Raw genomic sequence first — 144,179 nt, forward strand, 5'->3', positions numbered from 1 at the left:
AGACGTAAGCATAATAAGCAGCGAAAGAGGTGCCTGCACCGTCGGCGTCGTTCTCTGAGCGCGCCGTGCCAGCTTTGCAACGTTCCCGAATCAGTCTCGCTCTCTCCGCACAGGACATTGGGGTACCTGTGTGTGGCCCATAACCTCCCCTTTCCAACGATATTAGTAATTTATATTTTCGCCTGGCTATTGTGCGGGCTGAGGTTGACATATTACCTTTTTACGTGTTTACTGTAATTTTTTACACATAACTAGTATCCAAAATACATTTATTATTACTTAAATCGATCTATCTCGACAAAATCTAATCACAAACGTACGAATCATCGCGCTATTGTGTCTAAGTCATGAGCTACACTAAATAGAAATGAGCGAGAGCGTCAGTTTTGGTCGATCTGCGCTGTGCCCCCTCGTCGATAACCCGCTTGGCAGTGGTGCAAACTCGTAGTTTGTGACAAAGTCGTGTCGACGAGCTGATCATGTAAGTTATAAAATGACACCGCATTTACGTCTCTCAGACTAATAGTTAGGAAATTATTACGGCAGGACGATATAGACCTTTTCTTTACGCTAAAAATTCGTTCTAGTACCCGTATGTTTCGGTTAAAGACGTTTCACGTCAAAAATATTATTTGCTGAAGTTCCGCAGTAAAGATTTTAAATTCGATTTTGGCCAAAACAATTCCACCTCTTTTTCCACTTTTTTGTAAAATTTAATAAATTTTTTACCCCTCGAAGGTAATTCCTGTCTACCACGTTTGAAGGAAATCGGTTAAAAGAATCCAAAAAAAGAAGCGTCTAAAAAAAGTTAATTTTTGGATTTGGGACTATTGAAATAGAATTTTTTTTAGCAGATTATTTATAATTCATTTAATTGTATTTTTTATCAAAATATTGTTAAAAAATATCTTCTTAAGGCACTAAACTTTAAAAAAGGGCAATTTTTCTAGATTTTTTGACCCATCTATGTGATTTCCTGTTATAAATATAACTGCTACAGCAGCGTACATTGCTAATAGGCGGGGAAGTAGTAATAAAAATTCCGTTTGATTAACACATTTTTTTTAATAGTTCTGGAACTGAATTGCAAATAATCGAATAAAACTCTTATCTCAACTGAATATTTCATAAGTTTTTTCTATCAAACTTTATAGTTGTTCAATACCTTTTGACCTACATCCGTAAACTTTATATTTTACAATTCACAAGAAATATCATTAGCGATCTAAGTCACATGATTACCTGTCCAATATATCGACAAATCTAAACTTTTACAAAATTTATAAATTTAATCACTTAGGAATTTCTTTAATTCAAATAGAAAGTAATCTAATACATTTAAAATAATATGATTTTCCATAATTTTACAAAAAAATTTTTTTAATTAAAAAAATTGGAATAGTTATCTTTCCCAGTATAACGAACAACACTGCAGAATATATCTACCAAGGTTTTATAACCCCTAACTGCTGGACCATAACTTGTTACGTGATGCAGAAGTAAGCATTCTACTACAAAGGGAACAGGAAATAATCACAAATTTTATGCTAAAAATATCATGAAAAAAAAAAACAAGTCATTATGATTATTATTTTCTAGAGGATTCGGGTTCGAATCTTTACCAGGCATGACATTTTTAATACGATAAAAAAAAATTCCATATTTATATTCCCAGATACAAGTTTCTTTATAAGCTACTGTGGTGAATTAATCCATCAGTCAAAAAAAAAATACAATTAATTTATGAACATAGTATTTACAGAATGTCCCACGAAGAAATGAATAAATTTTCAGAACATGTTCTAGTCAGTGGTTTCTTTTGTGATTTAAGCTGAGAAGTAGGGTAAAATAGATTCCAGAACAGTACCTTCAGTATTTTTTAGAATATCCGATGTAAAACATAAAATTCGGTGACGAGAAAACATTTTTTTAGGTTAAATAGATTTGTTAAATGAGTAATAAAGAATTTAGTAAAATATTTGTAGAAAATTTAATTCAGAGAAAATTACTGTAAACACAGTCAATAAGAAGTAAATAAATACATTTTAAAAATCGGTTTTTACTTCCTTGCACGAAGTAAAGGAAATATTGCGACGGCAAAAACTTTCGGTTTGCAGATATCAATGGAAATATTCATTTTCACCATCCCAGAATCCATTTTGACTAGTTTTGGGGTAACATCTGTACGTACGTATATCGCATAACTCAAAAACTATTAGTGGTAGAACGGTAAAATTTTGGATTTAGGACCGCTGTAATATCTAGTTGTGCACCTTCCCTTTTGACTGCAATCTTCTGAACCAAAAGTGTTCAAATAAACCCAAAATCCAAAAGTAAGCCGTCATTGAAAGCTTTTCAACAATATATCATAAGTGATATTTTTATTGGTTCCACAGTTATAGCCAAATTAAACTTTATTTAATGAAATATTCAGATCTTAAAAGGGGAAGGCACATCGGTTAGAATCCGAATTCATTTCTTTTTGTTTTTTTAACTTTATTTTTAATTTAAATAAATTGATTAATTAACAATAATTGATTTATGTATACACACACCCAAACACACACACACACACACACACACACACACGCGCGCGCGCACACACACACACACACATACACACACACACACACACACACACACACACACACACACACACACACACACACACACACACACACACACACACACACACGTGTTCCACGAAGAAACGGAAAAACTTTCAAAACATGTTCTACTAGTAAAAATAATGAAAAAAGTCCACATAAACATAGGTCTGGAACATCTTACTTTATTCCTTAATTTGGATCCTAAAAATTATAATAAGTTATATTTTTATCAGGAGAGCTGAAATCCTTCGAAATCCTAGCGAAATCTTTCTCACTCTATCTCTCTCTCTCTGTGTGTGTGTGTGTGTGTGTGTGTGTGTGTGTGTGTGTGTTTGGGTGTACACAAAAAACCTTTTTCTTAAAATACTTAAGTAAATTAAATTTAAAGACTGTACATATGTATGAAGTCGGATTTGAAGCGATGTGTGATCCGACACGTTCTCACTTACACCACATACTACTTGAGCAACATGAAACAAAATTAATATATAAACTAACATAAAAGCCTGATACGGTCACCACAAAAAAATATGATACAATGTAGTGTCCACCACAATGAAATTGTGTAACTGTCCACTTTATTAAATAATTGGAGAACTGTATCTCACTCTCAAATGAAGTAAGTGTAAATGAAGTTCATCAAAAAATGTGTATATGTAATTTAATACTCGTTCAAGGAAGTCATGCGAAGTCACATCAGATTTTTTATTAAAACAAAACTGACGAAAATCGTATTATTCTTTCTGTTCGTAATTAACATTACATAAAAAAATTAAACAATTAATTAAATTACGTAATAATTAAGAAAATTACATAAGAAACCACCAACTTTATTCCTTAATTTGGATCCTAAAAATTATAAGATATATTTTTATCTGGAGAGCTGAAATCCGGGTGAAATCATTCGCTAACCGCGCGCGCGCGTGTGTGAGTTTGGGTGGGTGTACATAAAAAACCTTTTTCTTAAAATATTTATATAAATTAAATTTAAAGACTACATAGTTTTTTCCAGAAAACTTAAATTATGTTATATTTTTTATTAGATTAATAAATAAATTAAAAACCCTGGTAGAGGTAGTCAACAGTTTTTACAATGATTTTTCTAAATTAAGCAGTGAATCCAGTAAAACTATAAGAGTAAACCAAACTATCAGCATTTCTATTGAATGTGAACTACCATTAAAGCAATAAAATAAAGTAATCCGGTAGCTGGTTTTAAAGTTACTTTCAGCACGTGGAGATAGAACAATACTTTTATACGAAAGGTCCTTTTTTCTTTTTAATTTAAACTTTTGTAACAAAACAAACTAAACAAAATTTTATTTTATTTTATTTTTTTTTTAATTCATTGATTTTTTTTAAATTTACTTTAAAAGGTTTTCAAACTATACTTCTCAGTAACCGGTGTTACGTTCTTACATGGTTGTCAACTGATACTTTTTTATTTTTGTAATTAAAACAAAAAAATGTGTGTGAAATTAAATCACGTCTGTTAATTTAGTATATGATTGTTGTGAATTTTTATAAAAATGACATATTATTATTTACGTATTTTGAATTACTGGGCAATTCAGTAAAAGATAGCGCAAACAGCGAATTCAAATTTAAAAGTATATTATTTAAAAAAAATTACAAAAGAATGCGGTCCTTAAAACAAAACAAGAAATAAATATGAAAAAAATTAACAACCCAACTGCAAAAAATAACATTGCTCTTTAATATAGGATAATCAAAGAGCGTGCGGGTAATCAATAATTTTTTCTAATTTTTAAATCGTCTGGTAACTTCAAGCATAAATCCTTCCATATGTTTTTGTGCTACTCGAAACCATTTAAACATATATATATATATATATATATATATATATATATATATATATATGGTATTCTCAGTAACGTAAGGATTCCTACGCAGGGTCATAAATAAAATATCAAATTCAGCAGTTGAGCTGTTACAGCGTAACAATATACATGCACACACCCTAAATACATTACTTTCCTTTTTGGGCAGTCGCGTAATTATCCATTAATTTTTAATAATTTAAACACAATTATTTTGTAGAAGAAGCTAAATATAATAGTTTTTAAAAAATAATCTGATGTGAACCATATGAGTTCCTTGTACGCCTATTAAATTACATATACACATTTTTTTTAAAATGAAAACACATAAATTTTTATTTCATTACTAACTACTGATATTTTTTCATATATATTTTGTTTTATTGTTATTACTGAATTTTTTTTTCAATCAGAAAAAATAATAATATGATTAAATAATAATATTATGATTTAATAATTATTAAATCATTGATTAATAAATCGATATATTTAAATTTAGTTTTTCAAACATAGCACCGTTTGGTGTAATAACTACTATATTTCATTTTAAAAACAGCTTAGAAAAACCAGTTTAATTTCCTCGAGCTCTTTCTTCAAGAGGAATATAATTATAACTAAAATCATAAAACTATCATAATTGAATTAGATATATAAAACAATTGATCGTCATTTTATTATTCGTCAAAAGTTAAAGTCTACGTTACTACGACCGTATTGTAATAATCAGTCTTTAACTCAATTGTTTTTCAATAACAAGTATGCTAGTTTTATTATTTTAATCATAATTACATTCCTCTTGAAGATGGCAGAATAGCCGAAAGCGCTCGAGGAAATTAAATTGAAATATGGTAAGTTTTTTTAAAATTATCTAACAATATATTTAAAGTAAAGAAAAAGGTATAAAAAAAAGATGAAGTCGGATTTGAACCAATGTGCTTTCCCTTGTAAGATCCAAATATTTTATTAATTAAAATTTTATTTCGTTATAATTCTGGAACCAATGAAAATTAGTACCACTGATTATACATCGTTGAAAAGCTCTCAATGAGATCTTACTACTGCAGTTAAAAACAAGTCCAAATTTCGATTTTTTTTTGGATTTTCGGCCTTTTTGGACACTTTTGGTCCAGTCGGTTACGACCAAAAGGGAAGATGCACAACTAGATGTTACAACAGTCCTAAAACCAAAATTTCAACATCTTACGGCTAATCGTTTTTGAGATATGCGAGATACATACAGACGTCACGTAGAAACTAGTCATAATGGATTCAGGGATGATCGAAATGGATATTTCCGTTGAAATTTGAAAACCGAATTTTTCGCGATCACAATACTTCCTTTACTTCGTACAAGGAAGTAAAAAATTTTACAGAAAACAAAAATTTAATGATGTCACTTTCTCTTGAAATGTAACAATTTTTAACTTATTGAAAAGTAAAATATAATTACTGAACGGGAAACCTAGTAAATTAATTCTCTTATAAACATAAGTAATAATAATCCAATCCTACGTCCATGCTGTTACATCTATATACACGCGGATAACGCAAAGGTACTTCCAGTACCTTTCCTTATTTCGGCCGAAAAACCGATTGTCTTGCTCGGAAGCTTCCTTGCCGAGTAGGGGAGCTGACAAAAATTTCAGAGAAGAGTGAATCCAAACTTGGATGCAATACACACCGCTTCATCTGTAAAGCGGGGAGATGGATAAGGGATATTGGAGAGGATGTATATTACATCTCATTGGCCTTAAACACCCTGTCTTTAGAGGTGGAAGCCGCTAGGAGGATCAAGTAAAGAAATAAATAAGGTTGGCTTGAATCAAAACCTAAGCTATAAAGGTTACGAAATAAATTTTTTAAGCTACTGATGAATTTATTTTACAAGTGTTTTTAATAATTCCAGGCCCTTTGCAATAAATAGTTAAGACTATGTTTTGATAGACTTAACCACAATTTTTTTCGAAAGAAATTGTGTTTTTAAGCGGCAAGGGACTTATATACCCTTGTAATCTTGTTTTCTTTTACGATTTTAATATTCTACGACCAGTTTGTGTTGAAGATGATTTCTTTGACAAGACTTGTCTTTTGACTAGGTTGCTATTATTGATCAGGATGGGAAAGATTTAGCTTGGGCAAAGGCTAATAACCGCAGCAGTCGATGCCCATCACCCTTAAAAATATAAATATTAATGATTTAATTATTAATTTATACAGTTGTCTATACAGACAACGTTGGCTGTATTACAAATATACTATAAATTATATATTTACAATTGTTTAGTAAATATACAACACAAACAACTGAAAATACTGTAAAATAAAACAAGTTCAAATAAAATTAATTACTAAACATATATTTTTAAATAAACTAATTATAGATAATTATTTGATGCTCATCTAACCGTCTGAAATATGAAACAACAGTAAAAAATAAAAATAAATAAAAAAACTATAAGTTGTAAAGTAAAAAGGTAATAAATTAATTAAGGAATATATTTTTACAGATTGATTCATAACATAAGTACCCTTTAAAACAATTATTACCATTTAAATATTAAAAAACGTTAATCTACATTAAGACAAATGAACATCTATTGTTCCAGATCGATTAATAATAGAGGTTCCCTTTAAACTAATTAAAACCGTTTAAACAAACTTTACGTTCATTTAAATATTAAAAACTTTAATCTACGTTAAAAGAAAATTAGATATTATGCAATAAAATGATATATACCTTCCTCTGTTTGAATATTACACATGAAACTTTTCTTTTCCGATGGAACGAAGTATTTTTATTAAGATACATCCTCCACTCAATTGTATTAGAATATTTTACTACCTGAACTTAAAATTTCAATCAGAAGAATGTTAGATCGTTTCTCTAATATTAGAATATTAGAGATCGTTAAATTAATTGTCACTATGAAGAAATTTATAAAAGCTATATTTTAAGCGAACGTAACAATTTTAAAATTTTAAATTTTCACCCGGAAACATACTTACGTCTTTTTTTCTAAATGTGAATTCCTTAAGGTGTGAATTTCTAAGTTAGAAAAAAATCTTTGGTTAACTTTGTCTATCTTTGTTTTTTCTAACAAAGATAGAAAAATACATTTTTATTAGCAACAAAATTAAGTGCTATTACTATTATAGCGTACAAAGTTAGTTTTCGACTTGCTCCGATGCAATATGATTGCATCGGAGCAAGTCGAAACTCTCATAGCACGTTCAAACTACACAGTATTCTTTATAGCAAATAGTATTTAGTTTACTATTATAATGGTATATTTTAATACGGAACTTACTGATGATATTATAATACTTGTCTATAAGTCTCTGTTTTATATATATATATATATGTGTGTGTGGGGGGGGGAGCGACCACGCAGGGTCTCGCTCCCCCCCCCCCCCAATTACAGTACGTGTAATCTAGATATATTTCATTGAATATTCCAACTAATTATTCCAACAATTATTCTCAACCGATAAGACAAACGTAGTAGTAATACGAATATACTATTATAGTATTTGCAGCAACATAATTCGAGTAATAAATAAATTTTATTACTTAATATCAGTGCAAAATTTAATGCAATAAACAATTTTAATTAAAACACATATTAAGTGTATGTTAATACATACATATGTATAAGTGTTTAACAAACGATCTTTTTACTATTTTAGAACGAACGGACTAGAATATAATGTACCGGCATAAGCAATGCATGCATTGCAGTGTATTATCACAATGTGTTGTTTTAGTTGCGGTCATTTAGTTTCACGAAACGAGTAAAAATAAAGTTCAACGAATTGCAGTTTTATTTTAAACTGTCATCCGGGTTTAAATTTTAAACTTTAAATAAATTACTGTATTACAGTTAAGTTCTATTACAAATAAAAAAACAATAAAATAAACATGTTAAAAAAATTAAAACAACCTCACGGTATTTTTTCTAAGCTTTGTAAAAATAAAAACATTTATAATGTAAGTTAAAGAGAATAAAAGACGTATTTATTTACCTAAACATACGTATACATTTTCCACATTTTTACAATTTAGGAATAAAATAATAAAAAAATTTAGAAGTATCGAAAATCAAGATAACGATTAAAAAAACAAAGCTTTTTAAAGATAAAAAAAGTCATGTAAAAATAAAAAGTGGGAGGAAAATATACAAATAAGAAAGGGATTGAAAGTAAAATATAAAGGGAAAAACAGAATGAAGTAAAAATGATCAAGAGTATTGTTTTTGTTTTTTATTATGGTTAAGGAAGATCTGCTATACTAGATAGGCATTTCAATCACTCCTTATTGTGGGTAGTAACCTAACAAGAATAAAACTCTGATGTGGATACCACATGACTTCCTTGTACGCCTATTAAATTACATATACACATTTTTAAAAGTTCATAAGAATTTCTTTCATTAATAACTTCTAATATTTTTTCAATTTTTTTTTTTATTGTTATTAAATTTGAAAATTTGTTTAGAATCAGAAATTACTAATAATTAATAAATCAATATATGTAAGATAAAAAAAAAAGGAGATAAAGACTGATACGAACCGATGTGCCTTCCCCCTTATAAGAGCCAAATATTTTATTAATTTAAAAATTCCATTTGGCTACAACTCTGTAACCAATGAAAATAAGTACCACTTACGATATATCGTTGAAAAGCTCTCAGTGAGGGCTTATTACTGCAATTAAGAAAAAGTCCAAAATCCATTTTATTTTGATTTTGTGGACACTTTTGGTCCAGTAGATTGTAATCAAAATCGGAGGTGCACAACTAGATGTTAAAACAGCCCTAAATCCAAAATTTCAACATCCTACGGCTAATCGTTTTTGAGTTATGCGAGATAAATACATACACACGTACGTACAGATGTCACGCCGAAACTAGTCAAAATGGATTCAGGGCTGGTCAAAATGAATAGTTGATCCTTTCTTCGGCGTCCGTAGAGTAGTCCATCCCGATTGGGGGTTGAATTTCCGTACCATGCGGATTCTTTACAAAGGTGTTTGCAAGGCCATTATGTTGTACGCTGCGCCCGTCTGGGCTCATCGTTTGCGGTACCAATGTTATAGGGACATTCTATTACGAGCCCAGTGTCTTCTTTTATTAGCGGTTGTCGGCGGTTACAGGACTGTCTCGCGAGAGGCAGTAACTGTGATCGCAGGCATCAAACCTGTGGATATTTCGGTTACGGAACGTAGCCAGCGGTATGTTGCAAAGAAGGGAGGCCTTCTTACTTCAGGGCGTATGCGTGAGATCGAAGACCAAGGTTTTGACTCTTGGCAAGATAGGTGGAACGATTCTTCAACAGGTCGTCGTTATACGCATGGTATATTCCCCAATGTTAGAGAGTTGCGAGCGGTTAGCTGGGTATCTCCCAATCGGCACACGACGCTGTTCCTCTCCGGACATGGTGTCTTTAGGGATAAATTGGCTAGGTTTAGGTTGGTTGATTCCGGCTTCTATCCGGACTGTAGGGTCGATGACAACGTGGACCATGTCCTACACATATGTCCTCGGTACGAAGCTGAGCGTACCAGAGTTACTAGGAAACTCGAGAGAGTAAACTCTGTTTTGGATCTACGAGTCAATTGGAGGACTCGTAGAGAGTGGACAATAGTTGCTGGCTTCCTTCGCTTCCTTGCCACGAGCAGGACTGCCGAAGGGATTTAGTAGGTGATAGGAACCTGGGTGGCATATTTTATTATTTGGTGGTTCATTCAAATAAACAAAAATATTTATTTCATTTATAATATAAATTATTTTTATTATAATCTTGAACTTGTAAACAATATATATAACACTTTATTATATTTATTAATTATACATTTGTAACAAACACAAGTTGAGTCTTTGGGTGGTGGGATTAGCTGAGCTATTTTAGTTCGGAGCCAGCTTTTATAGCGTAAATGGAGCCGAGTGAGCCGCCAGGAGCTGTACCAGCCGTACGGAGCCGAGTGAACAGTCAGGATCGCGTCCCAGCTCCTTTAAACATGAGAGTCTAAAATCCTCTGCATGCACCAAGAAGGTTTCATTTATACCGAAAATTGGAACGAAGATATCTTGACAAAAGTTTATCTACCTACGGTAGATTGTTGCAATTAGAAAGAGATGTGTTGAAAATGATTTTCTGTTGATATTTTTGAGACACCATATCTAAATATTGAAATTTTTTTCAAATTATTTTTTATTTTATTTTATTATTTTAGTTCTTAATATAATTAAAATAACTGGAGATAACTCGCAGGAAACGTGGATAAAACGGAGCAACAAAGAGGAGCGCTCTTCACGCTCCGACTCATTTGATGGTTTTCAATTTTTTTTTGTTTTTTTATATTCTTTTCTCTAACTTACAATGGTTCAACCGTGACCTTAAATTTTTCAACTTTAATTATACTGATTTCCTGTCGTCATACAATGGTGAAATTTTACACAACGATACAAGTCTGGTCATAATATAATATTCCACTATTAAATTCAAATATTTTTTTATATTTTTTTTCAACCTCCGGGACTACCGTTAGGTATTGCTTAAAAGAGGATGAGATGAATGATTTGTAGTGCGTTATAATCCTATACCTGACCGGGATTCAAACCCGGGACCTATATATAGAACATTTAAACTGAGTGTATCACACTCAGTTTAAATGTGAAGTTCCTCCTGGGACTTCCATAACCTATTGTAAAAACGATAACCTATAACGAGTAAAAACAATCGAAAAGTTTCTTCTAAAGAAATGGCCTAAAATAATTCGTTTTGTTAGTTATGGCTAGTGAAAGATATCGTTCGGATTTTGACTATTCCGGTGAAATAAGGTCGTACCAAAATTTTTAAGACATTAATTAAAGAGTATAATTAGTGATTTATTATGGTTTTTGACCTGAAAAATTGAATAAAATAGGTTCCAGAACCGTATCTGAAGTAATTTTTAAGAAATCTTGGGTGAAAACCAAAAAAATGGGGTAAAACACATTTAAAAAAAATTTTTTTTTATGTTTGACGTACAATAACTTTATTATATTAGGACCTATTTTTTTTCTATTTTTCAGGTCAAACACCATATGAAATCACTAATTATGTCCCTTAATTAACGTCCTTAAAATTTCAGTACGACCTCATTTTACCGCGGTAGTTGAAATCCAAACGAAATCTTTCACTAGCCGTAACTCGCAAACGAAATATTTCAGAACATATTTTTACGTGAATTTTTTTCATCATTTTTACGAGTAGAGTAGTTATGCAAGTTCTGGGAGAACTTCGTAGTACACTCTGTATATAAGATGTTGTAGATAATCGGGGGGAACATCTTATAGAAGGGAACTGAATCGATACGTTGTAACTATCGATGCGATTGATTTTGAGTGTTGATTCAGTATGGGTAATTAATCGGCTGCTGAAGGGGATTTCAATGTAACTAGTGTAAATTTACCTTCTAAATTTTACGTACGGAAATCATCTGATTTAGTTATAAATAACTAGTATCATATATAATAATGAAAACTAATCCTTCCGGTTATAATATAGAGTAACACTGCATATAAATATTCTTTTTTCTTAAAGAATTATAACAACTTGTCAGTTTAAATACTTAAAAAACAAAAAAAAAAAAATAATAATAATTTAAACAAGTTTAAAAAAACACAACTCGTACTAAAAAGTAAAAATAATTTTATTTTCAAGAAAATTGCTTTTAAAAAAAAATTGTACGATTATTCATGACTAAAGAGAAAAGGGAGGGGCGCACTCTCATATACAACCACTATATAATTAGAGAGAGCATTACCGCTTTTCTTTTTAGTCATGCATATATATAGAATTTTTTTTAAAAAGTAGTTTTCTTGAAAACAATATTATTTTTACTTTTTAGTACGAATTGTTTTTTCTTATTTTTGTGATTTTTTTTTAAGAAAAGTATATTTTTAAAACTTTCTTTTTTTTTTAACTTAAATCTATCTATAAAATGAAATGCATTTCCTTAGGAAATAAAAACTACAAAAACTAAATAAATAAAAATAATAGTATAAAAATAAATTAATATATATATAATACTCTAAATATCGGCTTACATGAATCATATTTACAAGCGCAAGATAATAATGTGACAGTACTTTTTCTATCTTAAAAATTCGCTCTGAAAAAGGAAGACCTATAAAATGACAAACAAAGATATAATTAGGCATCAATTAGCGTTTTATTACGGGTAATTCATTACTGGGGTTAAGTTAACGAAACTGTTTTGTAATAGCCCATCTTAATATGGGCTAACTTTAATGCATTTAGTATAAATGCATTGTAAGACAACATTAAACAAAAAAAAACGTATTCACCTTAATCTTTTTTAACCTTTAACCTTTTTGTTTTACTTGCGGCTGCATTTCAATAAAATGTTTAAAATGTCATATATTCTCTGGAGATATTGTTTTAAAAAAACCAATGATAAATTGGAAGAGAAACTGTACGCAATAGATCTACTACTTTGAGAGAATTGTCAACTTGAAAATAAATTAATAGTAGATCAAAGGTAATGTAATATGAGAGAAATGGAAGAATTTTTTTTTATTCGAGTAATAAAATTATAAAGAACTGACGTAACAATCCAGACATCAAAAGTAAATTGACCCAACAAAAGAATAAAATTCATACAGAAAAAACTTGAAAATATTTCCATGAAGTGTAGCAGATACTGATAGTGAAACATGTTCAACACGAAAAACAAAAAGGATCAGCTATCAAAGAAAAATCTAGTAAACTTTCCCGAATAAACATTTCTACTATTATCACACTATTCTCTCAATTATTAATTCATTTCTTACTTTGTTATTATCTTTAATTTCTACATAAACTACGCTAATATAGTTTATTTATCTCGTATTTTGGCAGTTTTTTGATTTTTTTTTTTCAATTATTACAAAGTTGGTTTTTCCGCTACATTTTTGGATCTTACACTTATTTTACAGAATTGATATTTATATATTTTAGTTAACCTTAAATTAGTGCGTTTAAATCAAATTGATAGCTAAGCTTATACCGTTATTACATAACGATTATTACAAAATTTTAATTTTGCCGGCGATTTTGAAGTGAACCTCACGACCTATCGCATATCTTATATTTTTTATCCTTTAATGATTCTTAATCCGAATCCGAAATGAAAATCCGAGACATAAACTGTTCGAATGCACATACACACATATTAAATTCAATAACGAACTGTTCGTTGAAAAAAACGTTCAATGTGGTGTAATAATAGTATAATGAAACTGAGGTGGGTTCATAAATTAAAAAAAAAATTACGTGGATACAATATCACTTTCTTGTATGCTTGTTAAATTACATATATATATATATACATTTTTAAAAGTACATATAATATTTATTGTACATTTTTAAAAAGTACAATTTTATTTTATTAATAACTTCTGATATTTGTCATACTTTTTTTATATTGTTATTATTGAATTATTATTTATTTTAAAAAGATTTTTACAATTAAAGGTTAATAATTATTAATAAATCGGTATATTTTTATTAAAAACAAAGTTAAAAAAAGGGAAATGAAGTCTGATTTGAACCGTTGTGCCTTTCCTTTGTAAGGTCCAAATATTTCATTAACTAAAAGTCTATTTGGCTAATAATTTGGCTATAACTCTGGAAGAAATGAAAAGAACCGCTTAGATACATCATTGAAAAGCTCACAATGAGAGCTTATTACTGCAGTTAATAAAATGTCCAAATCAGTTTTTTGGGGATTTTTTGGACACTTTCGGTCCAGTCGATTGCAGTCAAAAGGAGAGGTGCATAACTAGATGTTAAAACAGTCCTAAATCCAAAATTTTAACATCCTAGGCTTTTCAGTTATGTTAAGTTACACACGTACGCACGTATAGACGTCAAGCTGAAACTAGTCAAAATGGATAATTCCGTAAAAGCTGAAAACCGAAATTTTTCGCGATTCAATACTTCGTACAAAGAGGTAAAAATTTATGAACCGACATCATTTTCTTAAATACGAATAGAATAATCTATTCTTAAGACGAATAGAAGAGGAGAGAGATTTGTGTTTCGTAAAGAGAGACGAACTAGAGTGAAAAGCCGTTATAAGACACCCAGAATGGGTGTCTATTTAATTTCGATGATGGAGGAAAATTTATAAAGTAAAACCTGTAGAAGAAGGCAAGGATTGAAATATAGGAAATTAATATATACTAAATAAAATATTTTAGGTTAAAAAATTTAACAGAGATCATAAAGGAATTAGAATAGCATCTAACCAGTAAAATTATTTCTGAAAAAAGTAAAAATTAAATTAATACCATATATTGCACGAGTTTAATTATTAGGTTAATTTGAATTTCAAGAAATAATATCATATATTGAAATGTCTAATATATTTAAAAAATATCAAACAAATTTTCAATCAAACTTTTACTGTACGAAGTAACGAAATAGTGAAGTTTTTATATCATCTGCGACACCAAAACCCGCATAGTCGTTTTGCAGATTTTGGAATTTTTTTCACCCGCACCCTTAATTTCCACTCTTAATTTACTCCCGTATGGAGGGGATGTTTGCAAAGGTAATGGTGGAATATTCTATTGTCACTTGACCTTAGTAACAGTGCAAAATTTCATCAATAGGCAATGTCAAGAAATACGTTAAATTAAGGATGCAAGATTTGAGGACAACATGAAAAAAAAAATATCGTAAGGTAAAGAAAAGCAAATAAAAAGAAGCTTTTTATTACTATTAGAATACTTTTATCATTATTATAACTTGCTGCAAGATTCATATATTTTTCTATTTTTATAAAAATTTAGTGAATTTTAGATGAAATTTTTTCATTACTAATTCCGACAAACTTTGAAAGAGTAAAAAAAAACTTTCATTCATAATAATAAATTTATTAATGTTAAATATTTTAAAAAAATAATAAGTCTATAAATTCCATTTTGGAAGTAATTTATATGCATCTTTACAAAATAAATTGAATTTTTTATACGTTTTGTTAAGTAAAAGTAGTATTAAAGAGACAAAATGTACTGTACTTGTTTATTAATATGAAAAATATTTTTATAGTTAAAAAAAAGGAAGTGTTTTATCAAAGGATAATAATCTGCAAAAGAATACGCGTGAAAACAAAATTCTCTAAAAAGGAAAAAATAAATAAATAAAAAAAGAGAAAAAAATGAAATTGAAAACAAAAACAGAATGCTTTTTTTAACTAATATATATTTCTTTGACTTTCACAAAATTTATGCTCTTAAAACAAAAGCATCAACGTTAAAAAGAACTGAAAAGAACAGAATAAATTTATTTTAACGGTTTGTTTATATCTTAATCTGAATTTTACTTCACTATATGACAGATTTTAAAATTACGAATAATTTACTTACATTTTGCCTAACCGTACATAAAAAATGTGTTATCGAGCAGTAAATAAAACTGAATTAAAAATTCTAAACTCCGTGACAAAACTACACCTTTTACTAAATGCATGCTGGTAAAGGAGCCAAAAATTTTAAATGTAGTTTCTTTTAATAATTTCAGTAACAAAAAAAAAAAAAATAGAAAAACACACGATGCTAAATTTCAAGAAGCTAATGTTCTAGTTAAATTAAAGACATAAATTCGTGGTTCATAAATTAAATGCTTGTTATAGTGAATACAGAGAGCATACAAAAATCATATCTGGGTTTTAAAGCTATTTAATATATTTTAACTTTGACTTACAGTAATATATCTCACACATAAAATAAAAGAATAACGTTTACAGTTTTTCCCTACACATGTTCAATGTAAGCACCGTTCGTCTCGGGACACATCAAACTGTTAGGAGAATTTGTCCAGTACTTCAACCAATATACTCGTACCTGGAATAATGGAAGCGACAGCTACCTCAACGCTTGTCTCAAATCTAATAAACTAGTATGCAGCGGAGACATGTACACAATAAAACCCCAAAGGAAAAAATCATGGTCAGATCAAGGCAACAGCAAACAAAAACTGTCATCGGGTCCATCCTGACTCCCGAACGGAAAAACACCCGCATTTTGCCAAGGTTGCCACCACCCCCTCTGTTCCTAGCTCTGATGGGCTTTACCGGAGATCGTCTTTTAGACCCTCTAAACATGATAACACAGTCATCAGTTTGGCCTCTGTCAGGACGCCACTTATGCAAATGCCTCGGCAGACGTTTCCTCAGAAACCACCTACCGTGGAGTTGGAGAAAGCTATACAAAGGCCTTTGTACGGCTTTCTCCAACTGCGATCACCTACTACAACTTACAACCCTCAACTATCAAATTAACCGATTTGCGGAAGCGTGATCTCCGTGCCATCCTCTAATACCGAAGGTTTCACACAAAAATTCTTCCTATATCTAATTTTAATTAGACTAAGCACTCAGATCACATTACTTGATTTAGTCTTTAAACACCAAAAGTATATTCCTCATACTAAAAAGCAACTAATAATCGCATGCCGACCGATCCAAAGATCAGGGAAAACTTCATTCAACTGATACCTTACACAGTTAAAACAGTGAGGCACACAATCTTGGTGCCAAATAAAAAAAAAATTCTGTGATCGATCTTGCAGATGACATATGCGCCATGTAGCAGCATATCCGAATAAGCAACTATTGTTACTTCAGCAGAAAAGAACGGCTAGGAAACCTTCCGTCTGGATATCGCACAAAAAACATTAAACTTTGGGAAGTGTCTTTGGCATTGTAAGCGTTTATGGGATTTGCTGATCTTCAGATACTGTCATTATGCGGATTACCTTTTACACTAAGTTGAAATTTTCATTTATTCCTCAACACAATACGATTAAGAAAGTTATTATCTTCATGCTGCAACATTTCGATTGTGATGTCGGCACGCGCATCGTAAATCTAGACTTAAAAGCCTGAAACATCTGTAAAAGGTATGGACGCTTACGTAGGTGTTTCCGTAAAACATTCCACACCGATATTGCTAGTTCATGCGGCTGGTCTTCCTACCAATTTTTTTGAACTATGCAGGAAAACTTCCGTGTCATCCTCGGTCATCCAGTACTCTTCTCTGAAAGTGGCTCAGTAAAAGTAAAACTAGACGCGGGATTCGTGCTTCCGCGAACTCGGTTGGCTAGTTCATAGGGAAAGGATGTAGAACATTCAAGATGTCTGGACGAGGCCTACAGCGAAAGCAAAAGCTGAGTTTGAAAGTCACCGATGGAAATGTCTACCGAGACATTTACATCGGTGGCATTCCAAGGAGGCCTGGCTTACTACTGTGAGATGATAAAAGTTAGAGGGCGTAATACGACTTCCGTTAAAGCCCATCAGTGGTAGGAACGGAGGGATGTGGCGGCAGGAAGTGTCACAAGACGGCCTACGGGGTCGTCTTCCCCTACGGGGTTGGGATCTACTTTTCCCTTTACATAGATTACCGGTTATTCGGAGGTTCAAAATTAAGCTTTCGACAAGACGCACGTTGAATTATAACTAGAGATTCAAATATAGCAAATTATAAAACACATCAGCTTTTCTGATCAGAAGTCGCCATCGTTGATAATGCCTTTGTCAAGCAGAAAGGTACGGAATCAATCTAAAGCTACAGGCACAACTGAAACAATCCTTTTTCATTTTTGATTCCAGCGGTAAAGCAACACTCTGCTCCTTATTCAAGAGATGTAATAGTAAATTAAAACCCCACTATTCTTTTTTATACACCCGGTAGAACATATAAGTTTACGTTATATATTTAGTTACATATTACATATTTTGCTATTTATATTTAGCTTTTATTCTTCTTTCATGTGGGAGCAATTTATTTTATAATTTATATGTAACATATATAAAATTCAACTCGAAACATTCTACAGCGAATTCAAAACCACAAAAAGTACTCTAGTATATAACTGACAATGTTTCGAATTGATGCATTCACATTAAATTCCGCAGATTACTATTTCATTTTAATTCATATGCATTAATAATTTAAATTTGATTCAGACTCATTATTCTGATCCTATATGTTGTAATACAAAAAAAAACAATAACTGGGATTTCATACAGCATCATAAAAGAGGTTAAGACTAACGGTCATGACTAAAGGTCAAAACTAACGGTCAACTAAAGGTTAAGATTAGCGGTCAGATAATTTCATTTCTCAGTAGAACTGAATTACATTTAACTACCTTTAATTAAATCCTGACGATTACCTTAAATTCTGTTTCAATGTAATCACTGTCCGTTATTATTATTACTATTGTTGTTGTTGTGGTTGCAATTACTATAATTACTATTTGTTTAATATTAATATTTATTATTATTATTATTATTGTTGTTTGCTTTTGTCATTATTATTATTATTCTGATTATTATTGTAGTTGAGATTACTCTCCCTTTTTTATTTGTTTTATTATTGTCGTTTATTATTATTATTATTACTAATGTAATTATTGTTATTATTGATTTGTCTTGTTTTACTTATGTTTTTAAACCAATAAATTGTAATTATATAAAAATTTCAATTGTCAATCTCTCAATATCCTGATCAAGCCGCGAACACGCGACAATATTGTACCGAATAGCTTCAAAACATTAATATACATATATATACAATATTATATAAATATAATATATATACATGTGTGTGTGTGTGTGTGAGCGTTTTATTATTGCTTTTATAGTAAAGTGTTGGATTATATAATATTGTAATATTATACTGTTCTATTTCTTCTAAGGTTTTGATGTTAATGCTATTATTATTATTGCTGATTTTATATATATATTAAATTGTAGTTTGCATGGATTTAAATATCCACTTAAATAGGTATTCCTTACCGATTCAGCTTGTACTAAGATATTTATAAAAGATTTTATAATTATTTTACGTGGAATATTTTAACTTTGAATTATATAAGTAGGGTGGAATAAAAATTGTACCCACTACCCGTACAAAAAGAGTATTAACTAGGGGGCTGAGCCTTCTGGCCACAAAGTGGCCAGAATTTCAGCATTTTTTGTTCCATAATACAATATAGGGGGAACAAATGTTCGCTCATATTTCTTCTCAAAGTTGAGGAAAGATTTTGGTTGAGACTCATCTGGTGTTACTTGATTTGAGTGCTTTAAGCCACTGTCCGCTCCAGTAGATAAATTATGTCTTCAGTCATTGCAATTTTCTTGTTTTCAACATTTTTCTTACAATTTTAAAATATAGGGAAGATTCTGATTGGTCGTTCAAAACTGTTATTTTCACGACTAGAATACTATAACAAGTCAGACCTGTATATAAGTTTTACATAGCTATATTTATTAAAATTCAACTGAACAATATGCAAATACACATTTTCTTGTTAAAAAGTATTAATTTTTTTATATACTTCATAAGAAAATTCAATAATGTTTCCTATCACAAATACAGAGTGATTACAAATTGCACGGCTATATCTAAGGAGATTATTCTACTAAAATTGTTGCTCCTGAACGTTCATGTACCGCCACATACTTTACTGCGAAACATGAAAAGGATGTGACAATCTTCTGGTGCTTCAGGTGGGAGATACTTGTACCGCATTCATTATTACTTTTTCAGCAATGGCATTTCTCACAAAACGTTCGCGACCAGCAAAGAATCGTTGTGGTTTAAGCATACCTGTTTTCGAACTCGCCTTTCCAAAGCTTCTAATGTTTTACGATTCGGTACTCTTTGACCTGGATAATTTTTTCAGGTATTTACGCACAGTAGCCAATTGACTTTTATCTACTTTAGTATAAATTAACAATATGTCGGTAAATTTTCCAAATGAAAACAAATCGCTGGTACCACCCATTGTAAATGACTTCGAAAAATAACAGCACAAACACCGCTCAAATGAATTGAGCGGTGATAAAACTTAATTAAAATAAAATTAATTATTAAACTAACTTAACTAAACTTAATTGTTGATCAACTGTCATTGCCAACCTAAGAAAAAAATGAAGAGTTTTAATATATTTTAGAAGGATGTATTTTAAATTTATTTTTATAATTTTTGACATTTGTATGTTAATTGTTCTGTTTAAAATCGTATCAGTTTTCGAATCCAATTTGTATGTTTTGTTTCTAATTGAAGTTCAACTTCTCAAATTTGTGTTAAATTTTAATAGACATTATTTACAATAATTTTTTCAAAATTAAATTCTCTATAAAGTTAACTATAAATTTTTATTTGTTTATAGGTAAATTAACAACGTTATTTTATTCCTAATCTAAAAAAATGTATTTTCATACAAGATTTTTTCGAGTTTTTCATAAAACGTATGTAAGATAGAGGTCTGGGACGACTTTTAATCAATTTCTTAGGCCAAAAATCATAAGAAAACACCGAACTTACCCCTCGATTTGTACTCAAGGAATTTTAGTACAGATTAATTTTACAGACGAAACAGAAAGGAAGGATAAATGTTTCGCGAGCCGAAACTCGGTAACGAAACGTTTTATGAGCTATGTTAGTATTATTATTTTTTTCTTATTTTTGGTATAGAATCATCTTCCGTTATATCTGTGTGCAATTTGGAATCACTCTGTATATTAAATTATTTTATGTAATTATCTTTTTTACTTTTTTCAATTAATTTATGGGAATAGAATGATTACATCTCACTTTAAACTGATGTCAGTTTTTCAACTTTACTGTTTACTAGATTAATGGAATAAATGTTTCAAAAGGTTTTCTAAAATACATAAAATCCATTAATAAAACGACAATTAACTTCTTAATTTTTACGCTTAAATAAAGTATTAATTATTTCAAGTAATTTTAATTTACTTTTAAAATCAAAAAAGATTTTAAGAATATCTCAGTGCGACTACCATTAGTTTTCTAGCTTCAATTTCTGCTAATGGCATCATACACAACTAAATTTGGTTTTAATATTATAATATAAAATCTTTATTGTAAACATGTATACAGAAAAGAACGAAAAAATTACTTGCATTATAAAAGGACTATATATTTACAAAAATTAACAAAAAATATATATGTATTCTATAAAAAAAAAAAATATGATGCGGACACCACATGACTTCCTTGTACGCTTATTAAATTATATACACATATTTTTATAAGTACGTAAAATTTTCTTTCACTAATATCTTTTGTTTTTTTTTTTTCATATTTTATTATTATTATTACTGAATTAATATCCATTGTAAAATTATTTACAATCAGAGGTTAATAATAATTAATAAATCAATATATTTAAATTAAAAGAAAAAGTTAAATAAAGGAGATGAAGTCGGGTTCAAACCGATGTGGGTTCCCTCGTAAGATCGAAATATTCCATTAATTAAAGAAAGAATAAAAACATTAAGAGAAGATGAAAAATATAAAGAGGAAGAAAATCTTTAAAGCAAAGAGTGAGTAAAAAGATTAAGAAATGGTGATAAAAATAAACACGAAGAAAACGTTAAGGCTAAGAGAAGAATAAAAAGATTAAGAGAGGATGATGAATATAAAGAGAGAGAAAACTTGAAAACTAGAGAATGTGTACACAAATGAAGATCAGAAGAATTATATCAAACCAAAGAGCGATTAAATGATTGGAAACAAAAAACAAGTAAACGAAATGATGGATCAACTCTGACTTAGGGAGAATATTGTCCGACAATATCAGAGAAGTAATTAACTAAAAGATAAGAATTTTTTACAATTTATTAAAGATCGGGCATGTATGCCTCAGTGTATACATGCAGTTGTTCTTGTGAGGGTCTATTTTTCAGTCATTCTATAGTTAATTTTAATGAATATAAAATTAAACATAAATTCCAAAATAATTTCATAAAGTTAAACAGAAATTAAACTAGAAAATCCAAAAACAATACGATGCTAACATATAATTTTCAATTAATATTAAATAATCAAATGTTTTACCAAATCTATTACATATGCACATATGTAATAGTGGCTATTAAATTACATATACACATATTTAAAAGGACGTACCATTTTATTTCACTAATAACTTCTGATTTTATTTTTGAATAATTATTTATTGTAATTTTTTTTTTCCTTTTTTTACAATCATGGGTTAATAAATCAATATATTTAGATAAAAAAAAAAAAAAAAATATGAAGTCTGATTCGAACCGATGTCCCTTTCCTTGTAATATGTAAGTATTTCATTAATTAAAATTTTATTTAGCTATAACTATGTAACCACTGAAAATATGTACCACTTATGATATGTTCAAAATCTCTCAATGAGGTCTTATTACTGCAGTTAAGAGAAAGTCAAAAATCCTAATTTTTGGTTAATGGACTTTTTTGGACACTTTTGGTCCAGTAGCCTGCAATCAAAACCCACCGGGTTGGTCGAGTGGTGAACGCGTCTTCCCAAATCAGCTGATTTGGAAGTCGAGAGTTCCAGCGTTGAAGTCCTAGTAAAGCCAGCTATTTTTACACTGACTTGAATACTAGATCGTGGATACCGGTGTTCTTTAGTGGTTGAGGTTCAATTAACCACACATCTCAGGTATGGTCGAACAGGTATGAGAATGTACAAGACTACACTTAATTCACACTCATACATTTCATCCTCTGAAGTATTATCTAAACGGTAGTTACCGGAGGCTAAACAGGAAAAAGAAAGAAAGAAAGACCGCAATTAAAAGGGATGGTGCACAACTAGATGTTACAACAATCCTATATCCAAAATTTCAACATCCTACGGCTAATCGTTTTTTAGTTATACGAGATACATACCCACATAATCACGTTCATATATATATAGACGTCACGCCGAAAATAGTCCACATAAATTCAGGGATGGTAAAAATGGATATTTCCATTGAAATCTGAAAACCAACATTTTTCGTGAACACAATACTTCCTTTACTTCGTACAAGGAAGTAAAAAATAATTCCTTTTGCCGCCGTATGTTTTTTTTAAGAAAATTTTATATTTTAACATCGGATTATGGTATCTATACAATATTTTTCACGTATTCTTACACTAACTTTCTCTAATAAAAAGAAAATTGCGGTGTCAACACGTTCACAAAATTCAAAGTGGCAATCCCATCAATGTGTTAATCTTCTATATCTCGGAAATCGTGACTTTTATCAAAATTTGGCCTTGTCATTAAAACTTATTGTAAACAAAACCTTTTCACTGTAAACAAAAATACTTCTTATTTTTTGAAAATCTTTCGATAAATAACTGAGCTATTTCAAAAAAATTGATCATAATTTCAGCCGGATTTTTTTTCCTTCACTAAAAGAAATCACTAAACTGAAATAATTAAAATTATACAAATTAATTTTAAATAATTCCATGTTAGTTATTAATTATAATATTAAATTTATTAATCCATTTAATTTACTTTTAATTAATAAATAAATAAAATTAACTATATAGTACAACAATAATTGTATTGTACAATTATCGTTTCAGTACGGCATTGTGATAGTACTAGCAAGAGAAATCAATTATTTGTTTTATTTTTATTTTCAATGTTATGGTACCAAACATTTATGGAAAATGATTACTTAAAATTTGACTACATAATGACAGGAGGATTTTCTTGTATCTAAGATTGTGAAAATTAATAACACTATCGCCATTAAATCTAGCTTTTCATTACTGTATGTATTTCAAAAACTTAGATTCTCCAAACAATCTTTATATATACATTTTTCTTTAAAACAAAATATACAAAATGGCGAATAGAAAAAAATTAAGTTGAAATACAATTTTTTCATAGATACTATTTTGTTCATTTTTATTTGTTTATACAGCAGCAATAACAGAATTACACCCACTTATACTTACTGATGGATAATAATCTCTTCAGCGTCTGTAAAATGCCATTTTAGACCAGGATTCAAACCCTGAACCTTCGGATAAAAGGTCAAAATGCTACCACTCCTCCACCTTGGTACCTAGAATCCGCAGTTAAATAGCAAAATACATTTTTTATTTATTTCATTCTGCAAATACGTACTCGAACATGTGTAATTTTCATTTTTTTTCTTTCCAAAATCTATTTTTCGGATAAAATTCTATAAATTAAATTAATAAATGTAATTTGAACTGTGTATTTTAATAAGAAACTAGCTGCAGGGCAAAGTACGCCTCCGCAGCTAGGCCCTTCTGGCGGGCGGTGTCTCGGAATGGGATTATTAGGTGTCCAAAATTGATTGATTGTTGTGTAAAAATATTTTTTTTTTGATGATGAAAGTTGATGTAACGAAAGTTAAATTAGAAATTTAATTTTAAAAATTGATACTAACGAATCGGGATTATCCGCTAGTGATCGGTACATTCCGGTTCTCTAAGAGGGATGCACACACAGACACACATACAAATGCCGTTTAGTAGGGTAGGAATATTTTTCTATGTTCTATGAAAACATAGTTCCTCAATTTAAAAAGAAATACTTTTAAAACATTATTTTGTAATCATGAAGGCGCTACAAAATTTCTGGGATAATTAACAACCCGTCATCAAAATTCAAATTATATTCTTTTATTTTTTTCAAAATAAAATTATTTACTTATTCTATGAGTGGATAGAATTATGTAAAGAAGTAGAAACACGTAAAAATGTGTTAAATGGGGTTAATTTATCTATAGTCAGGATTTTGTAAAATAATTACATTTTATTAATTTTTTTTTTTAAATTTAAAGATGAAATGTTAATAAGAGAGAAATGATATACTCTCAGAATACAGAATACACAGAATGTACAGAATACAGAATATAACCCAGTCATTTTTTTATGAACATTAAAATCGATTACAAGTAAGCGACATTCAAAAAAAAAAAATTGATACTGCATAATAATGTTGTTAACCTATTTCAATGGCAAGATACTTAATTTAAACAGCAGACAAGTGAACTGTCATTGCACAATTTTATTAAATTTACTTGAGAATGTTATAATTTAAGTCAGCAGAAGTTTTATACATTATTTAGCATAAGAAGGAATCATGACAGCATTTTATAAGTATAATAAAAAAGTATTTTACGTCAGTTAAATTAAAAAATAAATACATTAATATTTTTATATAATTCAATAATTGAAGCTAATCGATAAAGTTTAATCTAATTTTTAAAGATATAATTGTATGATAAATAGATAGAAGTTCAAAAGATATATATATATATATATCTTAACAAAGAACACAGTTTTTACACCAAAATAGTTATTTTTAATTACTTTTCTTTTTATAAAATTTGCTTTTATAATAATCTTTTATACGACATAAAATAAATTATTAATTAAAAAAAAAATTATTTTTAATTTCTTGAACGAAATAAAGGAAATATTGTAATCGCGAAAAATTTTGGTTTTCAGATTTCAATGGAAATATCCATTTTGCCCAGCCCTGAATCCATTTTAGTAGTTTCGGCGTGACGTCTGTACGTACGTATCTCGCATAACTCAAAAACGATTAGCCGTAGGATGTTGAAATATTGGATTTAGGACTGTTGTAACATCCAGTTGTGCACCTCCCCTTTTGATTGCAATCGAAAGTGTCCACAAAAGCCCAAAATCCAAAAAATGTGGATTTTGGAATTTTTTTTAATTGCAGTAATAAGCCTACATTGAGAGCTTTCTAACGGTATATAATAAGTGGTACTTTTTCATTGGTTCCAGAGTTTCATCCAAATAAAATTTTAATTATGATCGCAAATTATCATTTTTAATTAATGTGTCCATATCAGATTTTTAATGGTATGAAATTAACTATCTGAAATAAAAATTTATATTCAAAAGTTTATTTTAAACATTGTAAATTATTCATAAATCTAAATATTACATAAAAGAAACGGAAAAAATCCTCAATCAAAATTCCAATTTCAAAATTTCGCCCATAAATTTATTTTCAAATAAAAATATTTCATTTAATTTTCCTTTTCTGAAATATTTTTCACACTGTACACAGTCAGAAACCAATAAATTTTGCGAGAAGGAATCCCTTCTCCGAAGTTCTGAGAAAATAGGTTAAAATTTTATTAACCTAAAATAACATGAAATTTCTTAAGTAAAATAAAGCTTATAAATAATGACTTTGAAAAAATTTATAAAGCGTGAAAATAAAAAAAAAATAAATAAAAAACCATAAGCCAATTTAATTCCTGCACCTTTTCAAAATGCAACAACTTTTTCTTTTAAAACACTTGTCTAGCAGAGTCCAAATTCGAATACAAAGTTACGAATTTGGTGCCTGCCTTCACGTAGTTTGGCTGGATAGCTCTTTTGTTATTAGAAAAAAGCGAAGAAAGTAAACTAAAACGAAATTCCTCCGTTAACTGGCAGTACAGGTTGTATAGCTAATTCCAGAATTCTACAACTTGCAACTGTAGTCTTATTCCAAGATTTCTAAACTTCTGTGAGGCTAATAAAAACAGAAAGTTCTTATTTGAAAAATACTACTGCAGGCGGTTCTCACCCATCACGTCACATAAACGTACGACCGTCCATCTCGGATTCTGCAGTGCCGGATACAAAAAAGACAAAACAGTAGAGAATGGGAAAAAGAACTCGAAATACTAAATATTGCAGAAAATTTTACAATGGGATATAAAAAAAAAATTATAAAAATCCAATTTTATTAGCCTTCGGAGATGATATCGCGATATTTGCTAAAGACACGAACGAAGCTCCAATTAAAGTCCAGAGATTTAAGTGAATGTGCTAATAAAATGGGCTTATAGATTTCTTTCGAAAAAACAAATTGGTTCTTCAACGTTAAAAAAATTAAATTACAAACGCTAAAACTTCTAGAAAATTAGGAAATTAAAATAGTATCAAAATTTAAATATCTCGAAGAACAATAACGCCAAACGCTCTAGAAAAAAAAGCGCTAAAAGAGCGAACCCAGAAAATGATGTTAGCGTTGAACTTAACACGAAATTTATATAATAAAAATCGCTTTCGGAAATTACGAAACAGCTATTCTTCCGGAGGCATTATATGGCGCTGAGTGTTTGCAAAGTTTTTCGGGTTAATATCTTTTTAAAATACAAAAAAGAAATTTAAAAAAAAAACATATATGGACTCGATTACCAGGATGAAATTTATAAACTAAAAAGTGAAACAAAAATTTATAGAAAAATAAAAGACACCATCCGGAGAAAAAGATTACAATTTTATGGTAATTTATATATAATGGGCGAAAACAGATTAACAAAACGTATATGCAACTTTTTTTACCAGTAGAGCTATTAAATCCAGCCGTTTTAAAGTAGAAAACGGGGTTTTAAAACTTTAAAAATCTCTAAAGAAATCTGTTTAAATAGAGACCAATTTAGAAAATTAATCAAAGAAGGTTCCAGAAAAGAAGGATCTCTTATCCTTCTTAGTCCTCCTTCTAGTCCTCTTGACTATAGGAAGAAAGAGAACCGAGGAAGAAAGACAACAACAGAGTGAAAAAATAAAAAAAATAATGGAAAAACAAATGAAGTTCTAAACTATAATGCAAACGTGACCCTTAGTGGTCCGGACAAACAAAAACAAAAATCATATCGGGTGTACGTTTTTAAATTCAGGTAATATTTTTTTAAGATCATATACAGACCTGAGTGATTAAACTCAAAATTATATTTTTAATCAAAATTATGAAGTCTAATAGTAATAATTTAATTAACAAATAATACTCAAATAAGATTCTAATCATTCAATTTTCTGGCTAAATTTATTTTTCGCATTTCGTGTAAAAACATTTTTCGTTTATGCGATAAATGGGATTCCTACGCAAAAAGAAAAAAAAACAGGGGCAAGTACAGATAGATAATGGGTTAACATGATAAGAGTATATATTGTTAGAATGTGATTTTTTTCAGGTTTTTTTTTAATGAAAATCAAAAAAGTGAAAATATAGTGCATCCTAATAATTTAAGATGTTATATTATATATATATATATATATATATATATATATATCGATATATATATCGAAGTTTTGGGAAAAAAATTTAGTACTTTTTAACCCGATCCGAATTTTCGGATTAAAATCGCAAATATCTCAAAAACGGTAAATCCTGGAGCTCTGCAAATTTTTTTTGACTGCCCCTAGCTATCCCTTCTACTCCAAACGGATGATAATATTTTCAAGTGTCCCCGGGGCGCTGTTCGGAAATTGGGGAGTGGATGTGATGGGGCAACCGCTCGTCCGATTTTCACAATTCAAACGGCGTATGTATCAGCAGGTCAAACTCTAACTGTTTAAATGCATCGGGTACAATCTTGATCAACCGGATCTTGGATATCCGGAAATTAAATCGTTTAGTTTTTGTTTTAATTGCACTCACCCACCGTAAAACGTACCGATGCGATCCTTCGCTAAATACGCTAAAACCTATGCGGTAGCGCAGCTGTACAATTGTTATATAAACTTGTGAAGACTAAAAAGTACAAAATAAGAAATATATAAGAAAAATCGTTTTAAAAACCAATCTTATGTTAAATGCACTAAATGTAAAACATAATTTTAATACGGTATCTTGAAATGGATTTAACAACAAGCTTTGATGATGATATGTAAGATTATGTGAAAGTCATAGCTTCAAATTAAACATTTTATGTTTTTGCCAATTTTTCCTTCTGCGTGATCAATGGCTTACAGAGTGGGGGTGCAAACATGTATAAGAAAGATTGGCAAAAACATCAAATTTTAATTTGAGGCAATGACTTTTACATAATCTTAAATATCACCATCAAAGGTTGTTGTCAAATCCATTCTGAGATACCGTCCTAAAATTATTTTTTCCTTTTAGTGCGTTTAATTTAACAGTGGTGTTTTAAAATTTTTTTTTATTATAATTTCTTATTTATTTATGTGATTGTTTTTCTTCATAAAATACTGAACTATAATCAAAAAGAAGGCACCGGAATGTACCGATCACTAGCGGAGAATTCCGATTCGTTAGTATCAATTTCTAGAGTTAAATTTCTAATTTCACTGTCGTTATATCAATCTTCATCATTCAAAAAAAATATTTTTACACAAAATATAATCAGTTTTGGACATCTAATAATCCCATTTCAAGAGGTCACCCGCCTGGGCAACCCGCGTGGAGAGTCTAGTTGAGGAGGCGTGGCGTGGGTATACCTACAGCTTAATAAGATTAATGAAAATAAAAATTATAAAACTTAAAAATTTAGTTTTAAAACTGTGTATGGAACAGATCGAAATTCTTCAACCAGCACAATAAAAGTCTTCGACATTGTGTAAATAAATTGAAAACTTTCTCATTTATTTCAAGTTCTTCAGTTGTTAAAAATCTATTTTTATTTTTTCTTATGAAAAAAGGTGGAACCAATTTCTTCTTTTTAACTTTTTTTTTGCCTCTGCTAGGCGACTACATGTTACGTGTACGTAACAAGATCAACATCATCATTACTCGACGTGGCGATGCAAACTGAAATAATTGAGTTGCAAGATAGGTGCGGCCGGTAGATGAAACGGGACATAGCAATCCGTTTGCGACAGTTATCTGAAAGTTGGATCATAAACGCGTTTCGTTGTATAGACGAAGGGCGTAACATAACTGCCACCTGCTTGTCATATTGTGAATTTTAATCGTATATCTTTATACATCATTAATATCGCAGGCAGTTTTTGTGGAATATAAATTTACCTGTTTAAAAAAAAAAAAATGTTTTTCAAGAATTTAAAAATGTTTTTTTTTTTTGCAGCGACACCTATCTGTAGTCGCGAGAAAAGGTAGCGTTTTAAACATTATTAATTTAAAGTAAATTATTTCTAATTATACAAAGAGAAAAATTATCAGAATAACATTATTATTTCATATGCATTTTAAAATTAAATCCAACCTGAATTACCTTTTAAGTTATACGGTAAATAAACGTATTTGGAACGAAACCTGTCAATTTTAGCCTTCTCTACGTTTAACCATTTATTTACATATATCGAAAGGGATTTAGAGGAAAACTCAACGCAGATCATTGCTGATCAATTATGTATTTGATAAGGGCCTCTCTTGTAAACTCTGACGATAAAACGATGTGTCAATTTGACCACTCCACAGGGAAAGCTCTACAATTAACTGAACGGAAACTAATTTTCCCCATAACACAATAAAAATCCTGTTCAATTGTTCCCAGTTTAAAACCGTTTTGAATGTTTTTTTTTTTTTTTAAAAAGTAAACTGTTGATTTCTATTTTATAAACGTAAAAATGTGAAACTATGTACTGTTGTTATTGATATAAAAAAGAAGAGTAAAACAATTTTTTTTTTTACATTCATTTGAGACCGGAAGAACAATTCAAAGGGAAAAGAATTCAGTACCGCTTATTATTTTTTAAATTACGAATAGCTTAAAAGTGGTAATAAAACATAAATATGTTTAGATTTAATCCATCTCAGTTATTTATTCCAATGAAAACCAAACTCTAAAATTCAATGGCAACACCTTCAAACTTATACCGGGTGATTGAAAAGTAACTTATACCCTCTTCTTAACCTTTTTAAAAATTGAGATAACTGGATGCGGTTTGCGACATTCTTCGTTGTACCGAGGGATTCCTTTAATGAAGGTATATGTCACCCTTTTTGATTTTTGGGCGGCCTGTGGTAGGGGGCAACTCAAAAATTTCAAAGAGACCAACGGTCGCTTGATAATAATTTGTCGAGTTGGATGAAACGAGAAATATTATATAATTAAAACTAAATTCTATTCGCCCAATTTAAAATGGCGGCCAGCAATATGGTTTTTCACGCATCTAGAACTTCGGTTATATGCTCCCGTTCAATGTTTTATTCATTTAAGATATCCCGGTTATTTCTTTGAAAATTTTCTCCGATAAAAGAGGCTAATTCAGTAACTCCCAATTTAGAGAATTCCACTTTCAGGTTGGTTGGGGGCGTGTCAGGGGCGGCTAAAAAATTAATTCAAATGGGATATATGGGTCATGTGATACATTACATCTTTGTGAACTAAACAAAACGGTATCAAAAATATTAAATTCTGATTATTTAAATCAAAATGGCGACCACAAATATCATTAAGTAAATTAAAAATTGAAAAAAAAATTAATTACTAAAGTTTCTCAAATTCTTCTTTTAATTAAACTTACAGTCTTGAATAATTATATTTAAATAAACAACATTTGCAATTTAAATACTTTTCCATGTCTAATTACTCTATCTTTTATTTGAAAAAAAAGTCCTATAATATCACGAATTAAAAATAAAAATGATCATTGGTCCCTGTTGAAATTTTTGAACCCACCGCCAAAAATCAAAAAGGGTGAAGTACACTTTCACTAAGTATTCTCTCAGTAGCCACCGGGTTGGTCTAGTGGTGTACGCGTCTTCCCAAATCAGCTGATTTGGAAGTCGAGAGTTACAGCGTTCAAGTCCTAGTAAAGCCAGATATTTTTACACGGATTTGAATACTAGATCATGGATACCGGTGTTCTTTGGTGGTTGGGTTTTAATTAACCACACATCGCAGGAATAGTCGAACTGAGAATGTACAAGACTACACTTCTATTACACTCATACATATCATCCTCATTCATCCTCTGAAGTATTATCTAAACGGTAGTTACCGGAGGCTAAACAGGAAAAAGAAAGAAAGTATTCTCTCAGTACAGGAAAGAATGACGCAATTAGTTTTCTCAGTTATAAAAAAAAAGTTAGAGGGAATGTAAGTTTCTTTTCAGCCGTCCGGTATATGCACCAAATTTTAACAGAAAAAATCTTTAGGAAATCCTAATTTTCAATTAAATTGTTATTTCTTTAGTTTGAGGAAATATCTTATTAAACCTTTATATTTTAAAAAATTAAAAACTAGAACGAGCAAAATTTTCATTAAGTTAAACCCTCCACCCAACATAACACAATGAACTCCCTCACCTTCTATCACATCACCTGTTTGAGATCCCGATTCCAAACTTTAACATCAATTCCCCTTATACACAATACATTTTTTATTTATGAACCCTATCAAGCGAACTCAAACAAAAGTGTATACAGAGTGTACCACAAAGTTCTTCCGGGAACTGATATCACCACATATCTTTGAAGATTGTGCATGGGATGGGATACGGAAAAGTAATTTGTGGCGTATGAAAAATTCCATACGTTTTTTATCGTGATTCGAATCCAGATCGACATTTTTAGGACTTATCATTTTTATCGACATTAAGCGACAAAATTTTTTTTCCTGTTTAACCCCCGGGACCACAGTTAGGTATTGCTTCAGAGGATGAGATAACAATTAGCAGCGTATACGAAAATGTCATGTCTGACCAGGATTCGAACCCGGGACCTCCAGATGAAAGGCCGAGACCCTACCAAAGAATTAATGACAATTAGCGACAGAATTAATGATTTCTTATGGTTTTTAACATGAAAAATCGATTAAAATAGGTTCCAGAACCTACAGTAGTACCATACAGTAGTTTTTTTTAGAAATCTGGGGTGAAACCAATAAATTGTAATAAAAAACCCTGTTTTTTTGTTTAACGTACAATAACTTTGTTAAATGCGTAATAAGCATTTTTAATACTTTTAAACAAACTTGTAGAGAATTTAATTCTGAACAAATGGGTGTAAGATAAGATAATAAAATAAAGAAAAATTTCAGTACGATCTCATTTCACCGGCGTAGCTGAATTCTGAGAGAAATCTTTCACTAGTTGCAACTCGCAAACGAAGCGTTTTAGGACATATGTTTATATAAACGTTTTCCATTATTTTTACGAGTAGAATAAATTATTCAAGTCGCGAGAGAACTTCGTAACACATTCTGTAAATATAAATAAATAAACAAAACATACATCTAATATTTTTTTTTACTTATGTTAAAGTTTTATCACTAATTCCAAAAAAAGTAGAAATATGATTTTTGGTTTAATTACAGTTTTTTCTTATCTTAAGATATAAAACTATATAACTTCCGGGGAAAAAACAACTATAAGAACGTTTTGTGAAAAATCTGTAGTATTTTCTAATTTAAGGCGTCAAAAAAAAAGCAGTGACTGCATTTACAACAGGTTTAAATGTGTACTAATGTTTACAACCTAATTCAAATAATTTTTTTAAAATATGACTTTTCTTTCATAACAAAATTAGTAAATAAATAATAAATCAATTAACAAATTTAATCTACTGCTAGAATAAGGAAGAAAAATTTATACTTTTAATGACATATAACTCTAAAAAAATTAACATAACTTCCAAATATTTTTTTTGGGGGATGAAATTTAATAACTGTTTTATTGTCGATAAATAGAATAAAGAATATGAAGGCATTTTTAAATTATTGTGGCAAGGAATTTATAAAGAGAATATGTTAAATCACGAAGGCGTTCTAAAGACAATAAAGGGTCGATAACCAGAAAATTATTTATAGATAGCCTGACGCAGCCTTCTTAAAATAAGTAATACTAGTGAATATGTGTACGTAAGGCTATTTGTGTGACGTGAAGAAGGAAGAGAAAGACCCTCTATTATTTACACAGTATTATATCACACTTAATACAATAAACTTTTCTTTTTCTTTTTTTTTTAAATCAAAGTAAAACTTAGAAGTTGTTGATTTTGATACTGTTGACAAAATTATATCTGTTTCAAATAATAACAATAACAGCTGAAGCAAAAATCTTTTGTTTTCCAAAAGAAACAAGACTCAACAGAAACTAAACTTGGATAACTTCTGAGCAAATGATATCTGTCCGAAAGAATTGCGATGTTATGTATTACAGGGGAAACTTAGTGGCGTAAGGCCAGAAGCATATGTTAAATTAACTAACAATTTGACAAGACAGGAGGATAAACAGTAACATATATGTTTATCATAGCAATATTAGTAATAATCTAAATATACATACTATATTAGCCTATTATATATATATAACATTAGTGAGCATTAGGCCAGGGGTTGTCGCGACCCAACAACTCCTGTCACTCCATTTAACGTGAAATTAATCATTTAATTAATTTCATATACAAAACATTTTAATGCCTTTACAAAACAGAGATGTTAATTTTAAAAATATTCATCCACTGATAAAAAAATATTAGTTGGATTACCAGCGCTTCGGAAAACAAGCTCTCATAGTGTAGAATTCTGAAAAATATTTCCTTTGAGAGTTGTTTTAATTCTTTCTGCTGTGAATTCTTTTGATAAAACGCATTCCCAGTGAGTAAATAAATAATAATTTTTTCTTAGAGATAATTAATTTTAATTTAAAAACATAATACTACAATAAATTCTATTTAAAATTTTATTTCCTTTCATTATTAACAAATAGTCGATTAGATAGTTCCTACTCGGAGCTGCTGCATGTACATCCCCGAGAACTACTCGGTAAATTTCTTATAAAACTAGATAAAAATAAAATATTGAATTTAGTAAAATTCTTTTTGCATTAAGTGTTCCTCTATACACAGTTTCATTGACCAAAATAAAATATCTATTAAGATTAACGATATTTAGTACTCCTTTAGCCTTTGCATTTAACTGTTACATCGATGAGCGGATTGAAGAATGCGATTCTACAACTAGATCAATAAACCGAAAAATTTAGTATTACACAATGATAAAGCATGACTTTTTAAAAATTAATTTAGTTCTTCAATCTACTCAAAAGTTGTATAAATTACAACAAAAAAAAGTCTAAAAATATTCCTATTTTGCTGTGTTTTCGGAATTGAGATTTTAATTTTCCTTAATTTAATAAAGATATTGTTAAAAAAAAAGAAAAAAAAACAATATTGAAAAATAAACTATTATAAATATTAAGCCTGATGTGGACACCACATGACTTCCTTGTACACCTATTAAATTACATCTACATATTTTTACTTCCTTGTACGAAGTAAAGAAAGTATTGTGATCGCGAAAAATTTCGGTTTAAGATTACAACGAAAATATCCATTTTGACCATCCCTGAATCCATTTTGACTAGTTTCGGGGGGTGACATCTGTACGTGCGTATGTATGTATCACGCATAACTCAAAAACAATTAGCCGTAGAATGTTAAAATTTTGGATTTAGGATTGTTGTTTTCTAGTTATACACCTTCCCTTTTGATTGCAATCGACTGAACCAAAAGTGTCCAAAAAAGCCCAAAATTAAAAAAAAATTGGATTTTGGAATTTTTCCTAACTGCAGTAATAAGCGCTCATTGAAGTTTTTCAACGATATATCATAAGTGGTACTTCTTTTCATTGGTTCCACAGTTATAGCCAAATAACATTTTAATTAATGAAATATTTGCATCTTACAAGATGAAGGCACATCGGTTTAAATCCGACTTCACCACCTTTTTTCTTAACTTAAATCTATTGATTTATTAATAATTATTGACATCTGATTGTAAAAAAGTTTTGCAATAAATAATAATTTAATAACAACAATAGAAATAAAATATGAAAAAATACCAGAAATTATTAATGAAATAAAATTGTTTGTGTTTTCATTATTTTTAAATGTATATGTAATTTAATAGGCGTACAAGGAAGTCATGTGATCCACATCAGACTTTTATAAAATGAAAATTACATAAACTTTTATTTAATTAATAGCTTCTATATTTTTTAAATATATTATTTTATTGTTATACTGAATTATTATTAGTCGTGAATTTTTTTTACAAGACAGAAGTCAATAAGTATTAATAAATCAATAAATTTATTTTTAAAAAAATTAAAAAAGGGAGACGATATCTGATTCAAACCGATGTGCTTGAAAATATCCAAATATTTAATTAATCAAAATTTCATTTGCTATAACTCTGGAAGTAATGAAAATAAGTACCACTTATGACATATCGTTGAAAATCCCTCAATGAAAGCTTATTACTGCAATTAAGAAAAAGTCCAAAATCCAATTTTTTTTAATTTTGGGCTTTTTTGGACACTTTTGGTTCAGTCGATTGCAATCAAAAGGGAAGGTGTATAACTAGAAAACAACAATCCTAAATCCAAAATTTTAACATTCTACGGCTAATTGTTTTTGAGTTATATGTGATACATACATACGCACGTACAGATGTCACCCCCCGAAACTAGTCAAAATGGATTCAGGGATGGTCAAAATGGATATTTTCGTTGTAATCTTAAACCGAAATTTTTCGCGATCACAATACTTTCTTTACTTCGTATAAGAAAGTAAAAATATGTACATGTAATTTAATAGGTGTCCAAGTACTTTTGACTCAGTCGATTACAATAAAAAGAGGAGGTGCACAACTAGATGTTATAACTGTATTAAATATAAAATTTCAACATCCTACGGCTAATCGTTTTCGAGTTGTGCGAGATACGTTCGTACAAACGTAGGTATGTACATTCAGACGTCACGCCGAAACTAGTCAAAACCGGTTCAGGCCTGTTTAAAATGGATATTTCCGTTGAAATCTGAAAACTGAAATTTTTCGCGATCACATACTTTCTGTACTTTGTACAAGGAAATAAAAACACGACTGCTAAAAAAAAAATTCCTCTTTTATATACGATACATAATTAGACAGCATCCGTGTAACAATTTTGTACATAGTATCTTTTTTCATTTTTTTAAATTTATTTAATTGCGCGCGCGTAGACACACACGCACAAATATAAAGATGTGTAACATCAAATAATTCCAAAGCAGGGTCATACATCTAAATCGGTTCAGCCGTTGAGCTGATACGGTGGAACAAACATACATACACACAACCATGTATAAGTACATTACACTCCTTTTTTTGGGCAGTCGTGTAATAATCAATGCCAGAAAAGTATAACAACTTTATTGTCAGATTTTTTTTATATACAAGTTATTTTTAGGGGTTCTACTAGTTAACAGCCTTATCTATATGACTTATTGAAAACGATATTAACGAAAATCTCAAAAAATTTACAGTAGACAGAAATTCATGAACAACGCAAGTACGAGTTATTTTAATTAAAAATAATTTATTTATTCAAGTCATTTGGATTATTATTACGCCAATAACATACGCACAAAAGTGCAATCGAAACTGAAATTCATTAACGCAAGGTAAAGTCGTGTAAAATGACAAAACAGGTAAAATATTGTCGGCAATTTTTATCCACTCCAACAATATCACCAGTTTCAGAAAACAAAAGTAAAAAATTTGTGTAGCTAGATTATCTGTAAAATTTGGTTCAATTCTTTTATTTAGAAAAGATTTTCCAAAACGTAAACATACGTCACTTGTAAAACAACGTCTTTTAGAAATAAATACATATATCTTCTTTACCTACGAACATTATTTTTTAAACCATTAGTTATAAGACAACTAGTGTATGCAAAACGGATGTTTATTTTAACAGGAAATAACTATATATATATATATAGTAATACATTTTCTTGAGTAAAACTAACATGAAACATACTGCTTCAGTGTCAATGATGATGATGATGAGTGTGCGTGTCTCGTGCCTTTTATGTACGTATACGTGTGAGTGCGTATGCCGCCTGCATACATTTGTCAGCAATCTATTATATAACACCAACAGACCCATCCTACGACCACAAAAACCACTCTTCCGTTCAATCATTCTTTCATGACCCTCACTAAACAAAACCAAATTGAGGTCGTACGCGTTTTAACAACAGAATACAAAAGAGCATTTAAATACATATAAATCAAGAACAAAATTAGATTATGGAAAATAAAAATTTTACAAGGAAGACCTAATCAGAATACTAAAATACAATTAAATATCAAAGAATATTAATGCATTTCCGCTATTATAAATCATATAAAAGCTTTTATGAATAAGCAAATTACTTACAACTGTAATATGTCGCAAAAATAATCATAAAAAAATTATTACCAACCTGATTAACAAAAGGATTTGATAACTGAAATTTTACTTAAGTCAAATACGGCTGACAGTTATGAAAAACTTACTAATAAATATACATATCGCATGATTTCCATATTTTATTTATTTATTATTTAACAATATGAATACATATTCATAATAATCTATACTATAAAATTAAGTTTTTTGTGTGTGTGCGCGTGCGCGGACGATCGCACGTGGATAACGCTAATAAGAAATCGAAGAAAATGACCTAATGATACCGATTGGCAGTTTGCATCAAACTTGACAGTATTCGAAATAATCCAAAGGGTATGAGAAAGAATCAGTGCATCACGAGAACCAACCAACCGATTGCTTTCAAATTTCCAGGGTACATTTGGGTTATCTCGGAGAAGATTTTAAGCCATAAATTGAAGCCCTAGCTCCCTTGAAGGATATGAGAGTGACATCAGAGCTTCAATGACAAGCACGAGGAAATGTTGGAATGAAGGAAAGAGATATTTGCAGGCTTTAATTGTTATTTATCAGTATTATTCTCACAAGCATGAGCGTAATGAAGACAGTATGGCTCCTGGCTAGACGGACCAGAAGCCCGTCTTAAAGGCGAGAAGTAAAGCGAGCCCTAACCTTAATAATTTTAAATAATTAAATAATTTTAATTTAAAAAACAATTGGAAATTTTACACTTTTTAAATAATGAATTCAAGAGTAATTTTTCATTATATGATAGAACAAATTTTCAGAATTAAATTATGTACAAACGTTTTTACCTCCTTCTACAAAGTAAAGGAAGTATTGTAATCGCGAAAAAATGAAGGTTTTCAGATTTCAACGGAAATAACCATTTTGACTAGTTCGGCGTGACGTCTGTACGTACGTATATATCTCCCATACCTTCAGAATGATTAGCCGTAGAATGTTGAAATTTTGAATTTCGGACTCCAAAATTCAAAATATTTGGAAAAGTCCAAAATCCAGTAAGTTTGAATTTTGGGCTTTTTCTTACCTGCAGTAATAAGACCTCATTGAGAACTTTTCAACATATATCATAAGTGGTACTTATTTTTATTGGTTCCAGAGTTATAGCCAAATAAAAGTTTAATTAATGAAATATTTGGATCTTACAAGGCCAAGGGTACATCGGTTCGAATCGGACTTCATCTCCTTATTTTTTTAACTTTTTTTTTGATTTAAATATATTGATTTATTAATAATTATTAACCTTTGATTGTAAAAAAAAAAAAAAAAAAAAAAAATAGAATAAAATATAACTATAATAACAATAAAAAAAAGAAAATATGAAAAAAATATGAGGAGTTATTAAAAAAAAAATTATACGATTAATTTTTTAAAAAAATGTGTATATGTAATTTAATAGGCGTACAAGGAAGTAATGTGGTGTCCACATCAGAATTTTTAATTTTATCTCTAATTCAATGAATTTTACATGTAGATTTACAGTTGGAAAATGAGTGTTGAAATAGAAAAATGTGCAGAAAAGCATTTTTAATATCTTTCTTTAGTCTTTACTAAAGAAAGTACAGTAACACCTGAGTTAACGGAATTCCGCGGGACCGAGGGAAACCGAAAATATTTTCCGTTGTGAACAGGATTCCGGTGAATACTCATCCCTGTATTCTATCCCTGTACTAGCAGACTATATAATTAAAAAAGAAAAAATATGGTAATGTATTAACCCGAACCCCATTTCATTTTCAGCAGTGGATTGTACAGTAGTTTGTTAGCGAATTCGTAAGCACAAAATTTATATGTTATGTCAGCACATTTAGTACAATATACTGGATTGTAAAACAATTTTCGTATTGTAATTTAACGAATCAATGTATTTAAATCCAGTACAACTTTTTTTTTTGATGCCATCTTGTTATACTAACACACAGTATCCGGAAAAAACACTAAACTAACAATCGCACTACAGTTCTGCACTTTAGCTACTGAACTGTAATATGGATCAGTAAAAATAAAAAATAAAAATGGCAAATTCAGTGAATGAACGAAAAACAAAAATGCATACACACACACACACACACACACACAGAGTAAAGAAGACTTTGTTGTAATGAACAAAAACGACAAAACACACTGATAAAATACGAGTAGTGACATTACGTATATTAATTTAAATAAAAATTGTGACTCGAAATAAGAAATGCTGAGTGTGTTAAAGTTATGATTCACAGAGCATCAGACATAAAGGCTTTCTTTTTCCTGTTTAGCCTCCGGTAATTACCTTTCAGATAATACTTCAGAGGATGAATGAGGATGATATGTATGAGTGTAAATGAAGTGTAGTCTTGTACAGTCTCATGTCTACCATTCCTGAGATGTGTGATTAATTGAAACCCAACCACCAAAGAACACCGGTATCCACGATCTAGTATTCAAATCCGTATAAAAATAACCGTGTTTACTAAGACTTGAACGCTAGAACTCTAGACTTCCAAATCAGCTGATTTGGGAAGACGCGTTCATCACTAGACCAACCCGGTGGGTTGTCTAGGCATAAAGGCTAGTTTACTGTAAGTAAACAACGATGAATGTGCAGTCGCTTGTACAAGGTTTTAAGACTGTTGCCGTCGCCTATTATGATTGGCGACGAGTTTACTGAAAATATAAACATTTATTTAGTGTAATGCGAATTTATCAATTACAACTCTGACATGACTATTTTAATTTTTGTTTACGCAGGGTAATTTGTAACGTGGCGTAGTACAGTATAATGTATACAGTATGTATAGTATACATATTCGATTTTGTATCGTGGGAAAATTTAATGATATGCATGTACTGTATGCATATCATTAAATGGGTATACATATTTTTTTGCATAAATTACAGTACTCTACTCGATTCTCAAAAAAACGTTTCCATTAACTCGTGAGATTTTTTCCGTTTTTGCGTCAGCCAGGTTTCCGTTGAAAATTAACATATTTTTGGTAAAATTCAGGGGACCAGGGAAATTTTCCGTTGTAGACAGGATTCCGTTAAATCCAAGTTCCGTTGTTAACTCAGGTTTTACTTTATGCTTTTAAAAAACTTGTCTTGTCTTTAAAAAATTATATCTTACGAACAGTTACGTGAAAAAATAAATTTATTTCTATGATAACAACTTATTTCTTCTACGTTGTGTTTTTATCAACAAACGGGTAATATTTTAAGGAAACACTATTCATTTTTTACGTACCAATGTATTTCGTAAACCTGTTAACCGGACGTCATGATCATGGGAGCTTATTCTAAAATATCAGATTTCTTAAATCTTTATAATGATATAAAATACGAATTTTAATACTGCTTCGGCTAAAAATATAATAAAAGTAAAAAAATTTAAAAAACTTATCTCTTATTTTTTGTAATTAAAGTGAAAAATGGAATTAATAGAATCCAAAAAAATATAGGACGCACATGTATTTAGACAGAGCTTTAAATTTTAAAAGCACTTATAAAGAAGATTAAATGTATTTTATTTCACAAAGGTAGAGAACCCAACAGGTTATAATAAAATTTATCAAAGCTGTAAGATTTTTTAAAAATTCACATATCACATATCGCATTCTAGGTGGTCTTCATCACGAGAAAAAAAAAATGGATTTAGATTTCTCACCGTAATTTTTTTAATACAAAATAAATCGAGCATGAAATATAAATCCAGTATAAATCGGGATGTAGTCTAAAATAACAGAAAGCAACAAATTAGAATAATTTACTTCTTTTTTTTGGGTTATTTATTTAGAGAAGGGTAATTAATGATTCCATATTACATGAAATGGTGACCTTCTGCCTATTTTATTTGAAATGAGTTTTGAGCTAAAATATCATTTCAGTATCTTTTTACTCATTATTCAATATTTTTGAAAAATTATTAGATTTAAATCCATAAAAATATCAAAAGTCTGTTACAACAAAAAAATTAATAACTAGTTTCCTAAGATACAACAAATAGAGATCAGTAAAGTTAGACTTAACTTGGTAACACATACGCACGCAGAGGAGAGAGAGAGAGAGTGATGCGTATACACGGGCACAAAATGTTCATTATTCTTCCCTTAACACATGTTTAAAGAATGTTCACTCTTCTTAAGGTGAACATTTTAGAAAATCGAGAAATCTTTAAGTTAAAAAGTTACAATAAAACGATCATAAAGCGGATGTTCTTTTCAAGAACCTCAATTTATTGAAAACAGGAAATAGATAAATAAAATTAAAAGATAAGTATAACCATTAATATAAAATAAACAAGAAGAAGGCCAGATAAGGCATGACGTAAAATGTAGGGAGGGGTGTTGACTAAACGCTATATAAAGATTAACAGAAATTTGTAAGTAGCAGTACAATAACTTTTGACAAGGAGTGGTTTCGAAACGTTACAAGTGATAAAAGAATGAAGCTAAAAAAAGTAAGCAGTACTCAACATAAAAACGTAGACGGATAATGTTTTATAGGAAACGTAGTCGTGACTGGAGCAGGGAACAGCAAGCATAAAAAAAGGGAAGAGAAACACTGAGACCCGGCTACTAGGGGGGATCTGGGAACGGCGTAGCCGAACTTGGTAACCTTCCCCGGTTGCTTGAGACAGGCAAGAGGTAAGACCGAGTCCCGGTTACTGTGATTATGTGGCGAGGCACGAGAACGGCATAGCTGGGCCCGGTTACATTGCCGTCTCATTTGAGGCAGGTGAATGAGGTGAATAAAAGATCCGCCCCCTGGGTTGAGTATTGCTCGGAAAAAAAAGGAATGTAGTCCTACAGATAGATTATCTTTGATATGTGCGAGGCAAATGGATTACACAGCAACACCAATCTTTATTTAAATTGACATCATAACTTACCAAGATAATAACATTATCAAAAAATTGATCTCATAATAGTTAGGTGTATAAAAAAATTATTTTTTTAAATTTTTTCCTATTGTGTGCATTGCAATCTGGTCAACTAGTTATAAACAACCCCCCCCCCCCCCCAATCACATCTTAATGAGATAAGGATGATGTAAATGACTTGTAAATGAGGTGTCCAGACTTAGGCCGACATTCCTAACATGTGTGATTAACTGAATCCCATTCACCAAAGTATCCACTGCCCAGTGTTTAAATCCATAAAAAAAAAAAAACAATTAGTTTTTACTGGGATTCGAACCTCAGAAACTTCGACTTTGAAAGTCAGTTGTCAAATAAGTGATTTGCAACGATGAGCTATACTGGGGAAAAACTTACATGACATTTTTATTCATTTAGACGTTTTTCGTTAATAATTACATAAAATTTCGTATGACCATCGGTTAAATGGATAGAAGAAATTTACGTGCAGAAAAGGATACATAGAAAAATAATAATAATAAATAGTTCCTCAAGGGCTTGTGAGAAAACCCCCATTTATTCGTATTTAATATACAATTTGAAGATCTATAATTATAAATAGACGCGTAAAAAAATATAAAAATTTACACATAAGCGGGTGCGTGCGCGCAAATTAGTACAAAGAAAAATTGCAAAATAATAATTTTCATCTCGGTTCCTTAATTATTACCATTAAAATTCAATACCGTATATCCATTCCATTAAAATAAACTCACGAATATTGCATATGTTTAATTAAACAGAAATAAAATCATTTACGTGTGTAAAATATAAACAGAATTAAAACTGTTCTTGTTTATTTGTTCATCGTGCAAAAAGAGTCGATAAAATTAATACACGAGACAATTGGCCTTTTTTTGCAATAAAAAACATATCAGGTGTTAAAATATCCTTTCATCTTTATATGTAGCTTTTTTTTATTAATAACACAATGTATTTTTATATAATTTTTTATTTTCAAATGACTTTCATACTTTTTTTAATTATAGAATTGCAATATCATATATCGACCATTTGACTTTCAACTTTCATGCATAATATAACCAGTAAAAATTTTAATTAAAAAAAATCAATATATCCGTGTGTTTTATTTTGTAATGATTTGGTTAAAAACTTAAGAACGTTGAGTCAAACTGAATAATTCTTTTACTAATGTATTTTCTGAACATTGAAGAAGGTTTTAAGAGTAAATTTATTAAAACACTTTATCAAATGAGATCGAAGTCTGAAACAGAAATTGCTTAATATTTACAGAGTTACCTTTGATCCTACTACCAACACACTTTACCTATTTTAAGATTAATCTATATCCCGTTCAATGTGTACGTCGCCTGGAAAGACCAAAATTAGAGAATGTCTACATTCCCCTGTGAATGTCGGTACATATAAAATACGCGGGTGAAAGACCGAAATATTTTCTTACTCAAACTATCGCCGGTATATGTCGGTCGACATTCGGCAAGCAATGATGGTAAAAGTTGAATAAAAATATTTTTATAATAAATCTCATCTATACATCACATGACTTCCTTGTACGCCTATTAAATTACATATACACATTTTTTTAAAATGAAAAGTACATAAAATTTTATTTCATTAATAACTTCTCATATTTTTTCATATTTTCTTTTTATTATTATTGAATTATTATTTATCGTGATTTTTTTTACAATCGGAGATTAATAATTATTAATAAATCAATAATTAAATTAAAAAAAAAAAATAAAAGTTTAAATAACAGGAATTGAAGTCGCATTCAAACCGATCTGCCTTCCCTTGTAAGACTCAAATATTTCTTTAATTAAAATTTTACTTGGCTATATTTCTGGAAGCAAAGAAAATGGTACCAGTTGTGATATATCGTTCAAAAGTTCTCAATGAGGGCTTATTACTGCAGTTAAGAAAAAATCAGAAAACTATTTTTTTTTATTTTTTATTTTGGGCTTTTCTAAACACTTTTGGTTCAGTCGACTGCAATCAAAAGGGGAAGTGCACAACTGTTACAACAGTCCTAAATCCAAAATTTCAACATTCTACGGCTAATCATTTTTGAGTTATGCGAGATACATACGGACGTACAGACATCGCGTCGAAACTAGTCAAAATGGATTCAGGGATGGTCAAAATGGATATTTCCGTTGAAATCTGAAAACCGAAATTTTTCGCGATCACAATATTTTCTTTAATTCGTACAAGAAAGTAAAAAATTGAACAAAGGGCAAACCGTGTGACCATTTATTTGCATCGTTATCGTTGATCTATGCAGTTAACACGTATTCTGTAGATCCCGATTGGCCCTTTCAATTTATAAAATGCTGAAAATTTGACTAACGCCTCCATTGTTGGAGAACAACATTGGCGAGCGTATGTTGTTATGTCTGGCATAAATTTAATTAATTTAAGTATAAAATATAAATATAATTTAATTAGACGAGGTTAGCGAGCGAAACTAGCGTAGGTAATGTTTGCCATAAATTTAAACTTCCTTTTGCTTTTTTCGAATGGCAATATAACCAGAGTTATAACTTTAGAAGAGAAAGTATTGTAATCTGTCTAACTTGGGCATATGCGGTTTTCACCGGATAATTACGTTTTGACACCTAGTTAACCCCAAAAACACAAAAAAGGATTGAAATATCACGTTTGTGTATGTGTTCGATGTTTCATACCTGATATCTCCAGAACTATTCGACTGATTTTGACCGAAGTAAGATTAATTCGATGTATGGGGTATACCAATAAATTTTCAACATAAAAGATCAAGGGGGTGAGGATGTAGAGCAAGATCACCCTGAATATTTCGAGATTTCCAAATTAAGGTCTTATTTTTCTTAGGCGTATTTGTTAACAATTAAAAAATAACAATAACTGCAAAAAAAAAGTTAAGAGAAAATCGCGCCCCCATCATAAAAAATGTTCTAAACTACAACTATGTTGTGACGTCACAGGTGACCGTTAGAATTAAATAAATGAATAATAATATTTCAAGTGTAAAAAAAAAAAAGTAACTCGATCTGGCTGGGTTTCGAACTCGATCGCTTGGTTGATTAGGTACCCAACCGTACAAGCGAAATTTGTTGTATGTAACTTGTAAAATTACATTATTTTCGTTATTACCGACCGGCGTCGCTAAGGGCTTCGGCCGCGTGACGGGAAAATCGTAAAACTGTATTGTCAGCTTTTTTGTGATAGTTAAGAGATTGAACAATCTCACAGCTGTAAATTAGTTAATAAATATTTTCTCCTTAAAAATGTACTATAACACTAATAATATAAAACAAAAATTAACTTGAAACATGTTATAATTTGTCGTTGCTATATAATGTTATATATATAAATAACATTATATAAATAACTATATATTTATAGTTATTTATATAATGTTTCATAAATTTATACTTTTTATAAAAATAAAAAAGTTATTAAAATTAAACAGTTCAATTTTATAATCATACAATTTTTTTTTAATTTGTAAAATACCACTCATTTAATAGACGAAGTTGAACTTGCTGCATTTGGGTAAAACCTTTAACAATTATTTGTACCGAGTAAATATTTATGTAGGTATTTTTTATGTTTGTAAAAGTGCTTATTTGTATTTGTACAATTACTGAACTTAGAAATTTTTAATAAATCCTGATAAAACACTTTTAACATTACAGGGGGAAAAAATTGGAAAGAATAGAGTTCAATAATAGGTAAGATAAGAGTTAGGTTCGATTAAAAAACGAATGAACATTTTCTAAATTGCTCAGTCATAATAAAACTCTTAATATGAGAATAAAACGCAGGTGGTGCGCTCGTACGCATATCGGTACAGAGTTGTGTTTATTAGTTACTAGAACAAAATTTAATGAAATAGTAGATCGGCAGACATTTATCCACCGGCTAGCGAAAAGTATTTGTGGCAGATGGTGTGTATATATATGTGAATTTGTTAACGCTTGAGAAAAACTTTTCACGAATGTCGTCTTAATAGACGAATGTAATAAGGTCAAACTGTTTCCAGAGATCCAGATATATATTTCGGTTCCTACAATACCTATTCGTGAGCCGAAAAAAGAAATATATATATATATCGGTTGTTCGTCTAATCTAAGGTAGAATGTTATAAAAGGATGGTATCTAAAGGTCCAAAGAATGTGTTGTGCTCAATTCGATCCATTAAACTGCTATTATGTCAAATAAAAAAAAAAAATCAACTTTCTTCAGAGTTTACTTCCTTCTCTCTTTATCCCCCACCTTCATACTAATATTTATCTACTCACTTCCTTTCAAATATCGCAACATAACAAAAAAAAATAACACCAACAGTATTCCTGAGTTTTCAATTGAATTTCACGGTAAAATGAAAAAAAAAAATAACAATGCAATCTAGTAAAACGTACACAGCTTGTACAGAGTATATATATATATTTATATATCGTACTCCATTCAATGCAATCGTGCGCGCGCGCTCACACACACTTAAATTTATCTTTGTCTCTAGTCCATAATTGTTCTGCATGAAAATTTTATCTATATATATTGAATTTCAGCCAATCCGCCAAGAACAAAGTTAAAGAAACATTCTTACCTTTATTTCCTTTACATCATTGCGCTTTCGGGTATAAGCCCATCCTCAGTAATGTTTTCTGATTTATCTTTATTTTCATTTACACATTTAACTACCATGTAACAACTTTACATTTGATTACTATTTATAATTTTGGTTACTGAGCAGAATATAAAAAAAAAAATATTGAGCAAAATATTAAAAAATATGAGCCATAAAAATCCTTTATGGCTCAGAATCATTAAAATCACTCTAGAAAAAACATAAGCGGAAGTGGAAAAAAGTTCTTAGAAAGATATAATATTCGAAATTCAAGGATAAAATCTATAGATTAATAGAAGCGGAAAACATATCGAGAAATAAAAAATATTGAAACATGAAACAATAAAAATAAAATTCTTTTGGCATCTGTATAGAATGAACGATAACAAACCGACAAAGAACATTTTTTTATTTTATTAATGAAAAAAAAAAAATTGTATAAACAGATCGAAAAAGACCTCGAGGAACTAAAGATTAAATAAAAAATGTATTTGTAAAAGAGATACATTTAGGAGATTGTTTGATGAATCTAAGTTTCAAGAAAAAAATAAAACTTAAAAGAAATCTCAAGTGGAGCGAAGAAAGAAAAAAAAACAGGTAAAAATAATGAGGAACTTTTGGGAAAAGAAAAAAGTCAACTTATGTAAACGTTGTTCAAAGATGGTTTGAACAAAAAAGTAATAAAAAATAAAGTATTATTGTACATTCCAAATAAAACTATAAAGATTGAAAAATAAAAAAAACAATCGTTTGACGTATTTTGAGAACGGATGTTATTTAAATTTAACATTTTTTAGAAATAAATAAAACATTTTAGATTTAATATTTTTAAATATTATATTTTACTTAACAATAAATATAATATTTTATCAAAATAATAAATAAAGGTTCTCTGTAAAGTTAGATTTAAAATATTGCAAAATGATACTCGTTTATATTATTCAATAATACTAGCTTTGATAGTTACTTTGTTTATGTAATGAAATTTTTCAATACTCGTGTTATTTTGTTGTCTAACAATACGGTAATATGTAATGAGATGTAAATAAGTATTTATTTGTTTGAATAAATTTCATAATCTAATTTTTATTCTTTTATGAAAACAATAATTCAATTTAGATCAATTTATATTTGTTTTTCATTCTGCTTAGGATGCGAGTAAAATAAATTATCATTATCTGGAAATTGAATTTTCAATTTTCTGTATTTTTTAAAGTTTTTTTATATTCTTTGAGTCCAAAAGGATTATTTATTTTTCTTTTAACGTCAATCCGTGTTTTCTTTATGCAGATTTTAAAATTTAAATCTCATGATCGATTTTATTAAATTTGTTCCTGTCCTTTTAAGGATGTAAATTTGTTATTCTATATTTGTTTGAGACCAGAAAAGATTTACATTTTGACTAGCGATAAAACTTTTCAAAAATAATTTTATGTCGAGAACAGTTCGTCGAATTAATTAAACTGATTTTATAGATAGCCGTATTTTTACTTCCGTTTTGGGGATCAATATTTTGTAACATTAATGAAATTGCTTTAAAAAGGAATGCTTTGTATTGTATTGATACATATTTTTCAATATTTTTACTTTTTACATTCAATATAATAGCACTATAGGAGAGCTATAGCTCTAGAAGGGTAAATATTGTAATCGGTCTAATTTGTGCATATACAGTTTTCACCGAATCTTAACTTTTTGACACCCAAGGAACACAAAAAATCAAAAAAACTGGATGAAATTTTTCGGATGTTAATGTTCCTATGAAAGTTTGTTCGGTTTTCTAAATCGCATATCTACAAATATATTTGACCGATTTTGACCAAACTTGGTTAGATTACTTCTACATATGGGGCATTGATGCCATTAAATTTTCAACTTAAAATTTGACCTTTTAAGTATTTTTAAATAGTAACTCAACTTGTACTTCAGATATAATTTTCAAGCTATGAAAATTAAAAAAAAGGAATTTTGAAGAACTTTGAAGAACAAAAAATGTAACCATTAAACATTTTTTGGAATTTTTTTAATGAGTTTCCGTAGTTGAATCATGCTAAAACAAACATAATATTAAAAAAATACGACAATCCTTAAATAACTTTTCAAAAGTTAAATATAGAAAAAAGAAATTTAATAAACGCTTCAACTACGAAACACTTTATTTTTCGACATGAAATCACTATTTGCGGTATGTTGTTAAGCATTTCTAACTGGTTGTGAAAAGTATTAATGGCCTACATTTTTATTAGGATTCTCGTATCCCAAAGGTTTTTATATCACGTTTTTTTTAATAGATTATGTAACACAATCTTACCCTTTACTACATTTATAAATTTTTGGATGCGTCCCAATTTGGGCTTCCCATATTTGGAAATATAAATCGTTTCGAGGTAGAAGCATACGAGTAAAAAAATGAAGACATCAACTTGATTTGTGTGAGTAATCTTCATGTAAATATCTAAACATTATTTCTAGATTTTTGAAATTCCGTGTTTAAAGGGTTAAAAATTAATTTTGGCAGAAAATTCAGCGGTACTTTACCACCATTTTACCAGAAAATTTAACAAACCATTCATTTCATAAGCAATCATAATTATTGCGAGTTTGACCTAACTACTATAATTGGATTTAAAGTGCAATACAATTTAAAAAGGTAGACAAATATGTTGTTAGGAAACTGAATTTCTGGTGAGTTTCTTGCCATTTTACTCAATTCCTAGGTTCATAAAAACCCATTTTGACTATCCAGGCAATAACTTCACCCCGCGTAGGCGGGAATCGATAATATCTAATAGCCTTTGAAGGTTATTTTTTGGATTTTCGCTTTCGCGGTTTCTACCAACAGAGTTGATTATATTTTTACCATTAACAAAGCTCAAAAATCCTTCCAAACTACACAAGATGAGTGTAGCTTTCGGTTGCTAACTCATATTAAAAGAATTGATCTCAATTCAAGGTACTAAATTAATAATAAGCTCAGTATAATGTCCATTAGGAGTAATGTTACCCCTGCGAAACAAGGGATTTTTTTTTTGAAAGCCGGCTATGTTTTTTAATTTCTCGGTAAGAAATGAGCATATAAACTTGATTTCTGATTGTTTAATCTTTATGTGAATATTTAAAAATCAATTTCTAGATTGTTTGAAATTCCGAGTTTAGAGTGTTAAAATGGATTTCGATTTTTTTTTGAATACTTGCAAATTGTTTTTAATTTTTCGGTAAAAAATAAAGAGTTCCAAATTTTTTTGGTGTGTGTAATTTTCAAGTAAATATCTAAAAAACAATTTCTTCATTTTTTTAAATTCAATCTTTCAAGCAATGAAGAAAGGTAAAAAAAATTTGAAATTTGCAAAATTTCCCCATTTCCGACCATAATAAACGAGATATACATTAGATTGAGACTTGCAAATACTCTTCAGATAAATATTGAAAAATTATTTTCGTTTTTTTTTGTATTTCGATTTTTTAAGGGGTGTGAGAGTGTACGGCACAGAGGCTCAACTAACACAGCCCACTGTTGCTGTATACGCAGACGCGACTGGCTTCTCACCTGTCTCAGTTTACTTTACTAAAAAAACATAGAATAAAAATTCACCGCGACAGTAAACACTACTAAGCATATAGCGCGAGAGAAACCGCGACGAGGATGTTAGATTAAAATAAAACTTTAAAAAATATTGTGAAAATTTAAATTCACAAAAAAATAAACTAATTTTCATTAAAAAATATAAAAAAAATTTAATATCAGACAAAAAAGAATTAATAGGAATTAAATAATTGTATATTCCCACTAATTTTTCTTATATAGTAATAATAATAATAACAAGAAGAAGAAGAAGAAGATGAAGAAGAAAGTAAGAAGTACAAATATAAAAAAATGAACAAATATAGAGATTCGGGAAGAACAAAGTTCCATTTAAAGGATAATGTATGCACAATAGAAAAGAGAGAATTGAGAAAAGAGTTAAAAAAAGAATATATATATATGTATATATATTCTTATTTATATATTAGATATATATATATATAAATAACATTAACAAACGGTAATAATAACTTTATCAATCATACATCAACTTCTTTATAAATATTTGCTTCTAATTCAATTATGCTAATCTTAAAGATAGTTTAAATTTTGTTAGGCTGTAAAAAAAGAAAATGGAATCAGAAGTAAGAGGTGAAAGTGATAGATTTTAGGAGTAGCAACAGGGAAAAAGAATAGAACGAGATTAAAAAATAAATATAATGGTGATAAATTGAATGAAAAAATAAAAACTCGGATAATTTTAATACCCGACATAAAATAAATGGAATGAAAGAGAAAGCGTAATTAAGCTTAGTAAGATATACCGGATTATGATAAGTTTTAAAAAAAATCGTTGCAATATTAACAATACGTTTGAAATAATAACTAAAACCGCAATAGATAAGAAAACTTTGAGAATGAAAAGAATACGCAGTAATAGAATTTTATAAGATGATAAAGCTACACCATGATGCTGTACCGGTGTGTAAGCTATATTTCAAACACGTGTACGAGAAAAATAAGAAAGATTTAGTGCAATATAATTTATAAGGCTGAAATAGAATTCTTAAAATCTATTACTGTTGATGTGTAAAAAGAATTGAAAGTAAATCTGCTGTTAGAGTATATATAAATATATATATATAGTGTATGTGAATATGTGCGTGCACGGTTGTAAAATATTTAATGGTTTAAATTTATTAATTTAATTATTTCAGTTATGAAATACTTCTGAGAATTATACCACAAATTGTCTTCAATAAATTAGTATTCGTAGCTTATGGATTGATCTTCAAAATTATATTATTATATTGTTAACAATGAAATTGTTAACACTTCAGATGATAAAATAACAACTAACGAGATATAAGGGATTAAAAAAAAAATCTGTTGTGGACATCATATAACTTCCTTGTACGCCTATTAAATTACATATATGCATCTTTTTAAAATGAAAAGTACATAAAATTTTATTTCATTAATAAATTCTGATATTCTTTTATTTTTTTTATTGTTCTTATTGCATTATTATTTATCGTAATTTTTTTTTATCATCAGAGATTAATAATTATTAATAAATCAATATATTTAAATTAAAAAAAAAAAAAGGTTAAAAAAAGTAGATGAAGTCTGATTCGAACCGGTGTGCCTTCCCCTTGTAAGATCCAAATATTTCATTAAATAAAATTTTATTTGCATATAACTCTGGAACCAATGAAAATAAGTACCACTTATGATATATCGTTGAAAAAGACTCAATCAGGGCTTATTAGTGTAGTTGAGAAAAAGTTCAGAATTCAATTTTTTTGGATTTTGGGCTTATTTAGACACTTTTGGTTCAGTCAAATGCAATCAAAAAGAAAGGTGCACAACAAGATGTTACAACAGTCATAAATCCAAAATTTCAACAGCCTACGGCTATTCGTTTTTGAGTTATGCAAGATACATACGCGCGTACAGACGTCACGCCGAAACTAGAGAAAATGGATTCAGGGATGGTAAAAACAGATATTTCCGTTTAAATCTGAAAACCGAAATTTTTCGCTATCATAATACTTCCTTTACTTCGTACAACGAAGTAAAAAGGACGTGGCCACTATTTTTAAATTTCTAAACTCCGCTTATACCATAACGTTTTTTAGAGAAATTTTTTTAGTGAAAACAAACGTAAACTAAATATTATAATGATACCTCACTCTCATCTTGAAATATACATTTTTCTTTAAGAAACACAGGGACAGAAGGAAAACGAGGAGAATTAGTCGTCATTTTTTCATAGAGCATTTAATTTATTATAGAATTCGATAATGAATAGCCAGGTAAAATTTTTGTAACTCTCCATGCATATGGTAAAATTGTGGATAATTTTAAACAGAAAAATGATTAACTATGAGTACTATAATACACTGTTAAAAATACGGGGCAAATCTTACAAGGAGTATCTATTTCTTAGTATTAATCTTACTTTTAAAAGTAAGTATCTACTTACTTTTAACGCGTTTCGAATCTCTGCTTCATCTTCAAAAAATCACTCACTGGAAGTCGTCATAACATCAAGGTAAAATAAATAACGAAAAAACACATACGTGTATGCCACAAATTCATAATACAGAATGTTTCAAAATGAACATCGGAATTTTATAACTGTGTAATATTTATCAAGTATCAGGGAAAATAATTAATTATATATAAAATGAAAGAATAACCCAAATAATTTTATCTGTGAGCAAGCTCACAAACTGTTTTCTATTTCGTCCGCTTGAAACCGCTAGTAGCAAAGATAGCGTCTCCTCATCAGAAAGTGTCTATGTTTTGCATTTTGCAAAGTGTGAATCTGTAATTACAGTTCTACATGTGCTTCGATGTGATCCCCCGAGTAAAAATAACATTCTTAGATGATATAAACGGTTTGAAGCCACTGGCTGTATTTGTATAGGGAAAAGTTACCTGAAGACCGAGTATGTCCGAAGGCAATATCAAATATGTAAGAGAATCTTTTGTGTGTAGTCCTAAGGAATCCATTAAGAAGGCTAGCCGCGAATTAACGACTCTAATGACGTCTATGTAGAGGGTTTTAAGAAAACGCTTACAACTGGGTTCATATCGTTTGCAGCTGTTACAAGCTCTAAAGCCTACAGATTATGGTTTGCGTGCTAGCTTCTCAAATGAAATAATGCACCTTGACGATGAAGTCTTTATGGTCAATTCAGTAACCAATCAATATTTCATGTTAATGGAAAAGTAAACATTCATAATAATGTGCGTATCTGGGGAAAAGAAAATTCTCACGAAATATTGCAATGTAAACGAGATTCCCGAAAAGCACAATGTTTTTTGTGCCGTACCCCGTCGGTAAGTTTACGGGCCGTTATTTTTCGTGGAAGCAAGTGTGCCTGGAATGAACTGTCTTGATATGCTACAAATATGGTTCTTTCCCAACTGCAATACGAACCAAAGAATTTTATTTTGCATCAACATGGTGCGCTTCCTTAATGGAATAAGCTGTACGCGATCGGTTGAATGACATTCTCCCTGACCGCTGGATGGCTCGCCGGTGACCAGATGACAGGGCTTGTTTACTGGTGCCTCCACGTTCGCCCGGCCAGATCCCGAGCGATTTTTTCTTTGCGGGTTTATAAAAGATCAAACGTGTATCTGCCACGGTTATCAGTTGGCATATCCCTCTGAGACACAAGACTGAAGCAGCTATCGCATTAATTACTCCAGACTTGCTGATTAAAGTATGGGATGAACTCTCCTATTGGCTGGATATGTTGCATGTGACGAATGGTACTCATGTTGAACACTTGCAGAAAAAAAAAATAATTTATTTAAATTTAAAATAATTTATCAATAAAATATAACTTAATAAATATTACATACCTTAAAAACCCGATATTCATTTTGAAACACACAGTACAATCGACAAAATAATTATAAAAACTCGACTTTAGCACAGGTATGATTGATTATGTATGATTTTGCGAACACAAGATCATTTTGTGTCTATTTTTCTTATTTTCTTTTATTCAATTTATCTTGATGTGATGACGACCTCCAGTGACTGATTTGCTGAAGATGTAGCAGAGTTTCGAAACGCATAAAAAGTAAGTAGATACCAAATAGAAAGTTTACATAGACGGATAAAATTTATTAAATTAAATATAAATTGTAACTTGGATATACTACGATGAATTTTAAATAGACGTGTACTTTAGTCGTAAAATTTGAAACCCTCTGCTCTTTGGGGGGGCATAGACCGGGCCACCCGGAACGTAGAGGTGAAGGAGAAAATTTGCCACTCACAAGCGGCGAGTCACTGCCGCACTGTCGGACCGTGTGAGAATTCCTAGATGCGGCAGCTTTGTTCAACCGGCATCCGTAGTTTACTTAAAGTAAAGACTCCTAACCTACTGCTGTGGGAAGCTAACCTTGAAATATATGGCTGACCACCAGCCAATTAGGGCTCCAAGCGCTTTAATATGGTGGACAGAAGTACTTGCTGGCATTCAGCGACCTAGGCGTGGCAGCGAATTGCTGTCTTGACAAAGTAAATTTTAATTTATGGATGTCTTATAAATATTTTTAGTATTTGCCTGGGTGCGCCTACCCATTTTAGCAAATATATGACAAATGAGCGGTTGGGACACGTAAGCCAGTGGTATATGGCTACGCGCTTAGTCCGCTCACGCTGTTAGGTAAGCTATGTTAGAATACTGGTTGATAAACTGTTCGAGGCTCAGTTGCCGTTTGTGGCACAGAGATTCGGTCTTACGCTTTAGGGTGACCGAATGGTGTGGTGGTGAGAGAAAGCCAAGCAAGCCAATTCACTACCTTAAACCGCTTTTGAACGATGAAAAATATTCGTAGGATTCACATTTTCTGCTGTTAAATATTCGATCACTGAGCGATGTTTTAACCGTGTTGACATATTAGCCGTACTCGACTTAATTTTAACTGCTACTGAAAATAAACCGGTAAACAGACTTCAACGCATTATCGCAGTTCTGTAGAGGGGGATTTTAGCTATCATGTGCTGTCATGCCCAAATCGATAGTATCTTTTGTCTCCTTGTAGCACGCTAGTGTGCAAAATTTATCAGCGGAACTCGTATGTGCAAATTTGAAAAGTTTAAATTACAAAAATGTTAATACAAACAAATTTTAGGAAACGTGTACAGCGAGTATCATGAAATTCTCCCGGGAGTTTCATAAGCTATTATACTCGTGAAAATAATAGAAACAGTGCATATAAAAATTTATTCTAAAATGCTTCGTTCATAAATTACAGCTAGTGAAAGATTTCGCTCGGTTTTCATCTACACCGGTAAAATTTCAATACGACCTTATGGTCGTACTGAAATTATTAGAGAATTAATTAAGGGACAGAATTTATGGTTTTTGAACATAAAAATCAAATAAAGTAGGTCTTAGAGAACTGTATCTGTAGTAGTTTTTCAGAAATCTGGAGTGAAATCCATTAAAATTTGTTCAAAATTAAATTTTCTACCAGTTGAAAAGTAGTGCATTTATTCCCTTGAAAAATTTATTGGACGTCAACTTAAAAAAGAGAGTTTTTACCCCAATTTATTGGTTTCATCAATATTTCTCAAAAACTACTGCAGAAACGATTCTGGGACCTATTTTATTCGATTTTTTTGATCAAAAACCGTAAAAAAATCACTACTTGCGCCCCTTAATTAACATCGTAAAATTACGCTCTCATTTCACCGGTGTAGCTGGAATTCGGGCAAAATGTTTCACCAGCTACAACTCGCAAACAAAGTATTTTGGGATATACATTTATTTGAACTCTTTTCATTACTTTCACGAGTAGAATAGGTAATAAAAATCCTGGTAGAACTTCGTAATTCATTCTGTATATATGTTATGATCTTTTCAATTTTAATTTCTTAATGATTAATAAACAAATAAATATATCATTCTTTCTGATGGTACATAATAATCGATGCATTATATGGATCGCATTAGGAATGGGTAGGTTTTCAACTCCACTGATATAAAATAGGAACTGGACCAGCATTCTTGCCGGGAATGGCTAAGGGAAACAGTGGTAAAACCTTAATTAGAAAAATTACAAATTAAGGGTACACAATTAAGTATAAAAAAGAAAAATAATTAGGTAAAGCCAATATTAATAATTTAAAACCTAAAAACAACAAATAATAATAAATTAAATAAGTAAAAATAATAAATAAATAATTACGTAATAAATCACAATCCAGATAGTGTTACTGAAAATTATTTGAGAATATACTGTATTTATGTACATGTTGATTGGAGATGAAGGGTTTTTTTTTTTAATAATGCTTCTTAGTAATCCTTCAGTCTGAAGTTTTTTAGTACAACACTAGTAATCCAAAGTAACAAATTTATTTCCAATACGTTTCGATTCACAAAAAAGATTTATACTTGTATACATTAATTTTAAGAATAATTCAACACTTAATTACACTAAACGTCAAAATATTTCAAGATACTAAATTTTAAAGTAAAAAAAAAAAATACCATAATTTATAGAAAGACTCGTTTTTTTATATATTTCTAAAACAGTAACTATGTAACAGATGTGTACATATGAACAATGTCAGAATAAGAAATAAACATTGGAAACACACAGGGTGGTCCATTTCTACAGCACTTAAAATGTGTACGGCAATTTAACAACCCCTCTCGAAATTAAAAAATAATATATATTTATAAATGGTGTACAAAACACTGACATATGGTGGGTTGTGTTTTTGTCATTTATTATTTACAATGATTAACAGTTAGATTAACGGCAGTTAAAGACTATTACTATCGACAGTCGTTACAGCAGGCGTTGACTGAAATCGTCAACAACTGAATAGGATAGAGTATAATCAAACCTTTATTACGAGTAATAAAACATAACAGGGGAATTCAATCAATCTCATTAAATTAATCATATTATGCAGGCGCGGGCGCATATGCGCGCGTACACCCACACCCACATGCATACACACATACACATATATATATATATATATATATATATATATATATGTGCGCGCGCGCACACACACACAAAGAGTAATAACATTAGTGCTACAGTACTGCCACAGTAAGCGGAGAACAGAGAAAATAATTTTTTTAATAAACCAATCCATGAACTATTTTGTAAATGTATTAAAATAAAAATACTAAAAATAAATATAAAAAAAAAAATTTCCTTTTTATTTGATGGAAGCGGAGTATAAAAATGATAATAAAATACATTGATTCATATACTGATACATAAATCAAATACGCAGGGTCGTAGTTTTTCATCCGGTGGTCCCGGGTTCGAATCCCGGTCAGGCATGGCGTTTTTCATATGTTAAAAATTTCATTTTCATATCCCACAACAAGTTTCAAAGTTACGCGGTGATATCATCAAGCAAATTAATTTATATTATAATATCTGCCTGTTTTTTGTCTTATAGCTGTGGAGAGTATAAAGAATCCGTGACAAGCCACACTAACGAAATCTCTGAAAGTAACGATGTTAATTGGAAATTTTCAATGCTTAGTATCAGATAATGCTTATCGTGTGGAGTACGTCTGCTCAAAATATAAGATTAGGCATGCAGAGGTGGTAAGGAAGCTTGAGGGTATTGGTTCGAGTTTGGATCTTCAGGCTATCTGCAAAGTTAGAAATGAATGACGCATTGTTGAAAGATTTTTAAGGTTTTTGGCGCTCGAAAGGGCTGCAGAGAGTGTTTAGTGTAGCCTGAGGAACCCGTTTAGGTGCTTTTCCACCAGAGTAGAGAGATTCGGTAATTGTGCCCGGTTGTTGTTTGATATGTTTGTGGGTCAGTTGGTAATTTCAGTTGCTTAAATATGGTACGACAAAATTGCGATATTGCGAACTATTTTTGGGGGTATGAGATTAATGTTTTTTTTAATAGCTCAATTTATAATTTTGAACTAGTTGTCAGTCTTTTGATTCCATTTAGGTGAGTTTGAAAAATATTTTTTGTTAGATGATGGGTTTTAACACAAATAGAATTATCATTCGAGGCATTTAGAACGTTGTCAACCTGATAGAGGCCGTACTGATGAGGGAAGTATATTATCAGGTATTGAGGGTCTGGAAGATGATATCCGGTCCATCAGCCCATCAGAGCTAGGAACGGAGAGGATGGTGTGGAGACCAGGATTTTCACAAGGTGGGTGTCTTCCTCTATGGGATTAGAATGGATGTAAAATCAATCCCTAAGATGAGTATAACGAAAGTGTCAGTATTGCAGCCAAATATCATCATAATTTTGCTGGGGATCATGTTAGCCTACAACAGTACGTAAGAGTCAGTGAAGAAAGCAATAGAAAACTATTTAACTCTTAATTTTCCTACTATGAGATGCATGTTTTTCTTGTAAATTATTATGTGATTTTGGGTAGTTTTATCACGTCAAACTACGCATAATTGTTTGTTATAATATGTATCATGAAAACGAAGCGATTCACCAGGATAAATTTAAAATTAACGAATTTCGACTGCTAACACTTCACTGGTTAGATGATTTTCTCTCTTATTTTTTCTTCTACGTTAGTATTTTAATCTAAAAATATTCATTTTATCATACATCCATGTCTTTTTTAAATATTTTAAAATGTAACTCGCATAATTCAAAAACGATTAGTCGTAGACTATTGAAATTTTAGATTTAGGACTGATGTAACATCAAACTTTCTGATTAAAACTGATAAAATTAGCAATTTTATAATAAATCACATAGGCCTAAACCGATATGGCGGCCATCTTGGTATTTTTGTTATCGTGGTTTCAGATTAAAATTGCTAATTTTATCAATTTTAATCAGAAAATTTGATTTAGTTATCAAATGAATAACGATAATAAAAAAAAACAAGATGGATGCCACATCGGTTGACGCCTACTTTTTGCAATAACTGTTATTAGCCGTCGGATTTTTACGACTAAGCTCTTTTGTTCACAAAAAATGCTTGATAATTTTTATAATACAACACAATTTGATAAATCTAACAATTCCTAAGATATTTAAGATTGAAAAATTGAAACGACCGCCATTTTGAAATTTGTCAACGAAGAGTATAGTTATTTTTTTTTCCTATTAAAAAATGTTAGTTTAAAAAAAATGGAAAATTTTATTACTTTATCTCCAACCGTTCTTGAAAAATAATTTTTTTCTTAAAAAACATTAAATAGCGGACAGACAGAAAAATATGCGTTTTCGGATCTATGTTCACTAGACATTTTTTCTTCAGTATGTTAAGTAGAATCACTTCCTAAAGTTTGGCCTCACCTTTTAAGAACACCTGTATTCATATAGTTAAATATCTGTACCAACCAAATTTCAACTAATTTTTGGTTAACGGGTTTTCAAGATAAAAAGAAAAAAATATTAGAAATAATATTGAATAACCATCACCCTTAAATCAATGACTGATGAAAGTACTTTAATCGAATTAAACCTCAATTGTCTGCTACACAAAAAGTTGAAAACTAAAAATAACAAAAACTGTTCCTGCTCTTTTTTTTAATTTTTTCCAACAATCTAAGACATTATTGCTTCAAAAAAAAAAAAAATATATATATATATATAGTTTTTTTTTGTTACAATTTTACTAAGAATTTAAGTTGAGCCAGCAACAGAAATATTAATCAAAATACAGGCCAACACAATTTTATAAATACTTTATTTTTGGAGTACGGGGTTCTTGAAATGTCGACAAATGCAAAAATCACGCTACCCAAAATAAAGGCCGATCGCAATATTTTTACTTTATAATTTTACTGTTCCAAAAGCAAATGAGATGCAGCCGTAAAAGTAAAAATTGTCTTTTTCTCCGGTTCGTTGAAACGGCGATTTGAAAAATGAACTGTTTTTCACAGTCTTACTTTACTTACGAAAAGTTAAGCAATTTAAAATTTAAAATTAAAGTCTTTACCGAATAAAGATATAATTCATATCATAAAATTCCAAGAACTGAGATAAAAACAAATAACATTTTGAGTTTAATTTTACAAACAATAAAATTCTATTATATATATATAGCAACTTGTATGTGATGTGATGTAACTTAATAAAACCGTATTCTATTGTTCAAATAAAAGACTAACAACATCTTTAAACTACTTGAAAAAAAAAGGAAACTTTATAAAGAAATGCAATAACTAAGAAAGAATTTCAAAATACAGTCAATTACAAAATAAAAGATATTTGATTGAATACAATTTTGAACGCTTATCATAAATCACAAAAAAGTAGTTACATTAAAAAAAAAGTGAATTTTAATAAAAAGAATATATAAAAAAAGTGATAACGAATAGTATTATGAAACATTTAAAACTTTAAACTAATTTTACGAAGTGGTAATTTAACACAGACTATTTAAACTTCATATCTTACGAAAATAATATTAAAAATCAAAGAATTTAAATAAGTTATATTACTTTTTTCGTTTTTTTTTTTTATTATACGTTATGTAATTACGTAACTTTTTCAATATAATTGTAATTTTAAAAGTTTTTTATGAACAATTTTATCTACCAACGATAAATAATAAAGACAAAAAAATTCATAATCTACTTTTTAATCGCTGATAAGTCACTACAATAGAAAACTGCTGAAATTAAGTCAGCTAGAAAATAATCTCTTCAATAATAATAAAACACTACGCACAATTCAAAGTTAATTAAGTTAGTATTGAGATTTTAATAAACTAACAATGATTTTACAATTGTTTTTCTTTTTTCCAAAAATTATACCTATTAATCTAGCCCATAGTTATTAAATTAATTTTTTTTAAACTTTTTACTAAGAATAAATATATACATTAATTTACTAATCCAAAAGAAATTTATAAAAATTTGGATAAATTAAACTTCACAAGGTCTTTTTTATATGTTATCACAAAAATACGGTTAAAAATATATTAAATGACGGTTAAGACGTGGACAGGAAAGCCAGAAGGAAACAAAAAAGTCTTTGAAGATTTACAAGGGAACAAAAAGTAATAAAAGATTTTTAATTTAATTTCTACGTTATTGACATATGTATGATAAGCGCCATAACCTTAATATGAACTTAGAAAACAGGATATTCTCAACAGTAATAATAATAATAAACATTATATAACCGGCCTTCGTGGTGCGAGCGGTGCGTCTCCACCTTTCACCCGGAGGTCCTGGATTCGAATCCCGGTCAAACATGGAATTTTTTATACGTTACAAATTTCAATTTGGGCTAAATGATCGTAGCAGTCGATGCCCGCACATATCATTAGGTAAAACAAAAACAACATTATATAGTAAACATGCTATAATACTTACACACCCATAGTAATAAGCCTGGCCTCGTTGGGATGCCACCGAGACATTTGCATCGGTGATTTAATAACTCAGCTTCAGGACGAGGCCTACAGCCTTCGCTGTAGGCCTCGTCCGGACATCTTGAATGTCCTACATCGTCTCCCTCTGAACTAGCTAACCGAGCTCGCGGAAGCGGGAACCCCGCGCCTAGTTCTACTTGTTACGAGCCAATTTCGTGAATGTCTCGTAATTCGAGGAAAATAACACAACATACTACCAAACATGTTGATCGCAACGACTAAATTTAGTCCTAATTCCCTTAGTAAACTCAGCATGCACTAATAGACCCCCGTCTTAGGTTAATGACGGACTCCGGTCTGGTCTACCAGGGAGAGGCGGATTGATCGTCTACTCCCACTCAGCTCCATCGCAGAATCCCGCGTGACATTCACCACAATAAACCATCGCCGAGATGCCGCTACTTCTCACGGCTGCATGGTGTCTTATGCCCTTCGGCTGTGCAGCCAATGCTTACACACCCAGCCAACACATGAGACTTCCTCTGAAAAGAGAAACGCATTGCTTCCTTCAAACACTAGGGCCCCCGAAAGGCGTATACTTGTTAGGCCGAAAGGCGTTAGCACCGAAAGGATTTCATGAGATGGACTGAAGGGGAATCACGCCGGGACTACTACTACTATACGAAGCTCATACGCCTTATTCTCCCACGATCAGCCCCGGGTCAATTACTTCTTACCGGTCTAAAGGATCCCGGAACGCAAATAAAAATTGTGTCCATGAATAAAACCAACATAGCTATAACCGGCACTAAATAAATAATGATCCACCCGATAAACTATAGATACAGAAGCAAGGGATATTTGTCCAGGTTCTGCGATTAGTAGGGAGATAAAAACTCCTCCTCTATCATTGCTTTCCGTTCCGTTCCGTAGTTCTTACAGAACTGAGGAAAAAGCGTTGATCTTAAAAGATAATAATGTTGTCAGATCCATTACCGTAACATTCACTACGCATGCGCGGTGGGATGTGATCATTTTTTACTTACTCTTCCTGTAACCGACATAGTTTGTAAATGCGGAACATTACCGGTTCAAGACCCCGAGGCAATTTGCTAATAAACGGAAAGAGAGAGAGAATATTGTCGGAGTGAAAATGATGTAAGGTTTTAGTAACACTGAAAATGAACAAGAAGACTGAACGTGATTACATGATCGAACATACTGCCAGTCAATAAATCGTATGATCTTTATAATTCCTTGTTCGAAGTAAAAGAAATATTTTAATCGCAAAAAATTTCGGTTTTCAGATTTCAACAGAAATATCCATTTTGACCATCACTAAATCCATTTTGACATGTTTGGACGTGACGTCTTTACGTAGGTATGTATCTCGCATAACTCAAAAAGGATTAGCCGTAGAATGTTGAAATTTTGGATTTCGGATTGTTGTAACATCTAGTTGTGTACCTTCTCTTGGATTGCAATCGACTTGACTAAAAGTGTCCAAAAAAAGCTCAAAATCCACTAAATTTGAATTTTGGACATTCTCTTAACTGCAGTAATAAGTCTTCATTGAGAGATTTTTAACAACATACAAGTGGTACATTTTTCATTGGTTCCAGAGTTAAAGCTAAATAAAATTTTAATTAATGAAATATTTACATTTTACAAGGGAAGGGACATCGATTCGGACATCTTTTTTTAATTGAAATATATTGATTTATTAATAATTATTAACCCTTGATTGTAAAAAAAAAAAAAAAAAACATTTACAATAAATAATAATTATTCAATTAAAAAAAAAAAATCAGAAGTTATTAGTGAAATAAAATTTTACGTACTTTTAAAAATGTTTATATGTAATTTAATAGGCATTATTACATATGTGTATACGTAAAAGATTTTGTAAAACATCTGATTATTTATGTTATCTGAAATTATAATTTAGAATCGTATTATATTTGGATTTTCTAGTTTAATTTCTGCTTAATTTTATTTAATTATTCTGGAATTTCCGTTAAATTTAATCTACATTAAAGTTAAATATAGAGTAACTGAAAAACAGACCCTCACTAGAAAAACATATACACTGAAGTACACATGCCCTATCTTCAATAAATAGCAAATTATTTTATCTTTTAGTTCGTTACTCTTATATTGTCGGACAATATTCTCCCTAAGTCGGAACTGATCATCATTTCGTTTATTTGTTGCCAATCATTTAATCGATCTTTGGTTCCATATAATTCTTCTGATCTTAATTTGTGTACACGGTCTAGTTTTAAAATTTTCTTTCTCTTTATAATCATCATTTTCTTTTAATTTTTTTATTCTTTACTTGGTCTTAACATTTTCTTCCTTTTATGTTTATCATCCACTCTTAACTCTTTTATTCTTCCCTTGTTCTTAACATATTCTTCCTCTTCATATTCTTCATCTTCTATTCTTTTTTTTTTTCAAATATATTTCTTCACGTTATTTTTCTTTTTCCTCTATGCTTATTTATTTTTCATTTTTCATAATTCACCAAATAATACAATAATAAAAATTGAATATTTTACACCGTAAGGTCGAAATTAACATTGGTAACCGGTATACAGGAGTTCACTAAACGGAATAGTTTAATTATTATTAACTTTTATTTACACGACACAGCAGAAATCTGAAATTTTTGTTAATTAGCAACTCACGAAGATACGAATAATACTGATATAGTAATACGATTAATACCAGGGGCTTTTACTCTACAATAATATTTCATGATAGATTGTTTTAATATTAATTGTATAAATATTTGATGTTAGTAAAAACTAATTTTTCAGAAATTGTGTAATTGTCCACTTTATTAAAGAATTGGAGCAGCGTATCTCACTTTCAAATGAAATAAGTTTAAGTCAATTGCAGCAAAAAAATGTGTATATGTAATTTAATAGGCGTACAAGGAAGTCATGTGATGTCCACATCAATTTTTTTAAAAATATTTATATACAATAATTAACAACTGTAATAATATTATAAAATAAATCAATGAAATTTACTACCGTAATTTATTCATTCAGTGTCGTAGCAGATCTTAAAACACAAATATTTTCGATAAAAATAAATCGATAATGAAAATACTATCAGTTGTCGATTTAGAATCGTATATAATTTTATGTGGCCTTTTAGTTACAAATAAACATACATATTTATAGGAGCATATGATATTTCTGGTAACGTAAGAAGATTCCAACGCGAGGTCATACGTCTAATTCGGTTCAACCACTGAGCTGCTACGGTGGAATAAACAAACGTACATATATTACACTCCTTTCTGAGCAGTCGTGTAAAAATAAGTTTAAATTATATACAATGATATTACATCAGAAGTTTAAAAATTCTCTCGTTAACTGCATAATATTGGGAATGTAAGAGAAACGTCAAAAGTAATAAGACATTAACAAAAAAAGATCTACTTTACAAATAAAAGAATCTTACAAAATTAACATTTATACATAATAAAAAGAATAAAAAGTATATATTTAAATATTTACAGAATGCAGTGTTTCAAGCCGGCTGAATTGTAGAAAAGATATCAGAAAAAAACAAATAAAGCATGCTATGCAACGGAAGATTGAAATTTACATAGGGTGATAAAGTTCATATTGAAAGTATTTAACACGAATTGGATAAAAGAAAAAAATTAAGGAAGAATGTTATTAAAAAGTTAATTTCGTGAGCAATATGTTTAGACATCAAAGGTAAATTAATTTCATAACAGAACCAAGTTTAGATGGCAAAAACTCTAGAGGAAGACGTAAATCTTATACAATCTTATTCTTATACATATATATAATAAATGAATGTTTGTCTGTTATATATATATATATATATATATATATATATATAAATGAATGTTTGTCTGTTTGTATGTCTCTTATGCCTTCCTAAACCGTTCATCCGATTGCGATGAAACTTTGGTGAGTTGTGCGCACGCCAGTAAAGGTTTCTGAATTAGTTTGGACTCGCTAGGTGGTATGTATATATATATATATATATATATATATATATATATATATATATATATATATACGCGTACACTCAAATCTAGCAATAGCAAAGCATTGCCGGGTCAGCTAGTTATAATATATTAAAAACATAACTCAAATATGAGATATAAATATTTTTTTATGATAAACATTTAGCGCAGAATAAAAATCAACAGAGGGTATCCATCAAACCAGTCAAATAAATTTTAACAAAAAAATTTCTCTACGAGAAAAGGAACTGATTAATGTATCAGTAAATTTGAAATTTTAATCTCTTAAATGCATCTTAAATCAATAAAATGTTTGAATAAACAGTTTTCAGACTGTTCAACATAGACATAATATGTAGAATCTATACACTGATCGATTATATAATACAAAATGCAATAATTAGTTACTCTTTTAGTAACGGTTTAAAAAAAATTACCTGCAATTTTAACAACATAAATTCGGTTTTGTAATTTGAAAAATATTCACTTTACGCTCATAAAATTATACATCCCACAACAGTTATCGTAGCCGCAAATGACACCGAAGGGAAATACCGGTGTAACGTCTAGCAAATTAATTTATTTTACAATCAAACTAGACAGGGGTGAATCTAAAATTTATTATTATAATTATTATTATTACTATTATTGCAACACTTGCAACACGCGTTATTATAAAAACGTAATCAATTATAATACTGCATATAATATTACTTTTTAATTGAAACTAATAAAAGAGATTAAATAATGTTTCCATGAAACATTATAAAAATACATTATTTTTGACGTGAAACGACTTTAAAATCACACCAAAATATATAGGTACCAGAACAGAAATTTGTAGCGTAACGAAAAGGTGTATATCGTCCAGCCTTAATACAATAACTCCCTAACTATTAGTCTCGGACATTTTATAGTGCAGTGATAGTTTATAACTTACATGGTCAGCTCTCCGAAACGACATTAAGTTTGCGTCAATGGCGAACGGGTTGGCGGGAAGAAGGCACAACACAAAACGGCCAAAACTGGCGCTCTCACTCATTTCCATTCACTGTATCTCACGACTTAGACGTAATAGTGCAGCGATTCGTGGGTCTGTGTTTAGCAGTTTTCGAGTGAGATCGATTTAAGCAATAATAATTGTACTTTGGGCAATATTTATGTGTAAAAAAATTAAGAAAACATGTAAAAAAGTACAAAAATTCAATATCTCAGCCTCAGCCCGCGCTAAAGCCAGCCGGAAATATAAATTACGCATATCGTTGGAAAGGAGAGGTTATGGGCCACGCACAGATACTCCAATGTCTGGTGCCGAGCGAGTGAGACTGTTTCGGGAGCGTCGCAAAGCTGGCACGGCGCGCTCGGTGAACGACGCTGACGGCGCGAGCGCCTCTACTGCTGCTTATTATGCCTTATGTCTTTTACTTCTTATATCACAGACCGATGTCGAACAAAATTTTCGTCGAATATTAGCCAAAATAAATATCATGTACTGTGAAGTGTCTGTTTTATGTTAAAATTAAATTTAGTACGCAGTCAATGTCTGGTTTTTATTTCATTCCAATACACTAAAAGTGACTCGCTGAAATATAGACCAACCAATTTATCTGTAGAATTGGTCAAATGAAAGAACTAGAAGACTTTCAGTTTTGTTAAAAAAAAGATACGATGGTGGCTCTCCCATTTAACTCCACAAATAATATAATCGGTCTGTAGCTCGGAGAAAATTCATCCAAGCCCTTTAAGGTTTACGTTAAGTCAACGGCCCTGCACCCAATCACAGCTCCACACGATTTTTATTATTATGATCAAGAAGATGATTCTACCTTCTTTTTACAAGAAAAATGAGAAAGTTTTGATAAGTAAAAAAAAAAGAAAAAAAAAAGCCAAACTATGTTTGGAATTTGAAACCGATAACTAATGTGTGGTATCTGTTACACCAACAGTTCAGCCAATTAGTAAATAAGAGTTTAATAAATGTTATACAATAACCATATACAACATCGTGATATACTGGTAAAAAATGTCAAAAATGGAGCATCGAGTTTATTTACAAATCTTTACTTTTTAGGATCCAACAAGTACATCTAGATGAAAAAAACCACATTTGTGCGTACTTATGTGTATCGCACTGCTTTTGTCATTATACCTCAGGATTGACTAAAACTATTTTTTTTTGTTTTGTTTCTTTTTTTTTTGACTTAATGTATATTTTTTGTTCATTTGCTTCATCCTCCTTCGGTTTAAAATATTTTTTGAAAGTTTATACTTCATATATAGAGGTATCAAGAAATGTCGACAGTTTGTTTAAATTATAAAACCCGGGCTTAAAATACAGAAAAAAATTTTTCAATGAAAAAGCTGTACAAGGTATTGCATATCTTGATTAGCATAGCCGGGAAAGTCATGCGTTACTTTGCTAACTTTTTATGTACGTACAAGAAAATTCATACTTTTTCAATGTAAAAATATAAATTTTTTTACTCAATTAGATACCTCTGTTACGAAATTAATATGTAAACATAATTATATCACCAGAAAAAAAAAAGTTACTCAAATATTCTTTAAATTCTGTGTTTTTTATATCAGCACTAAATAAATAACAGCTATCAACAATTTAATAACAATTAATTTTTTTTTGACTAATTTTAACGTAAATTCTTTGAATAAGAGAATGATGTTACGCTGTAAAATTAAAATAAAAAACAAAGAACGACAAAAAATTTAAAATTTATATATCAAATTGTATAGTAGAAGAGAACGCAATTTTTCGGTTATAAAACTTTCCACTTACAGTACATAGAAGAAACTTACAAGACGACCAAAAGAGAAACTTCCTCTACAAAATAACAAAAGCATCATCGTAATCGATCCATTTCTTGAAGTATATGGTTTGAATATAAAAAAAAGTGTTACATATTAATGAGATTATGAATGACTTTTAGTGTTTTTAAAACGGATAAAAAATTAGTTTATTACTAAATTCAAAAAAAATATTTTATAAATTTATAACTTAAATCTTCTTTAAATTATGCTCAATTTTATTTTACCAACTTGAATTGAAGAAAACCATAAAATATGCATTGCATATTAAAACGTAAACTGGCAAACTAGTCTCTGAACTTTCCCGCTATTATCACTGATAATGTTTGTTAAATAAAAAACACGCTTACTTGGATCAAGATTTTTAGTCTTTGTGGACAGTTTTTGAGAGTTACTTTTTTGATAAATGTTTAGAATAATTATTTATTTTTATATAACCTAAGTTATAGCAATAATCTGTTTACAAAAGATATCTATATTATAACATAACTGTATAATAAATAGTATAGAGGAGAACATGTTAAAATCGTTTTAGAATATTAGTGTTAAATATCTGCGTTTTTTGTTAAAACTAATTTATATTTCAAATAATTTTACGATAAAAAGAAATAAATATTAAAAATTAAAATACACAACTGCCAAACAAAAACATTGCTCTTTAATACAGGATAATTAAACAACGTGCGGGGCACAATTTTTGTATATAGTATAATTTTTTTTTTCAAAATTTTTAAATTTATTTAAACACACACACACACGCACATATATTCTTCTTTCGAGGGTATATATATACCCTCGTGTATATATATATATATATATATATATATATATATATATACACGAGGGATATCTCTAAAGTAAAGACCGCTGAGAAATTTCTCTCTTTAAGTTTGGCGAACCTGTATCGAGGAAAAATTTTTTTTTTGGCAAATATTATCTTTAATTGTTACTAAATGTGTCTAAGAAAAATATGACCTTAATTAGACAAAATCTCGAGATACTGAGGGTTACCTTGCTCTACAGCTTTACCCCCTTGACCTTTTAAGTTGAAAATTTAATGTCATCAATGCCCCGTATATAAAAGTAATCTGCTCAAGTTCGGTAAAAATCGATCGAGTAGTTCTGGAGATGTAAGGTATGAGACACCGAACACACACATGTTCATACGAACATCCAGAAAATTTCCATTCGGTGTTTTGGGGTATCAAAACGTAAAGACCACTGAAAACCGCAAATTCAAACGATTGTAATATTTTTCCTTCTAAAACTATCGCTCTTCTATAGCGCCAGACGGGAAGTAAAAGAATACATAAAAATTTTTTTTTACTTAAAATCTAAAATTAGTTGTCATTTCATCAGTTAAGCAATTAACAACACTTGATAATGTGGAAATTATATACGTGCACGACCTAATTAAACACTTATTATATAGAGTTGTATAAGATAAACATTTGACTCGAGGATACAGAAATAGAATGTACATTAAACCGATCGAATTGCAACTGTAATGATGCAGTAACTTTTTCTAAAAATGTAGTTACTGTGTCATTACTGGTAAAATAACTTTCCTACGTATCGAATTCAGGCTTATTAAGGGCATTTTATAAAATTATCCTTTATAAAAACTAATTTTGTGATCAGATTCCAGGCAATACTGGACTACTGACGATTTCTCTTGTCTTCTATATTTATAAAGGAGTCAAATTTTCCTTTATTTTCATTTCAATCTTTCTTTTAATTTGCTCTACGTATCCAAAGTTAAAATTATTGTCCTTTATAATTCCCGCCAAGTCAATATGTTTAGAAATATTGCTAGTGTTTGATGAATAGTTTTGAAGCGTTTACATATTTTTGATTTATTTCCCCATTTAGCAGAATTTTTTTTGTACTTACAGAGAAAAACAATCTGTTTAAATCTCCCTTGCCTCTCTCTATCTGATCACTAAAAACACGAACTAACTCCTCCAACTTAATAAATCTATATATATAAAAATGAATGTTTGTCTGTCTGTATGTCTCTTATGCCTTCCTAAACCGTTCATCTGATAGCGATGAAACTTTGGGGAATGGTTGGACGCATATGAGGGAAGGTTTCAGAATTAGTTTTTTTAATTTTTTTATCAAATTTTAAATTGTGTTCATTTATACTCTCTCTCTCTCCCACTCTTCGGCAATACCAAAGCATTACCGGGTCTGCTAGTAACAAATAAAAAACTAATTGATTGGATTTTTAATCTATTTATTTTTTTCAAACTAAAGTAGGAAAATATAAAATGTTTTGAGAGATCACAATTGGAGGAAAATGCAGGTTAATTAAAAAAATAATTCATTCTTTAGGCGATATAAATTCGTATTTTTTTTGGAGAGGGGGGTTAATCGTAAAAAGGGAGAATATAACTGGTACCTACGGCTACTATCTTATTCCAAGTAAAATTTGGTCAAAATTTTACTGGGGCACCTTTTTTTTGGCATCACTACAAACAAGCAAAAAAGATTCTAAAAACCTGCACCACCCTTAACCTCTCTTATAAAAAAGAAAAAAAAAATTAACTTACATATTTTCCACATAACATACAGTATAAATAGTGACATAAGATAAGAGGTGATAAGATAAGAAGGTAACCTCCGTGTAACCTGGACCTCTTAGGTCCAGGGTACACCCATCAGAATACTATTGGATGATACACCCAATAGTACGGGGAGATAGTTGTGGGGTGATAGACAAACCGGAACAAAGCCTCTTCGACTGTGTGAGGTGAGTCCTCTTCTAGGACTTTGCTGGACCTCTTATAGAAGTGAACCAGCTTACACCGAACAGCTTACCTCTTAGAAGTGAACCAGCTTACACCGAACAGCATACTGGACTATATGCTTGAGGGGAGGGACAGTGGCGAGCATTGGCATGGAGGACCAGAATAGGACCCCCCCCTCCTATTCGGTCGCTCCGGGGTGTCGGGGCAGACAACTGCCACGACACCCCGGAGCGACCGAATGAGATACCTAACGGCGATTCCGGTTGCCCCAGCGGTGTTTAAAAAAAAAGAAGCTACAGGATACACGGAGGGTAGAAATTATTCATTTTTTTGTATGATTGTATATATTTGAACATTTCTGTAAAAGATAGACTAAAAATCGCATTGAAGTACCTCGGAATTTACAGCTACTGTTTGAAACATCTGCAAATTCGTAATAAATTAACATGATCATTTTTCACTTTTAAACAATAGTAATAGTAATATAAAAAAAATATTTGTAAAAATACCGGGTGTCCCAGAATTATCTGATCTACTTTGATATTGAATAAATAATAAATTTTTTAAGATAAAAAAAGATTTTGGGAATTTAGAAACATTAAAACTGAAATTTTTTACCTGTAATCAAACACATTTAAATAGTAATTAAAAACAAAGAAATTAGTAAAAATAAGAAAAGCAAAGACATAAGTAATTCGCAAAATATCCCACCGGTAATCAATTGTAATATATTAATTTTATTTTAATAAGACATCAAAGTTGTTCAGGTAATTCCCGAACACACGGAAAACAAACATCACGTAAAATCTACAGGACATTTTTTTTTAAATTTGCAGATTTATACGAGGTTGGTCATTATCTTCAATTAAAATGATCATGACATATTCCTAATTGGGGTTAAGATATTAAAGATATTCATTAAAAAAAAAAAAAATAATTATTTTACTTAATTATATTTCTGTTACCGCAGTAAAAATAAAAGATTTCCGAGTTTAGATCTACATACTTTTAAATATTATAATATTTTACTCTATGACTTGCTGCAGAGGCGTGCCTATGGCACGCCTTCCCCAGCTAGGTCCTCCAGGCAGATTGCCCTGGCGGGCGGCATCTCAGCATGGGATTATTAGATGTCCAAAATCGATTACCTCTAGCGTAAAAGGTTTTTTTTTTTCAGTGATTAAAACTGAAATAACAAACGTTATATCAAAGTTCTTGGGGGAGATCAGTGACCGGGCCACTCTGGAACGTAGAGGTCAGGGAAAATTTGGCCACTCACAAGCGGTGAGTCGGACCGAGTGGGAGTTTCTAGTTGTAGTTGCTTTGTTCAACCGGCATCCGTAGTTTACTTAAGGGAAAGATTCTTACCTCATTGCTGTGGGAAGCTAACCCTGAGTATGGCTGACCACCAGTCAATTATTATGCGACCTAGGCGTGGCAGCGAATTGCTGCCTAGACGAAATAAATTTTATTATGGATGTCATATATTTTTAGTAGTTGATGGGGTGCGCCTATCCATTTTAGCAAATATATGACAAGTGAGCGATTGGGACAAGTAATCCGGTGCTGTATGGCTCCACGCTTAGTCCGCTCACGCTGTTAGGTAAGCTCTAGGAACTATGCTAGGATACTGGACGACTGAACGGGGTGTTGACGGGAGAAATGCCAAGCAAACCAGTAAGTTAAATTACAAATTTAACTCTAAAAATTGATACTATCGAATCAAAATTTTCCGCTAGTGATCGGTACATTCCGGTGCTATGCTAAGGGGGACGCACACAGAGAGAGAGAGAGAGAGAGAGAGAGAGATAGAAAAAGAGAGACATAAAAATGCCCTTTAGTAGGGTAGGATTATCATTAGCATATTTTGCTAATTTTATTGGTTTTGATTGTTTATTTTGGCTGTCGATACTGGATGTTCAAAAGTTAAAAAAATACGCCTTAAAGAAAGAGAAATAACATTTTTTATTATTCAAAGTGAGCGAAAAGAATGAGAATATCTCGACCCTCTGAAATAATTGAAATACGTGATTCTCGGTTAGCTGCTGACCAAGAGCGCTACGCCCAAACGCGGGCTGCAATGAAATTGCAACGCAATTTGCATTTAAATTCCTCAAGAATTCATATTGATATCATTTTAGAGCTATCATGGACACATCAGGATAGAAGCGGTTTTAGTTATAACGAACACATTAATTATACCGTTCGTGAACATACTGGCGCCACGATTGAAATGTATTCGTATTGTAGTTCTCGGAAACGGAAAGGGATATGTTCGTCTACAACAGAAGTGTATCAGAGATTCTACTTCTTGAATGAGATAAACTTTGAAGAAGAAAGAGAGTTTTTCAGGGTTTACTTGTTATTTATCAGTATTACTGTCACAACCATACGGATAACAAACAGAATTATAACGGAAGGTATAACGAACAGGCTAGACGGAAAGGGCGAGCGAAGCGAGCCTTGATCGGCTAGTTCCAAATAAAAAAGATCAATATAAATGTTCAGTGGGGATTTAAATTTTTCATACAGAATATTTGAATACAAATAAGGTACTTATATACTGAAGTAGAGTTAAATACAATGGGTAAAGTTTGCAATCACTTTAACCTTGTTACTTATTTACAGTTTAATACTGTTTTAATCTAGCTAACCTATTAACACTTGTCACCTTTTTATGATATCCTTTATTAAATGATATAATAAATATATAATTTAACCAAGAATTAGATTTTCGCTACTTTATATAATGGTTTTAAAAAATAATTCTTGGGCTTTATTTTTTTTCTCTTGATAAGAAAAAAGTAAATTAATAACAAAACAAGAACCACAGTAACGGTAACAGTAATTATCAAGTTAAGTCAAATATAAATACAATACACTAAAATCTTTAAGAAAGTTTGTTATTAAATGATTTTTTTTTTTATTTCGATTTATAATAAATACTAACATAATTTTATGATTTAGTTTATATAGGAGTGTCAAAAAACATGAGAAAAATTATTTTGTACTTACTTTGAAAACAAAATGTTTTATATTGTATTAATAAAAAAATAATTTCTACACATAAATTTTTAAGTCAAAAAATGCTAACAATAAGCAGTTATAAATGGGAACTTTTAAACATTTCCTCAAATTCTTGTTTTGCTTTCCAAACATACTGAAAAGCAAAAGAAGGAGAGATGGAATAATATCCTTGTGTAACGGTTTTCATATTAGAACTTGACTTTCTTTATCGTCTACTAAGAAGGAATATAAATCTAAGTGTCCTATTTTAGCTGTTTGACAACGCGAACTGTAATGGTTCCACGTCGTTCATTTCACTAAATTATTAGAGAAGTGAAGTACATTGATGTCATTGTAAATTTAACATAATTTATTATCGAACAAAATTCAACAAACACACTTTTGTCTGCACGTACATAATGCGTAATATATTGTACCGTCAACTATATACATACGTTATATTTATAAATATCATATAGGTAAACAATTAACATAAACTACAAAGCGACGAAAATCCGGTTAAGTAAACAACATAAATATATTATAGTCGGTAGTTAATAGTAACTAGTTGTTAACAGTTCGGACTAGTTGTAAATCGTGATTAGTTAAATTACTGGTAAACACAATGTAGAATACAACAAACACGGTGATATGCGTACTATTAGTATGCACCTTCACTTTGGTACAATGTCTCTCTAATAATCACACCGCAATCTCAACAGTAACGTACAATTAATTCACCACGGTATTCAGGGATCCATACACAATTATCAACCATCTAAATTATCAAGTAAACAAAAACACTCCTCACAAATAAACACACACACACAGACACACACACACACACACAAAGAGAGAGAGAGAGAAAGTTATTTTTAAAATATACGACTTTCCTTTATTTATATTAGATCATGGAAGTGATAACCAACTTTTTTACTTCGTTGTACGAAGTAAAGGAAGTACTGTGATGACGAAAAATTTCGGTTTTCAAATTTCAACGGAAGTATCCGTTTTGACCCTCCCTGAATTAATTTTCACTAGTTTCGGCATGACGTCTGTACGTACGTATGTATCTCGTATAAAACGATTAGCAGCAGGATGTTGAAATTTTGGACACAGGTAGCATCTTGTTGTAGCATCTAGTTGTGCACCTCCCTTTGTGATTGCAATCGACTGAACCAAAAGTCTCTAAAAAAGCTCAAAATCCAAAAAAACGTGGATTTTGGACTTTTTTTTAACTGCAGTGATAAGCTCTCATTAAGAGTTTCTCAATGAAATGATTGGTACTTATTTTCATTGGTTCCAAAGTGGTAGTCAAATGAAATTTTAATTAATGAAATATTTTTATCTTACAAGGGAAATCCACATCGGCTCGAATCAGACTTCACCTTTTTTTTATTTTTAACTTTTTTTTTTTTTAATTTGATATATTGATTTATTAATAATTTATTAACCTCTGATTGTAAAAAAAATTAACGATAAATAAAAAAAATAAAAAAACCGAAAAATATCAGAAGTTATTAATGAAATAAAATTTTACGCACTTTTCTTTTTTTAAAAAGTGTGTATATGTAATTTAATAGGCATACAAAGAAGTCATGTGGTGTCCACATAAATTTTTTTTGGAATGTGTTGTGCACATTTTAAAATTATAGACGCATGAAAATTTTAGAAATTTAAATTTCAATGTACTATAAATCAAAAGTTTTCTACTTACATGTTATTAACAGGGACCAAAGAAAGTTTTATCGTTCCTTATTAAAAGGAATCTTAGCCCCCAATTACAACACATTCTGATCTGGTGATTTATGGAAGTAAAATTTAAGGTACTGAATACACGAAGGGACGAGACATCCTACCCATCCTACGGGCTCCGAACCAAGTAATCAGCATAAGACGTCTGTAGACTTCTGGCGTATAAATTAAAAAAGTTAACATCTATTACAAATCCGACAGTTGAATATCCGACAAATACACTTATTAAAAAAATATAATTAAGCGATGAAAAAAAAAAAACCATATGAACTAAAGAAATGTTATTTTTTTAAGTTACATTTTTTATATACTGGCTATTAATGAGAAATTTGGACATATCTCAATGAAAATGAAAGAATCGATGAAATTAATTCACAACTGGATTAAAGGAAGAAGAATGAACATTTTAGAAAATCTATAAATCCTTACATTAAAAAAATAACCTTAAAACGATCAGAAAGCGGATGTCCTTGTCAAGAATTTCAGTTTATTGAAAACAGGAAATAGATAAATAAAATTAAAAAATAAGTTTAACCATTAATATCAAATAAACAAGAAGGTATGACGTCAGGTACAGGGAGGGAAGTTGAATAAAAACTATAAAATCAAACATCATCCATATTATGAAAGTATAAATATTAACTTGATGATGACGCATTCTTAGGACCGATTAATCCGTAGTTGAAGTAAGACGGGATTGCCCGATTTCGGCTACGGTCTTACCACCATATCAATATTATACAAAAGAATAATCATGTGATACTAGAACTAATAAAAATAAATAAACGGAGATCAAATATTTATGGTTAAAATAGTGACTTGAATAATGATTTACGAGAAAATCTTATGATTAACAAACTTTTCGATTAATTTTTTTTGAAAAAGCAGAAGTTTATATTAAATAAAGTAGGAGATAAGTTAAGTACGATTTTGTCATAAAATATGTTAAATATTCATGAACTTAAAATGTTTTACGGAAGGCCTTTAAAAGTGGATTACCACAATACATTAAGGCTTTTTACTAAAAAAAAAAAAATCGAATAAAATATACACTAATTCTGGTAAAGTATTTTACCCTAATATAAATGGGGAGAGAGAAAAAAATAGGAGTAATGGAAGAGATTATACTTATTTCTACAAATTTATTCCATCTGTTTTTGTTAAAATAGACATAATTTAGAATTCTAATGGAATATATTATTACGTTATTAAAGTTATGAACAGAATTTTTTTTTCAATTTTTAAAAACATGCTTTTCTTAAAAATTTATAATTTCATTTAGTTATGACTAAAAAAAAAAAAATAGTAATAAATTAAAAAGAAAAATTTTCTTAAAAAAAAAAACAAAAATTAAAATTAATCAATTGGGGGAATTTTTAAAGAAAGATATGTTATTAATTTTTTTAAGTTTTTGTTCAACTTTTTAGTCATAATTAAATGAGATTGTAATCGGAATTTTACATTATTTTTCTAAAACAGTGAGCTGGCTATACTTTTTCGGATTCTACTTGTAAAAGCAAACAAAAAATATCCTTAGGAAAAATGTCAATTTTTCTTTGGTTCTCCTCCTGTCGCCATTTTGTTACTTTTATATAAAAATTTATATCTGAAGTTCGGATAGAGAAATTACATTAATATTTGGTAAACGTCTTGTAAATAAAGTTTTAAAATTAGCAAAAAAATCAGGACTTAAATACCTTCACAAATTCTGAAATGGCGGCCTTATTATTTTTCAATCCGTTATAGCTCTATAAATATTACTTTTATCAAAATTAATGTTTTTTTTTTCTAAAATATCAAGTCATTTTGAACAAAATGACATTTGATTTTTTTTAAATTTTTTAACAAATAGCCGAGTTATAGCAGAAAATTGATGTTGTAATTTTGTGTCTGTTTTCATGTCCTCCACTTTATAATCATTCGATTAAATATTAATTCTTTTTATTTACTGTTAATTCTAGTATTGTAAATTAGTAAAAACGAAATATATCGGTTTCAAATCGTTCACAAAAATTGAGTCTTCTTCAACAACAAGAGTCTTCTTCTTTGAACAAAATGACATTTGATTTTTTTTAAATTTTTTAACAAATAGCCGAGTTATAGCAGAAAATTGATGTTGTAATTTTGTGTCTGTTTTCATGTCCTCCACTTTATAATCATTCGATTAAATATTAATTCTTTTTATTTACTGTTAATTCTAGTATTGTAAATTAGTAAAAACGAAATATATCGGTTTCAAATCGTTCACAAAAATTGAGTCTTCTTCAACAACAAGATGGCAGATTTTGCGTTAAGATTTTGGTCTACACCTGTATAAGATTCAACTAACTCAAGAATTCTAACCGTAGGACAATTCTTTGATTAGACGGATTTCTGATTTGACTCTAGAGTAGCTCGAAGTGGATCCAAATTTTCATTAAAAAAAAATCATCTTTTCAGATGAGATTCATTTTTGGCTTGATGGCTTTGTAAAAAAAAAAAAATGCCGTATTTAGAATGATTCCAACCTCCAAATGGTTCGACAGTGATCATAACATAAAAAAAAAAGAAGTGACTTTTTGGTGTGAATTACGGGCTGGTGGCATTGGGCCATTCTTTTTCGAAAATAAGCAAGGAGATGCTGTTAAAGTAAACAGTGAACGCTGTCGAACTATGATTCAAGATATTTTGTTTGCAAATTTGGAAAATTTTGATTTAAATGACATGTACTTTCAACAGGATTGTGCCACATACTACAAAGCTGCTGAAACGATTCAGTTACTGAGTCAAAAGTTTGGTGATTCAATAATTCAACGAAACGGTAATGTCAATTGGGCACCAAGATCGTGTGATTTGAATCCCTTAGACGTTTTTCTCTGGGGTTATATTAAGTTACAAATCTATAGAAACAAACCACTAACAACTGATGATTTGAAAGCAAATATCGACGCGTTATTAGTGGAAACCAAGCTGATTTATTCGAGTGTCACGTAAACTTTTGTAGATACTTGGCTATGTCAAGCAAAGCCAAAGGGATGTAGGATGTAGGGGGTATACTGAAATGAAACGACTAGCACTAGATAGGGAATTCTTGGAGAGCTGCATCAAACCAGTCAAATGACTGAAGACAAAAAAAAGATTTAACAGAAGTAATTAATTATATTATATATATGATTATTTTTACAAAAATTGTTACTCATATGCAAATTCTATTTTAATTAATGTTTAAATATAAAGGTTACTAATGAGTAGGATTGTACTGTAATAAATTATCATATGAATGATATTGTTTTTCGAACATAATGTAATGTTATAAACTTCACAACAAAAAGAAAAATTGGTTGATATTACACAGTTATTGTTTTATTGCAATATTATTTTTTGTTCTGAACATGAAAGCTAGCTCCTCTATATATATATATATATATATATATATATATATAATTATGACTGACTAAAATTACTTCAATATTTTTCTAAAGTATTACAACTGATCGAAGTTAATATCAGCCCTCAACTGATTTATTTATTTCTAGTACCAGAAATCATGTAACCGATTTTTCCTTTGGTTAACAAGTATGTCTGAAATTTAAAAAAAATCTAAACATACTGTAAAATATCCTTCAATGCAATCTGCAATCAGGCCTGTACCTCACAGTGAAATTATTCCAGTTCCTGAGCCACCTGTGAATGTATATTTTGAAAACAGCGATAAAGAATTAGGCAGTACCGAATAAGATAACAAGTATTTTGATTTTGAATTATCTTCCAACAAGCCACACCTTATATCAGTGAATTAAAGTGATTTAAATTTATCAAAAAATCAAGCCGAACTGTTAGGATCAAGACTGCAAGGTTGGAAGTTCATTCAAAAAAATAAGAAAATTTCGGGCTTTCGAAGCCGACAAAAAGAACTTTCTCAGTACTTTATTGATGAAAATAATTTCGTTTATTACACAAATACTAATGAACTTATGTTGCACTTAGGAAAAGTTCATAAACCTGATGACTGGCGCCTTTTCATAGATTCGTCCAAGTACAGTTTAAAAGTGGTTCTACTACACAACGGTAACAAATATACTTCGATACCAATCGCTTATGATATTAATTTGAAAGAGACATACGATGTGATGAAAGACGTTCTTGAAAAAATAAATTATAAAAAAACATAGCTGTAACGTATGTGGTGATTTGAAAGTTATAGGTATTTTGTTAGGCTATACTAAGTACACGTGTTTTCTCTGCGAATGGAAAAGCCGAGCTAGGGATAAACATTATGCATTATTTTTGTAAATCAGGTAGAAATTTCCGAATGTAAGTGACGGAAAAATTAAAGAACGAATTTTTTGGTTGTCAAATAAGAGTTGACCAAAGATGATGTATTTAATTCAATGTTTAATAGTGTAGCCGGTGCAGCTTGGGCTTCATTTAAAGACGTTTACAAAACTTTTTTTAGCAAACAAATATCCGACAATTACCACGATATTGTTAATCAACTTCTTACTTTATAAAGAGCTATGCGATATAATATATCTTTGAAAATGCATTTCCTCCACTCACATTTGGATTTTTTCCCGGACAACCTCGGAGACGTAAGTGACGAACACGGTGAACGTTTCCACCAAGACATTTCGGTGATAAAAAGCTGCTATAAAGGGAAATGGAATAATAAAATGCTAGCCGATTACTGTTGGACATTAATTTGGGATGTGCCTAAGCCTATTTATAAAAGAATAGCATCAGCGAAATCATTGTAACACAAGTATGGCCGCGCAAAATTATAAATTTTACATATTTTTTTAAATATATTTTCCCTTAACTTTTTTTTTTTTGAAGCGTAATTTGTTTAAAATTAAGGTTGACAGAAAAATTGTATTTACAGATCTAAAATGTACACAAAAAAGTAGATCAAGAAATGGTATCACACTTAGAGAAACATTAAAATGTTTTTTTTTGTCTATCAGTGCTATTTATAATATTTCATAGATACTACATCAATAATTGTTAGTATATAAATCTAGGTCATTACCTCAGCATACAAAATTACGGAACAAATTTTTAAAAATTACAAATATTTTTTAAAATATTAAAAAAACTACGATGGGACAGATAAAATTTACACGAGTTTGAAATAGTATATATATTTTTTTTAACAAATCTCTTTAAAACATTATTTTATTATTAAATATTTTATTATCTAAGAAATGAAATATAACAAGAAAGAAAATGTGGAAAGATATTTTAATAAGAGTTATATTGTTAACTTTATAACTTATAAGTTAAATTATAAACTGTAAACAAATGCCGGGAATGTTTCAACAGCAACATTCTTACTCATTTTTTTTAACTTCATCTCGTTTTATATATACATATAAATTATAGTTTATTTTTATAAAAATATATAAACTGTATAAAATAAATGGGATATAAACAGCTACACTGCCATGACGTACATCTTTCTTTCACAACTGGATAAAGGAAAAAAGGACTAGTAATTATCTAATATAAAATCCTATAACGATAAAAATAATAAATGTACATAAGAAAAGAATAAATAAATAGAACAGCCATTTCTTTGTTGAAGGAAGATGATATTGTATTAGTTTTCAGTATTATATTGTGCAATAAAACAATAAAAAATTATTTTTATACATAACCAAGATTTTGCGATTAGTTTTTATATTTCCTTTTGGCTAACGACTTGTAAATACTCGTTTCTTTATTCATGTTTCATTTATTTTACAAGCTCAAATTCAGAATTTTCTCTATTTTACAGAAAATGGTCTCTGGACATAATTTTTTTCATTATACTTAATATAAAAACCGCTTACCAACAATTATATAAGTAACACGTTCATGCGCTTTCAGAAAGTAACTTCCATCATCAGGAACACAATGAGGTATTATGTACGTAATAATAAATAAAACACCACAGATTAATTATATAAATTTTTCTGGTATATAACCAGAAACGTCATTATGTTAAAATTATGTCAAAGTAGTACCTCTTGTCAGCGTAATGGTTTTCATTGTTATCTAATTGTTATAACAATAAAATAGATAATCTATTCTTATGAAAATTGAGATCACCATACTGACAAGACTATTATGTTGACTTAACTTTAACGTACATGACAATCAATTGTTTTATACAAAAACAATTTATATAATTAATACGTGAAGTTTTATTAATTATTACGTACATAATAATTTAGTGTGCTCCTGATGACGGAAATTATTTTCTGAAAGCGCTTGGATGTGTTACATATATAATTGTTGATAATTGGTTTACATACTTATTATAATTTTAGACTATACCAACGGGCCATGTTAAACAAAATCAATTTTATTTTTTTTCAGGTACTTACGTATTAACGCCACCGCAGCTACAGCTTTATTTAATAACAAAGTAGTCAATCGGATTTCGGTGGAAAATGGAACAGCCCCTTTATTAATTATAATAAATGGTTATTTATATTTATTTATTTGATAAATATAATTTAACCAAACCTAACCTACGCTCGCTACGCTAGCTAACCTTGACTAATTAACACCGTAATTTTTTGAGTCTTTATTTAATAAATTCAGTAATTATTGCAATTATTTATTATTTAAATAATCAAAACACTCCTGTTAATTAGTCAAGGTTAACGAGCGAAGCGAGCGCAGGTTAAGTTTGGTTAAATTATATAATAAATATAAATAACCATTTATTAAAATTAATAAGGAGACTGTTCATTTTCCACCGAAATCCCATTGACTTTGTTTTTAAATAAAGCTGTAGCTGTGGTGGCGTTAATACGTAATTACCTTTTTTCATTTATGATTATTTGTAAAAAGTATTAAAGAAAAAATTATTGAATAAATATATAAAAATTATAAGTCAGACTAAAAGATTTAAAATTTTTAATAATATATTATTCTCTTACTGCATATGACATTATTTAGATAATATTCAAAATTTTTAAGGATGCTATTGGTACTTACGTATTAACACCACCGCATCTACAGCTTTATTTAAAAACAAGGTTAGCGAGCGAAGCGAGCGTAGGTTAAGTTTGGTTAGATTATATTACTATAATCTAATTATATTATATTATAATATAATATAATATTATTTACGCATTAGCGCAACTTCTACTGAGGTGGCGTTAATACGTAAGTACCTATGTTTTATGATTCAATTTATTTAAAATGCTTTAAAATTTTTGCACATAATTTACCATAAAAAAATGAAATCAAACGTTTTAAAGCCGGGTAACAAAAAAGAAAAACAATAAAGCTGTTACATTTCGTTCTAATGATTTTGTACTTTTACGGAGAAAATTAAAATTGTACTACTTCTGTTATGAGTTGTAATAATTTGTAAAGTTGTAAAGCTGTAATAAATTGTATTTACTTTCTTGATGATATCACAAAATAATCTATCTTGAAGCTTGTGCATGGAATATGGAAATGGAATTCTGTAGCGTATGAAAATGTCATGCATGAACCGAGATTCGAACCCGGGATCTCCCGATGATAGTCCGAGACACTACCACTCAGCAATGGAGGTTCGCATGTTTTAAAGTAATTAAAAAATACCACGGATTCATATTTTACAATCACATTTTCTATTAAACTACGTTTCCTACAGACCATCCATTTCATATAATATTTTTATCAAAATTTATATAATTACCCTATTCTATAAAATTTTTAACATAACTCAAATTTTCTACTCGGGTAGAATACTTAAAAAAATATCCTAAAAACGTTCACTTTTAATCCTTCTCATTGTTTTCAAATATATAGGAATAATTTTTAAAAACGATTTGAGATTTTCAACAACATTTTTTTTTAATTTAAAAGTAATAGCAACATTTTAGTCAGAATTAGTTTAAAATTAGAAAGTAAATCTAATTTTTATCTTAATAGGCTGAAGTAGAAGAAAATATAGTAATTAAAATGTATTTCAGAAATTAAATGTTAAAATTAAAAATAAAAGAAAAAAGATTCTTTCTAAGTAGGTTCAGTCCTTAACAATTTGAATGTAATCTGATTTAGACACCGATTAAATTACATATACACTTTTTTTTTTAAATGAAAAGTATATAACATTTTATTTCATTAATAACTTCTGATTTCTGATATTTTTTCACATATTTTTTTTTATTTTTGTTATTGAATTACTATTTTCATAATTTTTTTTTTTTGTAATCCGAGGTTAATAATTATTAATAAATTAATATATTTAAATTAATAAAAAAAAGTTAAAAAAAAGGAGATGAAGTCTGATTCGATCTGATGTGCCCTTGTAAGATCCAAATATTTCATTAATTAAAATTTCATTTGGCTGGCTATTAACTCTGGAACCGATGAAAATAAGTACCACTTATGATAAATCGTTGAAAAACTCTCGATGAGCGCTTATTACTGCAGTTCAAAATTCAAATTTTATGGATTTTTGGACACTTTAGTTCCAGTCGATTGCAATCAAAAGGGTAGCCGAATAACTAGATGTTACAACAGATTTAAATCCAAAATTTAAAATCCTACAGCTTATCGTTTCTGAATTATGCGAGATACAAACGTACGTACAGACGTCACGTCAAAACTAGTCAAGATAGATTTAGGGATGACCAAAATAGATATTTCCGTTGAACTCAGAAAACCGAAATTTTTTGCGATCGCAATACTTCCTTTACTTCGTACAAAGAAGTAAAAAAGCGGGAAATAAGATTAATTGAAATCTGTATTTTAAAATTTTGTAACTTTTTTCCACTATAGGACAGCACAACTTACACATTTTTTCTAAAGAAATCACGTATTAAAATAACAACTTGACTATAAGCAGTAATTACTGAATTTTATAGAAACTATACGATAATGTTAATTAGACGAGTTTATCGAGGGAGGCGAGGTAGGTTATGCTTGGTTAGGTAAAGTAATTTCGTGTATTGACGAATCGTACGTACGTCATTAACGTAACATAACCTACGCCAGTTCGCTCGTTAACCTCGTCTTATTTACGTTAAATATACATATTACATACTACTAATTATTTTTATTGAAATTATTTTACTATTGTAACTCGTTTATTTCATTATTGGAAACGGTTTAAACCGAGCAATCCTATAGTGGAAAAGGTCCTAAATTTTTCGAGTAGTTGGTGGAATTACTCGTATAAAAAAAATAATTTCACATTATGTTAACTAATTTATGTTAATAAATTTCACATTAAATTTAACCATGGCCTTAAAACGGCCCAGAAAAAAATTTTCTGGGTCTGCACCCCCCACTAATTATAGCTACGAACCGCCTCTGCGGATCACAAGAAATGCTGTGGATGCTTAAGACCGTATAGGGTCCAATCGTGAAGTCATAAACCAAACAAGATTAAAAAACTTCTATAATATTAAAAAACGGTGGAGAAAAAATAAAGGATGAATTTTGACTATAAACTCACACGCACATTATTTGCCGAGTCTTCAAATTATGTGCCGACTCTTCATATCCTTTCCCACCCGTTGAATTGTGTCTCATAAATTTTTCGTATCCATGTGAAATTTACCTAATGTCATAATACCTAAAAATAAATATAGCTATAAATAACAAAAATATTTTGATGAGATCTAACAGAGTTAATTTACAGTGGAAAAATAGAAAAAAAACCAAGATGATGTTAAAAACAGACGCATTGATTTGGTATATCCCAGAAAATGTATATAACTATTAATAACATTCCAAGTTAATATGCCACATACCTAACTGTTTTGATAATACATATAGGACAACACACACACAAACATATACATACACAAATATTCATAAACAGTATAATAAACAAATAATACAACATAACAGACATTCGACTTAATTAAACTTCAGACTTAATCGGAATATTGGTTGTACTTACATTCATTACTGTTGAACAGTTATTAATAAATATGTAATATTAGAATTAATTTAACAGAATTACACACGCTAAAACATATTAACATATTCTCAAAGAACTTAAATAATTTTAACAATAATATTAATAAAACAATTCACTAAAATAGAAAAAATTAAATTACATATTTTACATTCTTCTAAACTCACTTGTTTACTAAAGATACAGCAATACACCGCAAGCTACTGTTGCAACTGATATGATACAAACATGTTCAATCATGTTCTACGTTGCGGGAGGCGAGTGACGTTTGTCTTTCTTCATTCCCCCACCAACTACTGTCCTCTTAACGACGTACGAATACAATTCGATTATTTAGTCATAGTTCTCATAACACCAACCGATCTTATCAACGCGGCCTTCTATTAAATATTAAATACATATTTAAATTAAGTTTTTCGAACTCGGCACTGTTTGGTATATTAATTATTATACGAGTATATAATTTTAAGAACAGCTTACCAAAATTCCAGTTTAACTTGTGGCAATGTATTTAATATTATTTAATTTTATTGTATTATGGTTGAGATATTTAACTGCTCTGTATATGAAGTAAATTTTAAATATATTAAAAGTATATATCGTATTTAAATTGCATAAAATTTATTATTGATATTGCACTTATTGTAATAAATATAGTTAATTTTATTTCTTCTCATATTGCATTATAAAAATAATAAGTTAGTTTTTCCTTTCTTTTTTAATTCTCTAGTTACAAACCATATGGAATAAAATAATAAAATAAAAACAACACTGGATGAAATTATATAATAAAAAGATAATCAAATGAAGAATGAAATAAAAGTTGAGTAAGCTTTTACGAACACAAATAATCCCAGGCTTTTTATAAATAGAAAAACATACTTACACACTGCCCCCCAAGCTGGACTGGCCCTTTAATAGATTTGTTTAGATTGGCATTTATTTTTTTAAATGTAATTTATATGATCAGTAGCTTATTTCATATATAAATATATGTATATACTCGTACTAGCCCGCCCGTCTAGCCAGAAAACCTGAAAGTTGGAAACCTACGTTAATACCTGTCTACCAAGTTAAAAGAAAATCGGTCAATGGGAGCCAGAGTTATAAAACCAAATATAGGTAACTATATATACGCACAAAAGTCCGTCTGACGAAAATAATATTTTCGGACTTGGAAGCATTGAAATAAAATATATTTTTCTCAGATTATTTGATCTAGCCGACCCGTCTAGTCAAAAACCTGGAGCCCAGGGCCCAGATGGACCTCGGAACCAACTCAGGGGCTTCTCGTGACTTCCCGAGACCACAGAGCCTACCCCAGAGCCGCAGATCTCGCTTTGCTCCCGTGTTGTTGTGGGACGGCGCCTTGGATACCCGCACAGCTCGCTTGGGTTGCCACTCATTGCAACGAATCCAGAAAGGGACTAAAAGAAACCCTTTTAGTAAAGGTCCATTTATCGTCTTTTGTAATGCTGCCCACTGACACACAATAAACCCACGTCGTTCTGTGAGAAGAATTACGGACCAAGGTTTTGAATGCATGGGAACAAAAGGGCTCGGTCGATCGTTCTCACGCTTTGAGTTGGGTCCGGTCCAGCAGGTAAAGAGGATAGGAGTATAAATACTCCGGGGAAGACCGGTTAAAGAGCAGTACTGCGAGGAGAGTCTACGATATGATTCTGTAAGGTGAGAGTCTTAAAATGTGAATCTGCGAGATTAAATTTGGGATGTGAGTTCTGCGAATCAGTCCGTGGGAGTATTCTGCGAGGAGGTCAGTGAAAGAGAGAATTTCAAAGTAAACTAAGTCGGCAAAACTAAGGGTAACGTCACAAGTAATAGTTCGGTAGGTTACTGTAAGACTATAATTAAAAGAGATAATGTACTAAATTTCATTCATAAACTGTTAGGCTAGTTTTATTTGTGAACAACAAAGGTACTTATAGTAAAAGAACTTTATACTTGTTTTATCTATTGTACTCTTGTTGTTAATACAAAACTAGTGGTAAAAATAATAAGACAGCGGTCATGTAATGTCTTTATCAATGATATTGAATTTTGATTTTCATTATTTAACTACCTGTGAATAAATTCTGACGATTACTTTAAATTCTCTTTTGTATATAATCTCTGTTTATTATTATTATTATTATTATTATAATTGAGATTTATGATTATTTATTGTTATTGAAATTTAATATTATTATTGTTTAAAGTTGTCATTATTCTAATTATTATTGTCAGTAATTTTTATTGTCTATTGTTATTCTGATTATTAGTGTAGCTGTGATTACAATACTTTTTTACTAATTGTTTTATAATTTTAGTTTACTTATATTATTACTATGGTCATTATTATTGATTTTTCTTGCTTTGCTTATGTTTTTAAACAAATAAATTGTAATTATAAAAACATTTTCAACTGTCAATCTCTCAATATTCTGACCGAGCTGCGAACACGAGACAATATTATCATTTAGAATACATATTGTATAGCCTCAATTGCAGTACAGTCTGTTTATAAAATCATAGTTACCGGTTTCTACAAAATTATGAGAATAATAAAAATATAGAATTAAAATTATATTCTGATAACTAGTATTTTACGGTTGATCTGTCGATGTCACATCGCAGTCACGGTCCAATGCATGGCGCCATGTAACGATGAAGTTGCAATAGGAAAGATAGTACTGGTGTACTATAGTTAACCTTCAGTTTTTCCAGATACCCCTCCTTTCAGGGTAAATATTACAACTACCTACATGTAGTGTTTGTTTATTCACTTCTTCGATTTGACTTACGGCTATCACTACATCCTAGATTTTACTATGAAGTTGCTACGTTTTATTTACTTCACCCTATACGTGTGTTGACGTTTTTTTTCTAAGTTACACCCTGATTAGTCGTGTACTATAAATTATTTATTAGATTATTACTATATTTATGAATAACTATACGAATATTTATTTACTTAAATTTATGTTATTTACCTGTACTAAGTGTCTGTTGCATCAGTCAAAACTTGAAAACGCAACCATTTATTTTATAATTTTAATTTTCCAGCTATAGTTCTATTATTGTATTTATGTACCCAGATATGTTATAACTAAGGTAAAGTAAGGTAACTAAGTAAGGTAAGGTAAAGGATCTGCACAAAATTTTGATGTCATGTTTTTGCAATATCGGCGATTCATAGCCTTCTATGTCCAAAAAAAAGCAAAAAACTTTAATAATTCCCAGAAGATTTATGTATGCACATACATTAACCGGTGATGTACGTGTGCTGTGTTGAATTTTCACTATCTCTGAACAGACTCCTTTGAAAATAGCTCAAAAAATGTTTTTACATTGAGATAACATTAAGTCTTAGAAAAAAAATTAAAAAACTTGAAATTTGGCTATATGTATTTCAACTTTGACTTAATCTTCGACCCGTTGAACAAGGGGATATTGTGGTACCCGTACTTCCTCCTCTCCCGAAAGTACCTGTTGATAGAGTCCTGAGATATGTTGACCAAACTTAATAGATTGATTCAGAACATAAAAATAAATAAAAAATTTCATGTGTATAAATGAATTAAGAAAGGAATTAAATATTCCGTTTGTCCGTCACTTGTTTTTTCTCCATAAAAGTGTGTATCATAAGAATGGATAGACTATTTTAATGAAATTTTATCTAGTTGCAGCCAACAACATCTACAAAATAAATAAATTTAAACTTTTTACCTTTGAAAATAAAATGGTGGCTATTAAGAATTTTTAATCATTCATTAAATATTAGTTTTAATAAACAAAACGTTGAGCTTTATATTATAAATCACTCTTCATTTGTTCAAATCAATTTATAACCAGTAGAGATTTGGCTAAAATTGTTTAACTACATCGCAATAATTATGCGTGAAAGTAGTCACAAAACTGTCACACAGCATACTTTTCAGTCTGCACCCCTGCCCTTGGATAAGGCAGTACCCAATTTTGCATTTTATTAGTGGTCTTTTAATATTATTAAACAGATTTTGTATTAAAACGAGAAATTTAAAAAGAGTTTTCTTATAAAGGAATCATATAACGGGTTATTCATTTTTAAAAGAGGTAAACATCGGTACTTTCGAGCCTTCTACCACACATTGAATATGCCCGAACTTCTAGGAATACTCAGTACAAAACGATTTTAAAATTATTTACTAAATTCGTTTTCTATTTTCTCAATTGATTTGATCGATTCTAAGTAATAAAGAGTCATTAATATGGGGAAGGCGAGAAAGTTGTTTTTTTTAACCTCCGGGACCACCGTTATTTCTTCAGAGGACGAGATGAATGATTAGATGATTAGATGAACGAATTAGAAAACATTCTATGGCGTCACTCTCTTTATATCAGGATATAATTAAGAAAAAAATAAGATTTAATTAATTTCAACAAAATTATACCTTAAATTTATGTGTTTCATTTCCTGTTTGTTTTATGACCATTTCATTCCAAATTTTATTAACTCGGTTTATTATTAATGTACTTGTGGAATTTTTATTAAATTAAAATGGTCCACGAGTATTTTTATTTAAATTTTTTTCTAATTCTTAGATTTATATTTAATATTATCACACCAGTTTTCACCATTTGTTTTGGCCAATCTGCTTTTGATACCTGTATTATTTCATTCATTTTGTTTAATTTTACTATTTAAATGAAAAAAAATGTTCTCGATTCATGAATACGTTCTCAAACTGAAATTCTCTCCCTGGCAATAAATCCATGCCAAACATTATTTCTTCCAATTAATTTTGGTTTTCAGCCTCTAAAAAAATCTTAACATCTTATTTTTTTCTCATAGATAGTTTTTTCACAGTATTTTCTTTCCTCTCATAGAAAATTACAGCCAACCAGGCCGGTCTAGCGGTTAACTCGTCATCGCAAAACAGTTGTTTAACAGCTGATTTTCGTAGTCGAATGTTCTGAAATTCAAATCCTAGTAAAAGTTAGTTGATTTTATATAGGCACAACAGATTTGAATACTAAACAGTGGTTACCGGTGTACTGTGTTAGTTGGCGTTTAATTAACCACACGTCTCAGGAATGTTCAGCCTGTGTCTTTACAACCAGAGTCTTTTGTGCTTAACGGTATGTAAATATTTACAGCCGGTTTTATGGAAAGGCTGGTTAAAGAAGAAAAGAAAAAAGACGAACGGAGATCGACTCGCTACCACGGACTGGAACCGACCCAACCTGAATCCAGCCGAGATGCAATGATGCAGACAAAGATAGTTTCCTAACGTTGTTTCACAAACCATCCAATCCTAACTTTTTTCCTGAATCTTACAATTATGATATTGTCAGCCGATGCTACTCCCTCCGGCTAGGAAAGCGCATCCTCCAAACAATAGGGCCCCTAAAAGGCGTGTTCCTGCTAGGCCCGAAGGCGTTAGCACTAAAAGGACTTTAGGGGACGGACTAAAGGGGTATCATCCCTGTAGAACGAAACACATACTCGGCTAGTTTCCGAGGTCAGTCTCGGTAAAAAATTTCTTCCTGGTCTAAAGGACCGCAACACAACAAATAATTCTATCCAAAAATATAACCGCCGTTAAATAAATAATTACCTGCCTGATAAAAGAAAGATATAGCAGCAACTAACTTTTGTCCAGGTTTTGCGATTAGTTGGGCGGTACATAAATCTCCTGCTATCCTTGTGTTCCGTTCCGTTTTGTGCCTCAGTCGGCCAATACAGCACCTCATTTGCATGTCATACATCTTATCCTCATCTCATTGCCCTTGTGTTGGGCGGGGGGGGGGGGTTCTTATTGTTCATTAGTTGATCAGATTCCAATATACACATTAAAATAGAAAATAATACAAGTTACTCTACTCTAAAAGTTTTCCTTAAATTCTATAACGTTCTTCTAAAAAGCTAAAAAATTAATAGACTAAGAGAAAAGAGAGTGAGGGAGAGAGAAGGATGAGTGGCTACATCCTTTTCGTCATCTTTTATTCTTAAAACTGTCACCTAATTCTTAAACATATTATAATAATTTTTTTCCTATATTTAAATCCAATATTTCTTAAAAAACTTTGAAATTTTATTATGATTTAACAAGATTCGTAATGAAATTTCACATTTGTCTCTTTAGTAATAAAATTGAAAAGCATTTTCGTTTATCTGAGAAAAATGTATAACTTTAAAAAACGACTGTTTAAAATAATACAAATTGGTTTGTTTAGTTAAAATAACTTGAAATGAACATTATCTCAATCTTGCGTATGTTATTTGTGTATAATATGGGTGGTTACGAATCTGTTGAAGGATCTTTCGAAACAAAACAAGAGAAAACCGCACTAAACAGTTACAACGTTTTAAACTTGTGACCACCCAGATTAGAAGTCTGAAGTTGTATCTATGCGGCTAAAAGACTTAAAATACTTTCAAAAAATTTATGAAAAGACATAACAGTTACACTTTACACATTATCATTATTTAATATTCTTCCTTTTTACTTTCATTTTTTTAATTTTTTTCGGATCAAAATTAAACAAATATTTAAAACTTTATCATTATTCTTATTCACCATTAATAAAAGTATTTATAACCGTTAAAACTAAAAAAAAAGTCTTTAAGGTTTTTTTTTTTTTTGTTTAACCTCCGGGTACACAGGTAGATATTGTTTCAGAGGATGAGATTTATGATTTGTATAGCGTGTGTAAAAATTCCATTCCTGACCGGGATTCGAACCCGGGACCTCCGGTTGAAAGGCTGAGACGCTACCACTCGCGCCACGGAGGTCGGCCTTTAAGGTGTTTGACAGATTGGGAAGCACTGCACAATATTAGTTATGGTACCCTTTTTATAGTGATACTCACACGCAGTTATACATCCTGTTTGAGCTTACCAAATACTCTTACTTTAGCGTGTTTGCTGCTAAATCGGTAGTGAATGTTGCCTTAAGTGTCTTGACTGAACCCACCTGGTTGGTCTAGTGGTGAACGTTTCTTCCCAAGTCAGCTAATTTGGAAATGGAGAGTTCCAGTGTTCAAGTCCTAGTAAAGGCAGTTATTTTTATACGGATTTGAATACTAGATCGTGGATACCGGTGTTCTCTGGTGGTTGGGTTTCAATTAACCACATATCTCCGGAATGGTCGACCTGAGATTGTACAAGACTACACTCATACATATTTTCCTCATCCATCCTCTGAAGTAATATCTGAACGGTAATTTCCGGAGGCTAAACAGATAAAAGAAGGTGTCTTGACTGGCGCGATCAGCCATGGAGATATACCATAGCAGAAGTTGCCTTGCAAACAAGCAGTCCTAAGTATTGCAATTGTGTATCATTGCGTGCCAATGGAAAAGAGTCATTTTCAATATAACTAGACTGTATCTCTATTAATTCATTTTTTCTCACATGAGAATAAAGATAAGAAAAAATGAATTATAGCTTGTTTAACAAGGAAAAGATATGTTTATTTTGGTTATAAATGATAAATCCGTGAGGAAAGATCGAGATTGAAAAATATAGAGTAGTAATGTAGGCTGTAATAAAGATATTAAATATGTATATTTTTTTTATATTTAAACCTCTGCAACATCATTATTAGGATTCATAAATGTTTTGTTTTCTCTAAAACAAAACATAGTTGATCTTTTTATTTAAATATTTCATTATACAATAAAAACATCCCCAAAATGGAATCTGACGGGACCGAGTAAGAATTCCGTTTTGAAGAGGTTTCCGTCTGGCAGAATTTGTAAAAATCGAGCTAATTTATCGTGAGGTGCTGTGCTATGAATTATATAAATGTAAGTTAGACAACGATAAATGTTTGGAATAATCCGGAAATTATACTGCATACAGAGAACATTAACCACCAATTTTCAAAAATTGTTCAGTTACACTAAAATTGTTTTTTATTTTTACAAGTTAGTCATTTTTCATTTAAAATTATATTTAATTAGAAGACATATAACATGATTTAACACTAAATCTAAAATAAAATCATTTTCTAAAATAATCAAGTGCATTTTTCTATTTCAATAATTTACTCTTGGTTCTTTCGTTTTCAATAATATATTCTAGCTGTAAACATATTCTCTCGCAGATCATCGCTGTTAATACGAATTGCGAATTCTTCCAGCTGTGCGACCATACCCAATGGTACTCCAAAACTGTTAATTTTGTTTTCTATGTGCTCTACGTGTGGTCCTTCTTCTTCTGAACTTTCGTTAATCTTGCTAGTTTCAGAGAAAATAATTTCATCTACAGTCTGAAATGCTTCTTCGGTTACCAAATCACTATCAATACCCACGTAGTCTTCATCACAACCGATTTTTGACCGCTTTCATACAACAGAAATTCAACTTCACGCAATATTGTTGTACTGCGCAAAATACATGTATCGGAAACATAATCAGTATCGTTTCCGTGCAAAAATCAGCTTGTTTAAATGCATTTTAACGCAGTTATTTGTAATTTGTTTTGTATGATGAAGCGAGCCACCTTAGTGCATTCAGAACAATAATTTTATGCGTCAGTTCTTGAACAGATGAACATGAATTGGCGACTAGCGACTGCAGAATGTGTTTCCGATAATAAATATCTATGATTTAATAACCCCTTAATCCATCGGTTGAGTTACACCGGTTGTGTTTAGAGGAAAGAAACAAGTTTTATGTTAGAATAATTTCCATGAGGATGGCACGGCGCATTGTCTAAAAACAGTAGAATATTTATATTTTCACTAACCATCTTTTCATTTAAATTATATAATCATTTTTCCATTATGTTAGAGGTCATCTAAGACTTTGTATTTTCGTACGATTCTAGTGGTACCTAAACAATATATTTTAAACAGCGAGGCTTCCAAAATTTACGTATCACCAATGGTTTAAGCAACATGCCATCCGCAAAACCGCACACCAGAACACTTTTCATTTTTGAAACGCAGTGTTTTAAAATTTCGGTAAAGCTCGAAAAAATAAACCGGTTTCATCGCAATTACCGATATTTTTTGGTTTGTAACCTGCGGTTATTTCTTTAATTTTATTTTTCCAGTCGATTACTATTTCTTATGTCTACCCGAAAGTTGATTGTTAGATAAATAACGTTACAGGACTATATTATAATAATAATCTACTGGATTTATAATTTCCAAATTGGGGGAATAAACAATTTTTGTTTTTAATTTTCTTTCCGTCTTATGGGACAAGATTAATACGTAAAATTAAAATTAAAATCTATGTTTTCTTTCCGTTCCCGTATTGCACAGTTTTCCGTCTTGAAGAGATTAATTTCTATAAAATTATATCGGGACTTAAAAAACCGTACTTTTGAGGAGGTTTCCGTTTTTTGGAGGTTCCATTTTGTAGAGGTATCATTGCATTATAATTATAGGTAAACCAGTTCTTTTTTCCAAATGTTGTAACATCATATAATTTCACATTAACTCACCTTCTGTCTTTTTGAGTTCAAATTCAAAATCAATAGTCTCTCCCCCTAATATTCTCTTCCTCTCTCCGATCCTCAACCATTTCTCGTAAAAATAAAGAACCAATCACTCAGTTTCATTAAATGAATTACTTTTCTTTTTTTTTTTTTTATTAAGTTTACATGTGTTTGATATTGTTAAAAATTAATTGTTAATTTATCTTTTTTTTTTCGAGAAATTAAGAATATAGTGTTTATTTTAAAATTACATAATTTAATTAATTGGATAATATATGAATAAGCTGATTAGTAATCTAGGCCACTACTGATTATCGTAATTAGTAATATTTAAATGAATTGAAATTGTAATTAGTTGTATTTCACCTCTTATATTTCAATGAATTGTCTTAGAAATTTTTATGTGTATCAGAATTAATTTTAAACGGTGCGTACATGCACGTTACTACACCTTTGCGTGCTTCGTTTCGATTTCAGTTGTATAGTTTATAGCGGTTTATCCTTAGCTAGTTTCAATTCAATATATGTATTAGAAACTAAATTAATTTACTCTACAGTAATTCGATTCGGTTTGAAGTGAATGGAGTTCAATATAATTTAACTACAATTGTAATTCTGAGTCTGATTATTGCGCATCGACTAGAGTCGATGTGTATTATACGTATTATTATATCGTACTACATACTGTTATAGCGCTCAAACTGCGACATCTGTGGCTTTATTACTGGTATTCTTGTTATAGTAATGCAATAGTAACGTTACTTTGAACTGGATGGTACTTGCTCTTTGTGAACGTCATTAATTAGATTCTGCATTAATTACTGTAAACACATTTCGATTTACCGTTATGTCTTTATGTAATACGAACGTTAATAATGATAACTTAGTTATTATTGTTGTTATCCATTTATTATATCCGGAATGACATTTTTTATTTTCTACGAAGATGTTTAATCATCCGTCTCGTAACTACATCCCATTGGCTCAGCCTATTGTAATTCTTGCAAGTAAATTTTAAAAAAATACAAAAATATTTTTTTAAATGTTCTCGAAATCATGTAGAATTCATTAAAAGATAATGAAGCGTAATAAGAAATAATGCATTAATTTAAAATAAATGATATTAAAAATATTTTTTCTTTTATTAGGATATATTTTTTTTTAATATATACACAAATCGCATTACGTCTTGGCCAATAAGTCTGAAACAGAATAAACCACTTTATAATAACAATAACATTTTGACGGGTCGTACGTTATTCTTGTCACTTTTCTTAATATTTGCAATGGTTATTGAAATTCTTGTTCAACAATTTTTTTTTTTATTTTTATTATAACGACACAGCAACCTTACAATCTGCTGATCAAGATAATTGAACCATAAGTAAGTATAATGTATTTGAACTAACATTAAGTTGCCACAGACCCAGCGGCTTGTGGCTTAATGAAATAGAAGAGCACTCCGTACGGCCACATTATAAAGTCACCTAACTGAAATGATAAGGCAAACCAAGAATATTATTCCTCAGCAATCTTGAAAAATCACTGATCGTGTTATGTAATAAATTGACCGCCAAATAATTCGGGTGCCGATCCAAACATTTGATACCGTAGGCTGACCAGAGAGATTTTCCGTCGAACGGTTCGAAACTTAAAATCATTACATATATAAGGCTATTACTTATGTACCGTAGTATGTTGAACATTTTCCACAGTGTTTTTGTTTGATAGCGTTGAAGTATTTCAATACTGGAGTTGTACGCTATACCCCACAATTCAAGCCCGTAAGTCCAAACAGGCTTCAAAACGGATTTATAAATCAATAATTTACTTTCTGCTGAAAGCCGAGATCTACGTCCTATCAGTCAGTACATGTGTTTAAACTTAAGATCCAACTGTTTCCGCTTAGAAGTGATATGTTTCGCCCAAGTAAGTCATCGATCAAGATAAAAACCCAAATAGTCTTGAGATCTCGGAATCGGAACACTGAAGATAGAAACAGGAGAACAGTGTTCCTTTCAAATGGTGAACGTGACGCGCTTTGATTTTGTTTCGTTTATTTTTATTTTCCAACATGTAAGCCACGATTCGAGGAGAGAGATATAATCTTGAATAAAACGAGTCGCAGTAGTCGGATTTTCGTGGACAGCAAGAATTACAGTATCATCGGCAAATGGTGCAAATGTGGTATCTGCCGTAATTAGCAAGTCAGCCGTAAACAGAAGATACAAGATGGGTCCGAGAACGCTTCCTTGAGGTACCCCTGGTTATATAAAGAACAAATCCGTCAAAACCTCTTCATGTTAACCACGAAAGTATCTGAATTCTAGGTAAGATTTCAGTACCACATAAAAACATGCAGTAAAATCTTTTTCAGGTTATAGAGTAACCCTACATGCCAAACCTCGTCAAAAGCCTGACTGATATCGAGGAAAACCGCTGAACAGTACTGTTTCTCGTCTAGAGCATGATTTATAACATTAAAAATTTTATTTGCCTGCTCCACAGGAGCATGTTGCTCCCTAAACCCAAACTGGTGAGCCGGAATGTGATCGTCCACGAAAAAATGATAACAAAGTTATTATGCTTTCTTGGCATTTGTTTTTTATTATTATATTGTGGAAAAATCATAATAAATGAAAATAAACCAAAAAAAAGCTTTAAAAATCGATATCTTTAAACTTTCATCGGCTTCTCCAACCCCAATATTGCCGCATATTATTTTTGGAGGTCATTTTCATCACTACTACTATGCCTAGAAAGATATAAAAAAATTCGGTTAAAAATTTACAATAAATAAATAGAGCTTTTTCGATTTTTGGTTTTATGGTTTATAAATTTTTAGGGAAGGGAGAATTTTAAGGCAAATTTAAAAAATAATTGTTATGATAAACATGCATTTGATATAATTAATGTACTGAACTTAATATAAAGTGGAAATACGTTTGAAAAATTTTGTGGATTGATGTTGAAGAAACTATCACTCCAACTTCTTGAGATGTTGATCACAATATTACACCAATAAATTTCCCTATATACATGTATCTAATAATTTTCATCAAAATCGGTTCATCCAGTCAAAATATGCTTCCAAACATGCCAACAGATACATATGTACCTACCTATGAACATTACTCCTCCACTTTTTTCTTGTTTTTTGGGGTCCCTAGATCATGAAATTTCAAGAAATAAAAAAACACCATACCCATTTTTTGACTGATTACTATACTTTCCTTCTTGCATAGCTAGAGTGCATAGAGTGCTACATAAACAAAAATTCCTCTTTATTTAGATTTTTTACTTATTTTAGAGGGTAAGTAATTACTAAAAACCTAAAGAATTAAGAAATGAAAAATAAAAATAAAGAATTGATCTCTAAAGAATCAAAAAATTTTCATCGATATATGTATATATATATATATATCGTAATAGTGGTTCGCACGTGTACTTGACGTATAACTTAAATCCTACGATATTCATTTGTTTGATTTACAGTCTTAGAAATTCTGATTGCTGTTTGAAGTTCAGATTGCAACTTTTCTCAGCCTATATATTTATTTACAAAACTATTTGCAGGGCGTGCCTAAGACAAACCTCCACAGCTAGGCTTTCCGGGCAGGTTGCGCTGGCGGGCGGCGTCTCGCAAGGGGATTATTAATGCCCTAAAAATTGATTACCTCTTGTGTAAAACTATTTTCTTTTGAATGATGAAAACCGATATAACGAAAGTTAAATTAGAAATTTAACTCTAGAAATTGATACTAACGAAAATTCTCTGCTAGTGATCGGTACATTCCGGTGCTTACTTTTTGATTATAGTTCATTATTTTATGAAGAAAAACAATCAAATAAATAAATAAAAAATATGTAAAAATTTGTTAAAACTCCACTCTTAAATTAAACGCACTAAAAGGTAAAAAATAATTTTAGGAAGGTATTTCAGAATGGATTTGACAACAAGCTTTGATGATGATATGTAAGATTATGTGAAAATCGTAGCTTTAAATTAAAAATTTGATGTTTTTGCCAATGCGTGTATGTACTTCCCTCTTTAGGCGATTCATCACGCATAAGAATTCGGATACGGTTTAAAGGTCCTAAACATCTCCAAAACTTCGATATATATATATATCGATATATAATAATATAATAAGTATACCTGACCACCACGAGACATGTATTAACGATTCGGGATTTTCCGCTAGTGATCGGTACATTCCGGTGCTAAGCTAAGAGGGACGAGCACACAGACACATATAAAAATACCGTTTAGTAGGGTAGGAAAATTTGTAGGAGTTATTATAAAAATCAATACAATCTACACGTTGTAATGTTTTTTTTTTTTTTTTTTTTTATTCTTTTGGGTGTTGCTTTTATTCAATAATATATTTATTAATAAATCAATATATTTAAATTAAAAAAAGAAGTTAAAGAAAAAAAAGGAAATGAAGTCGGATTCGAACCGATGTACCTTCCCCTTGTAAGATCCAAATATTTCTTTAATCAAAATTTTGTTTGCCTATAACGCTGGAACCAATGAAAATAAGTACCGCTTTATATATCGTTGATAAGCTCTCAATGAGGACTTATTACTGCAATTAAGAAAAAGTCCCAAATCGAAATGTTTAAGATTTTGAGCTTTTATTGACAGTTTCGGTCACGTCGATTGCAATCAAAAGGGGAGATGCACAACTAGAAAAAAAAGCCCAAAATCGAAAAAATTTCTATTTTGGAATTTTTCTTCGCTTCCCTCATTGAGAGCTTTTCAACAGTATATCATAAGTGGCACTTATTTTCATTGGTTCCGGAATTATAGCCAAATAACATTTTGGGTATTACAAGGGGAAGGTACATCGGCTCGAATCAGACTTCATCTCCTTTTTTTAACTTTTTCTTTAATGTAAATATATTGATTTATTAATAATTATTAATCTCCGATTGTAAAAAAAAAGTTTACGATAAATAATAATTCAATAATAACAAAAAAATTTAAAAAAATAAGAAAAAATATCAGAAGTTATTAACGAAATAAAATTTTATGTACTTTTCATTTTTTAAAAAAAAATGTGTATATGTAATTTAATAAGAGTACAAGGAAGTTTATGTGGTGTCCACATCTGATTTTTTTTTTTAAATTTTGTTATTATAATTTAATGAATTAAATGCTATTATACTATTGTAATTGTATAAAACTTACAAGAAAACCAGCGTGATCTGTATTTAAGTAATTGAAGGACGGATGTCTTACCTGCAAAATAAATGAAAAATATTTGTTAATAATGACATAATTTTACTTTAAAAGCATATTTTAAAAAAAATAAGAAGCAATAATAAAAATTAAAAGTAGCGGAGATAATTTAGTGCGAGAGTTTTAGATCGAGTATAGAAAACACCAAATTTTTCATTCGTCGACATAATTATTCTGTATACCAGAAAAACAATATTAAAAAAAATATCATTAATTTTTATTAATATCATAATAATAATTAATTTTTTTAAATTCCACTGAATAATTTAAATTAAAAAAAGAAATTATTTAATAATTAATGCAAAAAAAAAAATTAATGACTTAGTTACAAGCACTAATCTAAATGAAACAGCATAACAGTCATCAATTTACTTAATCCACTTTATTTATGTAATAGTCAGATATAAAAAAAAGTAGTTTTAATACCATCGTTCATTCAATCATAGTGTTTTGCCATTAAGGCAGTTGCGATCCACTTTTTTCTATCCTTTACTAACATCATTATTTCCGCATCTTTTCCTTTTCCATAATCCCATCCATCATTTAATACATCTTCCTTCCATTCACCAAGCCTTTTATCGTATCCACTAATAAACACCTTCTCATACAATGTTCTAGCCAGTTCCTTTTTTATATTCAATCGCATTTGGCATTGCATTTAGTATATTTTTCTATTCTCTTCGATTCTCCATAGTATTTCTTTGTTACACGGACTTGCAGTTGATTTGACATTTTTGATTTGCTTGGCATTTCTCCCGCCACCACCCTATTCGGTCGCCCTAAAGCTTACCACCGAATGTCTGTGCCACAAACGGCTACCGAACCTTGAAACAGTTTAGCGACCAGTGTCCTAACTAGCTCCTAGAGCTAACCTAAAAGCGTGGTACCATACACCACTCGCTTGCGTGTCCCACCGACCACTTGTCATATAACACTAAAACGGGTAGGCGCACCCCGTCAACTACTAAAATATATATAACTATCAATAATTAAATATAGCTCGTCAAAGTTTATGCCGTCTGACATTTATCATTCTGCACCACACCCGCATCTCAAAATCCTAAATTCGTTTTCTGTATGCCTTTCTCATCGTCCACGTTTCAGCTCTATAAAGCAATAGATTTCAAATAAAATATTTCATTAATCTCTTCCGTAACTCTAAGTTTAATTTTCCACGAAACAGTTTTCTCTTTTAAAAATCTCAGGGTTCCAAAAATTCCTTATATAAAAATTCAGATAAGGAATAAAATCCAAATATTACTGATAACATTTAAACACCTGGATAAGGAAAAGTATTATACTTATCCTATATATTTATCCTATATATTTAGAAAATAGAACTTATGTCCATAATAGGTATGGCATTAGTAGTAATCTTCTGCTTCCCCTAGCAAAACCTGAGATGGTCGTTAACCTCTTCACCCAGCAAATGAAAAAACAAACTTTTCCGGAACGGTAATGTATACCTAATAAGGGAAGTTTCTGATGTAACTGTTTGTATTCCGCACAACCATCCCCGTAGACTAATCCACCGACCACGCGCACCCATATGCAAAATCATTTCATAACCGCGTTAACATATGCGATGGTTATGTACAATACCGCGATCCTATAAGAACACAACAATATCGTTTTGACATGAAAATTGTTCCACTGAGACGAATAAAATTCATAAATGGTGGCTGAATAGAAATAAACAAGAGATTGACAACTACGTACTTCTGAGAATATCAACAGCCAACATACGATACGTATACCTTCGAACATGCCAAAAATACGTCTTTAAAAAAAGACGTCATCAAAATGAACCTACATAATAAGAAAATTGTATATGCTAAATCATCTGTTTTAAATTTTTTTATAAACATTGAAATAAAAACATTAATTAGTAGTAAACGTATAAAAGAAAATAACACATACAAGGCGAAAGAATATCACGAAAAAGAATTTCTTGAAAATTAACCGGAAAAAATCCTTCTTTTTTTAAAATTTACTTTCAGCTTTTCATTTCTTTTATATTCAGCGCTATTGTAGCTTCCTCGGGTTAGTCAAAATAAATCTATATCATACAGAGTGTTCCACGAAGAAACAGAGAAACTTTCAAGACATGTTCTACTGGTGAAAATATGAAAAAAAGGTTCATATAAACATAGGTCTGTAAATGCTTTGTTTTCGAGTTACAACTGGCGAAAGATTTCGCCCGGATTTCAGCTTTTCTAATAATAGGAAGCACTACTGTAATTTTTGTGATTAAAAATAAGGATTAAAGTTCGTGGTTTCTTATGTAATTTTAGCTACAAAATAGGATAAAATAGGACAAGGAACTGTAATTCCCGTATTTTTTATTCGACGTAAAACACAAAATTCGCTATCAAAAAAGGTTTTTTTTTTGGTTTGTAGTACAATAACGTTGCTAAATGATTAATAATACAAAAGATATAGTAATAAAACTTGTAGAGAATTTAATTTTGAGAAAATTAATGTAAATACAACCAATAACAAGTAAAAAAAAAAAAACGTTTAAAAAACAGTATTTTATTGAAGCAAAACAGATGAAAAATAGAAAAATAGTTGTATTATTGTTTCTGTAACTAATAAAAATTATTCTTAATATAGCAAAACAAAAAAATAAAATACATGGTATTATAAAATGTAATAGAATAATAAATTTCAGTTAAAGTAATTGTTCGAAATTCTCTCCTTCATAATGTACACCGCTCTCTGCCAAACGTAAAATATATCCAGTGGCTTTCCGTATCTCAGGAACGTTTCGTATAAATTCAACAACATTTCGTATTTTAATGAGTTACTCATCTGTAGTATTAACATTTTGTTGGAAGACATTAAAAGAGCTAAAATCCGGGCGAAATCTTTCGCCAGCCGTAATTCGAAAACAAAGCATTACCAGACCTATGTTTATCCGAACTTTTTTTTATTATTTTCACCACTAGAACATATCCTTAAAGTTTCTTCGTCATACATAGTGTATAAAATTATTTTTATTATTTATTTATAATTAAATATTTACATCAGCGACTGAGATGGTAACAAAAATTTTTCTATCTATATTTAAAATGTATTATTTTTTGAATCTGCAATTTCCATACATATATATTTACACGTTCTGAGGTAGCAGAGATGAAATCGATAAATGTAGACGTAAAGATAAAAATAAACAAAACATTAAATAAATAATGAAAAATATTTTTTACCATAAAATAAATGAATATATATAAATATACACGTATGGCATACATATTTAGGCCTGTATGCGTTTTTATATATTGTTAAATAATAAACATGAGAAAAGGATAAAAAATTTCAAAAAAAAAACAATAAATAGTTAACAATAAACAGCGTATAAATCTGCAATTTCCATACATATATATTTACATGTTTTGAGGTAAATCAACAATATATTAAAAAAAAACAACAATGAATATTGGTATAAACTATAAAATTGTACGGGTCTGTATATGTGTGTGTGTGTGTGCGTGTGCGCGCGCGCTGTAATACTATTACATATGTTAAAATTACTTCATTTGTATTATTATTATAATTAAAACATAAATATTTGTTTAATTAGTAGATCGGGTTATTTATTTATAATTAGTCGACTAACTAAGCTCTCTTCAGACATATTAAACTGAAATGAAAGGTCTTTATGGATTTAAATTTGTTATATCAATATTATTAATACATTATAAGTGTAATACAGTATTTATAATTTAATGTTAAATTTTCCTATTATAATTTCTGTTATCTTTAGTCTTTTCATTTAATATTACACTGAAAAATACCGATACAAAATTAAAGATATAAATAATCATTATCCACTTCATTTGAATGAAGCATTCCTTCAAATGAATAAAGCAATAAATTCATTGATAATATTAATAATTATTAAAATGATTAAAATCATTTTGGATCAGTAATCCGACGCTGTTACAAGAAACAGGTTAATATTCATTAAAACATACAGGTTACTCTTAATTGAATTTGGATCTCATAGTAAATACCATGTGGGTCGTTTTACGACCTATTATAGTGGTTGGGGCTTAATATTAACGACACTGCTCTTAGAAGTGGTCGAAGTCTATATATAATACAAATGGCCAATCTAAAATTGGGTCAGTGGAATTATCTTGTTATATGCAATACAATGTCAACAAAAGGAATGTATCTATAAACAGACAGAGTGTATCATGAAGTTCTCCCGGGAATTTCGTAACCTATCTACTCGTGAAAGAAGTGGAAAAATTAACAGAAACATATGTTGAAAATTGCTTCGTTTTTGAGTTACGGTTAGTGAAAGATTTCGCTCGGATTCCAGCTACCCCGGTGAAGTGAGGTCATACTGAAATCTTTAGGACGTTAATTAAGAGACAGAATCAGTGATTTCTTATGGGTTTTGATTGAAAATCGAATAAAATAGGTCCCAGAACCGTTCCTACGTAGTTTTTGAGAAATCTGGAGTGAAAACTAATAATAAATTGAGGTAAAAATCCTGTATTTTATGTTTGACGTACAATAACTTTCTTAAATGGGTCAGAAACACATAAAACTTTTAAACCAACCTAGTACAGAATTTAATTTTGAACAAAAGTGCATAAGATAAGTTGAATAAAACTAAGAAAACAGAAAAAATTGAATTTTATTAAGAAACAGTACATTACTACATTTGTCAGAAAACTAGTTATTTAATGTAAACAAAAACCAAATTCTTTTTTGGCGATGTGAAATTAGATTGATGAGGTATTTTCACGAGTAGATGAAACGTTATGAAAATTTGCAGAGGGATGGCGCCTTGGACACCCATAGAATTCGCATCGGTCACCATTCCCGTCTAACTAGAGGGCTCAGCCTCCTGGAAACCCGCACTGTTGGTTATCCTCATACTGTGAGAATAATACTGATAAATAAACATTAAAGCATTCAAAGTTTATGGAATCCTGATAAAGAAACAAAATTACAAGAGGCAGAATAATGTTACCTATGGTAACTAAAGTACACACAGCTTTGATGATGAAAAATTCATAACTTATTTTTTTTGCCATGGAGGTAGAATTTTAATAAAGAAGTAAAAGAATTAATCTTTTTTCGTTAATGAATATTTTTAATTTAAAACTTTACCCTCCTTGTCGATCAAATCGATCGTTTGGTTCTTCAAGATGAAATATATCTAAAAAATCTTTTCAGTTATGCCAAAAAACATGGGTAAAAAATGAGTTGGGGTTGATCGAGTAGTTTATTTGTTTATCCCGAACAAACAAAAACCCTCTTCTTGTTTGTATAATAGTATAGATTTTATTTGATTATGTTACGATATGTAATATTGTAATGACCATAAATTTGGTAGTAATTTTACCCATTGATAAAAGCGAAAATGTCTTTAAAATCAGATAACAGAATATGCGTTTTTCATTCTTTTTGCTTTTTATGATTTTTAATCGGAAATTCATATCTCAAAATCGAACTGATATATTCTTATAAAATTCGGTATAAAATTTTTATTCAATTTTTTGTATGAAATAAATATCATACTTTAATTTGCCAAAATTTCATACTGGTGGTTATTAAAAATGTTTAATCTGTAATATTATAATAAATTATATTTCAATTAAGATCGTTGATAAGTTTAATTTAGTAAAATCTACAGCAGCCATCCTCCGTCGCGCGTGTGGTAGCGTTTCGGCGGTCCTGGGTTTGAATCCCGGTTAGGCATGGCATTTTTCACACACACTACAAAACACTAATCTCATCCTCTGCGGTAAGAATTGCTTGACTGCGTACCCGGAGGTTAAACAAAATAAAAAAAAAAAATAAAAATATCTACAGTGTATGTTAAATTATTCTGAACTATATGACACCTCCTCCTTTATCCAAGTAAGATATCTTCACATCAGTTCTAATTTTGAAAAAAATCAATATTTCTTCAAAAAATATAAAGTTAAAAATCTGATGACTTCCTCATATGACATCCTTCCACATGACTTCCTTGTATGTCTATTAAATTACATATACACATTTTTAAAAGTACATAAAATTTTATTTCATTAATAACTTCAGATATATTATCATATTTATTTTTTTTATTTTTAATGTTATTATTGAATTATTATTTACCGTAAATAATTTTTACCATCAGAGGTTAATAATTATTAATAAATCAATATATTTAAAATAAAAAAAGAAAGTTAAAAAAAAGGAGATGAGCCTTCCCTTTGTAAACTCAAAATATTTCATTAATTAAAATTTTATTTGAATGTAACTCTGGAACCAATGAAAATAAACACCACATGATATATAGTCGAAAAGTTCACAATCAGGGTTTATTACAGTCCAAAATTAAAATGTTTTGTATTTTGGGCTTTTTTGGACACTTTTGGTTCAGTCAATTGTAATCAAAAGGGGAGGTACAAAACTATATATTATAAACAGTCCTAAATCCAAAATATCAACATCCTACGGCTAATCGTTTTTCACTTAATCGATATACATACGTACATACGTATAGACGTCACGCTGAAACTAGTCAAAATGGATTCAGGGATGGTAAATAGATATTTCCGTTGAAATCATTAAACCGAAATTTTTCACGATCACAATATTTCCGTTACTTCGTACAGGGAAGTAAAAACAAATTTCGAGCAAAATTTTAATTACATCGTTATGATAAAAGAAAATTTTATTAATAAATGAAACACCTTTACTGCAGAAAATATGTTTTTAAAAAAAAACTCTACAGACAACGATAGAAACATTGAACCACTGTAACAATTTAAAATTTGTGTATTACACAGAAATATTCAGACATTAGAAAACTGCGGGTATTTAAACCTTTTCACGCTACTGTAGTGATATTCAAACAGTTCATAATTTATTATTGGGACACAATAAAGCATTTGTGAAATGCTTGCCAACTCTTTAAATAATTATTTTCAAGGTAAGATATTTACTAAAAACATAAATGAATAATGGTGAACCAATAAAACAGACGATTTTAAAAATGTATTTATTTGGTTTTATACATTAAAAAAAGGTACTAAAAGTTGGCAATTTATTTAAAAGCATCTTAAAATATTCTAATATCAGTACACTAAATGCTGAGAATGATCACCATTTTTAGTTACACCTAGTCAAGTGGAGTAGTTTTTACTTCCTTGTACGAAGTAAAGAAATTATAGTGATCGCAAAAATTTCGGGTTTCAGATTTCATACTGAAATATCGATTTTGACCATCCCTGAATCCATTTTGACTAGTTACGGCGTAACGTCTGTACGTACGTATGTATCTCGCATAATTCAAAAATGATTAGCCTTAGGATGTTCAAATTTTGGATTTAGATTTGTTGTAACATCTAATTGTGCTCCTCCCCTTTTGATTATAATCGATTGGACCAAAAGTGTCCAAAAAAGCCCAAAATCCAATTTCTTGGATTTTGGACTTTTTCTTAATGCAGTGATAACAGCTGCCCTCATTTCGGGGTAATTTTGGGGGTTGATCGAGTAGTAATAACTGTTCTCATTGACAGCTTTTCAACGATATATGATAAATGGTACTTGCTTTCATTGGTTCCACAGTTAATAGCAAAAAAAAATTTATTAATGAAATAATTCGATCTTACAAGGGTAAGGCACATCTGTCGAATAAAACTTCATCTCCTTTTTTTAACTTTTTTTTTTAACTTAAATTTATTGATTTATTAATAATTATTAATCTCTGATTATAAAAAAAATTTATAATAAATAATAATTAAATAATAAAAAGAATAATGAATAAATGTCAGAAGTTAATAATGAAATAAAATTTTACGTACTTTTCGTATTATAAAATGTGTATACGTATTTAATAGGCGTACAAGGAAGTCATGCAATGTACACATCAGATTTTTTTGTATTTTATTCGAATTTTAACAAAATAAATAAACACCAGACCTAAAAATATGTTTTCGTCCATTCCAAATTTTTAGGCTTAGTAATTTAAAAAGCAAAATCAATGAAGTACATTTTTAGAAACAATTTTTTTTTTCAAAAATAAAAAACACCAAATTTTCTCCATAATTCTACCGAAATATTTTTGTATAGACTACTCTTCCCGTTGGAAGACGAAATTTTACGCTAATCGTAATTTAAAATATTGAGTCTGTAAACGTGTGTGAAAATTTTCCTCATTTTCACAAGCAGAACATATCCTGAAATTATTTTCCTTTCTTTACGAGACACTGTAAAACTAATCTAAGAAGTTGACTTCATACAGAATCCTGATTGACGGTTATTCTACATGTTGCACAATCACGATAAAATTATTTGTGTTGACTTTTTTTTTGTTTAACCTCCGAGGCCTTCGTTAGGTATTGCTTCAGAGGATGAGATGAACGATTTGTAGAGTGTGTGAAAATGCCATGCCTGACCAAGATTCGAACCCAGGACCTTCGGATGAAAGGCCGAGACTCTACCACTCGCACCACGGAGGCTGGTATTGACATTACTAAATTAAAAAATAAGTAGTAATATTAAATTAGTTAACAATAATAAAAAAGGAAATATAAGAATGTCTTTTTTATTTGTGTGCGTGTAAAAAAAATTAGGCTTTTTAAGGAAAAAAAATACTTGCTGAGCGAATTTTCTTTACTTTGTAGCAATATTTACTTATGTAAGAATGGGGGTAAAGTGAAAGACTTAGTAAAGGGATATATAAAGGGATCTATTACAGTTAATCCTAGCAACGAAAAGGGATCTTAAGAAAGAATAGCTGCTTAAGAGTTACTTACCATACTAATACTAATACTATTTCTGCTGCCCATTTCACTTTACAACTAGTTTACATCTTTTACTTTTATAATAGATGGTGAAAAGAAAAGAAAGGAAAACAAGAATTCAATTTAAATACACAATTATCTACATTTCTTTTTAAGATTTTCTCCAAAAAAAATCTTTAAAATTTACTTAACTGATTTTAAAACAGTACATTTAAATTACAAATAAAATTCTCTCTTATTTGTCCATTTAATTTTTAAATGAACTCGATATAAAAACAGTTTATTATAATTTAATATTATAACGCTGTTAGAAGACAAATGAACCGAGCGAGTTTTTATTATGGAAAAACAAGAAATTTTTCGTCTCTGTTAACAAGTAAGATAACATTTTCTTTAGCGCTATATGTATTATAACACGAGAAAAATATAGTTCAAAAAATGAAAATTAGGTATTGATAATTTCTCAACGTTTTAAACACTCAAATTTTCAAAAGTAACACAATTAGTTACAAAAATCTAAATTTATGTGTTAGTTACGTCATTTTTCTGTCTCGTTTACAATCACGGTCAGGCTCTGTAATTTTTATACTAAATTATACACAAAATTCCCAGAAAAAAATTTTCAGTCACAAATAATGTATATATGTGGTATCGAAAAATACCATGCGAAATAATTAGTAATATTAAAATTTAAAAGAAAAAATTCAGAATACAATCTTTCATTCCAAAAATTTTATTTTTACCGTTTAACGTTTAATTGTACCATAAAATAATTTGAAATTTTAAACAATTTTCTGCTCTAGGTTGGAAACAATATTAGTTTTTGGTTTTATGTATATAATAATTATAATTATATAATTTTATATGATTTAGTTGATTAACTTCGTACAGGAAGTATTGTAATCGCGAAATTTTCGGTTTTCAGATTTCAGTAGAAATATCCATTTAGACCATCCCTGAATCCATTCTGACAAGTTTAGGAGTGACGTCTGTACGTAAGTTTGTACCTTCGTATATATGTATGTACGAAAGTATGTATCTCGCATAACTCAAAAATGATTAGCCATAGGATGCTGAAATTTAAGATTTAGGACTTTGTAACATCTAATTGAGCATCTTCCCAATTCATTGCAATCGACTGAACCAAAAGTGTCAAAAAAGCCCATATTCTAAAAACATATGGATTTTGGACTATTTCTTAACTGCAGTCATAAGCCCTCATGAAGAGCGTTTCAACAATATATAATAAGTCATACTTATTTTCGTTAGTTCCACTGTTATAGCCAAATGAAATTTTAATTATGAAATATTTGGATCTTACAAGAGGAAGGCACATCGGTTCAAATCATACTTCATCTCCTTTACTTTTTTTAACGTTTTCTTAATTTAAATATATTGATTTATGAATAATTATTAACCTCTGATTAAAAAAAAAAATTACGATGAATAATAATTCAATAAAAAATATAAAAAAATATCAAAAGTTATTAATGAAATAATATTTTATGTTCTTTTCATTTCAAAAAAATGTGTATATCTATTTTCACATTCAGCGGAATGTGAAAATTCAGCGCTGAATGTGAAAATAGGAGGAGAAAAGATTATGGAGGTAGAAGAATTTTGTTATTTGGGAAGTAAAATTACTAAAGATGGACGAAGCAGGAGCGATATAAAATGCCGAATAGCACAAGCTAAACAAGCCTTCAGTAAGAAATATAATTTGTTTACATCAAAAATTAATTTAAATGTCAGGAAAAGATTTTTGAAAGTATATGTTTGGAGTGTCGCTTTATATGGAAGTGAAACTTGGACAATCGGAGTATCTGAGAAGAAAAGATTAGAAGCTTTTGAAATGCGGTGCTATAGGAGAATGTTAAAAATCAGATGGGTGGATAAAGTGACAAATGAAGAGGTATTGCGGAAAATAGATGAAGAAAGAAGCATTTGGAAAAATGTAGTTAAAAGAAGAGACAGACTTATAGGCCACATACTAAGGCATCCTGGAATAGTCGCTTTAATATTGGAAGGACAGGTAGAAGGGAAAAATTGTGTAGGCAGGCCACGTTTGGAGTATGTAAAACAAATTGTTGGGGATGTAGGATGTAGAGGGTATACTGAAATGAAACGACTAGCACTAGATAGGGAATCTTGGAGAGCTGCATCAAACCAGTCAAATGACTGAAGACAAAAAAAAAAAAAAGTGTATATCTAATTTAATAGGCGTACATGAAAGTCATCTGGCGTTAAAATCAGATTTTTTTTAATGTTTTAAAATAATTCCCGTTTAAATTAATATTTCATTTGTTAGAGAACACTTTTTTATAAAATAATTTTTTTCTACATTTTTCCCATAGTGTAAGTAAGCCTCTAAAAGCAATGATTTATTTATTCAAAATTTGGGATAACACGGCGATCCTAGCTGTGGATCCTGACTCTAACGTAGCTTCTAGGAAAGTTAACGGAAGATGAAGTTTAATCGAGCTTAGTCTACACACGTTACGTTTGTGACGGGGAGGGTTGACTGCCTGCCAGTTCAACTAAGGGCGTTTTAGTCCCGCGTGCTAACAGCGTGTGATAACTAGAACTGGATCGCCGTCTGATGTGGAAGATTCATATTATGAAGAAAATGACGCACCTTAACATTAAGTTCAGGGAGACGTGCTGTTTGCTATACAGGGGGTACCAACTATCAATATTAACAAGAAATTGTTGTACTCAACGGTTCAGAAACCGATTTTGACCTACGGAATCTAACTATGGAGCACGACAACCGAGAATAACATCGAAGTCGGACAACAACTCCAGAACAAACTATTAAGCAATATTATAGAAGCGTCGTGGTTTATGAAAAACATTGAAATACATGATTTTCTGGTACTGTTTGAGAGGAGATACGGCGATTTGGTATAAGATACAAAATGAGACTGAAAAATAAGTGAACTGGCTAGCGGTCAACTTCCTGGATAACAGCGAGGACGTTTGGCGCATAAAGTGACTGTATATATTAAATCTGTAAGATCTCCGAAATTTGAGAGGAATCGCCTACCCAATGGTGTTGTGCATCGACCCCCAACGGGTTGGTGAATTCGTCATTGCAAATCAGCTGATTTCGAAGTCGAGAGTTCTAAGGTTCAAATCCTACTAAAGGTAGTTTACTTTCATATTGATTTGAATAAATTTTAATAGATTTTTTTTTTAAAGAAGGATATTTCAAGATAAATTTCATTCGGGAATAATAACATGACAAAATAAACCAGTAATGGATTAGGAGACGTAATATAATTAATATAATTTATAAATAAAAACCAGCATTTATAGAATTAAGTAATAAATATTATAAATGTTTTACTGAATAATTTATTGAACAACTTGTGATAAAAAATATGAAAAGGAAATAAAATTGTCACAAAGAGATTAAAAAACAATACGATATGCGGTACGGCACAAATATATACTGAACGAAAATCCAAGGACAAATAGTTCAGCAGATAGAGTAAATCGGTAAAAAAAACTACACGCACAGAACCCCAACCCACCTAGTCTAGTGGTGAATGCATCTTTCCAAATGAGCTGATTTTTAATTGGAGAGTTCCAGCATTCAAGTCGGAGTAAAGTCAGTTATTTTTATACGAATTTGAATACTAGATCGTGGATACCGGTGTTCTTTGGTGGTTGGGTTTCAATTAACCACACATCTCAGGAATGGTCGAAGTGAGACTGTACAAGACTACACTTCACTTACACTCATACGTATCACCCTCATTTATCCTCTGAAGTAATATCTGAACGGTAATTCCCGGAGGCTAAACAGGAAAAAGAAAAGTACATAACCTCAGGACAGACCAATATACGCCATAACACATAGTAATTACTATACACCATCATACAGCAAGATGATTAAGTTCCCTATTTTATTCGCCGCAGCGAATATGATAATTTTTATTTCTGAACATAGATAAAATAATAAGACATGATTATTTTTTTCTATTTTCAATGAAAGAGAAAGAAATAAAGGTAGAAAAATATATTAAACCTATAAATATACTAATTTTTTTTTAATACTTTTTTAAAATAAACTCTATTTTATAAATTAGCAATTCTTCTTACCCATATTCTCCGTATTTGTAAAGCATTACGATGAAGAAGCCTTATATATATTAAAGATATTTTTAAATAAAATATGTATAGTGTTTTTTTATGGAAATTACATTTTAAAATAAAAAAAATAGATAATTTAATAAAATTATTTAATTTTTTTAAGAATTTCCAGGTTCTTTGCTACGTTTCATAAATATTTTGCATACATTTCAATTTTAATTAATAATTTACCATAGAAATGTTTTAAAGTAAAACAGAATAAATTTATTTTGTTTTTAATTTACTTAAAAAAGAAGATTAATAAAAAATACCTACCAAGGAACTTAATTAAGCAAATTTTAAACCTTTCCCCTTTTCTAATACTTAAGGGATGTAAAATATATTTAAACGTTTTAACAGTTCTTTCACGATGCATTGTTTTATACTAGATGTGTTTTTTCTTTTAAAAGCTTCAATTTCAAAAGAAATAGCTTCTTTTTTTTTTATCTGTTGGTTCCGTGTAAATGTTACGTATAACAATGGAAATATTATCATCTGATAATAAAAAGCTATAAAACTTCGGCGTTTGAATATTTCTTTACACGTTTCACTCCTTCATAATTTTCGTTTTGTTTTAATTATTCATTACGGGTAATAAAAAATATTTTTTAATTATTTGTGGCATAAATAAATGGTTTAAATTATATTTTGGTTAAATTTTAATCATTGTTCTTTTCTACGATGTATTGTACGCATTAATTTTTTAATGCGGTTTTTATATGTAAATATTTTACGAAAAAAAGAAGAAAACAAAATTTAATTAAACGGGTTTGAATTGACGTAAATGAAATATTCTCTTTCATTGATATGACTTTTCGTACTTATGATTTTATACTAATGAAATACCTTGGAATGAGAATGATTCTCATTCTGTAGCGAATCAGAATATTGAATAATTTTTGGTATAAGTACTAGACGGTTGAGATCTATTCCCACCTCGCACAACTATCTTTTTTAACAAAGTAACAATATAAGAATATATATTATACTAAGTTGTGATTCGACTTAAGTCTGTATAGTGCTAAAAAAGCTTAAAAAAAACAATTGTATTACGTACTTTTTTCGGCAGCCTCCGGGACCACCTTTAAGTATTACTTCAGAATATGAGGAGAAATGGCAATTTTTTATCGTGTGAAAATTCTATCCTGACTGGGATTCGAACCCGGGACCTCCATGTGAAAACCGGAGACGGTACCACTTACGCCCCGAAGGCCAGCACGTAGCAATATTTCCAGATGAATGGTCGTTATTTTAGTTAAATAATGTAAACATAGTCAACCAAATAGTGAAGAGTATTACTTAGTGGTTATATTTAAAAAAATGTTAATTACTGCTATTGCTAGTATACACATACACGCACATTATAACCGACGGTAGATACAAATATTTTGGAAATAAGTTCTATAGTTCGTTACTGGCTGAGCCACTGGAACGTTTAGGGAATAGAGGTAAATACTGAAAACAAGGTAAGTTGACTTTGGCCACAGCGGTCAGATATAACATGGATAGATATAGCATAGTAAAACACTACGTTGTTATCTAACTTTTGTACACACTAAAGAATGCTGCAAGATGTAAATTCAGGTATACAGCGTATTAGTGAAAGATACAAACGTAAATTTTATTTATTATTGTTACATTTCTACTTCCTTGTACGAAGTAAAGAAAGTATTGTGATCGCGAAAAATTTTGGTTTTTAGATTTCAATGGAACTAACCATTTTGACCATTCCTGAATCCATTTTGACTAGTTTCAGCGTGACGTCTGTATGTACGTACGTTTGTGCGTATGTATCTCGTATAACTTTAAAAAAAAATTGAAATTTTGGATTTAGGACTGTTTTAACATTTAGTTGTGCACCTCTCCTTTAGATTGCAATCGAGTTGACCAAAAGTGTTCAAAAAAGCACAAAACTCAAGATATTTGGATTTTGGTATTTTTCTTAACTGCAGTAATAAGCCCTCATTGAGAGTTTTCAGCGACATATCATAAGTGGTACTTAACTTTTTCCAGTTATAGCTAAATAAAATTTTAATTAATGAAATATTTGGATCTTGATCAAGGAGAAGGCACATTGGTTCAAATTAATCTTCTCATTTTTTTAATTTTTTTATGTTTTAATTAATATATATTAACCTCTTATTGTAAAAAAAAAATATATAATAAATAATAATTTCGATAACTGTAAAAAAAAAAGATGAAAAGATTTCAGAAGTTATTAATGAAATAAAATTTTATGTATTTTTTATTTAAAAAAAAAAATGTGTATATGTAATTTAATAGCCGTACAAGGTAGTCATGTGGTGTCCAAATCGTATTTTTTTTTTTTTAATTTTAAATACCTATTTACAGTAAAACAGGAATCCTTAACAAAGCACTGATCACTTTGTAACAAATTTATTTGTTGTTCACTATTAAACCCAGGAAAGAAAAAAACACAAATATTCTACATATAAAATTGTTTTAATTTACTGAAGTGACACTTAAATTTCGAAGAAAATTTGGAAATGAAACTAGTTGAAAAAGATTTTATTAACAAAAATCATTTTAATTTCTTTTTTTATTAACAAAATTAAATATCTACAATCTGTTCCCTCAGAATAATCAATAAATGTGGTCAATTTTCATAATTACTTGAAGGAGTAATGTTCAATAATAACTAAATCTTATATTCTGATTATTTTGACTGGCACAATAAACAAGTGCCGATGGATAACAAATTTTTTGTGCAACTTGTAAAAAAACTTCCTCGATTGACCAGAACTGGAATTTTAATAATTTAAGTAAAATTACTGAATGTTATGTGCTTGAACTGATTTCAAATAAGGAGATTTGTAAAGCCTACATAATCTATGCAGAGGGACAGAAGGCTAATTACAGTACGTTGCTTGTTGTAATTCTTGATGTTATCCTTACTAATAGTTTTTCTAAATAAACTATTCTCCCCTTAAAATAAAACTTAAAAGTAGATGAAGCATTTGATTTTTCTAAGGCGTATTTAAATAAAAATATTTAAGATTATATTTTGTAAAAACAATTTACAGGAAAAATAAAAATGGCAAACGAGTTGTTCTTTGACACTGAGTATTCAAAAGTATGGAAAATAAAATTATTGATTACATATTAAGAAAAAAATATGATAGAGAATTTTAAGATAAATAATTCTGAGGCTAAGCGGTTCAGTTTGATGAAAAGAAAATGTAGGCTACAAAAAGAAATCTTGCTTTATCTTTTACACTTTGCTTTGCTACGTCTCGAACCATGAAATTGAATAAGATGTTTTATTAACTACGATTTAGATACAAAATGAAAATCATTCGACCACGTAGAGCTTTTGCGATTAAAACAATTGAAGGTAATTTATGAAGTGAAATGAAATATAAAATCTTTTTATTTTTATAGAAACGAAACGAAGGAAATGTCTCTCATAAGGTACAAAATGGATGTCTATAAAAATAACGATTTTTACGCCTTCATATCTAAATGAAAATGTTCATAAAGGAATCATCTGTAACTATGTTAAGTCCATATTCATGAAAATACAGCGGTACTAAAAGCCGGCAGTAAATTTTATAACTTTATAATTTAGTTCTTTATGAAAGAAAAATAACTAATCAAATTTTTCTTCGACTTCATTTCCTTGTTTAAATAGTATATATACACATTTTTATACACGTATTCATTTTAAACTAAAATATTGTCTTTGAACGTTTAAACGGAAATGTTTTATCTTATTTTTTTAACTTTTTTAATATTTTTTATTTCTTTTCCATATTTCCTTTATTTTTCAGGAGCGCATCCGCTATTCTTTTTGGTCATCTTCTTCTGGATTATTTCTTTCTTCATCAACAGAAACCTTCATATTTTTATTGTTTAATTTTTTGATTACTTCATTACCCCTTTGGGAAAACAGTCAAATACCTGGGAGTAGTCCTGGACAAACGGCTTACCTTAAGAGAACATGTTAAAATATGTGATCCAAAGGGCAAAGGCCGTCAGGGCCTCACTATAACCAGTACTGAACAGTGCCTGCCCATATCCACTGGCGACCAAATTGCTCATTTTTCGGCTATACGTCCTGCCAATTCTAACATATGCTTACCCGGTACGGGAAGCTTTGTTGAACTCCACACTTCAAAAGAAATTAGAAGCCGTCCAAAACATAGCGTTGCGGACGATATTTGGAGCACCGTGGTTAGTCAGAAAAGTCACTCTTAGCTACGACGCGGGACTACACACCGTATCCGAAGTGGGAGTGGCGCAGGCACGCAGCCTGTTCGGGAGAGGACCGTGTCCGAACACGGCCATCTCCGGGATATCTGCCGAGAGGACCGTACTCTTTATAAGAAAACGGCTTCATGCCGTATTAAACAAACCACCATGAAGAGGCGGTATGAAAGTCAAAAAATGACAAACCAGGCTTAGGAGCCTCTATATCGCTTAACCTATAAATGGAAACCGCACGAAAATTCCGGCCGTGACAGTGACCGTTTTCGCAATTAAATTTTGTTAAAACTATAAAAAGCTAGACATCACCCCACACCGTCCCACGAAGAGACCACAATTTCATTTAGTCAACATATGCGACTCCCTCCGGAGAACGGGGCGCATTTCTCCCTCCAAATAACTACAGCTCCGGTAGTCGCATTCCTGCTAGCCCATAGGTGCTGATACCGAAAGTACTTCAGCGGATGGACTGCATGAGAATCACGCCGGGATTACTAGGCTCAAAAGCTTAGTCTATCACGGTCAGAACTAGTAAATAAATTACACCATGGTCCATACGGACAGGAACGCAAATTACCAAATCCGTCCATAAATAAAACTTAAAATTTATAACCGCCACTAAATAACCGATGCAATCGGCCCGATAATAGAAAGATACAGCAGCAAGGGACATTGTCCAGGCTCTGCGATCTGTAGGGAGAAATATTGAAACTCCAGCCATTCTTGCGTTCAAATCCGTTACTTCATGATTATTTCTTTAAACTACATTTTGTCCAAACAATCTTCATATTTTATCCTTAGGTTTTTAAATTTCCTCATTTATCTAGTTTATGCATTCTTTTGTTTGGTTGTAGTTTCAAAAGTTTTTTATTCTTTTTGAATATATTCGGATAATGTATCCAAAAAATGTTAATCTTTTTTTTAACATGAAACGTCTTTAAAATCATACCAAAACATACAAGTACCAGAACAGAAATTTGTAGCGTAACGAAAAGGTCTATATCGTTCTGCCTGAATAACTCTCTAACTACTAGTCTCATAGATATAAATGCGGTTTCATTTAATAAGTTACATGGTCGGCTTACCGATACGACTTTGAGTTTGCGTCACTATTGTGTGGGTTGTTGGGGAGAGGGCACATCGCACATCGGCCAAAACTGGCGCTCTCACTCATTTCCATTCAGTGTAGCCCACGACTTAGACGTGATAGCGCGATGACCCATATGTGTGTGTGAGTACTTCGAAATAGATCGATTTAAGTAATAATAAGTGTATTTTGAACAATATTTATGTGTAAAAAAATTAAAGTAAACGTGTAAAAATGTATAAAAATTCAATATGCCAGCTTCAGCCCGCGCAAAAGCCTGCCGGTAATATAAATTACCCATATCGTTGGAAAGGAGAGGTTATGGTCCACGCACAGGTACCCCAATGTCTGGTACCGAGGGAGCGAGACTGTTTCGGGAGCGTCGCAAAGCTGGCACGGCGCGCTCAGTGAACGACTCCGATGGCGTGAGCATCTCTACCGTTACTTATTATGTCTTATGTCTCTTACTTCTCATATCATAGACCGATGTTGAACAAAATTGTCGTCGAATATTAGTCAAAATTAATATCGTATACCATTTAGTGTGTTTTATGTTAAAATTAAATTTAGTTAGTGGGCAGTTACTTGTTTTTATTTCGCTGACATACAGGCAGACCAGTTTATGTGTAGAATTGGCCAAATAAAGGAACTAAAATGTTTCATCCGGGTAGTTCAGTTTTGTCAAAAAAAGATGCGATGATGGATCTCCCATTTAACTCTCCAGATAAGTTGGTCAGTCTTTAGATCGGAGGAACTTCATTCAAGGTCTGTAATGTTTCACGTTAAGCCAACGGCCGTGTTCCCCAACACAGCCCTACCGGTTTTCTAATTGTGGTTTCGAAATCTTCTAGGGTTTTGTAGATTTCCTTATTTGATTTTAATCTGTATCCTTCTTGTATTTTTCTCAGATAGTAAATTTTCCTTCGGATTTACTTTTTGATTTTGAAATTCTATAGGCCAGTCACAGATTTGCTGGTCTGACTACAACATTGTAACGGTTCAATTTTGTGTTTATAGAAAGAGTTTTGTAAATTTTTTGGGCTAAGAAATTTAATTTTTGTAATTTGAATCTCCAAATATCAAAAAGCTTTTTAAGAAATTTAGTATAATATAAAAAAAATTTAATGTTTCAAAAAATTCATGCTTTTATCAGATTTTTATGTAGCTGAATGGAAATCACCTATGTAACTTATCAATTAAAAAAAAATTGAAAAAATAAATTTACATTCTTTTTTTAATAAAGAGCAGTTGTTCCATAGCCATGCCAATAAACAAATGGAATAACAATAATTATTCCAGTAGCCCGTTACACATTTCAAAAAAATCTGATGTGGACACCACATAACTTCCTTGTACGCCTATTAAATTATATATACATACTTTTTGCCGCACTTCATTTAAACTTATTTCATTTGAAAGTGAGATACAATCTCCTACTTCTTTAATACTGACAAGTACACAATTGCATTGCAGTGAATTACCACATTGCATCTTATTTTATTATGGTGTCAGTATCAGCATCTTATATTAGTTTATATATTAATATTGTTTCACATCGCTCAAGTAGTTATCTGGTGTAAAGTGAAAACGTGACAAATCCATAACGATGCACATATCAGTTCGAATCCGACTTCATATACATACATATTTTTTAACTTTTTTTTTCTTAATTTAAATATACTGATTTATTAATAATTATTAATAAATCAATCAATTTAAATTTAAAAAAAATAAAAGTTAAAAAAAGGAGATGAAGTCTGATTAAAACCAATGTGCCTTCGCCTTGTAAGATCCAAATATTTTATTAAATAAAATTCTATTTGGCTATAACTCTGAAACCAATGAAAATAAGTACCACTTATGATATATCGTTGAAAATCTCTCAATGAGGGTTTATTACTGCAGTTAAGAAAAGACCAAAATCCAGATTTTGTTTTGGATTTTGGGCTTTTCTTTGACACTTTTGGTCCAGTCGATTGCAATCGAAAGGGAAGGTGCACAACTATATGTTACACAACAGGCCTAAATCCAAAATTTCAACATTCTATGTCTAATCGTTTTTGAGTTATGCGAGATATATATGCATGTACGTAAAGATGTCACGCTGAAACTAGTCAAAATGGATTCAAGGATGGTCAATATGAATATTTCCGTTGAAATCTGGAAACCGAAATTATTCGAGGTCACAATTCTTTTTTTACTTCGTTCAAGGAAGTAAAAACACATAAAGGTATCTCTAGTAATGGTAGACTCGGTGATCTACAGTACACATATAGAGAGAGATGTTTGGTCGTAACCAAATCTTAGGCCATAAATCTACTTTTTTTTTCTTTATGAAAAATCTACCACATAAGCTCAAAAGCGTGCGCGAAAGAATATGAAAGAAAATTTCAATAGCTTATGAAAAATGCCATATCTGAACGGCATTTGAACCTGGGACTTCAAAATGAAAGTCCCCTCCGCTTATGGGGGTCGAGGGAGTGGATTTTTTTAATTTATTTTTTCCGAATCAATTATTTTTTATTGTTGAGCTTGCAGAGGGAGAGGGAAGCGCAAGAAAACAAAACTTAATAATTTTTAAATAGTCTAATAAAAGTTGCTTGAATGTTCCTGACGTATAGTTAAATCTTAAACTTAAACCTATTTAGTTTAAATAATGTTAGAAATTGTTATTTTAGTTTTACATAATCTTAAGAAAATTAATTAAAAAAAAAAGTATTTATGAATAATTTGGTACAGTAATAAAAGGTTATAAAATTTAGAACAAGTTCAATCTTGTGTTAATACAGTCTTTTTCATCATAAAACGTATTTAAAATTCCATAAAATTAGTTTACTTTATATATGTTTTATCTACATGTATAATTAATTAATTTTTATTAAATACAACTTGTAGTTTTAACGATGGGAATTCGTTATACTCTACTTTCTGACAACAGTCGGAAAGTTTTACCAACCTAATAAACACCGAGTAGAAAAAATAAAATTTATTCAAGTCGATAGATTCAAATAATTAAATATCAGTAAAAATTTTCAAACAATTATATTTAGGAAAAGCGGAGGCCTTGAAGAAATTTCTTCAATTACTTTTTTTTTAAATTGAAAAACAAAATAAACTTTTATCAAGTCCAACCTCTTTAGAAATATATCAATCCTTTTAAATATTTCCTCGACCGAGCAGAAAACTATTTCAAGTTTTTATAAAACCAATAGTTTAAATATACTACCACATCAAAATGTCATGATCATTGGTTAAACGTTTCCTGGGAATAAAGTCAATTATAGGAAAACGTAAAAATATTCATACATCTATGGATAATTCTATTAGAATGATGGGATTTGATTCGAGGAATCCCAAAATGTTAAAATAAAAATTCGGGCTGGGTAGAAATCTTTTATCTGATAGCAATAAAAAAATTAAGTAGTAGTAATAATAATAAAAAAATAATTCAACCCTGTTCAAATAGGTTTATATATTAGGTCTATATATATATTTTTTAAATCAGCGAAACATATTTTAATAAATGTATATTTAATTACGCAACAACTACCGTTAATAATATAAGTCGGGAGAATATAAAATACACTTGAGATCATTTGACTCTTATAATGAAGTCCTGTAACAGGGTACGTTAGCAGTTTACGAGTATGTTATAACCGATGTCATTACAAGGATAAAATAATAACGATCGTAAAAATAAAGTTAAAGCGATAAGGTAAAAAAAAGTGAAAACGAAAGAAAAAATATTTTAGAAAATTTCTATCCCACCAATCTATAACCTGTAACCTACGTTAAAAATGCCCCAATTCCTCTTTAAATAGACTATCAACTTATACGAGACCGTTACAACAAGAAGTAGGCATAAAGAAGGAGAAATGAGAGAGTGAAATGAAATAAACTGTAAAAGTGATGATATGAAGAAGACATTATACTCTTTCCACCACATATTCGAATAAGTACATATCATTGAGAAGAAGTACACGAAAAAGAGAGAGGATGTGAAAAAGAGGTGGAAAAGTAGTAGTAGTAGTAGTAGTACAGTTGCACCTTTCAAATAATCAAACCTCTGGTAACAACAATAACGACAACCGTAACGAAGATAAAGTAAAATAAATGAAAAGAAAGTAAAATGAAAAGGAGGTACGAAGGAGAGGAAGAAAGAATGAAAAGCTAGAGAGAAAAATGAGCAAAAAAGACGAAACATCTCACGGAGCCAATAACAATAAAAATAACAATAACACAGTATAGAACATCGGGAGAAAGAGAGGGCAAAAACCAAGCACAACGTTGGAATAAGGGTTTTGTAGGAGAGAAGGAGGGAGTAAAACGGTCGGGGAAAAATAAGTTCTGAATCGATTGTGCGGCAACCTCTCACCAGATGGCGTTGAGGTACAGAACGGAAATAGGGAATATCGGGAGAAGTACGAGGAATATTATGATTTTATTCTTCTATTCTACGTTAAAACTCTTCTCAACGTAACCTATATATATATATTCCCAATCCACCGTCTATGCGTAGAATCTTTACTTTTCCTTTTCCACAACTTTTCATTACGCCATACCTAGCCGACTTATTATTCAGGTAAAAACGAACGAAGGTCATTAATGTAAAATTACGCTAATAATAATCAAAACACAGATACATTACATTAAACTGTTTGGAATAAAACAGCGTAGATTATTGCATGGATAGGGTTTACGAAATAATTCCCTTAAGCAGAATTATTAATACAAATACTGTTAATAAAAATAAATATGGTACCAATTTTTTGAATTCTCAATTCTATAATATAAAATAAATTTACAATATTTTTAACTAAGTTAATACATTTCTACTTATAAAAGAAATTTTAAAAGATCGACCTCTGTTTGATAAACACCTCATCAGTTGACTGAGACTTTTTTGGTAACCATCGAATAACAAACAATATTACCGGGTTCTATCCATGGGTAGAGCCATTCGAACCAAACCGATGAAATGTCACCAAAGACGTTATTTTAAAAGGCTTCATATCTCTAGCATTGATTCAACAATTGTTTAGGAAAAAAACATAAAATAGGATTGACAATGTTATCAAGAATAAAGTAATGTTATCAAGGAAAGTAATGAATACTGTAAAAGTTACGATATTCTCAGAAAGGGACCATGACAATAAATATGAACAGTGGTATCCGAAAGAAAATGGTTGTTGAAAAAGGAAACCGACGCATAAGAAATTCCTAAACTTGTCAGGAAACTCAGATGTTGAAATCTAGCAACAATCTAATACAAGACATATAATTTCTACATTTTTTTTTCTGTTAAGCTTACGGAACCACTGTAAGGTATTACTTTAGAGGATGATTTGTATGAATAAATTTAAATGAAGTGTAGTCTTGTACAGTCTGTGGTCGACCATTTCTGAAATGTGTGTGGTTAATTGAAATCCAACCACCAAAGAACACCGGTATCCATGATCTAGTATTCAGATCCCTATAACAGTAACTGTCTTAACTAGATAATAAACCTTACCGCTTTCGACTTTGAAATCAGCTGATTTTCAAAGACGAATTCACCACTCGATCTAACAAGTGGATTAAATAATTTCGAATAAACCATACTGAAACGAGTAAATTCAGATAAAAACCTACATCTTAAACAATTAATATAAATATAACAATATCAGTTTTAACAAGAAAAATACGATTAAAGTCACGACACATAATGCCTGCTCAGGTATTCGACTACAATATAAAATATAGAAATAATATAAAATTTCACTTCGCTGACTAATTTACTATACCCCGAAAAAAAAATCTGATGTGGACATCACAAGACTTCCTTGTACGCCTATTAAATTACATATCAAAATTTTTTGCTGAAAACCATTTAAACTTATTTCATTTGAAAGTGAGATACAATCCTCCAATTCTTTAATAAATTGGACAATTACACAATTTCTGAAATATTAGTTTTTATTAACATCAAATATTTATACTATTATTAATTCAACAATTTTAAATTAAAAATTAACGGTAGTCAACATAAGTGCCCAGGTGGGCGCCAGCCGCGATGCATTCCTGCTTCCTTTGCCTGAGCACATTTTTTTCTCGCTTACATCTCGAGAACAATGAATTTTTAGAAAAAAAATCAAAAGAGGTAAAAATTGTTTCTTTTTTATTGTTTTATGGAATACCATCATTAAAACTTGAAAGTAGCGTAATTTAGAAATTCTGTCCCCCCGCAATGAAGCGCCTCATTTAGATAAGACAATTTAAGATAGCCTATGTTACTTCCAGACCGAAAAACTGTTGCTATAAAGGTTTGTTGCAACTAGTTGGATCAGTTAAGTTACAAAAGGGAACAAACAAAATTTACGTAACAGTTAAGTACATTACCAATCCTCCTGCGGACAGTCGGGTAATAAAAATTTAACAACTGTTTTTAACATCTGCGTATAAAATTAGAATAAAAAAAATCTGATAACATTGGGAAATTTTCTTTGAAAAATAAGAAAATATAAAGAATCCTTTTATAAATTTAAAAAGGCCCACCAGTCACTCTATTATTATCAACCTTTTTTTTCTTGTTTAGCGTCCGGGAATCACCGTCAGGTATTACTTCAGAGGATGAATGAGGATGATATGTATGAGTGTAAGTGAAGTGTAGTTTTGTACAGTCTCAGGTCGAATATTCCTGAGATGTGTGATTAATTGAATTTTAACCACCAAAGATCACTGGTATCCACTATCTAGTATTCAAATCCGTAAAAAAGTTATTCTTGCCTTTGCTAGGATTTGTACCTTAGAACTCTTGTCTTCGAAATTAGTTAATTTGTGAAGACGCGTTCACCACTAGATCAACCGGGTAGGTTATTGTTATCAACCTGAGACCAATAAAGACCACGAAAAGTTTACGGATGATAAAGATAACATTCAACTTATAAGAAAAAACAATTTTTCTTTTATTGTGATGCAGATTAACGTTTGGAAAGTTGCTGTGCACTGGAATTATGGAAGTGTGAGGACGAAACTATCTTAATTATTACTTTGTATTTATTTTATTATTTTATAAAAATGGGATATTGCCATAAGTGGAATAATTTATAAAAGGTGTTGAAAATCACCTCATCCAACATCAATACAACACTGCGCACGTTTCAGTTTGTTTGCAAACACTAACAATCTGATTACTGGAATATCTCGTACGTATCAAAATATTGTAGTTTTTAGTTCGTCAAACCTGCGTGGTCTGCTGCAATATATTGCTTATTTCGCTTTCAGCCATAGAAAGTAATCCGGTGGAATCAGATTGAGCGATCGTACAGGTCAAAAACCCCTCGAAATGACATTTCAAGTCATTGACTGTTAGCTGTGTGCGCTTTGGCACCAACCGTGTGATTGATTTGTTAAAGTTTGTTAAAACAAAACAATAACGATAATTATTTACTGTATTTTTAAAAAGGATTGTATCTATATTGCGCATTCTAATCGTACCGACCCAGATTCCAACTTTCACTTCGTGTGAGAATTTTTCGAGTAATTCAAGGGATTAGTTGTCGACTACAGTCGTGTATTTTGTGAATTAATATACACTCCCAGATGAAATTATGCTTAATTTGTAAAAAAGTAATGTCGATCAATTTTGTTCATTGAAAATAATTTAGTTTTTTGGCATGATCTGCAGGTTTCAGTTCTTGAACGTAAATTTCTTTGTAGGAGAAAAGTTTCGGTTATTTTCTTAAAACTTTACGTACGGTTGCAGGTTCCATATCTTGCTGCTGTGCTATCTTATGCATTGACATTGATGGATTTTCGGCCATAGTATCTGAAATATCAAGCAGCTTCTGTTCGTTTAATTAAGGTTGTCTTTCAATTTTATCAGTGTCTTCAACAGAGCCTGTTGTCCGAAATTTTTCGATAAGAGTATGAAATACATTTCGATGAGGAACAGGAATATTTGGAAACTTTCAAAATATTTTGTTTTACTAAATCATTACATTTGTCACCTTCACGAAAGAGGTATTCAACGAGGAAAATGTGTTCCTCTACCACAAGAGCCGTTACCTTTTCCCGCAACTATTGATTCCGACAAACGTAACGAAGCACGTTTAATCATAACTTACAACTGCAACGACTGACGTCTTGGTTTAATACTGAGCAACCCTCAACGAACCCACAGAATAACCATATAATGCTAAAAGAACAGAATGCACCACATAATTCTAAAGCATACTGCACAGCGACTTTCCAAACGTACTATACAATTTAAATCTTTAACATCCTAAAATTGTTATCAAATGGCAAATCATAAAGAAGAAAAAACAACATTTTACTTTTCTCAGCAGAACGTGAAATATTGAAATATTACTCTTATAAAAACTAACATCAAATTTAAGGTTCCATCGTATCGAATCCCGTTTATGATTACAAGTTTTGTAGGAATGTATGTCAAACTCAATTTTATTTCTGAATTTCTTACGAACAATCAACTGTAACAAAAAATTAATACGAAAGAAACAAAACGATAAATGTAGTTAACCAAGTCAAATGTGCTAAAAAGTTTCTTTACAAAAAAAGTTGAACTTTTGTATTTTATTTAGTTTACAGAGCTGACCAATAATCTGATTTCGGTGACAAACAAACCAAATAAAAAAATCCCTTTCATCACGCAAGAAAACGGAGGTAGATTTCAGTGGTTCTAAGTAGGGGGTAAAAAAGATTTCCACCTTAAAGTTAAGAAAAACTTTAAATTTACTCAATACGTCAATGATTGTTTGTGAAAAAAAAGTTTCACATGTTTAGCATACGACAAGTCCCGTCTTCTTACAACTCCAGCAACATTTTGGTCATTCCTTTCCGTAATGGTTAGTCATACCAAAAATTGTTTCAGACAAAGGTTTTAGGTAATGTTTACAGGACTAACTACCACTTTAAACCGATACGATACTGTGCCTATTAAGGGAGGTATGATTTTTTTTTGTCTTCGAAACCCCATTTTTTCCATCCCCTGAGCCAATGATTGGTGATATCAAGAAACCTTATTTAGATAAGTTTTAGGCCAAAGAACAGCAGGAACTTTAGAAGAATTCGATATTTTACTTTATAAGAAAGTTATAGTGATATATTGTGTTTTAGAAAAAGCTCACTCATTCCAACCCCATGGTCCGATTTTCCCCATTAACAAACTCGACGGAGATTTTTGGTCGTTATATTTTATGTTTCAATTTTAAACTGATTGGTGTAAAATTGCGGCAGTTATCGTGTCTATAAGAAAGTGAAATATATGTATATATATAAATGTAAACTTTTGAACTGACGGTGGTTTTGGGGTCTGGGGGAAGTGAAACGCGAAGATATGTAGAAATTTTCCGGAAGTCGAATCATGGTACCCATTAGAATAGGTAGCTCTTATGAAATTTACCTAAAAACAGTCACTATATTTACTTGCAGGCTTTCAATAAAGAATGGAATCAAACATGAATGAAAATGCTGTGCCATTTTTCAACTTATGTAGTCGTAGCAGCTTATGTTACAACTGATTCTTTTTTCAATTTACAAAATCATATTTAAAAAACATGTTTAAAGGATTTTTCATGTTTGAATTGCAAAGTATTATTCTATTTAACAGGATATTAAAATAGTATATTTGATTATACTTTTGACATTCAAACAATTATGACTGTATAATTATTTAAATTTTTGATTTATTATATTATTTTTATATCCAGATGATGGTTTGAAATAAACCGAAAGATCTTGAGAAAACATATCTTTTTTGCTGGATGGATATAATGCTAAAGATGGATATAAAATTTTTAATTATTTTTATTCTATTAAAAAAATGATCAGCTGTAAACCATGTTTATGAATTGTATTACTCTATTTATTACAGTATATATATAATACAAAAAAAAATCAGTAAAAATGGAAATAGGTAATTAAAATTATATGTTGAAAAAACGTGCATCGTCCCACAGAAAAAAAATTGTGATTACCTGCTAATTAATAAAATGATTAATGAAATCAAAAAAAAATGCATCATATTCCATAGTTAAATGAATATTCATAATGAAAATTTATTAATTTATGCAAATTATATAAAATGAATTTTGCATTATTTTGATGTATTTGACATCAATTAACAAATACGATTAGATAATTAACCAAACGAGCCTTGAAGGAATATGTATTAGAGGTAATCATAATCGTTTAAAACGTATGCGTTTACTCATTTATAAACTTGAGCACGTTTGAAAACGTAATTAAATACAAAATAATGAAGTACATAAACCGAATTAATTTTACTTGATGTTATTCCGTAACTAATCCGTTAACTACTGTAATACAAACAAAACCACCACTAAATATACATTTCATTTCGCTTGATGGAGATAGGCAAAATGTATACTTATATGTTACAGAAGTTGCCTGCTCGTTACATATAATCGCTAACACATACTCATTCATATATATATATATATATATATACATTATAACTAAACAAACAAGAAGTTAACTGAATATAACTGTATACAAAAGCATTAAGCAATTGCTTGTGGTGAATTTTACATCAAGTGGGGATGTTATAAGGGTAAAGAGAAAATCATGGATGCACAATCATTCGTGTATAAACATACTGACGCACAAGATGAAAGTCACCACACTAAAGCGCGACAAAGAGAGAGAAAGAGAACAAGTTAGATAAGAGAGTGAAACAGGAAAGGGAGTACATACACTGTGTAAGGTTAAACAAATTTATCGTTTACTCTGCTCCAACCATTAAAATAGTGCACTGTACACATTGGCTGGACACCAAAGTTATCCGGCTATGTATCCAACAATCAATAGGTTACCGATTGACTAACAAACACTGTAAAAGTTTACCAATAGTGTAACAAATGTATGTAAATACATATGCTGACATCGTTTACATTTTACGTTGTTTTTCGTATTTTTTTTAATCCTTATGTTATCTTTATTTTTATTTTTTTTTAATTCTATATTTAAACGCGGTTCTATGCTCATCGACATCGGAAATACTAAAAATGAGAAAATTTATTTTATTCATTTGTATTTTGATTTTATTTATTTATTGATTTTTATTTCCTTGTACGAACTAAAGTTTGTTTATTGTGATTGCGAAAAATTTCGGTTTTCAAATTTCAACGGAAATATATCTCCCACCATCACCCCATTCGGTCGACCTAAACATAAGACCGAATGTTCGTACCACAAACAGCTACTGCTCCTCAAAACGGTTTAGCGACCATTATCCTAATTAGTTCCTAGAGCTTACCTAACTGCGTGAGCGGAATAAGAGTGGTGTTCTACACCATTCATTTGCGTGTCCCAGAGCTCACTTGTCATATATTTAAGAACAGTACGCTTTATTGCACTGTAAAATTATACAATACAAGCTTGACAATTTGAAACAAATATACGTAAAAACGTATTACTCTATACCAGTGGTTCCCAAACTTTTCCGAGTCGCGGCACTCTTTTTCAATTAAAACTTTTCCATGGTAAGTAAAAGTATGACTACTCGTAAGAGATAAAAATAAATAAAACTCGTGTATCTTCATTATATTTTTTACTTTATTAACATTAAATTAACAATTATAAATATCTTGGTTCAATTAATTATGAAGCTCTTAAATATTTCGCGGCGCCCCTGTGAAGAGCCCACGGCTCCCCGGGGCGCCCCGACGCACAGTTTCAGTTTGGGAATCACTGCTCTATACGTTTTTTTTTTTTTTTTTTTTTTTTTTTTTTAAAGAACGGGCATTCATAATTATGGTCATTAGCCCGACAAAACTGGTAGCGTATGAAAAGTTGTCATGCCTGACCGGGATTCCAACCCGGAATCTCCGCACTCATGTACCTATCCCTATATGTGGAATGATTAGTTGAATAATTGAACAGTTAAAAAGTAATGTGTAGTGAAATTTAAAAAAAAATTGTCAAAATAAATAATATAATAATTTCCACTACACGTGATATAAATAACAAAAATTGATTTCAAATTATGTCGTAAAAATTCTTAACTTAACTTAGGTTTCGGATTTTTATTTCGTAACCTGGTTATATAAATCTTACCCATTTATTTCCAATATTTATTTCATAAAATATTTTGTTACTGTTAATTATTTATTATACTACAAAAATTTGATATATTTTGTGATTATAATAAGCTGAACTAAAATTATATAAGTTTTACACACAGAATAAAAAATCTAATGTGGACACAAAATGACGTCCTTGTACGCTTATTAAGTTACATATACACATTTCTTAAAATGAAAAGTACATAAAATTTTATTTCATTAATAACTTCTGATATTTTTTTATTGTTATTATTCAGTCATTATTGAATGTAATTCTTTTATACAATCAGAGGTTAAAAAATCAAGACATTTAAATTTAAAAAAAAAAATTTAAAAAAAGGAGATGAAGCCAGATTCGAATCGATGGCTTTCCCCTTAGAGATCCAAATATTTCATTAGTAAAACTTTTTGTTGGCTATAATTCTGGAACCAATGAAAATCCACTATCGTTATAATATCGATATATCGTTAGTAATAAGTTCTCTCAATGAAGGCTTATTATTGCAGTTAAGAAAAATTCAAAATCAAAATTTTGGAACTTTTTGGACACTTTTGGTCCAGTGGATTGCAATCGAAAGGGGAGATGTACAACTAGATGTTACAGCAGTCCTAAATCCAAAATTTCAATATTCTAAGGCTAATCCTTTTTGAGTTATGCGAGATACATACGCACATACAAACATCAGACCAAAACTAGACAAATGGATTCAGAGATGGTCAAAATACATATTTCCGTTAAAATCTGAAAACTGAAATTTTTCGCTATCACAATACTTCCTTTAGTTCGTACAAGGAAGTAAAAAAACGTAAAATATCGAACACCCTATACGAAATAATTATGTATATTAAGTCCTGTATCCGTAACAGTTGTAGATGATCTATCATAAATCGTAAGACAATATTTTCCAAATAACAAGTATTTAATATCATTTCACAGGGGAAAAAATGAGTAAACCGATTTCCGTGCCTTCTTCACTAATCCAAAAATATAAATGCCTATCAGAGTTCCATAGCTCCTGAAATGTTGGTGACGATCAACCTTTCAATACTATAACGCAACTTTACTCCATATCCCAGAAGTACAACCTATAATGAGCTCATTACTTTCACAGGAAATAGCTATAACTGGTACCTGTTATATCTTAGATATTTTAATTGTTTCAGAAATATAAGAAAGATTGGTGCAGAACCGTAATAAATTAGTAAACCTTTTTCAGTCTTCATGTATATTTTACATGCAAATATCGACTTCCTTGGCGGAATGTAGTTCAAATCTCAACCAGTCCTGACATTTTTCATAAAATTCATTCCCTATAAAAAAAATGTACGGTACCTATAATTAGGCAGTAACTTGCAGTCACTTCTTGAATAAATAAATAAATAAAATATACTCTTCATTAAATAGTTTTAATCTTGAAATTTGTAAGAATAATAATGTTAAAGACCCAAACCGTATTGTGATTAAAAGGTTATGTCCGATGAATAATCTCAAAATTTTTATTACAGTAACGAGTTCTAATCGTTGTCCTATTTAACCCAATTTCAGTAGTAAGATATGAAAAAAAATATCGCATTAAAAAACTGTAAAAGCCTCCTTTCATTAATATCATCAAATATGATTTAATTTTTTTTCTCCTGAAATCCAGTCTTGAAACATTTTATCCCGATAAAATATCCGGGAGTAATAAGTAAAGAAAATGTAGCTCTCACTTTTGACATTATTAAACAGCAGGGAGTGGTAGTGGATATATACAAAATTGTGGTGCGTTTGTATTTGTGTGTTACGCGCGCGCATTAGTCGGCTATGTTTGGCAGAAAGGCTCCTCAGACGCTTTGGAGGTTTCATCGCTGAATTGTTTATTGGCACTGAAAGCTTCCTCCGACCCTCACCTCACCGCATCACTAAACCGTTCCCTCAACACTGAGCTTTAACCCCTGTAATTTATCAATATGAAACACTGGATGAAAGAAAGGAGAGAAAAGTGGAAAGGGAAAACAGAATAAGAGAAAGGATAAGTAATACACGGGTGTACAGGGAATAAAGCCATTAACTTCACCACCAGCCCTTTGCTCACTCGTAAGATTATTAAGTACCCTGTTTGATCTATAACTAAAATTTCACTAGATACCCGATATATAGAATTATGTTACCGTGAAATCCAATCTGTTCCAAAAATTATTTTCAAAAAAAAATCTACGCCCACTCAATCCGAGCTCAGATTCATCACTTTCAATGATCTGGAACTTATTAAAAATAAAGCGATCATTTATTACTATCTAATGCTTATTAAATTGACATTTAGATAAGAATAATTAACTTTATTTGTATCTAATATATTACCTTCAAATTTTAGATGTTTAGAAGACTGAGTTAAGTCTAACCGACCTCAGACTGAAACTCTTTATTTACATTTTTATCATTCATATTTATTTCAATATATCCATAAGAATTTGGCAGACCGAAAAGATGTTATATTGAATGAGAGGATACTCAAAACACTGTACTGTTTGAACTGCGCAATGTTCTACATTGGAAAACGAAGAAAAGCTAAAAAACAAAGATGTAATGAACACTTAAAGTATTACGTAGCAATTTAGAGTCGACCATCACATAGATACGACTAAAACAGTCACTAAGGTAAAACAAAACCTTTAACGTACTATTCAAACGCAAAAAAATGAATAAATCCATCAAAGCATTGTAACCTATATAGGTTATAATGTAGAATGACACTACTGTACACGAATAGCAAAGAACATTTACCTTTACACGTTGAGGTTGTAGGTATGTATGTCTTGCCATATTTCACCCGATTCATCCTAATTGCAACATCACAATTATCAACGTACCTTAAACGATTGATTATTTTTGCTGCCTATTAAAATAGCCTCCGGGAATAACGGTGAGATATCACCTCAGAGGATGAATGAGGATGATATGTATGAGTGTAAGTGAAGTATACTCTTGTACAGTCTCACGTCGACAATTTCTGAAATGTGTGATTAATTTATCATCAAAAATCAATTAAAGAATAAAAGATTAATGATTAATCAACCACCAAAATACCACCGGTATCCGGGATCTAGTATTCAAACCTTGTAAAAGTAACTGCCTTTACCATGATTTGAACGTTGGAACTCTCGACTTCCAAATCAGCTGATTTGCGAAGACGCGTTCACCACTAGACACACTCGATAGGTTTATTTGTGCTGTCTGGCAATACCAATTCTAACGTAAGGATGATTATTTATCACGATGCTAGGCGCAGGCTTCCTCCAGCTGTTCAATTTTGACACGGGTCGCGAAACGTTAAAGTCAGGAAAAGATCCGAGTGAGGTCAGCAGTTATCGATCCATCAGCCTCTTGACGGTAATCGGCAAGTTGCTTGAAAGGCTGGTGGTGGAACAACTCTGGGAAAACATTGAAGTGAACTGTTGTTTTCTAAATCGAGGCCAGTATGGCTTCATGAAAGGGGCTAGCACCGAGGATTGCATCTTAAATTGTCTTGCTGAGGTGGAAAGCGCCTACTGTAAATATGTTTTGACAATTTTTATACAAACAGAGGCAGCATTCCCTTCCTTGTGTTGGAGTTATCAGAGAGATATCTCTCTCTTTTCCTGTTTAGCCTCCAGTAACTACCGTTTAGATAATTCTTCAGAGGATGAATGAGGATGATATGTATGAGTGTAAATGAAGTGTACTCTTGTACACCCTCAGTTCGACCATTCCTGAGATGTGTGGTTAATTGAAACCTAACCACCAAAGAACACCGATTTCTACGATCTAGTATTCAAATCCATGTAAAAATATCTGGCTTTACTAGGACTTGAACGCTGTAACTCTCGACTTCCAAATCAGCTGATTTGGGAAGACGCGTTAACCACTAGACAAACCCAGTGGATTTGTGTTGGAGTTCTGTCCTCTATGAGTTGGAACGCCGCAATGTCTCCGTAGCCCTGCAGGCCGTAGTACGTGACTATTTGTCTAATCGTACGGCTTTGTTTAAAGATGCGCACTTAGTTGTGGAAAAATCCGTCACCAGCTGAAGCCCGCAGCGTTCCGTTCACGGTCCCTTGCTTTGGAACCTGGTATTTAACGGGTTTCAGGGATTGACATTCCCAGAAGGGGTCATGGCCCAGGCTTTTGCCGATAACTGTCTCCATTTAGTTCGTGGTAATTCACTACTGCAGCTGGAAGATCGAGCGCAAGCAGCCTTGTCAACCGTAGAGAGCTGGATGAACATTCAAAATTTAAAGAATTCTGTGCCCAAAACGAAATTTATGCAAAGAAATTATCGTAGAATCGTAACCCCCATATTAAATATAAAAGCTGTGTAAGCCTAGTGACAGTTCATAAATATCTAGGTGTTTTATTTGTTGAGAAGTTGCTGTTTAGCAATCACATCAGGCAAGTAGCGGCGGACGCCGTCTCAGTGATGCACAAACTTAGAAGGATTGCTAGGAAGGACTTTGGGTTGTCTGGCCATCAAATGTACATGGTGTAGCGAGGTGTTTTCGAAAGCAAGATCTTTTACGCGGCGCCCCTTTGGGCGCATAGGTCGTATATGAATAGAGCACTTGTTCAAAATTTAAGGAGTGCCCAGCGCAGACCCTTAATTGTACGCACCGGTGTTTCTTAAACAATCTCCTACGAAGCTACCACCGTATTGGAAAGGTTCTCCCAATCGATTTAGTGGTGAAAGTTCAGGCAGCCATGTGGAGATTGCAAAGAGGCAGGAGGACGAGGTATTTGGGATGCGGTTTCGGGTCGGGCCAATACCAGAACAGAACGGTGATCACAATGCACTGGATCTAAATTTCGTTCAGTTCAATCTCCCGCCCGCGGAAGAGGCTGCAGAGCCTCGCGAGGAAGCATGTCAGCTGGAATGGGACACCACGACTAAAGGAAAATCCCTGTACAATTTTATACGGGATCTGGGGGGATAGTATGCCTCGAGTTCGTTTTTACGGGCAACGGGTGCCTAGGTGCTCACCAACCATGTTAATTTGAATCAATATCTGTTTCGGTTCCGCCTGATAGCTGATGAGTTATGCGTCTACGGGGAGGTCCAGTTAAATGAACACCTGATGTTTGACTGCTCTGCTCTTGGAGGGGACCGGAGACCAGGCCACTCTGGAACTTAGAGATCAAGGGGAAAATTGGCCGCTCACAAGCGGTGAGTCTATGTGGCGAGAGCCGCATTGTCGGACAGTGTGGGAGTTCCTTGATGTGGATATTTGTTTTAATGGTATTATTGAATTATTATTAATTGTAATTTTTTTTGCAATCAGAGGTTAATAAATCAATATACTTAGATTAAAATAAACATCTAAATATTTCATTAATTAAAAATTTATTTGACTATAACTCTGTAACTGATGAAAATAAGTACCATTTATGATATATCGTAAAAAAGCTCTCAACGAGGGCTTATTACAGCAGTTAAGAAAAAGTCAAAAATCAAAAAAATTTTAATTTTGAGATTTTTTGGACACTAGGTCCAATCGATTGCAATCAAAAGGGGTGGTGCACAACTAGATGTTACAATAGTCCTAAATCGAAAATGTCAACATCCTACGGCTAATCGTTTTTAAGTTATGAGAGATACACAAGTATGTACGGACGTCACGCCGAAACTAGTCAAAATAGATTCAGAGATGGTCAAAATTGATATTTCTGTTGAAATCTTATAACCGAAATTTTTCGCGACCACAATACTTCCTTTAGTTCGTACAAGGAAGTAAAAAGTCAGAAAAAACAAATGTTCAACGAGTAATTGGCCGATTTCAATGCAAAAACTGACAGCCGAAATTCATTTTTACCTCGTATTCTATGAAAGAATACACCTCTATTTAGAGGTGTAAATTTGTGATATGATCTTAAAAAATTGGAGTAAAGGGTGAAGAACAGCTAACAGCTTCGTTCGCTGTACGTTCGTCTTCTATATTAAACTGATCCTGCACAAAATACATCTGAAGTTCCAGAAAATCTATTAAATTACAAATAAAAAGAAAGTATCATTAATAATTTTTATTACGTAATAGCAATAATTACAATAACTAACTTTATCATTTATTTTTATAAAAAAAAAAACAAATCACTCGTTAAGTTAAATTAAAATATTAATGTTCTTCATAATGAAATAAATAAAATTAGTTGTCTCCTAAACATAAAAATAAACTCGTATAATTCTATAATATTCTTCTTTGAAAATACTTTCCAAACTAGAATATCCATTCAAAGAGTCATAAAAACGACGAATTCATTACAGTTAATGCGAACGAATATACTAAAAACGTTTAATACTCTACTAGTTTTTGTCAAAGTACCAGTATTGATTACAAAAAAGCTAATTAAAATGTTTTAATTACTTTACTACTTTACAGCCGATCGGAATTTGAATTAAAGCTAAATAATGACGGTGAGCTTATAATTTACTGCCCTGGCGGGGGGTTGATTTTATTTACTTATTTTTTTAGTAGTCACTTGATCAGCTTAATGAATTCCTCCATTCCTTTCTATTTTACATAACTTATTTTTCAACTTAACTGCTGCATTATACAGAGTGTTTCTAAAATGGTGGGGTTGGATATACTTTTTCGGATTCTACTCGTAAAACTAAACAAAAAATATTCTTAGAAAAAATGCCAATTTCTCCTTCGTTCTCACCCCATCTGCTATTTTATTATTTTTATATAAAAATCTGTGTCAATTTCAGATAAAGGAATCACATTAATATTTGGTAAACGTCTTGGTAATAAAGTTTTAAAATTAGCAAAATTCAGGACATAAATACCTTCACAAATTACAAAATGGCGGCCATGTTTATTTTTCAATCCGTTTTGCTCCATAAATGTTAAATCCATAAGTCCATAAATCGGTTAAAATAAAGCCGAATTATAGCAGAAAATTGATGTAATTTTGTGTCTTTTTATGTACATCACTATATATTGAATTCCATTAAATATTGTTTTTATTTATTGTTAATTCTAGTACTGTAAATTAATATCAAATTAAATAATAATTTTCTCACAATAAAATTTAGTATTACATAATTAATAAATGAATAAATTTGATAAAGCAAATAAAGTTATTTATTTAGAATCCCACCCTACTAAACGGCATTTGTATGCGTGTTTGTGTGTGCGTCTCTCTTAGCTTATCACCGAAATGTACGATAATAATGTTTTAAAATTAGCAAAAAATCAAGACTTAAATACCTTCACTAATTACAAAATGGCGGCCATTTTATTTCTTATCCGGTTTTTTGTTGTTGTTATTTGACTGGTTTGATGCAGCTCTCCAAGATTCTCTATCTAGTGCTAGTCGTTTCATGTCAGTATACCCCCTACATCCTACTTCCCTAATAATTTGTTTTACATATTCCAAACGTAGCCTACCCACACAATTTTTTCCTTCTACCTGCCCCTCCTATATTAAAGCGACTATTCCAGGATGTCTTAATATGTGACCTATAAGTCTGTCTCTTCTTTTAGCTATATTTTTCCAAATGCTTCTTTCTTCATCTATTTGGCGCAACACTTCTTCATTTGTCACTTTATCCACCCATCTGATTTTTAACATACTCCTGTAGTGCCGCATTTCAAAAGATTTTAATTTTTTCTTTTCAGATACTCCGATCGTCTACGTTTCACTTCCATATAAAGCGACATTCCAAACATATACTTTCAAAAATCTTTTCCTGACATTTAAATTAATTTTTGATGTAAACAAATTATATTTCTGACTGAAAGCTCGTTTTGCCTGTGCTATTCGGCATTTTATATTGCTCCTGCATCGTCCATCTTTAGTAATTCTACTTTCCAAATAACAAAATTCTTCTACCTCCATAATCTTTTCTCTTACTATTTTCACATTCAGTGGTCCATCTTTGTTATTTCTACTACATTTCATTACTTTCGTTTTGTTCTTGCTTATTTTCATGCGGTAGTTCTTGCGTAGGACTTCATCCATACCGTTCTCTCGGCTTGAATTACTATATCATCAGCAAATCGTAGCATCTTTATCTTTTCACCTTGTACTGTTACTCCGAATCTAAATTGTTCTTTAACATCATTAACTGCTAGTTCTATGTAAAGATTAAAAAGTAACGGGGATAGGGAACATCCTTGCCGGTCTCCCTTTCTTATTTCGGCTTCTTTTTATGTTCATCAATTATTACTGTTGCTATTTGGTTCCTGTACATCCTGTAATCCTATAATCCGATATATCTCCATAAATATTAGTTTTATCAAAATTTATGTTTAATAAAATATTAAGCCTTTTATTTTGAACAAAATTACATTTTATTTTTGAAAATCGGTTAATAAGTTAGCCGATTTATGGCAGAAAATTGATGTAGCTATGTGTCTTTTTTCTGTTTTTTTGTTTAGTTCTACTAGTAGAATTCAAAAAAGTATAGCCAGCCCACCATTTTATTACAAACACTGTTTAAAAAAGACTTTTTAAAAACCACTCTTACAATTAAATGTACTAAAAATAGAAATTAAAAATGTAAAAAAAAAATTTAAATATCATTCTTAAATTAAACGCACTAAAGTGTAAAAAATAATTTTAGGACTATCTCAGAATGGATTTGACAACATTCTTTGGTGGTGATATGTAAGATTATGTGAGAATCGTAGCTTTAAATTAAAAATTTGATGTTTTTGCTATTTTACTATATGCGCGATGAATGGCCTAAAGAGTGGGGTGCAAACACGCATAAGGAAAAAATTGGCAAAAACATCAAATTTTTAATTTGATTCTACGATTTTCACATGATCTTACATATAACCATCAAAGCTTATTGTCAAATCCATTCTGAGATACCGTTCTAAAATTATTTCTTACCTTTTATGCGTTTAATTTAAAAGTGGTGTTTTAAATTTTTTTTAAATATTTTTTTTTTGTCTGTGTGATTGTGTTTTTTCATAAAATAATGAAATATAACCAGAAAGTAGGCACCGAAACGTACCGATCACTAACAAAAAACCCTGTTTCGTTAGATGAATTTCTAGTTATATTTCTAATTTAACTTTCATTATATCAATTTTCATCATTCAAAAAAAAATTTTTTTACACAAAAGGTAATCAATTTTGAATACGTAATAATCCCATTCCTGGACACCGCCCGCCAGGGCAACCTGCCCGGAGAGCCTTGCAGCGGAGGCGTGCCATAGGCGCGCCCAGCAGTTACTAAGTAGATAAATTAATAAATAATTAATTAGTAATAAATTAATATTAAATAAAGTAATAATTTTCTCACAACAAAATTTAATATTAATTAGTTTGATACTAATTTTTAAAAAAACAAAACAATTTTTTAGATTTTTTTGACAGATTTTTATACTATCACATTATACGTATAGCTGCTTTAGCGGAAAAGTAAAAAATAAAAAAATAAATAAACACCCGAAGGTCGGATTTACAAAAAAAAATTGACTAATATAATAATATTTTTTAAAATAATATTCAATAATTAAACTGACGATAAAAAATTAATAAATGAAATTACAAAAATTTAATTGAATATTTTATATATGAAAAAGTACATTTGAATACAAAATACAAATCAGATTTTTCTTTCACAATTCTGTAAATCAACACACATACCCATATTTAATAGAAAGATAGTTATTCAACTCACGTAAAACAACTCGGAATAATTTTAAGTGAATAAATTTTTTATATAACAAATGAAGTAATTTGAATAAATGTAATAATTGGATAAAATATTTGAAACATATAAAATGAACTGCAAAAGAGAAATAGAGACAGAAAAAAAATATATATATTCATAAATTTTATAAAATTGATCCAAACATGAAATATTCATAAAAATCAAACAGTTTTTCCTCCCCATCACTTTCATTTGATTATCTCGTTTCATTAATATATATATTTTCCGTCTAATATAATTATGATAGATAACGAAATTAAATGCGTCTAATTAAAGTAGTATTCTGATCTGGTAAACTGGATACGAAATTCGAGTATGCGTTCTAATTGGAAAAGGAGTTTACGGGTTAGCAGAAGACTATACTCGTTCTATTTAGTATTATTAGGTAATACGAAGCAATAGCGGTCACGGCGAGAAAGAAGAAAGACCAGGAGGTATAGACTGGTCTTTATTGCATTACGCTCCAATTCCACCCTCCACCATTTCTATCGTAGCGCGTTATAAATACAAACAAAAAGACCAAAAACAAACACTATTTCACTCTGGAAACCCCTCCCCCCTTTTCGTACTTGAATTAGTTTGTTTGTAGTGAGTGTATTCATCGCATGTATTTTCAAATAATATGTGAGAGAAAAAGGCAATCCCATATACAAACCGATAACGCTACGATTTAACAACGTTAAATCATTATTTTTAGTGGAAATCCTATTTTGTCTCAATAATATTGTTATAGTGTAATAGGTTTATAACAATTTAAAATATACACCGTGTATAGAGTACATAAATTTATACGCGTCTAAGTTTTGCTCAAACAAATAAATAATTATCGATAAAATTTAAATTAATAAAAAGTTAAATTACTTTTAAATTTTACGAAGTAATTTCAAATATTACATTAATAATTCAACATATGAAATTTATGTACTACTATTTATAAATAAATGGGTTACCTATTCGTATTTTATATTCATTATTTTGTCATTTTATAATACCCATTACTTTTATTTTGTTTGTTTTTTTACCACATTCACTTGTTTTTACATGTTTTTTTTTTTTTTTTTTTTATAAACTTCTGTTTACATAATAAAATTCTACGTTTTCACTTATTTCGTCGTTATTTAAAAAAAAAAAAAAAAAAAATACAAAAACAATCTTTCATTTAAAAAAAACAAAAGAAAAACTGAAAATATATTCTATGAAATTAAATACACATATATTTTCTTAATAGAGATTTGATGTATTTGGACCTAAATTCTGTTACATACAGGGTTCCCTTAAAAGCTGAGAACAAACTCTAGGAAGTGATTCTACTTAACATACTGAAGAAAGAATGTCCAGTGAACATACGTTCGAAAACACATACTTCACTGTCTGTCCGCCATTTTTTGCTTTTTAAGAAAAATATTATTTTTCAAGAACGGTTGGAGATAACGCAATAAAATTTATTTATTTATTTTAAACTAACATTCTTTAATAGGAAAAAAGATAACGATACTCTTCGTTGATAAATTTTAAAATGGGGTCGTTTCAATTTTTCAATCTTAATATCTTCTTTTTTCTTAAACGTGGAGGAACCCCATTTATGAGCACCTAGGCAGTGTCGGGCTCGCTACGAGGTTCCGCAAGATGTTATTAAATGCGTATGTGTTCCTGCGCACTACCGACTAACCTCTACCTCTGGCTCCCCTTCCTTCCTGATACAGCTGTATGCTTTACTTCAGGAAGGAGGGAATATACCCTCACACACATTCAGAGACACCATAGTCAACAGACACCGACCCAGCTCACACCAACAAGATACCAAACACCAAACTAAAACCTCACCGCACACTCCACGATATCCAAACGTAACTCAGAATACATACCTCACGCCGCACACTCCACACATCAAAGTCAGTCAGAACCAATCACATAAACAAACATCTTACAGGCAATCGAACACTACAGCATACCTCACGGGTCCCCATCGGACGCGGGAGCGGTTGCCCACAACCTTGTCGCACCCAGGCGACCCTCACACGTACAGAGAACCCCCTAGGCTCTCAGCGGCGTGCCTCTCCGCCACCGCATCCTCTAACAACCCGTTCTTCTATCCCTGCGAGACTCCTCCTAGACGTACAGCTCCTCCATGATCTTCCCAGAAATCCTTGCTACAGCCGTCCAGTTTTCCGCGTTTTCCAACATGATTTGCAGCAATTCCTCTAGGAGGAACATTTCTCTTCTACCTATGGTGTCCAATATTCCCCTCATCGCATCCTCAAATCGGGGGCAGCAAAAGAAGACGTGATATGCTGTCTCTTCCTCGTCTACACACACACACCGGACAACTAGCGGGATGATCAAGCTTAAACCTAAAAAGATATTCTATGAACCCACCATGGCCCGCTAGAGACTGTGTGAGACAGTAATCTAGCGAGCCATGGGCCCTCTCACACAATCTTAATTATCTTAGAAATTATTATATTTATCAAATTGTATTGTATGATAAAAATTGTGAAGCATTTTTGACAAAACGACACCTTATTCGTAAACATCCGACGACACACAACAGAATTATTACAAAAAGTAGGCCTTAACTGATATGGCAGCCATCTTTTTTTTTTATTATCGTGACTCACTTGATAACTAAATAAAATTTTCTGATACCACGATAATAAATCACGA

This window comes from Lycorma delicatula, chromosome 7 (assembly GCF_047948215.1).
Source record: "Lycorma delicatula isolate Av1 chromosome 7, ASM4794821v1, whole genome shotgun sequence".
NCBI classification, from domain to species: Eukaryota; Metazoa; Arthropoda; class Insecta; order Hemiptera; family Fulgoridae; genus Lycorma; species Lycorma delicatula.